A 106,032-nucleotide genomic window follows, 5' to 3' on the forward strand; every position below is an offset into this window, starting at 1 on the left:
GTCAAAACTTCATGAGGTTCTTGCTCTGAACCAATAAAGTAATCACTCCTCTTGAATGCGCATTTAGAAGAGAAAATCACAAGCCGAAAACCTTCGAAATCGTGTCATATTGGGATCCTCAGTTGCTGTAAACATCGTGACGTCAATAGTGCGGCTCGGTGTGGACAAGGGGACTCCATTACTATTGTAATATTCGTGACCATATCTATGCTTTTGGTGGTCAAATAACATCTGACGTATTTCTGGCGCTTTAACGCATTGATTCAAGTTCAAAAGCATTTCAGAACATAATCAGTGCTTTTATTGTGTTTTTATTTTATCGAAATACTTCCTCAAGTTCGCGGAAGTAGGATTTTTTACGGTCTACATTTTAATAATGATATCGGACAAGGTTTGAACGTGTGGTCTAGCTATTATTAATTGAATTTAATTCTTCGTCTTTAATGTTTCTGTCTGTCAATGTTTGGTTTTTCTTCACAGTTAGTTTTCACGGTAAACAATGCCGTTGGTGTCGGGGAAACTCAATTTTCTTGGCAAAATCGTCGAGGAGGATACTTGGCATTTGTGGGTTCCTCTCATTCTGTTTCCATCTATAACAGAAGTGGAGAAGTTGTTGAGACAATTAAAATAAGCGGGTAAACATATTTCACGGCTATTTTTCTTGATGTTCTCTTCGCTTGCCGCACGAATTCTGTGATTTCGCTTTCCCTTTATTAGTATTAGCTGCTTCCTCCTCTTCAAGCTATGTACTCATTTTAAAATATACGTGTATAATTTAGGTCGCACTTGTGCACTGGCTTAGCCTGGGATTCGGAAGGAGATATTTTAAGCGTCATGATCGACAAAAGCTCTCAGCTAATTTTGTGGGATTCCAATGCCGAAAAAGGTAAATAAATTTCTATGTGAAAGATATTATTTAATGTGTTTTTGCCGGCTCTAACGATCTCCAAAAAAAATTTTTGCGTGGTACAGGGAATTTTTATCGTTAATTTATTTGTTGTGTGTTTTAATATCAGAATTCTTCGGTCCTTAAATTTTTCTTGCAGTGAACCACATAGATTGTGGGTTGAGGGATCCATTGAGCTTCATCGCTTGGGCCAAAACTGGACCACTGCTTGCCATTGGGACATCGAAAGGAAACCTTATAATTTATAACCACAGAACTGCCAAGTTAGTTAAAATTTTTAAAACTGATCTTACTTTATATTCATTAGAAGCCACCTAATAAGCACAAAAAGTATGAAGTGTAACCTTATATTCTCCAATGCTATTTGGGAAAAGTAACTGGTATAATCATTAAAGAAATGCTGGCTGGAGAGTTATCCTGGTGCTGGAGATAACCTGGTTCTATTCATAGGATTTGTGCGAGTTTTTTCTTTGCTTGTTAATGAGGCTTAAAGTTATGAATTTTTGTATATGTGCTTATACTCGGGATATGAAAGATTTGGCTAACTACTTACATAATGAGCGTTAATTATTAATGTTTGCTTGGGTTATGTTTCTGACAGTGGTAATTTTGTGTTATTTGCCTTCATTCTGTTTTATTTTCACATACATTTCTTTGATCCAACTTATTTTAATCATTTGCGGTTTATGAATGTGAAAATGCACCATTTAATTAGAAGCCGTAAATTACGTACCTTAAATTTTTTTTGCATAATATGCCTCTATGATTTGTAAAAGGGATGAAATTTATTTATATAGCTAATTAATTCATTTCAAATAGGTACTTCTGATGGCATGAAATTAGTGTTACAACAATGTACTGAAGATTTCCAGGCCCTTGCGGGATGTATGGGAAACACCCCAGGACAAAGGGGGATTTGTAGAATCTGAGTTTTTCCCGGCGTATGCTCTGCAGGAATATTTCTCGGGTTTCCCACCGGGTGTCGTATCGGGTTGTAGTTCCCAACGTTTCCATGACTAAGTCCGTCATCGTCATCAGGGGTTAATGTTGAGCCAAGTTTTTTCTCCGGTATTTATACACATGAGGGCCGTTCAAGTGGGCCCTGATTGGTCCTTTCTGAATTGGGGTGATTTATAGTGATTGATCACTGACTTCCACGTATTACTTAACTGGAAGCCTTTGTCTCTGTTTAGGTTCTTTTGGTGTATGTTGATTTGTATGGCTTCTTTGACAATTCGATCCCAGTAGTTGTCTGTGCGGCATAGCACTTTGGTACTTTTAAAATCCACTCGGTGACCGAGGTCCAGGCAATGCTCTGCCACCGCTGCCACAGGCAATGCGCTGCCACAACCTGGCCACGTTTACATTGGGGAAACAGGCCGCACCATAGAAAAAAGGCTGACGGAGCACGAACGATGCATACGCTTGTTCCACCCACTGAAATCAGCGGTGGCAGAGCATTGCCTGGACCTCGGTCACCGAGTGGATTTTAAAAGTACCAAAGTGCTATGCCGCACAGACAACTACTGGGATCGAATTGTCAAAGAAGCCATACAAATCAACATACACCAAAAGAACCTAAACAGAGACAAAGGCTTCCAGTTAAGTAATACGTGGAAGTCAGTGATCAATCACTATAAATCACCCCAATTCAGAAAGGACCAATCAGGGCCCACTTGAACGGCCCTCATGTGTATAAATACCGGAGAAAAAACTTGGCTCAACATTAACCCCTGATGACGATGACGGACTTAGTCATGGAAACGTTGGGAACTACAACCCGATACGACACCCGGTGGGAAACCCGAGAAATATTCCTGCAAAGGGGGATTTGTTGGCACCTCTTTTAAAGGCTCAAAGGAGGGTTGTAACCCAGAAAAATCCCTACCCATCCCTGGTGGCTATGCCACTGCTTCTTTATGCTTCGCCTTGTCAGTTTAGCAATATCAACTGCGACTTCTTTATCCTAGTTATTTTCCACCTTCCATTAGCCAGGTGGATAATTCGAATGCCTCTTTGTATTTTTCGAAGCTCCAACACTCAGGAAATGAATTAAATATTTCCAAACCACTAGAATTTTGTAAAACTAGTAAATATGATTTTTCAGTCCTTTAATTGGGGAACATCACTGAATTTTACTGCTACATTTACATATTTATTTGACAGATCTGGACTGCTGAAACTCTGATTGACAAATTTCAATAAGTGAACTGCATGGAAAACTTGGAATATGCTAGTGTGAATGTGTATTTATTAAATGCAGACATTTATTGATAATTATTGATGAGATCAATTATATACTTTAAGGCAAACTAATTCCTTCAAGGCCAAATATATAAATCACAGCTGTTAACTTTCTGTTTTTAGGACATTAAGCCCATTTTGCACGTAGGTGAAAATAAATTTACCCTTCCTCTGGGTATAAGCTATTTCCGTTTAGTGAAGAGGGAAAGCAACTGTAACAACTTTTGATTTTTGTTCACAAGTAATTGGCTTGAAGAAGAATAATTTACAGTTTGAAGAGTCATTTTTGTTCTCATTTTTATATGCATATTCATCCAAAGATGTGAAAAGGCACCATTTCATTTTTCATCAAAATCAATTTTTTTAGTTCCTCAATCTTTCTGGCTTTCCTCCTTTAACTTATATTATTATGATGAAATATGAAATAAAAAGTTCGAATATTTTGTTAATTTTAACCTTGGTTGTAAATGGGTTTATGTGATAATTTCACAATAGTATTTTCTTACACTTTCTCTTTCCTCTAATCATATTAGGAGGTTGTCTGTTTTGGGTAAGCACAGTAAAAAAATAAGCTGTGGTGCATGGAGTAGAGAAAATCTCATAGCTCTGGCTTCTGAAGACCGTACTTTGAGCATAAGTGGCCCAGATGGGGAGACCCAGAGGGTTTTGGCTCTTAGAAATGATCCATCTCAAATCTGTTTCTCTGAAATGAAAGGTGATGAGCGCCTATCTGGAGAAAATACTGTAAGTATATAAGTGATTATCTTTTGTACGATTAAATATGATATGTTTTGAGTGTGGTATGCATAGAATATTGGTGATTCGGTGCTTAAAGATTTAATTTGTGAATTTAATAAAATGCACAGGAAAGCTGCACGATTTTTCAAACTGCCTCATGGCAACTGAAAGCATTTCACAGCTTTTACAGGGATTAGGTTGAAAGCCGTGAGAGACTAGGGAGGCTGCATGCTAGGCTTAGATTGCTTGAGAAATTAAGAATAGATACCTTTCATATCAACATGTATAACATCATTTTAGAACCTCAATTGGTCTGACAGAAACAATGAATTAAGAGAGATATTCTGCTGAATGGATAGGTATAGGACTTTTTTTACATCCAAGCAATAAAGGACTTTGATAAATGCTAAGTGGGAATTGGATCCATCGAAATCCATGGATTGTCATCTTTGTTTTATTTTTTGTATATTCAGATAGCCATTGTATGCCAATTACAGATGAAGGCTGTTTTTTATTATACTTTATATAATTGCACAATGACCTTGTGTGAGTGTTTGAGAAAAATTCATTATTAATTTGACCAGCTGCATAAGAGATATTTTCATTGAAAACGAATGAGTTGAGGCTGTCTTCTTGAGCCAAAGAAATTGGAGCTAGGATTTGACTTAGTGGGCAATATGGAAACAACTGAAATAGAGTACGGTAAGTCTGTCACTACCACAATGTATGTACTCTCCTGGTTATCAGGGGTTAATGATGTAGAGAGGCGGACGAATAATAGGGTGGTTTCCTATTATTTTTTTATTGCCTAAATCGAAAGATTATTACTCCTGGAGTACGTATTTTGCGCTTTTAGATTTTTATATGACGATATCTATTTTTCGCGATTAAATGAAAAGTGAAAAATTTCAAGCGCGCAAAAACGCGACGCGTAAGTAGGAAAGTCCGTGCGACGTATTTCTGGTTCCCCCTCTCTCCTTGTGAAGTGACCTTGATCGAGGCTCTGAGCGCTGATAGGACGCAGGATGCTAGCGGATAGCTGAGTACCTTGCTGAATGGCAGCGCTTGGCTTAAAAAAGGTTTATTAATACCTTATCAAACGAAGAAAACTTTCCGACCTTAGCCAGTTTTAATAGGTGATTATTAAGACATGTTTCCCTGAGCTCTGTGCCTCATGCATGCATTGGTAATCTCAGAAGATGTATAACTCCTATCCTCTCCTGTAGAAACTAGGTCCCTGTGACGTCACGCAGAGTGGAATCGCATGGGCGCCAATCTGGCCTTTTTCAAATGAGGATAAAATTTGACCCTTGCCATTCGTCTAAACCGGTATTTCAAAAACCAAATAATATGTGTATTATGAATACACTAATGGTGGGTAACGAATCGCAATCAATGCCTATCGTTTTCTTTGATGAAGGAAACTACCCTATTGGAAAGCACGGATAATCCAAACATTCACTTTAATTTCTTGAAATTTTTGTAATTTATACATATCAAAAAATCTATTATTACTCATGCACATTGTCTATTATTTTTCGATTGCATTCCAGAATTGTTAAGAGCTTTCTCTCCTCCCAATCCTGATCTTTTTCGCAGTGACAACATGATTGTACTCATATTCCTACTGCTACATGTAATACTTGGTTCCCGAAAACCACGCACCTGTGGCTGCGAGGTCACGGATTTTGATAAGTAGTCTGCATGAATGCTTCAAAACCACACTGCGACATCATAAACTACACTGACAGGCACCATGTCAATTAGTCGCATCTTGTACATGTTGCCCGGGATGCAGATCCGTAACCGTTGAGCCCGATTCCACTTCGCGATGCGTGGAAAAGAAGAAGAGCATGGAACTCCTGTGAAGGCCAAGGGCACGCAATCACGCAATACGCCATCACGCAATAGTGGTTATAGGATACCAGGACTTAAGGCTCCCAGATACCTGGACACTTTTGAGTTGTGGATCCTTCCCCCCACACCTCAAGAACTCGACCAAATGGCTAGCGAGCCTAGCCGACTAGCAAGTGACCTTCGACTCGAGGGAGGACACTTGGGGGCAGTGTTTAGGGAAGGTAGGGGAGGCGATGAGGAGGGAAAGGGGTTTAAATGACTGAAATTTTGGGAACCCTCTCGCCAACTTGGGTTTGTGACTGTTGAACAGCTGGTTGAGTGTCACCATGCATAGTCTCTCTGCTGCACGGAATTAGACACATCTTAATTCTCAAGGCAACATGGCGGTCTTCGAGCTTGGGCAATGGATATTATATACGGAGTTGCATAAGTGAGATTTCGCCTCCAAAAACCCGAAAGTATTCAAATATTTTTTTTTATTGATGTGGTTACTAATTAAAGCAATCTTATGTAGTAGCAATATAATCCAGCGAGTAAGAATTGAAAGGTACAATTTTATTATTCCTTGACATTTTTGAGAATATCGTTAGTTATTTATGGCGTTTCAACCTGTCAAATGTCTTGTATAATTCCTTGTCAATGAAAAACGTAACTCCCGATACATAAAAATATTAATTTCCTACTTTTTCCAATTTAAATATTTCTGGACGAAGTAAAATATTTTAACTTCTCCGCCATGAGGTTTTCCCAGAAAGCCTTGTCCCTCTCATTTTTTTTCTTTAATAAATCCATGTGGAATACAAAAGAAAAATATACTATCCCACTTTTGTGAAATATTCTGTTTCCCCTGGATTTCATAAAAACTTGTGATCTTCGCTTCAGATAAATATTTCCTTCCTGGATTTCACAGCAATCATGCAGTGAAGAATCTCGGGAGGCAATTTCTTCTTTCTGGAGGCTGCAACTGGACATTAGGGATGACGATGACGCGTTTTATGGTACTTGGCACTTTTACAACTTTCATAAAAATAATGCATTCAGAAATATGTGTCAAAATCAATATAGACTAACCTTCGTCACTGTTCTAAAATGCTAATTTGCCGTGATCACAAGGAGTATGTACAGAGCATGTATTCATCCATTTCTTCCTACCCAAGAAAATTCTGGTCCCTTGTAAATAGTCGCCAAAAGTCTCCACACATCCCCCTTAACGTGACCTATAGCAATCTCGAGGGTGGGGGCCCAAATAGACCAAACTTATTCAATAAATTCTTTACAGATTGCTTAGCTCCTTCATCTATTCTCTCTAATAAAATTGATCACTTCCCCATGTCAATTCGTGACCATCATCTATCTAACATTATCACAGATCCCAGAGAAGTATTTGAGTATCTCTGCAAAATCCCTCTCTATCGTGCCCCTGGTCCCGATGATTTGAGCCCCAAAATAATTAGACACTGCGCCTCCTCCCTCTCTCTTCCATTGAGCCTCTTACTGAACCGTTGCTTTTCCCTCGGCACCTTCCCCTCCTAATGGAAAATTGCCAACATCATTCCTATACATAAAAATGGCCCTAAAGATGAAGTCTTAAACTACCGCCCAATATCGTTACTTCCGATACTATCTTCAGTTTGTGAAAGAGTTATTCTCAACAGGCTCTACTACTTCACTTCTCCTTATTTATCAAATAATCAGCATGGCTTCCTTCCGGGACACTCCTGCCTGACCAAATTAGCTCTTTTTCAGCATCATGCAGTTGTTTCCATCTCCAATAAAACTCAACTTGATGCAATATTCTTAGATTTCTCGAAAGCCTTCGACTCTCTAGACCACTCTCTTCTCCTTCACAAACTCTCTCATCGCTTTAACCTGCATGGAAATTTTCTAAACCTAGTAGACTCTTTCCTCAACAATGGATTCCAGCGTGTAATACTTCCTGGCTGCTCATCCCATTGGTCACCCACAACATCTGGTGTACCACAGGGAAGTGTTCTCGGGCCATATTTATTTAACTTTTTTATTGACGATCTGGCCTCCCTTGTACATCCCTCTCAAGCCCATACCCTTTATTACGCTGATGGCTGCAAAATTTTTAAGCAAATTAACAACGTCGCTAACTGCCATAACCTACAGGATGCATTGAACAAGGTATCAGAGTGGTGCAACACCTGGAAACTCCGCCTAAACGCTAATAAATGCAACATAATTTCCATTTTGCTAAAAAAGTCCCCTTATGATTTCAGGTACAGTTTAAACTCCCTTTCCCTTAGATGAGTCTCCACCATCAAAGACTTACGTGTTTTAATGGATCAAAAATTAAATTACAGTGAGCATATTAAATACAAAGCTATGTCTCACCTTGGCCTCCTCTACTGCTTATCAGAAATTGCAGACCCGATAGCAGTACGCACATATTTTTCAATCATTGTCATTCCCATTATAATGTATTGCTCCCCATTTGGACCATGTCAGCCCCATCCAATATTTTGGCTCTTAAAAGTTTGACAATTTTTTTCACTAATATAGTAAAGTACACAGTCCCTCATCTTCGTAATATTTTCTACCACAGTATAATACTTTCTTCTCTACCATAACATATAGCCACCACAATATATATGTATGTGGGATGGGAGGTGGCATAAATTCTTCCAGCATTATGTATATGGGCAATTTCTACGTCAGATTTTATTTGTTTTGTTAGTCTGCGGAGTATCTTCTACATCTGTATTTTTAGCATCTCTGGAGTCACTATAAATATTATCAGTTTGTTCATTACCATGTATTACAATGATACTCACTGTGAGATGGATAAAAATATTGAGTTATCAATGCCAGCATATAAAAAAGATTTCGAACAATGGTGCAATACCACTTCACCGGCTTTCTTCATGAAAAAAAATATGCAAGTTCTCTTCTTTGATTTTTACTTGCATTTATCTTAAATTTTTCATCTGTTAATGCAATTGGCAAGGCAGCACTGTGTTAAGAAAGTTTTTAAATCTCTTTTCAAATGCGATTCCCGACAGCAGTCTTTCATGTAAAAACTAATGAAGCATAATCTGACGTAAATTGACTGTATATCTGTATATTTTTAAAAACCTTGTTATCACCCTATGTATTTGCTTTGTATGTTATTGATGCTGTACAAACTAGTGATGGGTCGATCATGAACGATTCGATCAAAAAGATTGAATCACTAGGTGAATCAAATGACTCATGATTCATTTCGTTAAAAAAGTCAATCATCAATCACTCCGACTTCCGGTTTCATATCAATCATCTCGGTTTCCGGTTTGTTTCAAAATTTGGAACGATAGATGCTTGATCTCTTTTCCTCAGGGCAGAAATAGTTGTGAGAAAATTAAATACTATGTTATGAAGAACTGAATACTTGTGTAATCTTTTTCTTAAATGTTTTCCAGCAGTTATCAGTATTAATAACACCAATACACGTAAAAGGAAAATATTAAGATGACTCCTGTAGGAGAACGTTAAGAAGTAGAAGTTAAAGCTGGTTACATTTTATTGTGCCATTCATAAAATTATCCTGCAGATCAGATTCATGCATAGTGTGTGGTGTATTTTGTGTTATATTTTCATCAACTATAGTTAGGAATTATTTTATTAGTGTTGAGAAACTGTGGCAGTTTTGCCTTCCCAAATATTTTCATGACACTACTTCCTTCATTTTTGAAATCTAATTTACTCATCTAGGAATTCACAATCAAAATAGTATATGAAATGATAATATGGATGGCAATCAGCGTTACCAATGCTCGTCGCAGATGAGGCAGTATTTATTCGATTATTCAAAGTGATTTATTACATCCATTGATTGAGTCTTTTCGATCTTGATTCCTTTTGAGTCTTTTCAATCATGACTCCTTTGAGTCTTTTCGATCTTGATTCCTTTGAGTCTTTTCGATCTTGATTCATTTGAGTCTTTTCGATCATAGTGATTGAATCAATTGATTGAATCACTTATGTGACTCGAGTCAAAATGATTGAATCACTAAAATGATCGACTTTGCCCATCACTAGTACAAACAACAAAGTTTTCATCATCATAAGTCATATTGTTATATCATTTTCGTATATATCATTTTCATCATTGTCAATTGTCAAGAATCTCAACAATTAGGAAATGACAAACCTTACACCTCACTTTTGTGAAAACATAAACATTCTAACTAGATTTTTTCCATAATCGAAACCATGACCATTTTAACCATGATCAAAAATTATCATTTTCATTTTTTTTTCAGGTGAGTGTACTTGTTGGAAAAAAGATGCTTCTATTGTACAGTTTACATAATCCAGATAATCCCATTGAGCTGGTTTTCCAGCAGAAGTATGGGACTGTTGTGAAATATGAATGGTAAGTTCTAGATTTCCATATTATCCCTTTTTATTTATTGAAGTATATAAAAAAGAGCTGAACTACCTTGCAAATGTGGTTTTTCCAAATTAGATAATGCCCTCTGTTAGAGTTTTGGCTTTAAAATTTTGCTAAACTAAAAGATTGTCATTTATTTTTCTGTCAATGAATCATTTTTTGAGGTGAAGAGTGATAAATTATTAGAGACATTTTAATAGAACCTGAAGATGTCAGAATCATTTTCATCTTTAAGATGATTATACTGCTGTCTTGATGACATATATTATGCAATCAGCTTCACTTATTTGCCTCTTTTTCTGTAGTTAATAACCTTTTGAAGCTGGCTTTCTCTCCTGTCAATGATATTTAAGTCATCTTTGAAAGTAGTCAAGAGGTACAGTGGATGTATGTACCTAGGGGCAGATCCAAGATTTTTTTCTGGGGGTGGGAGGCACAAGGGTCTGACAGGTCATCTCACATTTGAGATTAAAAACAAAATACAACAGTTACTGTAGGAAATATTCTCTTTATTTTCATATGAAAGTTATTAATATCAAATTAAGTGACTGAGGCTCCGTAATACACTAAGGGCCGGTTTTATAATGTCTGGTTAAACTGGAGTTTAAGCTAAGCGTCGGTTAAGTCCCAAAATTCTGTTTTATAATCGATGGTTAAGCCAAATCTGAGCGTTAAAGTGGTAGTCAAGCTAAACCATGGATTTCCCTCGGGTAAAAAGTTAACGTGAGGATTAACGAATTGCATGACGGTATTGTTTTCTGAAAATGGCGGACTTTTTGTTTGAAGTGGTAGACGCTATAGATGAAGAAGATGAGATTTTTGATGGAAGACACAGGATACCAAGAAATTTTCGACCTCGGCCGAATCATTTCGATTTATGGAACAATGAGGAATTCTTTCGGAGATTCCGATTGTCCAAAACATCTGTTAAAGCTCTGCTTGAAAAAATATACCACAGCATTGAGTTTCCTACGAAAAGGTATAAATCGTAATTATGTTTAAATTATCTTTTTTTCATACGTATCAAGTGAAAGTAATTAAATTAACGAAAAATATTCAATCACAGAAATAGTTCGTTATCAGCAGAAAACCAACTGCTTTTAACATTAAGGTTTTACGCCACGGGCTCCGTGCTGGTGACCATGGGCGATTTCTGTGGTGTACATAAGTCCACAGCACGTCGTATTATTAAAAAAGTAACAACTTCAATTGCTGGTCTACGCAGGCATATAATAAAAATGCCTACCACGCCGAGGGAAATTGATAAGGCTAAAGAAGCATTCTATGCCATAGCACGCTTCCCGAAAGTCGTGGGTTGCATTGATTGCACTCATATAAAAATTCAATCACCAGGTAGGTTTGGAGAAAAATTCTTTACAATTCCTTTCGTTAAGACATATTGTTTAAAATAACCGCCATATGTTGACAGATAACCTAACCTTAACTTTGCTAATGTGCTACTTCCACTGCACTTACCCTGAAAATTTGTAATTTAGGCAACCTTTGGGCTAGCATTAATGATACCGTCTTTGGGCTAGAGCTCTAGTGGGATGTAGTGGGAGATGACTGTAGTCAGCTGTAGTGGATGGCTGGAATGCTTGTCAGGTTTAGATTAATATTTACGCTAATAATAATACAAACACGGTTCATAGCCTGTGATTAATATCACATTAACATAGCCTCATTTGTTGGGGCAATGACAACGTGAAGGAAGGAATCATACAATGTGTTTTGGCATCTAATGTTGGGCAGTGTCACATGAAAATTGTGAGCTGTCGTATATCCTGTGATTATACGTAAATTTTATCTTAAATATTGCATTTGACTATTTTTGATTATAATAATGTCTTTGGGATTTTGATCATGAAAGTTCAGAAAGTGAAAAATCGCGGCTAATTTTCTCGTAGGCGATGTATGAGAAATTGTATATATATTTATATATTATTTCTTCTGTATTTACTTCGGACTTGATTACTTACAACCTTAGTTTTGAAATGTTGTTACTAAGGATGGAAGTTAGACGATTAATTTACGTATGAGAGGATGTAATGGCCTGTGTAAGTATTCACACCAATTGGTACTCATTAACTCAGCGTCCATACAGGATTCCATACAATTTGTTTTTATTTGATAATTACCCTTTCAATCTTATGTATGTAAATATATCAACTTTATTTTGTGGTGAGTCGTATATTGCATGTGAGGCAAAGATATAATATGTGCTTACAAATCACCGCACATTCCGCACCGCTGGGTAGGTAGTTGTGATATTTATTTCCAATATTTGTCATGTATTGTAATCGTCAAAGCTACAATTGCCTGCAGTATTTTCGGTTGACTGCCAGTAGTCGTTATCACCCGACATTTGTTTACTAATACATGAATTTTTGAACATAAACAATTATTTTGTTGGCATTGAATTATTTTATTATTACTTAAATTTATTACTACCAACTTATTTTGTTAACTTTTATACATTTACATTCATGTCAAACTTATATGAAAAGGATCTTAATTGCAATGGGTGAATGTTTTTGATTAGATAAAGAAAACAAAGTCTCAGCTTCCTCTGAGTCAGTGGCATAACTAGGAATATGCCTTGGAGGGGAATTGAAAGGCCTAGGGTGGTAATATTATTTATCATCATATTCTTCACTGAATTCAGTAATCTAAGCCTACATACTTTGTAATAGAAATACAGTGTATGCTTGCGTGGAGGGAAAGATTAATATTTATTCAGAAAGTTCTTGTGTGCTGTGGAAAACTTTAGAAGGTGAGGAAAATTGATCCTGTATTGTGGTCAATAATTGATAAGTATTTCCACGGGACTTTTCCCCAATGTAATTTAATTACGACATATACAAAATATGTGCAATGTTTGAGTGCTTTGCATTTCAAGATATCTCATTCTAATTAGAAATTACCATCACACAAAAGTTCTAAGAGTTAATAAAAGCTATGACAGTCAGATTCTACGTATTCCACATTTATTTAATCTGTACTTATCATCCATTGTCCTATGATCTTCTAGGTGGAAATGAGGCTGAACGCTTCAGAAATAGAAAAGGGTTTTTCTCTGTAAATGTTCAAGCTTGCTGTGATGCAGATATGAGCATTACTAACTTGGTTGCCAGATGGCCAGGGTCAACACATGACCAAAATATATTCAGCCATTCTAGGCTGAAAGGATTGTTAGAGAATGATGACTTAAGAGGTGGCATCATTCTAGGAGATTCGGGATATGCCTTGAAGAAGTATTTGTTGACTCCGATTAGAAACCCAAGAGGAAATGATCACAAGGAGTACAATAAATGCCATACGAAAACAAGAAATGTTATTGTAAGAATGTTTGGTATATGGAAACGGCGGTTTCCTGTGCTTAGTATAGGTTTGAGACTTTCATTGGACATGGCACTGAGGGTAATTGTAGCTTGTGGTGTTTTACACAATTTAGCTATTTTAAGTAATGAGGATATACCACCCATAGAAATAGTTCATGAAATTGATGAAATTGAGGCAATTGATGTTGAAGATGATGGCAATGGTAACATTCGTCAACCGTACATACATCATGTCAATAACTTAATATAAGTTTCTTTTTTTGTTAACAAGTATAAATGCTTTATTCCAAAGCTTCTATTAGCCTTACAAGAAAGTTTGATTCTAGTTCTATTTGGTTAAATTGTTTGAAATTTTGTTTTTGTTTATAAAGGTTTTATTGTTACATTTATTAACTTTTTCAATTTTCAACGTTTACGTTGAGAAAGCCATTAATGAAATCAAAGAAAAGGAATTGCGAGTGAATATCCATGGAGAAAAAATTAGCATGCTAAGATTTGCCGATGACATAGCCGTTATAGCAGAAACAGAGAAGGATTTGAAAAATATTCTGGCTAATATGGGTAGGGTAATGAGTAGATATCAACTGAAAATAAGAACGAAGAAAACCAAGATCTTAGTATGCAGCAGAAAAGGAGAAGTCAAGACCAACATTAAAATAGGGAGGCAAAAACTGAAAGAGGTGGATGAATTCTGTTATTTGGGAAGCAAGATAACTAGTGACGGGAGAAGCAAGAAAGAAATTATCAGCAGAATAGCCCAGGCGAAGAGAGCATTCCACCAAAAGAGAGACCTGCTTACAGCGGGAAACTTAAATATGGAAGTAAAGAAACAATTCATAAGAACCTACAACTGGAGTATGCTCCTATACGGAAGTGAGGCATGGACAATGACCGCAGCGGAGAAAGCAAGGATAGAGGCCTTTGAAATGTGGTGCTACAGAAGAATGATGAAAATCAAATGGATTTACCGAGTTAGTAATGAGGAAGTCCTAAGAAGGGTAGGAGAGAAGAGAAGCCTCATGAAAACCTTAATAAGAAGACGGAACAACCTTAAAGGCCACATCTTGAGACATGATGGCCTGATGAAGACAATCATCGAAGGGCAAGTGGATTGCAAGAATGGAAAAGGAAGACCTCGGACAAAATATATGGAACAAGTAAAGAGAGATGTGAAAGAGAAGAATTAGGTAGGTGTGAAAAGATTAGCTGATAGTAGAACTGAGTGGAGAGCTGCGTCAAATCAATCCTAGGATTGTTGACCAGTGATGATGATTGTGCAATATTATAGGCCAAAGTAAAGGAAACGTAGATGTATATATTTCATTGAGATTTTTCAGTAAAAAAATTATAAATAAAGTGATTCAGAGGCATCAAATGAGATCATTTTTAGTTATAAAATAAAAAGAATAGAAAAAGGGTATAAGATGCACAAATAAGATCACAATACTCATGTCAATGTGGTAGGAGACACTGGATAAAGATTGCTTTTAAGCTTTATAGTACATGGTCCTTAATTAATGATAGAGATTAAGGAACCATGTCACTTTATGATGTGAATAGAAGGATGATATGAATTCAGATCCATTTCTATTTAGAAAAATCGTAATTAAAACATTTGACTACTAATTTTTAAGACAATAGCTTTGTGTCTCATATGCAAGGATGTTTAAAATGTTCCTTATGGCATGATATTAATCAACTATGATCTGTGCCTAGCATTGTCTCCTATCTCAATGGAAACCTTTTCAGAGAGTATCTATTCCAGTTCAGTCATAACTACAAAGTCATTTGTCGAGGGGAGGTAATTCTGGGCCAAGAGTATTTAGGTTTTGTGAAAATTTGCCTGAGTAAAAGAAATCAAATTATTTTCCAGAGTAAATGGAGAAACATTAAAAGATGTTCTTAATTGTTGAAAAAACAAGATGGCATTTCAATTCATGACCCTGAGCAAATTGCCACCTACTTCAACAATCATTTCCTGGATACCATTACAAAACCAGCTACTGGACGCATTAACTCAGATAACTACTCACATATACATTCAGTTATGAATAATATATACTTTTATCCTACATGTGAAAAGGAAATTGAATCTGTAATTGAAAAAAATAATTTAAAACACTCAGCTGGATGGGATGAGATTCCATGCTCCCTTCTTAAAGGAAATTGCATGAACTTACTTCTCACTCCTATCACGCATCTAGTCAATGCCTCTCTTTCCTCTGGCATCTTTCCTGATAAACTAAAGATGGCTTCTGTGGTTCCCTTACTCAAAAAGGGTGATCCTCATGTTATGGATAACTATCGACCTGTCTCTAAACTATCAGTCTTTTCAAAAATACTTGAAAGTATCATTTCAAGGAGGATTATGTCTTTCTTAATCAAGAACAATGTTCTATCAAAAAGCCAATTTGGTTTCATAGGTGGCCTCTCTGCTGAATTTGCCATTTACAAATTTATTGATGCTGTCATTGATGGTCTCGATCATCATTTACATACCATTGGGATTTTTTATGATCTCACTAATGCTTTTGACTCTGTTGACTTTGAGATTCTTCTTAAGAAAATTCACTTCTATGGAATAAGGGGCATCCCTAACAACCTCATTAGATCTTTTCTTTCAAATAGGACTCAATCAGTAACTGTTACACATGACAAGATGTCCAAACATACTTCATCATATCGCAAGGTGGCAGGGGGTGTTCCTCGAGGCTCCATCCTTGGGTCCCTCCTTTTTTTACTATACATAAATGATCTTCCTTCATCATTGCATGGAAATATTTTCATGTATGCTGATGATACAAATCATTTAATCAAAAATGATGATAATCCTGTAGTCACTGCTCAAAATGCTGTCTTCGACATGGAAAAGTGGTGCCTCTCCAACAAAGTACAGGCATCCCCCGAGTTACGTATGTCTCGACTTACGTAAATCCGTACTTACGTAAGCGATAACCGTATTTCAAATGATTACGTTAATTTTCGAATGCGAGCGCGAAGAAGTAGATATTCGCTCGTACAACCTATGGTAGAAAAAATATCGAATAGTTATAGAGTTTTTTACGTGCTAAAAATAACAAAGTGACCCATTTTTGTCATTCCTCGAAGGAAATTTCATTAATTTCTGTAGAAAAATCGCTTATAAATCCCAAGTCAGCAATCAACGTGAAAATTTGCAGTTCTAGCGATGGATGTGGTGGCGTATGTGGTTGCGCTCATTTCTTTACGATACAACTTGTTATACAGCAATCTCTGAAGCGCCAACGCAAAGGTTCGACTTACGTAAATTTCGACTTACGCATAGTCTGCCGGAACGCATCTCTTACGTAACTCGGGGGATGCCTGTAAACTTAAATAAAGCCAAGTGTGCATATGTCTTTTTCCACCCTGCTCAAAAAATAATTGATTACAGCCTTTATTTAAAATTTGAAGACGTCAATCTTCAACGTGTCAATGACACCAAATTTCTTGGGCTCATCATTAATGAAAATCTGTCCTGAGACTCTCACATTAATCATATTTCATCCTCTATTGCATCTGGATGCTATCTCATTAGACGCATGATGCAATTAACCGACTCACGAACAGCTATCACTATTTATTTTGCTCATATCTATAGCAGGCTAAGATATGGTATTTTAGCCTGGGGTCTATCCCCTAAGGCGGTTCGTATTTTAAATTACAGAAATGGGCAGTCAGAATCATCTGCAAAGCTAGGAAACGAGACAGCTGTCACAATCTTTTTAAAAAGATACAAATCCTTCCTCTACCTTGTATTTATATTTATTGTTCTGTGATGCTTATAAGAAATCACCATTCTCACTTGACACTTCTAAAGAATATTGATATTCATAATCATAACACGAGAAGCAGAGACAATTATGCTGTGAGACAACATAACCTTTGTATTTTTAATACTGGTCCTGTCACCATGAGTTGCAGGATTTATAATAACCTACCTGCCTCATTAAAAGATGAAAAGGTGAAAGGAAATTTCTCCTCTTAATTAAAGATGTACCTTTAAAACAATACCTTTTATTCTATTGAGGAATTCCTCAATTCTTAATTGTTTTGTTGTAACTGTGTAACATTATTTTATGTATTGATCATTCAGAATCTCTTGTGTAAGTGTTTATCATTTTTGACGGATCCTATATATGTTTTTGCATATCTTTTGGCACCAATAAATTTATTATTATTATTATTGTTGACAAAATTTAATCGGGGGTTTATTTTCAGCTTATTATATTAATGACCATTGTAAGTCCAATTAATCCTTGTAAATGCAATTGCTTTAAAAAAAATGTATTTGACTTACAAAAATTGGATCAAAGATTCAAGTGCCTGAGAGAGTTTATGTTTAGTTTTTACCTTAACATTTACTCCTATGCAATGGATCCAAATATTTTTTGTGAAAAAGCTTTCATTATACCCAATGATGTATCACTTGTTATATTATTTTATAAATTGCCTGGTCTTGAGGAAATAACTTCTGATCATTGGAATTATTATCTGTTATTTCACTTACAAAATTAAAGAATCATTACAAAATATTTTTTCACTTGTTATGAATTTCATTTTCTCACCTGTATAGCAATGCATAAATTCCTCTACTCTGATTGTATCTTGCATTAAAAAGTATGGGAGGGAAAAGAGTATACCTGCTGCAAAAGTTAAAAACTGAATGGCAGTTGAATAACAGTAGTAAAAGGGCAAAATATTTAGTACAAATCAGTCATATGACCCTTAGGTAGGTATTGTGATATGGATTCAAAATTTTCAAGCTCTTGCAAAAAACTGCTCACCTCCAAAGACATTATACCTTAACAGATGTTTTGATAGGAATCATTTCTATTAGGAATCATGTTCAATCAATATTTAGTACAAATCAGTCATATGACCCTTAGGTAGGTATTGCGATATGGATTCAAAATTTTCAAGCTCTTGCAAAAAACTGCTCACCTCCAAAGACATTATACCTTAACAGATGTTTTGATAGGAATCATTTCTATTAGGAATCATGGGTTTAAGTATGAATAAATTAAATCTCTAATCAAAGTAAAAATTTATTATCAAAATGTTAAAAGTTTGACATATTTTGTTGTTTTTCCACAGCCCTTGCCCGCTTTGCCAGAGCAGTTTCCATTTGCATTTTGTGTAGCTCAATGGCTCTCTTTTCCGAGGCTATAAGGAGCTGCTTCTGGAGTGCAACCACTTCCATTTTTGCTTTTAGCAAATCCTCCATTGCAATTTTTGTCTTGTTATTTTCCCTTTTCTCCATTACATTTTTTCCTTTTGATGCTGGTGTGGACGGTTTGTGATTATTTAGGGAAGGTTTTACATAGATTATACTTCCAGATTAGATTATTTACTAGGTACTTACAACAAGGCACATCTGTCAAATCTTCTGTTTCATGGATGATTTCTGTAAAAACAATCACATTTCCTTGTATATTACTGCATTTTTTATGAAGAAAATTAAGTAATTCCAATCATATTGGTTATTCCCATTAACATAACTACAAATGAAATTTTTAGTTATCACTCAATATGGATTGTGGATCACCATTGTAACAAGGACTATGTGCTCTAATATCAGTCATTTCATGCAACTCCAATAATCACCTATCAATATGGTCTGTGTTTGCTGTTTTGTCAGTAAGTTAAATCGCAACTGAAAGTATTTTTCATGGTCAAAACATTGTCACATATCATTTGATTAATATCTCATGAAGAAATATAAATTTCAAATCAGTGTTCAACTGGAGAGCTGCATTAGAGTATTTTCAAATAAATTATCTAGGCTCCAACAACAGTAGGTTGTCCTGAAGGAACCTCCCATCCATCCCCCAATGGAATCAGTATAAATGTTTTTTCGTTGAGGTCTCAAGTATTATGAGTATGATCTCATATAAAATTCTGAATTTGAAGAATTCCTCTTTAGTCAATTAAAAACACTTAACTTACAGCATACCCACATCAGGGTCACAGCTAAGAATAAAGGCTAAGGGGGGGGGGGGGGGGGGGGGGGGGGGTTTGAAGCAACAAATACTTTCATATCCACCAGGGTAAGCAGAAGTTACTGTGTCCCTCCATAAAATTTTTAAGAATAATGGTTACAAATGGAGAGTTTACAGCTTCATGAGGGATATTTGATTAATCTTAAAAACTATTCTATAAGTAATACTGATCCAATTAAGTAAAATGGATTAAACTTAAAAATTTCTCTGAGCTCTGGGGGGAGGGGGGTTATCCCCCAAAACCCTCCCTTGCTGTGTCAATGACCCACATGATATCTCTATGGCATGCTATGAACAAAAAAAAACTCTTTAAATGCATTCCAAGATTCTTTTTGTGGCAACATTAAAAAGGAGAGGTGTTATTGAAAGACGTTCAATATTGATAAATATGTTACAAATAAATACTTTTACAGAAAAATTAAATCATAAATTTCAATTAATGTACCTACCCACACTCTGGAGTATTTCTTCTTCTTTCTCTTGAGACAACTGAAAGAAATATTGATAAATGAAATGAAATTGCTTAATGATGGTGACTACTTTCAAATGTAATTGACTTAATTGATGGATTAGTTAGTGGGTATAGGCATAGTACAATTAAGTAACATTTCATACCACTTTTTTGGGAAATTAATTAGATTTCACTTACAATGGTACCCATGTCATTGTCTGAAATACTGACTTCACCTGAAAGAGAGAAGTAAATCAGTGATTCTGTTGAGGCTGAAAACTGAATGATAATGAAAAGATCAACTACCATCCATTTGACCATCTGAATCAAAACTATTGTCCAGACCGGAGACTAGACTCCCTAAAAGGGGGATGGCTTTCTCCATCACCGGAGTTAAAATATCGGATGGCATGGGACCTCCGCCTGTTTTTAGCATGGTTTGCTTGTTGACGGCTATTGCTTTTTTGGTCGACTTTTTAATATTGTCATATTTCGCCCGTAATTGCTGCCAAGTTTTTTTATTTAAAAATTGTGAATTATATTTTGATTCAATTTTTTTCCATGCCTCTTCCTGTTTCAATAAACAAAAATGAATTAATTGCTGAAGTACCAGCACTTCGAAAAATATGTATTATATTTCATTTTGAAATACTTACCTTCTTCTTCCACAATACAGCATCGCTCTTCTTATTTTCGATAACTCCTCGTTCTTCAGTAACGAGTTCCAAAAGTATCATCTGCTCCTCCACCGAAAAATTTATACTTCGTTTAGAAGCCATGCCCTTAAAGTTCTGTTACAGTCTCCTTGTATTCTAATAAACACATTCAAATCTCGCCGTTTTTCAATTTCGACTTTCGTCTGTTTCACTTTTCGCGATCAATTGTTGGTATGAGAATTACAGTAGCTGCGCTTTCCTCTCGTTAAAGTTCCCATCAGCCAACCGGCGGTAGGATTTGCTTTATAAAACACAACCTCTCGTTAAACTCCACGTTACCGTAATCTCCACGTCAACTTAACGTGAGGTTTAACCAGACATTATAAAACCGGCCCTAAATAAAACAAACGTAATGATAACCATATCAAAAATATTGTCTATTTTTTAATCGTCTGGGGTGCCCCTCACCCCCTAAATCTGCCTATGTATGTACCAGTGGCAGATATACGGGGGGGGGGGGGGGGGGGGGGGGAGGCTAAGAGGGCTATAGCCCCCCCCTTGGGTATCCGATGTACACTACATAGATAGAATGGTAATTTTGTTTGGACCCCCACTACTGCTGGGAGGTTACCCCCTCCTTAGCCCCCCTTGTCCTTATCCTGGATCCGCCACTGGTATGTAACATTGTGCTGGCTGGCCTTTATTCATTGAATTTCATGTTCATTTATAATTATGGACCATCTATACTATAATTTAGTTATTTACCCATTTTTTTATCAATCCAGACAATTCAATATCTCACTTCTAAAGCATGAACTTAAAAATAATGCCTTCATCACAGTATTTACTATGGATTTTGAGAATAAAATGAAAGTAAGTATTGAAGGTTGCACTGTAGCTACTGTGTGAAGACTATAAAGTCATTACATATTATGTTGAGAAATGGGAATATCATTGTTGTGTATTGAGGAAATGTGTCTTTGCCTAATAATGTGGCTTTTGTGACCAAAAAAAAGATATTTATTTCTTCCTGTCCTCCAAAACATTGAGTTTGATTTCTGAGGACACCATTTAGGTTTTTTGAATTTTCTATCAATTTATTTTCCTGTCAATGGATCATTTTGTGAGGCAAAGAGACGTAAATTATTAGAAAAGTTTGAATAATTCATGAAGATGCCAGATTCCTTTTCATCTTTAACATGTTTGTATGGAAAATTCTCTTCAGAATTTGTCTCTGAAGAGGCAGAATGAGTTATCATATGTTTGAAACTCATAATCATGATATTTATAAAAATATATATATTTTAAAATTGATAATTATGTACTATATTTGATGCTAATTACTGGGGATAAGTTGATAATCAGTGTTTATCCATTTTTAACTTGTGAAATCTGTATTTTAGTATATAATCATTCCTAAAATTCGAAGGACTTATGAATTCTCTTTTACGTGCTTCGAATATTTTTTAGCTTCTTGAAAATGTCATGCCATCACATTCTTACAAAATTAGATATTTTTAAAATCTTTGTGAGAAACACGTCTTAACACCAAGCAGTGAAAGTGGCTGGTATGCATGTTGCAAAAAATATCAAGAAGTCTGATCTCATTTGCTTATTTATTCGTCAAGTGAAAAATAATTTATTTGTTTTTCTAGGTTTGGCGATGGATATATTTTACTTGGATTTTCAGCTGGTTATTTTGTTGTGATATCTACGCATTTGAAAGAAATAGGACATGAATTGTTCCAGATTAAGAATCATAGGGATATACTGTCTGATATAGCGCTCTCAGAACAGTTGGGTGTTGTTGGATCATGTGGTGATAACATGTGAGTTGTAAATAAGTACTCCATTCGTAACTAATATTTTCTCAGTGTTCGGTGCCTATTGGGGATATGAATTGGCATCAGTAGCTAAGTAGTTTAACTCTGAATAGTTGACTCTCTAATTGATTAAAGCCTCAATTAATACACCAGAATTGTTGTGCTTGATATCAAAATGAATTGATGATTTTTTATCTTTTCATTTTAAATTTTTGTAGCAATTTTGCCCATAGCAATACTTTTACTTAAGTTTTGTCTTTTGGTCTTCATGGATAAATCAGTGTTTATTTAAAATTATGCATATACATAGTATAGATAAAAAATATAGCAGATGACCCTTTGTGTATCAGTAATAATCGTAGTATATAGTGGAAGGAATAAAAACTTTGCTTTTTTCACATGGTGATATGTATAATTAATAGTAGAGGGCGTAAATTGGTGGAGATCCATTATTGTTGGAGTTGAAGATTTTATTCTTTGAGGCTTCAAATTGGAAAGGCTCTATCAATGTATGATATATTTCATTATTCAAGTTTATGTTAGAATTTGCTTGCTTATTTTTCTTTAATGCCAGACCCACTTATTTCATAATCGACTCTTTCTGGCAAATGTAACATCTGAAATTAATCAATCAAACTTATTCTTTAACTAAATCAGCGCTCATTAGCTAATTAATTTTATTAGTCTCCATGCAATTGATCACGTGAATGGTAACTTTTTCATTCCTTTTACTCCTTTCAATCCTTCAACTTGTATGCTTTAAAAGAAAGACCAAAAAGCTTACTTGCATAGATAGTACACACTGGTCTCGATCACTAGGAATTTTGATAAAATTCCAAAGGTGAAATTATATCCATATATGATTAAAAATAAGTCACATGCGGGTGTATGCCGCGTGTCGTGATGGAGATAGCCCCGACGTTTCGCGACCGACTGCTGGTCTTTTTTTCAAGGGAACATTATTCCCTTGAAAAAGTGACCAGCAGTCGGTCGCGAAATGTTGGGGCTATCTCCATCACGACACGCGGCATACACCCATATGTGACTTATTTTTAATCATCTTGAGCCGCGAAAGCTTCAATCAATATATCCATATATGTACTTCAAATTGTGTATGTATTTGTAATATCTTACTATATGTCCCTTGCATGAAGTTGATACTAGCGTTAAAAACAATTTTATTCATCTTATAAACTACAGACTGACCTTAGCTGTGTCTAAAGTTTTTGTAAGTGCAACAACAGAGTATTACTGATATGTTGAATGATGTAATTATTATTATTACTGTGCATACTTCTATTTCATTAAACATAGGTGTCTTGTGAAGCTTGGATAACAGTGGCTTGTTATGGACCCTCCATGACTTGGGCCTTGACGGGTTTTATTTGATAAATACATTAATAATAATAATAATAATTTATTTTGTCTAGAGACCTTACAGCAAAAGATATAAGACACGTCATAAAAGGAAAAAAATGCATATATATACATATAATAGATTATAAATAATTGTATGTTCACAGGATATTAATGCTTAATAGGAGGAATGAAATAGGTATTCGTTAACAGAATAATAATTCTTCTCATGAAGAAAAGATTTTAACTTCCTTTTGAATGACTCCATTGACTGAATTGATTTCAAATGCGCAGGAAGTTTATTATAAATTCTGAGGCCCAGCTCGCGTGGGCCCAGCTTTGATCTGTTAGTCCTAATGGAATGATAATGAAGGTTATTACAATTCCTGGTTTCATATTTGTGAACATCACAATTGAGCATAAACAAATCAAGATTATAACGTACAAAAATTAAAATTGATAATAAATATACACACGGGAGTGGAAGAATGTTAAGTGCTTTAAAAATAGGCTTGGAGGGAGCATCAAAAGGTTTTTTTGCAATGATTCTAATTGCACGTTTTTGTAATGTGAACACCTTGGAGGCATGAGGGGATGAGCCCCAAAAAATTATATTGTATGACATTCGAGAATAAAAGATACCATAATACAATGTAAGAAGAATATTTAAATCAACAGAGTTCCTAAGGTGTCTTAATAGATAGCAGATTGAACTTAGTTTGTTGGCTAAGAAGTCAATATTCATCTCATAGGACATATTACCACATAAGTATGCACCAAGGAATTTTGTGTGGGACACATTCTCAATAGACTTTTTATCCAATCTAATTAGGATGCTCTCGAGAACATTGCTATTACCACAAAATTGAACAGTGTGTGTCTTTTGTGTGTTTAAAATCAATTTGTTAGCTGTACACCAGCTTAAAATACTATCATTTGCATTTTTAGAGCTCATAATAATGTCATTTTGAGTTGGAGAAGAAAGTAAAATATTCGTATCATCAGCATATAATATGACTTTAGAACCTGGAATATTACTGAGGGAATGAGCTAAATCATTTATGTAGATTAAAAATAAGATTGGGCCTAAGATTGAACCCTGAGGAACTCCTATGGTGGTAGAAGTACTTTTGGAAGAGTATATACTGCCATTTACAGACAGTGAGACAGCCTGTGTCCGATTGCTGAGGTATGACTGAAGCCATTTATTGGCAATGCCTCTCACTCCAAAATAATTAAGTTTACGAAGTAGGCGAGAGTGATCCACAAAATCGAATGCCTTGGAGAAATCATAAAAGATTCCTACAGTTTTTTGATTGTTGTCAAGTGATGACAAAATAAAGTCAGTGGCATGGAATAGAGCAGATGTAGTAGAGAGATTTTTACGGAAGCCATGTTGATTTGAGGAGATTAAGGCATATTTATCCAGGAAAGACATTAATTGGTTGTAGAATACTTTTTCAAATACTTTAGATAAGACATTTTGTTTAGCAATTGGCCTATAGTTATCCAAATTATTGGGGCAGCCTTTATTTTTATATAAAGGGTTAATAATGGAATGCTTGAGAGAAGATGGGAAAATCCCTTGAGTAAGGGATTCATTAATCAGAAATAGAAGAGGTTCCTTTATGCATCTATAAGAGAGATATAATATTCTCCCTGGGATGTGATCAGGGCCCGAAAAGTTTTTGTTAGCTAGGGTTGAAATTATAGCTTGTAAATCCGATTCCGTACAAGGATGAATAAAAATTGAAAAAGCACTAGACTCTGGACTATGGAGCAAGTTTGCAGAAGAGGCAGGAGAGGTGGGTAACGGTGGTGTAATTGTAAAAATTGTAATTGTACATATTTTATCCCTGGCAAAAAATTGTATGCTCCGTAGATTTTTATTTACTGACGTAGATTTCAAAAAACTACAGTGTCATTATCATTATTAACCTTGATACGGTTAACCGGCTGCACGGTCCCACAAAATATCACTATCTACCCTGAAGTTGCTGCAAAGGCTTCCGCAGTGCACTGGTAATGTAGACTGCATCTTCCGGGTTTCCCTGCGTCGTGGTTTTGTTGGAGACAACAGTTTCTCCTGCATTGCAGCAGGCGTCTTCAGGTCGAAGTGCTTATGCTATGTTTTGGCCGCCATTATATAAGCAGCCCAGTGGTGTATGTTCTCCCTGTTTGGCCGCCATGCGGCCAATAGCATACGGGTATGGGGTGAAGAGTGTCTTCCACCTACTGTGGAGTTGGTAGCTATCCTCTCGATTGAAAGTATGAGGATGTTTAGATATTTCAATCGCCTCTCGGGTGATCCTTGGATCCTGGGCTGCCTATATAATTGCGGCCAAAACGCGGCATATGCACTTCGACCTGAAGATACCTGCTGGAATGCAGGAGAAACTGTTGTCTCCAACACAACCACGGCGTGGTGAAACCCAGAAAATGCAGCCTACATTTCTACCCTGAAGTTGGTTAATCGATAAAATTTTGCTCAATTTTCAGAGTCAAATGCCATGAAATGCGAAACCTGCATGAAGCTCCTGCTGTGGTTACTATTGGCTCAGGTGGTGAGGATATTGTAGAGGGAGAAGAAGGGGATGAACTTGCAAGCAAGCGCAAATTAGGACGTATGGGCCGTTCAAGGAAAGAGGAAGTAAAAGTTGGAAGAATGAGTTGGAGCACTGATGGGCAGCTACTTGCTGTTGTAACTGGGTCTCAAAACTCATCCTCCCTTCTTGTCTATCTGTCTAGTCTCCCTTTTGTTTATGGCACTTGCAATACAGATGATGGACAACTTGCTTTGCTCACCAATATACGTCAGGTCACCATTTTTGGATCAACAAAGGTAACACTATTTATGATAATGAAATATGTCTCATCTGTAAATAAGCAATTTAAGGCTCTATATTATACTTTATATGTTATATAATAGATTTGAATGCTTTACCATTGAGCTCAAAGCCACAGTGGCCTGCTAAATCATTAGGATGTTTCAGTATTCCACTGTTCCTGTAGAAATAATAGAGATAAAGTATTGAACCATGATTGATATTTAACTATATGGGATTAAATATATGTACATGCATGGCAAGTCAGATTCAAAATGTTCAATGTATTTTATATGATTCAGGTTTACGGGTGTTAGGTAACAATGTTAAATCATAAATTTATCAAATGCAACGTGTTGGAAATAAATTAACTTTATGCCTAGACAAAGTGGATATTTTCTATAAGTAAAATCTACACTTTTTATTCTGGAACATGAAAATTTAAAGTGATGTAGGTAAGTGTAAACTTATCCTTACAAGGCATGATTTAAATGTAATTTAACTGATATTGTAAAAACAGTAATTAATGATAGTGGTTGTCTCAAGAATTGAAATAATATTGAAATACATAGCTGAGAAGTGTATTCTTGGAATCTGTTTGCCTTCCTTGGAAAGGTGGAAATAGAGAGAATTTTTCATAATTTGAAGTGGTAGGCAGAATTGAGAACTTAGGAGAGGAGCTCAGGCAAAATCAATCTCTGAACAGTAAATCAATCAATAGGAAGAATCAAGTATCTGTAAAAATCAATCTTTAATATGAAATGATGAATTTAGTGCATAGGCAATTCACTAGGAATTGGCCGTCTATTACTGATAGATATGGTTTTAATGACTTCAAAAAAAGAAGAAAAAATATTTTACATGTGAAAGTGTTTGGATTGATATTAGTGTATTTAGCGTTAGATATTTAAAAATAATGTAGTGATATGTGATACTTGATTACTCATATTTCAATCATTTTCCCAGGATTCGTTTATTGTTGTTGTCTTCAATTTTAGGATACAGTCCCTGAAACTATTACAATTGACGTGGAGCCTAGCTTTTTAGCTATCAGTTCTCTTCACTTGGCTGCCGGAATGAATAATCGAGCTTGGTTTTATGTATTAGCTGAGGAGATAAAAGATTTCTCTGTTACACAAGGTCAGCAAGAGATAAATTCTACTGCAATTGGAACCCAGGAGTATATGGGAAATGTGCAAAGTCTGAAGCTTGGAGGAAAATATGCCAGTGCCCTTCTTCAGTCTGGGAAAATTCAACTTCATGTGGTGAGTGTTACACATTATAGAATGATTAGGAGAGTGTGGTCAATTGTACTTTTTATATTTCACTTAGATGGTAGTATGGCTGTAAAAAGATCAATTGGAAATGGTGTTAGGCAATTGGAAAAGAGCATATGTGTGATGAAAATTTTGTTGAAAGAAATGGAGTACCTAATTTCACTGAATGCAATTGTTGGTTATTCAAATTTCAAATTTTTAAGCAATTCCCCTCAGACTGTATGAATTTTTGACCTTTCAGCAAACCCTTCAATTAAAAATACAGTGGAAAAACAATAATCCAGAATGCTTAATGATGTTTCCTGTGAATTGTATTTGTATCTCGTTACCTGGTTGTAGGCAACACTTTGACACGGATTTTTATGAACATTCATTGATGTCAGCGGAAATGATGCATTGTTGAGCGAAAAGGTCAAGTAATGAGAAAAACTCAAAGTAATAAATTAAAAGAATTTATTATTAAAGACACGATTATAAAATATTCAAAACATTTGAAAAAGGTCTTTATCGGTCAATCGCGAAGGCAGGTAAGTTATGAAAGTAACCTTGATGAGGCCACATATAAATGGCAGTAAAATAGCACAGCATTTTTACAATCAAACAGGAACATCAAAATTTTACCTCTCCATATTTTTATATATGCACATGTCTTAAATTTCATGTTTGCTGTTTAGGTGCTTCCATCATTCAGATATCCTGTTTATCAATCTTCTACTGTATGTTGTTTGGGGTGGGACCATTATGATGAATGGGCTCCCATTAATTGGGTGAGGAGTGCAGCGTTGTGAAATCTTATTTGCTGACAGAGGTTTTTAGAGAGGTGCCCTCAGTCCAAGCATAAGTGGTTCACTTTTTTGTTCAGAATGGAACATAATTAATTGCAAGGCATTTACTACATTCCGGTCTGAATTATTTTATAGGAAGGATCATTTATTATGCTTTTAACAATGTATAAATATAACTTATAAACATATGGAAAGAACAGATATCAAATCTTGAAAATTATGCCTGAAATCTTAATGGGCTATCGGCCAGTAAGGGCTGAGAGAGATAACAGGCATAACATAGCACTGAAGGCCCATGTGAATGAAGTTGAAGATATTCTTTGATGTGATTTGAGAGTAAATTGTATATGCAAATAATTTTAGGTAATCATAAATTTGTAATATTATAATATTTTGCTTGCCCAGTAAATATTATGGCTCAAATAGATGTAACAATAGAAATTGCTTCCCTGTTCATTATCATGGGATTGCTCAAAATTGTCTTCTCTCTCTTATACGCTTTAGTTTTGTGAATGTGGTACATTATAATGTTCTTCTTCAAATTGAGGAATTCTCCAAATAACCTTTTTAAGAATTCTTTCTCAAAATGTGATTACCTAAGTTTCTTCATGATTTTTTTTTCCAATTTCATAAACTTTTATTCTTTCAGATCCCAGGGACTTCTGTCAAAGATGAAGCTAGAGAGATGAAGATATTTCCCAGTCATAGCTCATCACCCTATGTCATTAGGTGCCATTGCATTACCCCTCAATCTCTGATCTATGGAACAGATGTAAGTTGATTGTTAAAATTTATTCTTTGTTTGTTGCTTTGTTTAGATCCCTTTAGGAATGGGTTGCTTCGGTTCTTTGGTTCTCATTTCCTCCAGTTCTTGAGGTTAAAACGGGGATCGGGTTGCTGTGGTGGCTAGAGTGTTGGCTTCCCACCCCGTGGGCTCGGGTTCAAATCCCAGCAGCGGCAGAGAATTTTCAGAGACTGCCCGATCCCTGCTTGAATGCTATGTGGAGGACATTTCAAGTGCAACACTCCGTCCGTCGGATGGGACATAAAGCAGTGGTCCCCTTGGCGCCTTTCGTTAAGAGCAGGCTAATGCCGACGCCGGGTTTCTCTCCACCCTTCCTTACCTACCCTTCCCTCATGGTGCAAATGACCGAAGCTGTCGGTCGCCTCCTCCAAATACCTTGAGGTTAAAACTGTCAGAACCAAAGCCAAAAAGAATATGTCATCATCATCATCATCATCATAAGTTAATTAAGAATGGTTTATGTAGCTCTCGATTCTGCTCTCCCATCAGCTAGTCATTAAAAAGAATGATTTGTGCTATACTCTGTTTGAAAACGTCTCTGTACCATAATTTGCATTGCATACAGTTGATAGTTTTTGTTATGGAATTTCTATTATTGTATTATACATACAGTGAGTCCTCGTTTAACGTCACTTACCGTTCCTGAAAAATGTGACGATAAACGAAATGACGTTAATCGGAGCACAATATCCCATAAGAAACAATGTAAAAAGTGAATATCGGCTCCTAGACCTCACAATTCCTACGCGAAAAAATTTTAGCGTATCATATTAGGGCCATTTCTTACGATGGGAATGCCAAACTATGGCATAAACACGAGTCTCTGTCTTCATTGACGGCAATACCAGCAGCGACGTACATCCTTCTCCATTTTTGTATCTTCCCGCGTTTGTTTTTTCGGCTTCGCTATGGTGGTCATCATCGCTGAAACATCGTCGCAGTTACAGGAACCAAGATTATTGAGAACACGGCGAAAAAGTGACGAAAAATACTCCGAGTTCTACCCGGAAAAATTCCTAGAAATCACTTTTCAGGTTCCAGAAAACCGTTATGTCAAGTAAAATTTGCTAAAACTTTACTTGACATTTACGCACTTAACATTTGCGCACCTACCTAAGAATACATTTTGCAGAAAATTTCCTGTAAACGTAATCGAAATTGACCATAAACACACCGTTTTACACTTCGTTTAGACTGACTGTATTACCGCCCACAAAACGAACAACCTGCAACGCCCGCCGCTTCGCATTTTTTCTCGCGCGAAATTTGAAAGACCTGACCAGACCTGACGTTATCGCGAAGCAAAGGTGCGATAAACGAATGACGGTCTCAAAATTTTCGTGACGTTATCGCGAAATGACGTTAAACGGGGTGACGTAGAACGAGGACTCACTGTATTATCTTTATTTTAGGTAGGATTTTAAATATCACAAAAAGCATTATGTAGTAGCTTTGGAAGATTGAACTTCTATTCACAGTGGAATCTTGTTCTATCGTTTTTCAAGGGATTTCATTTGGAGGATCTACCTTCTTCGCAATTTGAATCAAGTCAATCATACACTACTCTTCGGTATCTGGCCATTAAAAATGTTTTCCATGCTCACCTATTTTCTAGTTTTTATTTACAATTTTCTAGTTTTTTTGCCAGCAACTTTTTCCACCCTCTTCATAATTCCAAGCATTTTTCAGTTTGGAAATGTTGTTAGAACCCTATCTTCCAGTTGAAGTCCCTTACAAGGTTTTGTATGCATATTCTCACCATATTTCAATGTCTCATGGTTTGAAAGAAAAGTTCATTTTCGAGGTAAAGAACCATCATTTCAGTTTTAGATCCCAGCCAGGTCAAACTATAATACTTGAGGCAGCCAATGTTGCTTCATCCAACTGTGTCTGTCTTCGCTTGGGGACGTGTGTGTGCACTGTCTTACTCAATACAGAATGACAGCTATAACCCAATACTTTTTTAATCCTCCCTCATTGGCCCCTTCATCTTCAACCCTCCCCATTCTCTTTCCTATTTATGTTTTGGTTGTCCTCCTGTCCCCTCAACTTTCAGCCACGTGTTGTAAGTGCATTTGGTTCTTCCTTCAGCACACTGAAGAGGGCTACTCTGTAGCCGAAATACGAGTGTTTCCTCGTCCCCTTGCTGTGCCTCGACAATGCTCTCTTGGAGCAATATTTTTTCTCCCAGAAAATTGAAGCCATCTGTAGGTGAGTGAATATGTGAATGACTGCTTATTGAGTGTGTGTGTTTCCACAAATCACTGGCTATCCCTAACAGGCCCATCCTGTGAAGATTCCTGGTTTTTTGTGGGGCAAGAATCCTTAGTGGAGGTCCCTACAGCCCCCACAAAGGATCTTGTTGTGTATGTTTGTTGTGAGTGAATGTGTGTGTGTATGTTTTGGGCTTTCCAGTTGAGAGGCTGGTGTTTAGTCCCTGCGGTGAATTTCTCCCCCTTCCTGCACACCAACGCAGTGACAATTTTGACTTACAAGGTGGACGAGCCGTGGGAGAATTATACGGCCATTTGAGTATTTCCTTTCCACGGTATGACAGCAAAAACCTATGTCACAGTCAAATATATGTACATTTTGTAGCTAATGTTGAGTTGGAGAGAACAACTTAACAAGATTAACTCCCCTATCATTTCCTAATATGTACAGACATTGATGGAAATTGTGAGTGGATATTAGGCAGTGATATTGATTCTAAAAAAATTCAGCAGTTCAAATTTTTGCATCTTTTAATTCTTTGAAATGAGACTTGCAGTTGTGAAGATGTATAAAATGGTAACGGTATACCCAGTGCAATCATATTACGTAGCTGTGCTTGAGGTGGGCCATAACGATCTGAAAACAGTTTTATACCGCTACTACTTGTTGTCTGACTCCACACCCCTTTCTGACATTGGACGGAATAATGGTTTATGTGATATTTTGTGTGATTTTGTTTTAAAATTCACTGTGGGATCATTTTGTTTTCAGAACGGTGCTGTTTACTACTTCTCTTTGGAAGATTGGGCTGAGGCTGATGATTACCAGCATGGAGTAGGTCTGAAAGAAATTTATTCTGACCCCATTGGAGTGTACCTGGCATTGGTCGATGATAAAAATGAAGGTCATATTTATAATCCGGTAGGTATTGATCCCTAAGATCCACATTTAATTTATGTTCTTATAATCTGGTAACTTTTTGTGGTGATTTCACTCGATCCATCTTTTATTTTGAAATCTTGGCTGGGGTTGACCATTCCATCTTAAAAACTGTGCCATCATTCATTTGGCCCATTGGACAAGCTGTGTGCCCATATTCCGTCAGATCAGGTAAAAAATCAAAAAAATAAATGAAATTGGGTCATTCCACCCAAATTCATTCAGCAGGGCTATTCCCATTCTCGTATCGTCGGGTCATAAGTAGAAATCGGTCATAACTATATATATCTCATATTCACCTCTTGAAACGGCGTTAAGGACTTATGACCGGGGCATTCGCTACCGCCCCATGAAATCGGAATCGTTTGAGGTGGTAATTTCGGGACAGGTCATACGAAACCTACCGCCGGTCATAGGTACTGCCTCGTTTTTCGGAATAGCCCTGCAGGAGTTTGCCACCTGGGTCACTGGTTTCAATAAAATTTGGTAAAACATCTTCAATTGTTAAAGATACAAAAACAAACACCAAAGTCTTTTTTTAATGCCTGGAACGTTTAAAAAAAATTTGCAATGTCATAAAATGAAATGAAATAAAAGCAGCTTCGCATTGAATATCATATGTCCGGGTAAAAGGAAAATAAAAAAGGAGGCTTTAGTTCATTTTAAATTTCTTGAATTAATTAAGATTATTAATGGTAGTTGTGAATGAAATTCAAAAATTTCATAAAGATAACAGCAAAGTAAAATTTTCAAATCTATTCTTGACAATCTATGGACCCCTACGATTTTTTTCTAATTTTTTTATACGTTGTAGATGCAACCCTCCTCTACAAGTCATTAATATGGTGAGGGTAATATTTTATTTAGAAAGAAAAATATTTTTCAGCGAAGGCTTAGCTCCCCTTCCGATATGACTCATTTTATCCTGCTATCTCATTGTCCTCCCATACCCATCATTATGCTCTGAAAAATATTGTTACATGCATTGCCACTTTCCTCACGTACATAATCAACCCCTGATGAAAAAGCAGATGTAAATGCATGGGCCGTCCATCCTCGACACTCAATTTTTTAGCATTTTTCTTTGTGTACATTATTTTCCCTCATTTATATCCACCTTACTCCCTGTTATCTGCTATATTTAACTGTTATCTCTTCATTATCGCAATTCATGTAGAATGTTTGCTCGCGTGAGTGCAAGCAAATTTTTGAGTGAGTGGGAAGGAATATTCTGTTACAAATGATTAGCATGAGAGTTGAATTTTTCAAGTCAACAGTTCATTGCATTAAAGTTAATCTCATAAAACAAAAATGAATCCTATTTGCTGAAAAATATTGTATTCAAATTACATTTGGCATCCCCATTACCTAAGATAATGACTTCTACTTAGAATATATTTCATTAGAATAGAAATAGAAAAATAATTTGATTCATTTGTAATACATATTTTATTATGGGTTTCCATCTCATCAGAAAATGTCCGAATAGAAGTCCACAGCAGCTGCCATGTTTGTGACTACATCATGTCTTTAATATAAATGAAATCATCCTGTGGTAAAGCAACCCGCAAGTCATATATGTATTGCGAACCTCCTTATGAGGAAGTGGTGGTTATCCTGGACATGTCACATTCATTTTATGGAGGTTTTTCAGTAATTGGATTTATACAAGGATTCGCATTCCCTACATTTCAATAATATATAAAAATTAACCAATAAATTAAATGGTTAGAGTTGTGAAATTGAGTTGCTGGCTGAGGTGGGCATCATTTAAATATTGATTGGCAGTAGCTTGTGGGGGAAAAATGAACCAGTGTTGGTGTTATTACAGGTGGTCTTTTTACTATTTTTTTGCTATTAAGGAGCAACCGAAGTGATGTCAGCTTTTAGTTTAGGTGGTGTTTTCGTCGAATTTTGCTGTGTGATGGCTTGTAATACAGGGGTTTATGGAACTACAGTGAAACCTCGATTTTACATTCCCCCATTATACATTTTCCCTGATTTTGCACAGTTTTTATCGGGTCCCAAACAATACTGCCTTTAAACAATGATACTCTATTTTACAATATCCTCAATTTTGCACTTTTTTTAAGTGGTCCATTCAAAAGTGTAAAATAGAGGTTTCACTGTATATCTATTCATCTCTTTATAGCTATGATCCAGGACTTGCTAGACCTATCTCATTTGAATAGCTTGTTGTTTTAAAACATTTCTGATGCTCATAAACTATTGCCATATACATCAAAGTGTTTTTCCAAATAATACATACTACATCTTGTTTTCATTCTATTGCCGTATTTGTAGGTGAGTTAATTCCTTTTATAAATTGCTTTCATATTCTATTTCACTATATTTATTCAGGTCATCAGTGAAACTACAAAAATACCCGATTTCCCACTGACTGCATCTGTAATTATGTGGGAGAATTATTTACCCAATAAAAATATATTTGCCGTTTTCGATGGTGAAAAGGTCTTAACATACATATATCTTTACAACACTGTAGAAGGTGAGTTGAGGGTTAAGTATGTTAGTTGTCTCAGTATTGCTTTTTTTATTACGTCTGTTTTGCTATTTTAAGAATGATGTTTGCAATTACTTATGTGAATTTTGAAAACAATGATTTTAAAATAATAATCGGGATGTATTGTAAAATATCTGTCATTAATTATAAGGTAACATTGTGGAGAAAGCTGGTGAAACCCAGATTGAAAATGGTCATCTACCTTTGCTCCTTTTCAATGGAGAAATAACATCACATACCAAGGGTGGTAATGTAGCAAGAAGTATTTTGAGTACCCATGATATCAAAGACATAAATGGTTTAGATCACCAAGATTTAATCATTGTGCTTCAAGAGAATTTGAAGAAACACCTTGCTCTGAATAAGTGAGTACTTTTGATCCACTCTTACATTTGAGTGTAAGTTGAAATAGCTTAATTGATATGTATACTATGTATTTTGAAATGACATTAATTATCTCTCATGATTGGAATGCATGCATAAATAGTTGCTGTTTTACTAGTAGATACTATTGATTTGCTTGTAATTCTGCATTAATTAAAATAGGTTTTTCGTATTTAAAATTTTTATGTTATTCATGATATTTTGTCTTAAACTTTAATTTTCTCAAGGCTGGAAGATGCATATGATGTGTGTTTATCTCTTAACTCTCAAGAAATGTGGAATGAGCTTGCTGTAGCTTCTTTGAAAGGTTTAAATATTGATATGGGTATGTATCAGACTCAGGTAGTATTTTTCCTTGTTTTGAATTTTGCTTCCTTAAACTTGAAATAATGAATAAATTAAATTAACTGAAGGAACTTAAGCAATAACCAAAATAAGAAAATTAAATTTATAATTTTCATTCTAATGTGGATTTTGAAAGTAATGTCATCTCTATCTCTGTGAAAGTCTTGCTATGATATCTTCAATTGCCCCTGGGTTTAATTTTTCATATGGGTATAAGAAATTGTTAATCACTAAATTGAATGAATTCTCCCCAATCCCTTCCAAAAAATTTCTTGGATCAAAATTGTTAGGGAGGTGCTAAAAACAAATAAAATTGAGGAAATGGGTATCAAAATTACAGTTCCCGGGTAGGGGTTAATATTCTAAATTTTAATGTCATAATTTCATGACATAAAGGTAAGCAAAGTTTTTTTTTTGTAATTTTGACAAGTGTGGAATAATAGGAAAGACACATATGCTTGATTGTTAAAATGTATTACCATAAATAAGATTTGTTTGATTGCTATTGAGATATGCTAAGATTGTTTTAATGCAGCCCTCCATTCTACTCACCTATGTGATTGATTTTTCATAGTAACGTATTTCATCTTTTTGCATCCTTTGTAACCTCTCCTATGTAACTCATTCAGGGCCGTCCCTTGCCCTTGCTCCCTTCCACCAATCCTTCTACGATTGACCCACTAAGTTGTCCTGTCTTCTCCTTAAGACTTCTCTTTTCTCCCACTATTCTTTGCACTTCCTTATTATTTACTATATTTATCCATTTTATTTTCATCATTCTTTGGTAGCACCATGTTTTGAATGCTTCCATTGTCTTCTCAGCTGCTGTCAACGTCCTTGTCTCGTTCCCATCCGAACCCAAAATATGATTATGCTTTATGGGTTGTGGGGTGAATTGGGTCCCTAAAAACAAATGTCAGCATTTTTAATGGACGGGTTAAAGATGGGGCTGGTACCTGGATAAAATTGCTCCAGGTATCTAAAAGTCTCTGGGTGACCCAGGACTACTGTTGCTGGCTCACTGCCAAAAACGGCATCGACCATGTCTAGGGGTTCAATTCTTCGTTTGCATTTATGCCTAAGATGCGATGGACTAATTCCTTGAACATCCGTTGTGGTCTTCCACATTTACCCCACCAATGTTATTGTGTAAATATTTGGTTACTGGAATATCTTTTGCGATTTTTTAAGTTTAAATTTGAATGAATATGGCATTAGCACTATAAATGTTACCAAATTTCTTCTTAAAAAGTTTAAAATTCAGATTAAATTATCTTTTATGATGACATTTTCCATGTTAGAATGTAGTTATGACATTATATTAGTCTGCCATACTTTGAGCAATGTTTTTTTGTTTTAATTTTGATGATAATCTTAAAGTTAATTAGAATATGTATGCATTAGTTTATAATTGGCTCTTACCATTTAATCTGTTGCATGCAATGTGACCTGAGTATTTATGCATGTGTAAATGTTTACACCTGGGTGACTTCAAGCCAAATTGGACTGGAGTTGACACTAGAACTCTCATACTTTGATGAAAATTGGTATGCATATATGCTTGCCTTCTTGAGTTAAGACAGTGCAGTTGAAATGTACGTCAAGCATTAAAATTCCAGCTGATTGACAGGTTTTTTCAAAATGGTGAATATTTGGTCAAGCAATTTACTGTAAAAAACAGTACAATTTTAAATACATACATGTATCGATGATTTTGGTTTTGATGTTATTTTTTTATTTTTTTTACCTATAAACATCAAAAAACAAAAAAAATTGTATTGGGATGGTGTTTTTCCATTTATGAGTCAAAACAATTTTTGAATCTCATACTGCAAACCTGTTCGGAGTCCTTTTGTTTTTTTTTTTTTTTTTTGAGACTCCTCATTTTTCTTATTTTTTGCATCTTTATTTTTGAATATCTACAGCAAAGAAACAGTTTGATGGTCTGGAACAATTCATGCATCCATAGACTACATAGTGATAAAAGATACTTAACGTAATTCTCATATTTTCATGGGTGAGCAGAAGGGGTACTTGAGGAAAAATTATAAATCATAAATATTTTTCGAAATCTCATTTGTTAGTTTCTATTAAATTATATCAAAAGTGAGACGTATGTGTCTAAATTATAAATAAAAAATCGGCACCCACCCAAATCTTTGTGCAGTGCTGTGTGGAGCAGTGCAGTGTCACATTCAAAACTTAATAATATTTAGAAAAAGAAAGGGAGTGAAATAACATTTTTCATTTGATTATCAAAAGAATCATTAATGAACAAATGCTGAAAAAGAAGCATGTGCTGAAATATAAAACTTTTGCATCAAATTTAGTAAATTTGGGGTCTTTCAAGACTCCACACTGTTACAATAGGGTTAAAAGTATAAGATATTATATGTAGTTAAAAAATAAATTAAAAATGGCAATCGTTCAAATATACACATTCTTGTTGCTTAAAAATTGATTGTTTAGATGGTTAATTTTTTAAAGGCTAATTTCAGTAATACTATTTTAGGATTTCAGAAGACTTTAGTTTAAAAATATATTTGTCTAAAATATTTATACTCATTTCTTCCTGAAAAATATGACATCGAAAATTTCATCCTTTAGAAAACTGCTACAACTGCCTTTGTGTATGTACTTTCATTCCGATGTTTTTTATTTCTGTAAAAAATTTCAATTGCCATTTTTTAATTTTAGAAGGCAATCATTTATGTTTACTTTAATAAAAATCGGAGGGGTCGAGGGTCAACTTAAGTCTGAGCTGGCTTGGAATGACCCAGTTGTGAAAACCCTGGGTAAAAATCATCCTTGCAAATAGAAATGAGTGAATAAGGATGGAGTAATTTTCTTCATATTTATGATAGTATATTTCAATTTTTGTTTTTGCTGAATTAACTTTATTAACTATATTCCAATAGCCTTAAAATTTTCCAATGATTTCAAGCAGCAATGAAATGTAGTTCCTTTGTCCCTAAACTTCTTTTTTATCATGGAAAGATGAGAATGATTTGGAAGTAATACCCTTTGATAACTATGTACTAGCCTTATATATTAGGTTTTGGTTTTTATTCCTCATAAAATGTCAATTTCAGGCTTTGACACGTTGCGTACCGGGGTATTTAAATTCCTAGGAACGCCCATTCTGGGTAACATGTCCCTATTAGGGCGTAATGCCATTGGTTTAAACACGGTTAAAAAGCTAATGTTTAGAATATAACTTTACCCAATCAAACGTTATGATGTATCAATTCATTATGAATAACAAACAATAACTGAAAACGTACTAACGAATACATATTGTACGCTTTAAAATTGTTTAGGTTGACGCGCCTAAATGACGAGAATCTTCGTCATCCGTCCGGAACGTTCGGGAAAAATAATGACGAGAATTCTCGCAATCCATACGCAACGTGTTAAGTTCCAAAAGTTTTCAGTTTTGGTGTACCCTGTATATAGGTTTTCTATACATAGGATGGGGACAAAGGACCTTTCATTCTTGCACATACAGCATTTTGCTCTTAAGGCGGCCCTGTTCATTAACTCAAGATAAGTTGAACCAGCTACTAGTTTCCTGTTTTTGCATCTTGATAAATGATTTGGAGCATGATGTTGCTTTTGTGTAAGAAAGCCAAAGAACAATATCTCAATGGAAAACTACTAAAAATTTTCCTTCAAGCCAAGGAAAATCCCCTTGAGATGGATATGGCAGTACAATTGAATATTTAGTTGCCCGAGAGAGCCTTCAGAGATGTTCATGGAAATTCTGAACTCAGAGCAAAAGACTATGAACTTCAGCTGGCCTAGAGTTGAATACTTTGAATTCAGGGTGTAAAGGAAGGAAATTATTTCAAATCTGACCCTTCAACAGTTAGAAGACAGTTCCTTAAAGCAAAAGCAATTCCTGACACATATGGGTTTTACCATTTGACTTAAAAACTGGGAACTTCCACGTATAGAATTCCACTTTGCTGGTGACTATCTCATGCGTTTATGGTGTCACTAACCATTATTAGCTCATACATTGTGTATTGCTTTGATGGTCAGTGTTTTTTGGATTATTAATTTCCAAGTATGAAAAGGAAGGTGATGAGAGAGTAAAACTCAGACTTTTACGCCCTATGTCAAGGAGATCCCTCTGACGTTCATAGAAGAAGGGAGACATCTGCAATACAAGTTGTGTCATTAGTTCTGTTAGCCCTCCCATCACCGAGCCTTCTGGGAAGAGTTAAGTGAAAGTGAGGTCTGAAAATCGCTCTTCCCCATCAGACAACTTATGTTCAAAACGTCAGTTTTTCATTGTGCAGACAAATAGTTATTTTTTACCCTAAGGATCTGCTGGAGTTAGGTAATAATTTTCCCATTTTGAATATATGTTTTGGAATACTAATACCTGTGATGCATATTATATAGTATTTGTTGATTATTTTTGTATACGTCTGCTCGTAACCTAACATTTCAAATCATGCATATAGTATTGTGAAGTGTATTGTGATATGTGCTAATTTGTGCCATTATTATTCTCACATGTGGAATGAGCTGTGCTTGTGCTTGAGATTGTGTATGTACATGTGCTTAGTCAATTTTTCTTCATGCGTAAATAATTTCAGCTGTAACAGTTTATCGTCAAATGGGGAATGTTGGCATGGTCTGGGCTCTTGAGAGCTTTCAAGGTACTGAAGATAAATGTCTGCTTGCTGGTCATGTGTGTGTCTGTTTGAAGAGCTTCTCCAAAGCCCAGGTACTGCTAAATGTTTATCCGTAATTTTTAATTATTCTGGTAATTTTTTGTGAATATTCTAAGTTTTATGTGTACGTTGTACAAATTGAGATATTCCATTGTTGCTTGTTATTCCATTTACTGCTTAACTTTGCCTGCTTTAGAATGTTGTTAGAATTCTCCATTTAAACTTGTATGGTATAGTCTGTACGTAGTGTGTACTAATACTCTTTTTATATTTATATGTATGTGTTGTGTTTATGTCATTTTTATGGTAGTTGATGAATTCAAAACTTAAGGTGTTTAAAAAAATAAAATTACAATTACTTATTTAGAATTTTAAGGTTACTTTTTGTGGTCAATATCCTGTCCATCTTAACGCTGTTCTTCAGCAAAAGATATGGGGCTAAAACCAAAATTTAATTTTTGCAAATGTATATACATGGGAGAAGAACTTAAACATAATATCTTCCATGAAAACACTCTCTTTCAGTTTGTGTTTTGTCAATTATATAAATTTTTGTTCATTATGATTTTAAAATTTGCATTTAGCGGATCAAAAATAATTTTTATACTTAAAGCTTTCTAGTTAAAAGGATTAGCTATTGCAATGTCATATCGGAATTTAATTCTGATCACCATAATTGGAAATCAGAGAGTAAGGGAAGGGTGTAGCCTAAACATTTTGGAAAGTTTGATTACATGTGACTTGTCTGTTATACAGTGGAGCCCACTCATAACAAACCTGCTTTTTACAAAGTTAAAGGCATTCCCCATCAAGAATACCTACATGCCATGTAAAAAATCCTGCTTTTAACACAGGCATACTGAAAGAAATCTAGTTAATTACAGTGGAACCTCGATAAAACGACACCCCACGGTGCACCAATAAACACTCGCTATAGTGAATTGTCGCTTTACCGAAGGTGGTGCAAATAATAGCCAATATACCTCATATTACTCCTTTATTTTTATTTTCTCGCTTAGACGCGTTTGGTGTTTTTTTGGCCATGGTGTGTTCCATCAAATGCTTTCTATTCATACAACTCATGGACGTGCGGGTATGCTGTCGACTGCTTTCTGCCGCCCGAGGAACAAAAGAAGATCAGGCATTCGCGAATGCTAATGCCACAATATTTTCACCAAAATTAACTACTTATTTATCGAACGACAGTTTACCACATAAATTTGAGACTGAGCACTCCATTAACTTCATTTCTAACAGATCGCTAGCAATTACAGAGATTAAGGAGTCTTGGTTTAAGTTTTCCGGCGGTGAAACCCTCGCTATGGCGAGAGCCAACACCAAAAGGGCCTCGTAAAAACGAAATTTTTAACATGCTTATTATAGGATCAATTGACGGTGCATCGGCTATCTCTCGTTATAGCGGGGGGTCTCGCTATAGCCCGTACTCGCTTTAACGAGGTTCCATTGTACGCAGTTAGTCTCGCAGTAAGATTTCAACCTCTTCTAAGCTTTTTCAAAGAATTATGGCAATGTTTTATTCATTATAAGATGCTGAAGAGGTATGACAATATTGTCTGTAAAATTTTAGACATGACTACTATCAGTGTGTGGAATTTATTGAATTGCTCAATTATGATGTGTCACCAATTTTTGCTCAGCATTTTCAGAGCTCTCTGGAATACAGTGGCTAATTAGTAACTCATCGCATAGAGTTCAGTCAGGCTCTTATGTGCTTTTATATCTTTTCTTCCCATGAAAGTGTCCAGTCTTATAGGAATATCAATGTTATATAATGTATCATATGTTTTTAGACTGCAGAAATTTTTGTAAGGAGCTACAGTGTACTCCCGATTATCCGGGCTAATGATGGGAGGAGGCAGCACGAATAATCCAAAAACACGAAAAATCCAAAATTTCACTAGAATATCATTTAATTCTCATAATTCATATGAATCAAACGATTAAATATTATTTATGTCTGTTATTTTAGATCGCATTCTGGAATCAATATTAGCTTTCTTTTCCCGACCGCTATCTTTTTAGCAGTGACAACGTGATTGTACTCGCATTCCTACTCCTCTGTGTGATACCTGGTTTCCGAAAACCACGCATCCGTGGCTGCAAGATCACGGATTCAGAAAAGTGGTTTGCATGAATGCAACAAAACCACTGTGCATCGTCGGAAACTACACTGTCAGGCACCACACCTCGTTATCGCGTCTCACACAAATTGTCTGGGATGTAACTGCTGCGGGATGCAGATCCGTGATCACTGAGCGCGATCGCGCACCGCGATGCTGGGAAAACATAAACACGGAACTGCCATGAAGGCAACGGGCGTGCATAACGCCATCGCGCAGCAGCGGTTATAGGAAACCAGGACTTATGGAAAATTGCCTATGCAGGCGAGTGCCCAACTATGACTCGTGCTATCTCTACTTAAACTTCCCTCACTGCCTTCACTTCTTCTATTCCCTTTCTCTCCAGTTTGACCTTGACTCGTCGCGGCTTAAAAATGCCCGAGTGCAATGAAATCTCCGGTTCCCTTGGGCCATATTCAACCACATGCGAGGCCACGGCAATAATTGTGAATTCGCTGTATGAAATATGCAATTAAAGATCGTTAATAACATTTTCCCTGTATGATCTTAGGTTTTCCCGGCATATGAGGTGCTGAAAAGTTTCTCGGGTTTTCCACCAGTTGATGTTTTCCATGTCTTCCCATGTCTGCTTGAAATGTCAGGATACATGGAAAACATCAACTGGTGGAAAACCCAGGAAACTTGTCTGCAAATTTTTCGTACTTTACGATTGGTTGAACATCTTTGAAAATAAATGAAGAGTTTTTCCCGCCTCTGATTGTCGTCAGCACTGCTAGAGCAGACGTCCAAGTGGACTTGAAACATTCCTTGTCAGCAAGTAAATAAAATAATTCCATTTTACAAAGGGAATTGTAATAGAAATAATAAGTCTGGTGTAGCTTAGCATTAAAATGCAAGTATCCTGGTCTTTTGCATCATTTTTTAAGATCACGGAAAACATCGAAAAAGTGTAAATCTCATGCACGGATTAGCCGCAACACAGATAAACTGCAACCAGATAATCGGGAGTCTGCTGTAATAAAGTTGAAAACAAGTCAAGTTATTCTATTCTTTATTTACTGAATTAGTGCAAACGTTTAATATAGGAATTTTGTTAAGAAAACTAAATATTTTTTCTTGTCTGGAAATGTAGATTTACTTTTGTTACTTATTATTTCCTCTAATAAAATGTTGCATTTATTATTTATGAGAAAAAAATCATTTCACTGTGATTACTCTCATTATTATAAAAAAGACTGATTTTATGCACACACAGAAGAAAAGTCATTTGAGGAAAAAGATAAAAATGTCCGTATTGCCGGTGTCACACCCTTCCATATGTAGCAAAATAAAGCAATTTTGGCCCTGAAGTTTTAACCTAATAATTCATAAATAAAGCTGCAAAATCAATTTGTTAAAGGTGAAAAAATTTAGAATAACAGTGAGGGGTGAAAATGACCTCTGTAACTCTTAGGTCTTCGTAAAAAGGGCGATTTTAGTAATGAATTATATTATAATGTAATTTGGAAAGTGACTTGTAGAGGTTCACTTCCACGGTGCATGCATATGTTAATCAGGAAGTAGTAAGTTAGGTAATTATCCCAATAAGTTCTGCTTCTAACTGTAAGTACCATTGGATCTAAGAACTATACTGGCCTATCCCCAAAAAAAATGTATTGAAGGAGTGTAAGAGTTAGTTGATCTGTTTGTGATGTCATTAGGATTGCTAAGAAGAATAATGAATTTTCTGAAACTGTATGACATCTTCTGCCCACCTGTGCTTTTCCTACTATTCTTAACATTAGGATAATTTGATGTGTTGAAAAATGTTATTTTCAAAATTGAATACTAATAAGATTATTAGAACTTGATAGAGATGTGTTAATAAAATCTATTTAAAAATCATTCGGGTTATTCATGGAAAGTCTCAAGGTTTCAGGGAATTACATACAATACATATCTGTTGTTCAAATGTAATCGTATTGGCATTAGTTTACAAGAGTGATCCCTGATATACATATTGAATCACTTTGATAAGTCCTTAGTAATACCTCATCACACTGGCTGTAAATTGAAATTTTTGAAGTTAAGCAGTTGAGAGTGTTCCGAACACAGTCTCATTTTCTGTGTAGGAGATAAGAGTTTTATCGAGAAGGGCTATTAGAGAAATGGTAGAATAAGCATTTCTCCTTTGACTTTCTTCAACTCACCTGTGTGTACCTTTTGATTCTTATGCTATTTTGCATTTTTTAATCGATTGTTAGGAATGGTTTCTGCAGTCCAGTGATCCTTTAGCAGCCCTTGAAATGAGAAGAGACTTGCTGCAGTGGGAGCAAGCTCTGCAGTTAGCCAAGAAGTTAGCTCCTGAACAAGTGCCATACATTTCAAGAGAGTATGCCCAGCAGCTTGAAATTATGTGAGTTTTGAAATGTTCATTCATTCTTGGCTTCTATAATTTAACAGATTCAATTGGTACTGATTTCGAATGGTACTGTTGTCTTCCGTAAAATGTTAGTAATGCATATACGTGGATCATACTCGTTAAATTTTAGCAGTATTTTCAATATCTTTTGATATTTATTTTTGTTTTGAGATCTGGTTTGTTCTGAGCTCGCCTTTGTCGCCTGTCTGGTTGTTCCACGACGGAGCTGCTGGTATGCGCATAGAAACATCTAGATAAATAATAAGTGATATTGACGTTATTATTGTCATTTAATACACAATTTACATGTATTCTATTTCGTATGTACTTGCATTACTAACATTCTACGGAAGGCAACAGTACCAACCAATTTTCAATTGGCCCACTGGTTTCGAAGTTAGCAGAGGTTTGCGTTGTTTACAACAACTCCATTAATTTTAGTGGTATAAACAATTTGTTTTCAAAAAACTGCCAATAATAGATGTGGCTTCTTTATATCAAAACTTCAAGTTAAAGGAATGAAAACTACGGGAATGCCAAGCGCTCAAAGTTGGGCAACTTGATTTTACGCGCAAAAAACTGGTACTTTTTTGAGAAAAAATGAAGTACAGGAAAAAGTATTGAGACGAAGATTTTTTAAAGTACATGATACAACCTAGAAATAAATTCTCTTTCGTATGATTTTTGTTGCATTGAAATTGATTGCTTTGTTTAGATGCTAGAGCTCCTGAAAAAATCGGGTATCTTGCTTTTTTTTACAGACAGTAGAAATATGAAGGCAATGGACTTATGAAAATTTAATATTTACACACAAATTTAATAGTTGGAATGAAAATTTACTGCCATGCTTACTAGGTCCTACCGAGGATTTGTTCTTTCCCTGAGGTCTCGAATGAGAGAATTTTTTTTTAATAAAATAACCTAATATTGTGACACATGCAGCAATACAAAAATAAAACTTATGGGGCTCAAAAAATGTAGGGCTATTCCTCTTTAGTTCTTTAAATTCTGCTAAAGAAATAAATAATAATTAAACTAAGCCCAAAAATCAGTTAGTATCAACTGCAAATTTATGATTTAAAAAATGTGAATTTAACTAAATTAGGTGTGAAAAAAATGAAAAAGAGATAATGGTATACATAAAGTAATAATAATACGAATATCTAATTCATAAATATTGATAAAAAATAATGACATATACTTTCGTGGACTGCAAACTATGTATGAAAAATAGGGGGAGGTTTCCACACCATAGCTTCTGTTCCACAATTACTATCCACGAACGGTGCATATGGATCGAAAAAAGGAAGCCTGCTGAAGGCCGTACCCACAGTCCGAAGATTTGGGAGCAGGTATTAGATACGTACGAAGGTGGAGAAGTGGGCTCCCTGCCTGATTGGTAGAGTACGTCAATTGATGTGCTCTGCGCTGAATATGTTATTGATAAACCACTCACTGAGCAGAAAGTTTATTTAATTTATTAAAGTATTGCAATGGTCATGGTATGTACATGTAGCATTTTGCAAATTAGCCTGCCGAGATTGGACCTCCGTCCTGAATTGTCATTAGGGATTACTCCTTCTTATTCTATCAATAAATCCTATCGGTTTTCCTCACCCCCCTTAGCTTGCTTATAGTCTGCCTGGCGAGAGTTGTGCGATGAGAGGGCGAAAGGAGGGGCAGAGAAGATGTGCCAGCACGGTTTGCAGCCAATCGCGATACATTGTCACATGCATATGACGCATCGTAACAAGCCTGAACCACCAATGCAAGACCTTTCTTCAAATAACTAAAATAAGAATTCTTCCGTTGATCCTTCACGCTCATCATCCCTTCTGGCTCATTTCTTCACGGAAGCCTTTGGTTTACAAGTGACGTTGGTACATATTTCCCTTTTTGACCTCGCAACCTCTCCTCCTACCCTGAACTAGACCCTTCTGCTGGTCATCGGACAACTCTCAGCAGCCGGACTGTAAATGTCTTCCTTCATGCAAATGCCTCTATCTTTTCTCATCCTCCTTTGTTGTTGTGATGTTTCTTTTCAATTCTGTATTTTTATGTGAATGTTACTTTGACAGCCTAATTGTTGTTTTGAATGAGTGACTTGTTCCGTACATGTTCACCGCATGTCTTATAAAATATTATTATGTGTCATATTACTATGACTCCAGGGGCTGTTACTCAGAAGCTCTCTCCTTATATGAGCAATCTGCACAAGATGGTAAAATGAACCCAGAACTGAAAGCAACTTCTGAAGAAGATGAAAACCATTATCAGCAGTGCATTGGTGGGATTGCTAGATGCTCTATACGCTGTGGTGACATCAGGAAAGGTGTTTCCTTGGCTTCTGAAACAAATTCTCCTCCTCAATTGCGACGTGATTGTGCTGAGATTTTGGAAGGGCTAAAGGTGTGTTGAAATGTCTTCAATTTTCTCATATTATGTGCTTTTAATAGATATCCAAAATTAATTCCTTTTCATATTATACAGCTCTTAAGGCATTCCTGTTGAATGATTCATCTTGTGAATAATTAACAATGGATTTTCATGTTATTTAGTCTTTTTTTATTTTAGTGTGGTCATCAGGAATGTATATTAGGGCGCGGCTAAATAAACAGTAAGTGTCGGAATTGAATCTTATTAGCACGGAAAAGTTGCCTTTTTGTCGCCATGATTACAAAGAAAAAATTTTTGAAATAGGACCATATTTTCTGCTAGTTCATCTTATTGAAATTTCAAAAAATCATAAAAATATCACTTTTTCGAGACTTTAAAAAATGATGTGCATTGATTATATTGTTCAAAATTGATATTATGTTCCTTCTGGTTATGGTTCTTGGTCGAAATAAATATCTAGTAACCATTTTTTTATCTTTATAAAATGTCAATCAAAATCAATTAGTTTACTAGGTGAAAAGTAGCTATTATTCCTTGCAATTCGATTTTACTTTTTCGTGCGAAAAATCTACAGAGAAAAAATCATTCGCCTTGACCGGGATTCGAACCCGGATCCCTCGATTTCCGGCCGAGTGCTTTAGCCAGTTAAGCTACCGAGGCGTCATTCTTCCCTGTGGAAATTTGTGGACTATACCGGACATGGTGGTATGTGCATTGCGGGTGACTCCCGTAAAGTTATCACCGTGGCTAGTCCCGGTATACTTAAATTCGTCAAGAGAGAACACCCCTTGTGTTCAAAGTTCGGACTTTACTCTCCGGCTGTGGCGCCATGCGCACGATTTGGACTGCTTGTTGCATAATATGCTCGGCAGTCCATACCACCATGTCCGGTATAGTCCACAAATTTCCACAGGGAAGAATGACGCCTCGGTAGCTTAACTGGCTAAAGCACTCGGCCGGAAATCGAGGGATCCGGGTTCGAATCCCGGTCAAGGCGAATGATTTTTTCTCTGTGGATTTTTCGCACAATTTGTGCATTGCGGGTGACTCCCGTAAAGTTATCACCATGGCTAGTCCCGGTATACTTAAATTACTTTTTCGTGTTTTTCGGCCTACCCTAATGTGCATACTTCTTTTTTAATAATAATAATAATAATAATAATAACAGTTTTATTAGCCAAAAGAACCAATACAAGTAAGTAAATGGTATAGGCTTCGTCAAGTATAATACATAATTGGTATTTTAGATAATGTTCACTCAAAAAAACAAAGACATCTTCCTAAAATAAAAAAGTTACATTACAAATTTCAAGCACACAATAGTGAAAGCTGAACAACAGCCATGTATACTTGAACACTTACTTCACAGCACAAAACCTTAAGCACAGGTATACAATTCTCATTTAATAGGTTAACACATCAAACTACATACTTTCTTTACAATAGTTAATAAATTCATCAACACTATACAATGCCTTTCCAGTCAGGTATCTTTTCAGATTTACTTTAAAATTATTTACAGAAGACAAACTTCTCAATTCTTCTGGTAAAAGGTTATATAGTTTTGTACCCTTATGTAGAGGACCATTACTACTCCTTTTTGTTTTCCTGGGTAGCACATGTAAACAGTCTTTGGTTCTGGTCATATGTGAATGGAAGTCAGCATTTTTTGGGAGAGAATTTATACGTTTTTTTATGAATAGCATTAAGTTCAGAATATAAATGGATGTTAGAGTTAAAATTTTGTGTGCCTCAAAGTGAGGTCGACAGGATTCTCTATATTTTAGGTTTAGCATAATTCTTACAGCTTTCTTTTGCATAGTGAATACCTCAGTGCTATTGCAACTGTCACCCCAGAAAATAATGCCATAAGAGATTAAGGATTGAAAATTAGCATAGTACACATATTTTAAAACACTCAAAGAAACACTTGATCGTAAATAGCGCAGTTGATACATAATATGTGACAGTTTGGTGGTTAAGATTTCGACATGTCTAGACCACTTCAAGGATTTGTCTAGTGTGATTCCAAGGAAAGAAATATTATTTACATAAGTTATTTCAGAGTTGAATAGTTCCACTGTTGGTGGCGATTTACAATTTAAGTTCATACATACAGTTTTTTCTAGGTTAACTTTCCAACATACTATTTTTTAGCCACATTTGAATACTTTGAACTGTAGAGTTTACCTTAATCTGTAATTCTTGCGAATTTGGGGCTTGCAACAATATACTAGTGTCATCAGCGAATAAGATTGTTTTTGCTTCCTGGAGATATTCAGGAAGGTCGTTAATATACAAAGTGAACAATAACGGCCCTAGGATTGACCCTTGGGGTACACCATATTTGACTTCTTTCATAGTAGAGGAGCAATTATTTATATATTTTGTGTTTGAGTCCAAGTAAGAAATTTGGACAATTTGGTGTCTGTTTGTTAGGTAAGAATTTAACCAAGAATAAGCTACTCCTGTAATACCATAATTTGAGAGGCATTTCAACAATATGTCGTGGTTTACAGTATCAAATGCTTTTCTGAGATCAATGAACAACCCCACAGTTTGGTTATTTTTGTCGAGAGCATCAGTTGCATCATTTAGAAATTCAAACAAAGCATCAGTTGTTGACTTATTTTGTCGGAAGCCAAATTGGTATTTGGATAAACTTGCATTTTTATCTAAAAAACTTAAAAGTCGATTGTACATGACTTTTTCGAAAATCTTTGAAAAACCTGAAAGTAAACTTATGGGTCTGTAGTTATTACAATCCTTTTTGTCTCCTTTTTTAAAGAGGGGGTAGACTTTGCAAATCTTTAGCTGCTGAGGGAAAATACCTTCTGATATTGATAAATTACACAAATAGGTGAGTGGGTTTACAATGAACGGGATAGAGTATTTAATAATCTTATCCGGGATGCCATCAAAGCCCGATGACATTTTGTTATGGAGGGAGAGGCCAATTTGTAAAATTTCCCTTGGAGTGGCTGGGTAAATAAAAGGTGCATTCTTATTTTTAGATGCTGGTTGCTTGTAATAGGGATCTTTGGTAGCACGATTGCTGCTTAATGTTTTGAGTATTTTCTCAGGGGTTTCAATAAAGTGATCATTAAAAACATTTGCCACGGTTAATGGGTTTGTTATCAAAGTGCCAGAGTGTAGAACACTCAAGTCCTCAGGTAAAGAGGCAGTATTTTTGTTACTCTCTTTCTTAATAATCGACCAGGCAGCCTTTGTAGCATTCCCTGAGTTTTTTATCAATTTATCATTGTAAGTAGATTTTGCTCTATGGATTATTTTCTTGTATTGTTTGACAAAACATTTATAAGCAGTCCTGTTTAATGCTCAATTCAGAAACATATTTCTCTACTGTAGGTTTTTCCATGGCATATTAAAAGGCCATGAGTCCGTAGGACGTTATTATGTATATGTCTTATGATTTCATGGAGTACTTTTTATTGTGTTGTTACTTAGTGAAGTGTACAGTTAAGCTTCCTCTAATGCAGGGGTTACTTTCCTCAATCATCCCTGTGTAATGTATGCACATGTAAGGGAATACTTATTAGCTCTATAGAAATTAGATTGTTCCATTCCTAGGTTTTAAGGAAACGCTCTTCTATTATATTTTCTCAATAGTATATTTTATTTACCTATTTAAGAAACTTAATTCATGTACATTTCTGCTCACAGTGGTACCGGTAGGCACTAAAAAAGTGTTTACTAAATATTGATTATCCAATTATTTGTGTTTCTATTGTGAACAGAGTTTTGGTTGATGATGGTGTATCCAATGATCCTTCTGCTTTTGCTAGTGTTTATATACAACTCTCTCAAACTTTGTGTTGCTCCTCTTTTTAACCTATGCTGTTCTAATCTCTTTGCTGATTGGCTACTTCTCTTAGTACTCTTCTTCGTGCTTGATATAGAGGGTACCCCACCTCTTACTTCATGTTAGTGTGTGTTTTTGCAATTTTGATACCCTCCTGTATTAATTAGGGATAGTAGCGTTTCTCTTTCTGTAGTAGATAATTTCACCTCATTGAAGAGAATGTTGCAGCCAGGCCAAACAGGCTCCACTCGGGCAAAAAGGCTGGACTTTTTCTTTCTTTATTCTCTTGTGCTCTTGCAGACATTTTTTCAGTGATTTCCTAGTCTTTTCATAGTAAATGCTGCCTCACGAACAAAGTTCACAGAATATACTTTCCCTTAGGTCATTATTTTTTTTTTAATTCATTTAAAAAAAATGTTATCATGTGCTATTTTGTCCCTTAATCCTTGTCTGCAATTTTGATGACACAGGTAGTGGCAAAATGCTACTTTTCGTGAGTTCCAGTTATTATGTTAGGATCCTATCCTATCTAGTAATGACACCGTCTGGGGCGGATCCAGGATTTCTTTCTGGTGGGCACAAGGATATCCCGTTATACAAAACAAACGTAATTATAACGGGACTATATATACGTGCCTTCGTGCCCCCCTAGATCCGCCTATGGATACCGTGATGTACAGCTCAGCCTTTTAGCCATCATGACTCATGGGGCTACAAGTCATCTTTCTTCTCTGCCATGTAAGGGTGTGTCAACAAAGCCACTGCAAGTTAGGGTTTCCATTATGTGCTCCTCCGAAGTTAAGGAATCCATGCCCAAGATATCAAAGAAGATTACAAAATAACCTGATTGGATTATTGCTGTATTGAATTTTATTAGTCTAAATTTAACATATGTATTTCATTGTCTTTGATTGTCAGACGTTAGTTGTTGTTTCCTGTATGTGAGTTTCCTAATTTCTTTACCATCATGATTCGATTTGATAATCAAATTGGATTTTTAATTTTTAACAGCAATATCCTGATGCTGCAGTTCTCTATGAAACAGGAGAATATTATGAGAAAGCTGCTTCACTTTACATAAAATTAAAAAATTGGAAAAAGGTTGGAGCTTTGTTGCCAAATATTTCCCGGTCAAAAATTCACATCCAATATGCAAAGGTATGTTTATGAATATTGCATTTGTTTTGCTAGTAATGATCTTGAAAGTACATCAGTCCTGAATATAAAATGTATTTTGAGTGGATGGCCAGTTATTAATGATTTTTGGTGGTATGGCATAAAAATAATGTGACTAATATTAGATGCAATTGATTTTTAGCATAAAGTATGAGTATAAAAATGTGATGCAAGTTTTTCTGATCATCATAGTGTCATTTTATTTACTTTTGAAAAGTGTAATACCCATGTTTTAATCAAGGATTTGGACCAGTGCACAGTTGTAATTGTTCACTTTTATATACTTAGTCAATACATACATAGTTGGCAAATATATGTAGGAGAAATAAATAAAGATAGTATAGTCAAGAAATGGTAATGTTATACATAAACCTATTTCGGGATTGGAAGGTATTAAACATGCAAATTGGATTGAAACCGAGATTAAAACTACGGAAGTACTTGGAAAATGGTCGCATTCTATCTGTATATCAACTATGTCTTGCATCCTCAATTACCATGGAAAGTTAGCGCTAGTCTATTGTTCCCTAAAGGCCTGTTTACACGATACATTAACACTTACGAGTTAATGTACGTTTGCGTGAATGATTTTTGTGGACCGGAACGGAACATGTACGAATGCATGAACCAAATTAGAACAGGTTCTATTTTCTGTGCATGCATTCGCACAAGTTGGGTGGTTACACGGTGCATTTTGGGCGTTCATACATTTAGACATTAACCCGTACGTGTTAATGTACCGTGTAAACAGGGCTTTAGAACAGGTTCTATTTTCTGTGCATACATTCGCACAAGTTGGGTGGTTACACGGTGCATTTTGGGCGTTCATACATTTAGACATTAACCCGTACGTGTTAATGTACCGTGTAAACAGGGCTTTAGGTAACTTTATTTTGGTTGTGTTTTTTCAAGAGGAGGAGAGAGATGAACCCTAACTTTAACAGTGCATTGACTTGTTCCAAGTGTTCATCATTTAATGGTGATTAGATGCATGATAGAAATTTTTAAAAATTTTCAATTTCACGAATTTTAAAATTAATTTTGTTGTGATTGATTAATGCTAAGTAAGAGCCATACGGGGCTTCAGTGATTTACAGGAATGTGGAAATAATGTATGAAAACTTTTGAATGTTTTTTAGGAAAGGCAAATTAGCAGATTGATTTTCTATAGAAGTATGGTATTGTTAATTTCGATTATTGTTACCCATGTCTGGTCATCCAGAGTATTTGTAGGATCAAAAAATTGACAAATAAACTTAATAGCAAGGTGAAAAGAGAGGTGGCGAAGAAAAAAATATTTGATACAGAGACAGAATGGAATTGACACTCATGGTTGAGCAATAGGGTGGTTCCTATTATTTTTTTATTGCCTAAAAATAAAGGTTATTACTCCTGGAGTACATATTTCACGCTTTTAGAATTTTAAATGATGATATCTATTTTTCACGATTAAATGAAAAGTGAAAAATTTCAAGCACACGAAAATGCGATGGCTAAGTATGAATGCTGGGAAAAGCCTGTGTGACATTTGGCTGCTGCTGAGTGAGGCCACCTGGGTGCGAGGCTATGAGCACCACTACGATGCAGGCTGCTAGCAGGTAGCACTTGGCTTAAATAAGGATTATTAATACCCTATCAAACGAAGGAAACTTTCTGACCATAGTCAATTTTAATAGGCGCCCTGAGCTCTGTGCCTCATTCATGCATTGGTAATCTCAGACGATCTTAAACTCCTAACATTTCGTACAGAATCCAGGTCCTCGTGACTTCACGTGGAGTGGCATCGCATGGGCACCAATCTGGCCTTTTTCAAATGAGGCTAAAATTGACCATTAACATTAGTATAAACTGGGATTTCTAAAACCAAATAATCAATATATTATGAATACACTAATGGTGGGTAACGAATCGCAATCAATGCCTTTCGTTTTCTTTGATGAAGGAAACTACCCTATTAGCGTTGGCTCAATTGATACCTGACAAAATGATGAAACTCAGTTTAAATTTAGGTTATATTATGGAATACAGGAATGTATAATTGCTGAGCCAATAAATTTCATTAAATATTATTAACTATTACATGTCATGTATATTAGCTCTGTGGTAAGGAATCCTGCTATTTGCTATCAGTCTCATTAGTCATTACTTATCGGTCATACCTCTACTTTTATCTGAAGTATATAATTCTTGTATTATTGAGAAATTATAGATTTAGGTTTAATTTAAATTTGATGTATTTTATGTTTGAGATATTTGATCAATGGATAAGAGGCAAGAAGTAATTAACTCATGTCAAGCATTGATTCTTGCTAGTTACACACTTCCTTATGCTCAAATTTCAGGCAAAAGAAGCTGAAAAACAGTACAAGGATGCATGTTTAGCCTATGAGACTGCTAAGGATTATGAAAATGTTATTCGAATCAGCCTAGATTATCTCAGTGATCCAGATACTGCTATACAAAAAGTTAAGATGACCAACAGTACGGAAGGAGCTAAAATGGTGGCAAGGTATTTATTTACAAATGCAGTCACACTCACCATTAAATTGATAATAATGGCAGGGTCTTATGTGTATCTTAATCCATGTTTTATGCTGATCACTATGTTCATTTGTTAATTTTTCCCCACTTTCAAAATTTACACTCATTGAATTTTCTTAGCTATTATTATTTAGGGTGTGTACCATATCAAAGCCATAGCTAGAAGATAGGTCAAGGATGTCAAACTCTCTGAAATTTTTTGGATGCATTCTCTTTAGCATATGCCCCCAAAATTAACCCATGTAAACTCCCAACATTTTTTCTAACTTTGGCCTTGTGCCATACTTTTTAATAATCTATCCTCTGGGTGTGTAGCCATAATCATCTTTATTAAATTGTTATTTGCCTATGAAGGTCACTTGTGTCATCTGATGTTGACACAATCAAACAGCTCTTATTGCAAGCCTTTTTAATTAATGGCAGCATTACTAAAAAAGAAATTCTGCAGGTAAGAGGGGAATTTATGACTCATTCATCTGTGTTCCCTGAGGGCCATGATGCCATTATATTTAAATTGATGGCCCTGGACATCAAAATCACCATGATAATGCAGATGCAATGGGACTATACGGGATACGTTATTGCTTATGGAATATCCCCCTTTTTACTACATTTTATTTTGTCATTTCCTTGTCTGTCTGTTTGTCCTTCAAGGCAAAATTTTGAAACTCAACTTTACCCCACTTCAGGATTAGCTATTGACTTCTAATTTTCCTTGAGGATCAGAACCAGATTATAATGCATTTTTACACTATTTCTAGTCCTTTTGAGGTAGTGTGTGCCACCAACTAGCATTACAAATTGACTATTAACATTTGTTTTAATTGCTCAGCACCAGCATAAATTTTAACAATTTGTGATAATTCCAATTCTTTCTATTTGGTGCTGAGCGAATGTAAGCTATCAAGTTTAGTAGGAATTCAGTAAAACCTCTAATTTACGAAAACTACGAAAAACAATCACTTCACTGTTGGTGGTTTCATTGTATGGAGGTGATGTGTGGGTTGCGTCTTTGAAGGGGCATCCAAGTATTTCGACTGGTATATGATGCAAGTTAAGTAATTTCTCGATCTTTTCTTATTCAGCATATAAACTTTTCATGAAGGTATTATATAAAATTGCCATTATTTACTATCACGTGCCATAACTGTCATCTCTCCAGTTTGAATTTGTGTACATATTTCCATTGAGATGATTACTTTCCTCATTGATTCAGCTCTATGCCTCATTGCTTACTTTAGTTACTGTCTAAAATTTAAGGACCACCAAAATTAATGTATGAGGATTATGTATTGTAAAGGGCTCTGTAATTTTGCTGAATTGCTGATTTTATTTTTGGAGTGTAGTAATTTAAGTCTTTAATCATTGATTACATCATGCCGGTGGCTCTCTGCAGAAATTTTGCGCCAAAAAGCTCAGTTATTGATGAAATGAAATGATTTTTTGTAATCCCATAGAAATAGTTGTACATCTCAATGTTTAAGCCTGCTAATCAGAAGATATTCATAGCATGGCGATGGAAGTTTGGTGGGGCCAGTTGGTTACTCCAAGTATAATTGTGGTTGTAGAGAATTCACTCAGGTCACAATGGCAATCGTATATGATGATGCCTTTATAGAAGATAAACACAATAGGCATCCTGTTGGTACACTGGTTCTCAGGTACCATTATAAAGTACCATCATCGAGCTTACCCAGTAATATTTTTAATCTACAACTCAAAGTCATTCATCCAGTATTTACCTCTGCACACTTGAAGCTAATTTTCCTAGAGGTTTACCCTTCCTCAGTCAAACTGTGCTGATTTAAAAATGTACTCCATTTGCAGGTTAAACTATTAAACTGGAATAATTAGATGCTAAAGGACAATCACAGGAGTTAAAAATGTCTTACGATATCAGTACAGAGAAATATAAGAAAAAAAACTGATTCCCCTCCTTTTTGTGTCTTGCACGACTCTGCAGAAGCCCCTTTTTGCACCCAGCAAACAAGCAACGATCACAATTCTGAACATTAAAGCTGAATGGGTAATGTTGCATGCTGGTAAATTGGAATGAGGACGTTTTGGCTTTGACCCTGCCAGAAATATTATGTGTACACGCTCAAATGAGTAAACAGAAGGAGTGAGTTGCCAACTCACCCTTCTCCAACATTCCGTACCAAAATGACATTGAGGCTGAAAAAAAACTTTTAAATAAAAGCTTTATATTGCTAATTGTTTTTGTGCAGTATTTACTGAGAACTTCTTCATCAGCTTTCATGATGATATCATTCTAATATCATAAATTTTTCAAGAGGAGTGCAAATGAAAAACACACCATAATGTTTCAAACTACATATATCTATTTTAGGTTTTTCCAGAAATTAAATGACTATGGTTCTGCCATTCAATTCCTTGTGATGTCTGGGAAATTGGATGAAGCTTTCAAAATGGCCAAAGCCCATGACCGAATGGAATTATATGCCCAACTTCTTGATGGAGCCAAATCTATTGTTGGGGACCAGTCTCCAGGCGTGGAGGATTATCATAATGTGGCGTTGCACTTCGAAAATCAGAAAAGTAGTCTTTTAGCTGGGAAATATTATTTCAAAGCAAAGGATTATGCCAAAGTGAGTATGTACTAAATTGCTAGTTATATCTGTGAGCAGATTTTAATATTTTTTTAATTTTATAGTTTAAAATATTTAAAAAAGGCAGTGATTTATAATTTGGTATAAGTCAGGAATAAGTTCTTTTCACTCTTCCATTGATGAACTATGTACTTCTGTCTTTTCAACCCAAATAAACTATGGTAGATCAAAATGTAAATATGATAAAATCAGTGTTAAAGTTAAGCAGACAAATACTTCCCCCTGGACCTGTCTTTTATTTTACTCTGAGTTTAAGTACAGTAAAACCTCTTTACATCGTAATGGAGGGGACCAAAATTTGGGCATTTTGATGTATGGAGGTTCACTATAGAGAGGTTTTAGTGATAGGCGCCATTTTATTGATAAACCATAATATTAATATATTTAAACATTCATGCATGCATTAGTGAACATATATTTACAATTTAATGATTACACAAAGGTAAAAGTAACTTGTTCAAGAGGGCTTTTTAGGAAAGAAATTAGTTATTGGGTTTGCTTAAACCTTTTTAAAACTCTTTCGATATAATGTTTTTAATTCTGTTGAATACAATCATATTATGATCGCATTCCTCCATGCTTAATAAAAACCATTTAGTTATGTTCAATAAATCCTCAACCTCTGTTTTGGTGGGAACTGTAACTGATTCCTCATTACCAACATCTTCCTCTAAATCCATCTCTTCCTGTATCCTGCAAGATTTATAAATCTCCTTCACCACTATCTTCCAACTCATGTGGGGAACATATGAATAAATCATTATCAACATTTACAAAGTCTTCAAATGTTGAATTTGTGTAAACTATTTTGTTGATTTTATCGTACTCTGTAGGTTCATTCTCAAATACATATCTCACTTTCCTCCTGTTTGCTACCACCCGTAATCCCAGCCTTGATGAAGCATTTCTCAAAAATTGAGGAAAGGCACAGCCTTTCCTGGTCTGAAGGATGTTCCATGAGCACTTTTAATGTCGTTTTCACTATTCACTCTCCACAAAAAATAAATCACTAGCTGTTTTCGATAATGCCTTTTGACCAAAGAAATAATTCCCAGGTCTAAGGGTCGTAATTTACTAGTAGTGTTTGGAGGGAAGTACACAACTTTTATATTTCTGAACATAATTCCTTCATCCTCTTATTTCACTGCCTGCGTTTTTTATTTGTGCAGCCTAGATATACAGTTTCTACTGTTTTTCCTCGGTTGTTTAAAATAGATGGTATTCCAAAGGTCACTGCTACATCTTTCTTCTGCCTGCCCTTGTCGATGGCTTGGAAAATTCCTCGGAATGTGGTTATGTCAAGCAGCCGCCTTATTTTATTTGTCGAATCCATCATCAACTTATAATTAATTAAGTAATTTTCGTATGTTTTCATATTTTATGGCAAATAATTGAAAATACTCCTTATAATATATTTTAGAAAATTGATTTATCATTCTTATAGCGTATGACTTGTTAAAGATTATAAAAAATAAATAAACACGTGACTATTGCAAATAATTAACAAGAAATTGGGCGTAATTTTGAAAATTTCGTTGAATTCTCTTTCTCTAAAATACAATGCTCGTAGATCTCCGTAGAAAAACTGTTGAGGGCACAAAGAAACGCTAGGTCTGCAAAACTACGTTATTTCCTAGTGAGAATGCTGGGCGAACTACTTCAGAATGCGGCGGCGACGACGGTAAAAAATTTCATTACTCTACCGCGTATCAACTAATTAGCTGTCCCCTTCGCCTAACATTGTCGCGCATGGAGTGATGTCGTCAGTATTGCTGAAAATTGACATCCCGGACTCCCGATGGAAGAGTCAGATTTCGCGGCATAAATACGCACGCAAGACATATGACTGTCGCTAAGCGCAATAAATTGTAAACTACGATCGTTCACGAAAGCATCGAAAAAATTACCAAGGCGGCAGTGAGAAAGTGCTACACCGGGAAATATGGGAATACAATAATTGCGAAACTGTATTTGATTTATTTCGAGTCGCAGTAAATTCATGAAATATTTTCATTTTAGAAACGGAAGTAGCAATGCGGTTGAGTAATTCTGTCTCCATAAATGGGAGTGAAGTTAGTTGAAATATTTTCGCAGGCAAGGGATCATAGGCTGCGCTGGTCGCCTCTTTTATTAACTGAACATAGTATGTAAGCACTTACAGGAAAATAAAGCCATAAGTAATAGAAAGCGAGTGCTATCGCGCAATTTTTACCACGATTCGAGAGCAAACGTTGCGTTCTGTCGTCATTTACTGTCACTTAAAATGATTAGGATAGTTCGTTGCCTTTTTCTTATTTACTGTTAGGTATGCTCTCGTATGGAACAAAATAGCCCTAGGTAATGGTTAACATGAAAATTGCAGTAAAGTAAAGGTGTAAAAGAGAAGAATAAGCGTGAAACATTTATCGCTGAAAATGTCATTACATGTTCGTTATCGCGGCTGCATTAATGGTCTCTAGTGGTCTCGGTACGAAATGCGAAGGTAGTTAGGCCGTCTCGGGGGTCTCTCGTTGCTATGATATATAGAGGTTTTACGATATAAAGAGGTTCACTATAGAGAGGTTTGCCTATAAATTTACATGTAAATCTAACGGGACCAGAGTGTTGGTACGATGTATAGAGGTTTACGATGTAAAGAGGTTCACTACATAGAGGTTTTACTGTAATATGTTAAAACATGTGCTTTAATCTTGAATTTTTAGGGTATGTATAGCAGACCCAGTTCAGTATTTGCTTATATCTCAAAAAGGAAAAAACTACATTTGAGTAAATAATTAAATGGTAAAAGGGGAAATTTTCAAATTTGGGATACAGACAAATGTTGACAACTGTCTACATAGGTATATTCTATGAAAACTTCTTCTTTCTTAAAAAAATCTTATGAAAATTTCAAGATTATAGCTTAAGTTTTAAGCAAGTAATATATTACAAAAAACTAATCAAATGGGTCGTATTCATCCTCTTAATACTCTGTGGTTAATAGATTCATAGTTCATGAACAAATTTTAACACTTTGGGCATGATGTTTGAACAGTGGTGTTTGGGCATTGTGTGGAATTCCAGTAATCTCAGCCAACTTCCCGAAGCCCGATCCCTGCCCAGGCATTGGGATCATAGCTACTGCAGCCCTTTGTTGCCTTTTACAGTACATAGTCATATTTAGTAAATGTGGTATTCATATTTGGCTCTATGGGTGCTATATTTACTGAAGGCAATTTAATAATACATATTATCTTACAATTTAAAGTTTTAATGAAAGTAATGGGAGTGGCATTTAAAAGAACATGAATATGTAATTCATGTACACATGGCAAATCATTGAACTATGTATATGCTAACACATTATGTATAAGGTTTTCAACTTTAACTTATATTTGTCATGAAAAGTGTTGGGGGATGTAACCATACCAAAAAGTTGCTAAGAACTGTTATTGTTACAGATTAATCATGCATGGATAGAATACACCTGTGACTATAAGCCAAATGAAAATTTTGTCATTCAAATTCATTTTCTTTTTAGGCCTTCAAGCATCTTTTGAGGGTAGCTCGCTCAAATTCGGAATCTGAGGGAGAGGCTCTTGCACTGGCTACAGAACTGGTTGCAGAATCAAAAGATGAGCAATTAGCCTCTCAACTCATTGATTTTCTATTGGGAGAACCAGATGGTATCCCTAAGGTATTACTCATTTGCTTATGGCTGCCATAATATTATGATAATTATTTAGAAAATATGAGACTTTTGCCTATGCTATTATAGAAACAGAAAAAAGAAACACACAGGAAAATAACTTGTCTGTCACACGACTCCTTCTTCAATCAATGCTACAAAGTATCCATTATTGCCTCCCTCCCTCCCACTGACTCCGCCCTCAACCTCCACACCCTCGAATTGGCGTGCATTTGGCACTTTCAAGCCAATAACTTTCCGGGTTTGAATGTCGCATCCTGACGTCTATTCCTAACCCCCTCTCTTTTTTCTGTTTCTATATTTATTGATATTGACTTAAAACTATTTATATGTATTTATATTGCGTGCTACGTGCATCTGGTTTTTTATATATGTATATATGTGTGTGTATCAACAATGGCGTAACTATAGTGGGGAAGAGGGGATAGATCCCAAAGCATCAAAGAAATAAAATTAGCTTTGAGATATAATTACTGCATCTGCTTACAGTTAAAGATCATTTATTAATATCATAGCATTAAATCATTTGAGACATTGAGATGAGTCATTTTTCAAAATTTTTCTGGACCCACAGTTGGCTGGGGTTAGGGGGGTCGCCCCTAGGCCCCTTCATCCCTCCCCAAAGCATATTCCTTGTTACGCCACTGTATATCAATGCCATAATCATTGTTTAAATATCATTAAAATTATATATTTTATGCCATGTTATTTTTTTTCAAGGATCCAAAATATGTTTTTCAACTTTATATGGCCAGAAAGCAGTACAGTGAGGCTGCCAAAACTGCTGTTATAATTGCTAATGAAGAGCAAAATGCTGGTGAGTGCATTTTTCCATGGCTAATTTTTGTAAAAATAATGAATTAATTAATCCAGTTCTTGTCTGTAAATGCAGCCTTGGATATAAAGTACACATGACGTGATCACATCCTTCCATGTAAAATGTCCCAATGGTAAAATAGTCCTCCAATCAGATGTATGGGTGGGGAATTATGGGAAGGCTGGATCAGTCTCAAGATAAGGACATGAAATATGAGATCTTTTGGGGTTTGTTGGGAGTTGAAGAAATTGATGATAGAGATAGATAAGATGGAGGCTGGCATTACTGAAGTGAGCAAAATCGAGTAGACTAGAGGAGGCGGCACCTGGAGTGATGGACACAGTCATTTAATGTAGTGATGAACTGAAGATTGCAGGAGTTGGCTTTATACTGAAGAAGAAGTGGGGAAAAAGAGTTAAGGCATAGTGGCAGTGTTATGGGAGAATAATCCATATCAAGATATGGAGCACTTTATGGAGAGAGTCATTCCATTTGAAATCATCACAGCTACCTGCGTGACTCTCTTTGATTTCATGAAATTTGATGTGTTCATTGCACATGATAAGAGAATGAAAAAATACCGAGTGACAAGATTTTATCACCAGGAACATAAGAGTAATGGCCCCTCAAAGTTTGAAAAATGTGAGGAAAATTTGACCAGTACTCATGACATAAACGGCTGTGGCTTCAGATCTAATAAAGATAAAAAAATGAACTAGGTAAATTTGGAAAAGTTTTGAAACGAGCTTTTCAATAATATGCAATTTAATAGTATAAGGAGATACATATCATGTCTAATTTCATGAATATTGAAGGGGGTTAGGTTGGAAAGTGTACTTTTCTGTGTTGATTTGAAATGGAATGACCCAGATAGTGATAGTGCGGGTGTAAATATCTTCTGTTCATTAGAGAATATCAAAGTAATATATAACAAATAGAGAAATTCCTGTGTACCAGTCAAAGGGGAGGAAAACCTGATAATAATTAGGTATTGGAATGCTGTAGCCTGAAAGGGAAAGAATGGAATTGTGTATAATCCTGTACTGAAGGCAGAAGTATTGCCCTCTGGGGAGTTTGGCAAATGCTGAAAGATTGGTATAAAAATTACAAATATTTTCTTTATCTTTGATATTTTTGTTTAAAAGTGATTCCCTAATTGTCCTTTTGTGTTTCAGGAAATTATCGGCATGCCCATGATGTTCTCTTCTCCATGTTCAGAGAATTGCGTAACAACGGTTTGAGGGTTCCTTCTGAAATGCAGGATGGCCTCACTCTATTGCATTCATATGCATTGGTGCGTCTGCACGTGAAGAGAGGAGACCACTTGAAAGGAGCTAGGATGCTTTTGAGGGTGGCACGCTCCATTTCCAAGTTTCCTGCACGTAAGTCAAAAATTCACTGGCGTCTCTTATTTTTTGGAGAATTTGTGAATTAATTATGATTTTAAAATAAAGTTTTAATAAAGGTATCATCATTAATGATAGATACTGCTTGTCAACCCTACTGAAGTAACGTAGGTGAACACGCTATGTACCCTGAGCAGCATAACTGCAATATCACTTATAGTAAGAGAAGAGGATGCAACGACTATATGGTACAAACTATCATTGGCAAAGATGAGTTGTTGTAACAGCATGACATGGCAAGGCCTTTAGAAACTCGCCTATCATCTTCAGGGATTGCTGAAGACCATGGCCGAATTGCTTATCGTAACATTGAAAGGAGACATGGAGGACCTGACCCGGTGCAAAATCCGAGAAATATTTACTCCAGTTGTAAATCATTTCCTTTTTTCCAAAGTATTTCAAATATACCATCGTAAATTACATTCATTGAATTAATTTCAGTCTCAGGTGTAAGGGAAACAGGATGAGAGGGGATGGAAAGTAGATGAGGACGAGTGAAAGGGGCAAAGGGAGCATAAGGGGGGGTAAAGGATAAATGCATGCAGGAGACAAAGTTAATGGATTGTAAATTATTGGAGATGCAATTTCTTGTGTTGAAAAGTGTTGGAGTTATACTTTCAAAAATTATTTAAAAAAATATTGATCTAGTGCAATTACCACTGGATGCTATATGAGTAAAGAGGAGTATGGAGGAGAGGTGTATAGAGGGTTGCTGCACGAAGAGTGAGTCGCAATTGAAGGGGAAGTCATGACTCCATAAATGTGATTTGAGTGCCACTCTGCTCCTCAAGTGGAGTCCCACTTTAATGCTGACTAGCTTTTTTGTGACCCACTACTAAGTTGGGCTTTTTGGTAGAAAATTGGAAATGGTTTCCCTATATGTTCTTCTTTTCATGTGTAGCTGACCTAATCGTTGCTGGGCCTATAGTCATAATCAGATAAATTATTAAAAAGATAAAGAATTTTGACTGATGTTATATTTGTATTCTTGATCATAGATGTGGTTCCCATCCTCACATCAACAGTGATTGAATGCCACAGAGCTGGTCTTCGATCCTCGGCATTCAAGTATGCTGCCGTACTTGTGAAGCCAGAATATCGATCTCAAATTGATCCCAAGTACCAGAAGAAAATTGAGGGTCTTGTGAGGAAGCCATCTTTCTTGAGACAGAATAGAGGTGATGGGGATGGTACGGAAATTTCTGGAGATGTTCCTGAGCCTCTATCTCCCTGTCCATTTTGCTCCTTCCAGTTGCCAGAGACAGAACTGAATTGTCTGCAGTGCAAAGCATTGATTCCTTTCTGCATTGCAACTGTAAGTATATATAGGACATGCACTGCAGTCATAATCGTCTGCCTTGCTAAGTTTCAATTATTAGGTTGAGAATTTTGTTTAATGTGAATGCAGCCCCAGTGCTTGTCTATGCATGAATACTGTGGAAGCTTGTTTTAGTGAGTATAGTGTACAGCAAGAATCATGTTATATTGAGCAACAAATGATATAAGTTCAGCAGCATTGACTGATGGCATTGAGCAAGGGTAACCTTGCCTATGAAATTATTGTAAGCTTAATGTACTTTTGATGCGCTATGGTATGATGGTGCATTACTTGCCTTCGTGAGAGCTCTGTGTTTAATGTTTCCAATTGCACTGCACATTCATGAAACCATCCATATATGACTGCTTCTCGTAGAGTGATGCGACTGTTTGACGCAATGTCTGAAATATGGTTCTGCTCTTGCTCAGTGATTCGACTTATCTTACCAATCCTGGACAATCTGAGATCTGTGATCACATTGCTACACATTGTGCATCACAAAGCCATGCGTGGATAATTGCTTATACAGTAGACTCTCGTTATTACGAAGTTCACGGGACCGAAAAACCGGATGTTCGTAATAACGAAGTTCTTATGAACGTTTCTTTTAGGAATCTTAAGTTCAAAAAGCTATGCAAGGTATCGAGAAGTGTGGTTATCCTGCAGAATGCAACACTGCATTACAATTGTACATGAACTCAATATTGTGACAAACTGATCTAGCTGGGTGTGCGATGCTGCCAGAGCCAAAAAAGTCGCTGTCCATGGTAAGGAAGAGCAGGTGAAACACTGAACAGTTCCTAAATTCACATCACATTAAGTGATACTTTGTTCAGATTATGCCCAAAGTGGGAGTTCCTTTACACCACACCGCATCGCATCTGCCTAATCGAAAGGTGCCAAATTTTGAAATTTTGGGTATGCTTGAATTTTTCGTGCATTCATATATCTGAAAGTTTGTTAATCCAATGTGTGTAGGAAGAGGACTAACTGTACGTCCTTTTTATGAGCGGTAATGTGTGGGTCACCATGAATCCTCAGAAATGAAACTTATTATATGATGTTGCGTGCATACTGAAGTATCTCCTACTGAAGAAAGAGCCATAATTGATGCTTCTGCACACATTGGACGAGGAGAACTTAAAAGTTGCACAATGGTTGTATCGTAGCATATTGTATATCCACCTAAATGCCGTTGCTTATTCATGAAACTTCGTAATAAAGTTCTTTTAGTAATAGTAGCTATAAAGTAGCCGGCTGGACCAGGACTGAGGTTCATAATTTCGTAATAACATTTCTTTTACCATAGATTGGATAGGCCGTTTCATGGAGACCAAAGATTTGTTTCTTAATAACGAGAACTTTGCAATAAGGTTGTTCGTAATAACGAGAGTTTACTGTATTGTTTTGAGATATTTCATTTTAAATTTTATTTACATATATGCAAGTTAAGGCAAACATATATCTTACTCCTCTGTGAATTAGCACTGATATTAAATAAAAGCGGTAATTAATTGTCAATATAGGAATTGAGGGGCTTCATATTTCACCTTTGAATACAATGAGTGCCTGATGTAGCCATGGATTATTAGCACTCTTTAAACAGACCTTCCATTGTATATATGATAATGGTTGCTGATTTATTTGGTAATGTATTTTTAAAAAATCTTATTTGGGTAGAGTTGATGGGAATCAGTGGCGGATATATAGAAGAGTGCAGGGGGTACCCCGCCCCCTTGCGGTGCCACCTGCATTGCTGAACTTTGCATAATCACAATTGTAACTTTTTATATCGTACGATGGAATTGTCGTGCATATGTGTATAATTAGTTTAAATTAAATTTTCTTCAACTTCGCATGTGACTTAATCATTATTTTATTATGATAAAAGTAAACGTTGCTCAAGATATCTTTTGTGCCCCCCCTTGAGTTTTTTCTGTATCCGCTATGATGGGAATGGAAGGAGCTAGAGGTGTTGGGCTCACTTCTCAACGCCTCTTATCTGACAAGGAACATTAACGGAGTATAACGCCCACTTTTGCTTCAAACTTTGCACATTTGTAGATTAATGCAAAAAAATGAAATGTGTGAAATTTCCCGTGCCCTCGTGACCTGTGAGTCGAGATATCAGCAATCAAAGATGCCCGATTCGTCAATTCGCCGCCCGTCAGGGGGAAGGCATGCCGGCAATTGGCCCACTCCTCGCCGGGCTCGACCCAGCCGCCCGGTGAGCGGCCAGCGATGCGATGCGAGCTATATTTCGTCTACGGCGGAGTCTCACGCCCCGGCGAATCGCTCTTTTGTTTTCTGTTAGTCTTTCTGTATTTCCGATTTTACCTGATCCTTATGGAGCATCGGATTGATGGGAAAATTGCTCTGCATTTAGTTATAATATATAGCAACACTTTGAAACGCGGAAACTTCGGAATGATACTATAACCCGGAGTAATTCGCGATAAGAATTTATGCTTCATCTTTCTGCCCGTAAATGCACAAAGGAAACGAGATAGGGGGCATGTTTCTTTCAAACTTTTAAGAGGAAACCCAAAATAAGCAACACATGAAATACGTCAACAGCCTAGGCCTCTCGGAGACGAGACGGGAAAAACCCCATCCGTATGAATGGACGGGGTTCCTTGCCCTATGGTGGGAGGTCGGCAAATCTATTGTATGGGGAATGGACAACCAAAACTCACCTAATTGACTGATACGTTCAGACTAATGACTCTGCATTCCGGTGCACCGAGCTCCCCATGGAATATCCTCGGGACGGTCAAGGCCCAAGAGAGTTCCAATGGCCGTAACGTGAGAGGATTATAGATTTACGAATTTTTTTGATTGTTCAGTTCAGTTCAAACATGTTTATTTCCATACTGTTAATTTTCACAAAGATATATACATAGTAATAATTCATTCATAAATACATATAATTACATATTCATACATAAATTCATTACGTATTGCTGGGGAAAGAACCTGCCCGAAATACTCTTCCATCAAAATGTTTTTGGTTAACAATCCTGAAGTTGATGCAACGCAATGAACATTGGCGGCTTGAAAAATGTCCGCGCGTGCGGGGAATTTGCCATCCTTCTCTTGCAAGCAGATAAGTAGAGGGAAGAGGAGCTCACCATCCATTGAAATAGTCGGTTGAATAGTGTAAGAATGAGTGGTTGCATGTAAACTCTGGGCCACTGATTCCACCACTTTCACCCCTCGAAATTCCAGAGTGCGCCCGGAATGCATTTCCTTTTTAAAACCACTCTGGTCAGTATTTAAAACTTGCACACTACCATTTGCAATATTACTAATTAAATCCTTAACCTCCGTCACGAACTCTCTGGCCTTTTCAGAAACACTCTGTTGTTCCAAGGAATGCTTCTTGGAAACAACTCGCGTAACCTTGCGAGAAACAATGTTGTTATGCTTCTTCCACTTCCAAAGCCACGGAGGAGTGCATTTAAAGTTTGTGATTGGGGTATCCAGTTGACTATTTTCCTCAATTGCCCACCTCCGCAAATCTCGGTCATTTATAACTATATTATTCTCTTTGGCGGTCTTGAAGCGGGTGAGAAGAGCTTCCCGGATAGATTTATACTTTTCATTTAAGGCTCCGCTTTCTATTATCTACCTCTCATATCGATGAAGTTGAGTTCGGCTAGTTACGAAGCGGAAGTTGTGCCGAACTGTCTCTAGTCGCAAGTTGCCCTTTTTCCCTGACTTCCAAAAGTCAACTGCCATTTTTTTTTAGCATTGATGGTTCTGATCTCGGTTTCTTCATAGGGGAAACATCGTATTATGTTGAAGAAGAAGGAGATGTTGGAGAAATATCCTCATCCCTCTCCGAATCACTGCTACTTTCTTCAAACCCCTCCACAGTTTCCTCATTCCTCTCATTGTCATCGTCAAATACAAGATCATCTTCGACCTCCCAATCGTATTCACCATCTTCTGCACAGGATTTTAATATCGCTGCAACACATATATTTATATAACATATTTTTACTACACAATATAATTATAAATAAATTAGAGAAGCAAGTAACTGACTGTTAGCATAATAATTTCATCGTTTAATTATCATAAAACACTTACCTGTGAGCTTTTCCACCAGATCAATTTCTTCCACAGTGGTCTCCGAAAAAGAGAGAGTATCCAAAAATTTACTTCTCATCAACCTCAAAACGTTCAATGGGTTTATCACCTCAGCCATTATAATTACCCGAACGATGTTGAAAGCTATATTATACTATTAAAAACAGCAATCAGATCGTTTTTGCTCAATCCACAATACAAGAGCAGAGAGAGTGCTGGAGATAACCGTATGCTTCTGAACAAACCAAAAGATGAAGTAGAACTGACAAAATTCCAATTCCTCGCTGTTTTCCATCTCTACTAGTGTTTATATTTTGTTCGAGGAGACGGGAAATGTTTGGGTTATTTTATGACAGTACCTGAAATGGTCGAGGATGCAGCCATTTCCAGAAGCGAAAAATCTACGAATCTACGTACGCCCTTTAGAAATACAATAGATTTGCCGACCTCCCACCAAAGGGCAAGGGACCCCGTCCATTCATACGGATGGGGTTTTTCCCGTCTCGTCTCCGAGAGGCCTAGGCTGTTGACGTATTCCATTTGTTGCTTATTTTGGGTTTCCCCTTAAAAGTTTGAAAGAAACATGCCCCCTATCTCGTTTCCTTTGCGCATTTACGGGCAGAAAGATGAAGCATAAATTCTTATCGCGAATTACTCCGGGTTATAGTATCATTCCGAAGTTTCCGCGTTTCAAAGTGTTGCTATATACATATTATAACTAAATGCAGAGCAATTTTCCCATCAATCCGATGCTCCATAAGGATCAGGTAAAATCGGAAATACAGAAAGACTAACAGAAAACAAAAGAGCGATTCGCCGGGGCGTGAGACTCCGCCGTAGACGAAATATAGCTCGCATCGCATCGCTGGCCGCTCACCGGGCGGCTGGGTCGAGCCCGGCGAGGAGTGGGCCAATTGCCGGCATGCCTTCCCCCTGACGGGCGGCGAATTGACGAATCGGGCATCTTTGATCGCTGATATCTCGACTCACAGGTCACGAGGGCACGGGAAATTTCACACATTTCATTTTTTTGCATTAATCTACAAATGTGCAAAGTTTGAAGCAAAAGTGGGCGTTACACTCCGTTAATGTTCCTTGTGAGTTCCAAAATATTGAAGGAATGCATATTAGTAACTTTAAAAAGTATAAACAATAACAAAAAGTTGGGAACATACTTTAATCATTATAATATGAATGCATAGTTGGGGCCTAAACCCAATTTATCTCCATGAATTGCACCCCATCCATAGCCGTTCTGTGAAATCTGACTCGTCCCAATCTCTAGAACTTAGACTTTTAATAATAATAATGTAAAACATAAATTCTATTTTTAGGGTCGTCATATTGTGAAAGATGATTTCACTGTCTGCCCTCACTGTGAATTTCCCGGACTTTATTCAGAACTAATTGAGTAAGTAAATCTTTTTTATATTTCTTTTGTAGTTATAAACTATTTTCACCATAGGTAGATATCGAGGCCATTTCGAGAAAGTTTTAATGCCTAAGGCTTGGTTGGTTCATTTTTATGGTGTGTACTTACTGCTGAGGAGAACCCAAAAATTTGTATGTACAAGAAAAATGGGAGTTTGTACCTCTTCGATCCCACTGACATTGGCTTTATTCATATTTTACTATCCATAGGTAGTGGCCATGGGTAGTATATTGAGTTGCTCAACATGATCCAAAAAATTCTGACTCTTCCATATTTTAATGTTTTCAACACGGTGTCATTTTTGTCCATCAAAATGAAGCCCTCAGGTATGTGAATTCCAATCAGAGGCAGCTCACAAGGTGAAGGGCCACTTTACCCATAATTTGAGGTAGAATATAGAAGTTTCTGTAATCATGCAATTTGTATCATGTATACATGAATTTCAATTTAGTTTTTCATGAACTATGTCCTTACGAGGGTAGCCTTTTAAGTGTCGGGAATAGAACGTTCCTTATCACCTAGCAACTATAAATGGTGTTTATAAACAACTTTTTAAGTTGATTAATGCCCTTCCAAAGTTTCATTAAGATTGGCCTTATAGTTTTAAAACGGTTGCATGTCAAAGTTCCCAAGTCACTGTACGAGATGGAATTAAGTCATGAACACTGCCGCGCCATAATTTTCTATAACTTTCCACGAAGCCTCACCCAGCAAGAATGGGTTACTGAACTTTTTGTTGTTTTTGGCGAAGAAGCACCATCAAAGACAACCATTTATCGCTGGTATGCAGAGTTTTAGCGAGGATGCTCTAGCCTCAGAGATAAACCACGTGAAGGTCGACCAAAAACTACCCTCGCTCATATTTGCATCAGGATTTGCATATTCCAGAAGCTTGCGGCTCAGGATAATTTCTTTTACACAGAATTTTTTAATGCATCATGGTCATCTTTGATTTTGACTTTTGAATTGCAAATTTGGTAATTGAATTGCAAATATATCACCATAAATATTGGTATGGGCAGTTTCTAGTATCAGTCCAAATACTGGAAATTGTTTTCACTTTTTACCCTCAAGTTTTTTGTGTAAAGATTAATGTATATGTACTAAATTAGACAACTTCAGTGCAAATGCTATGAGGATTTTTATACCTTTTGTAAGTATTTCATTAATATTTATCCTCCTCTGTCAATAACCCTGTCACATATTTGGAGCATTATTTGCATTGTTTCTGAAGAAATATATCCCTCAGAAAGCCGTATAAATTTGAGATGAAAGCTCCTAAGCAGAGCTGGAGGGAGGTAATATGTACTATCAACTCCAGTGGCACATCGAGGGAGGCTTTTGTGGAATAAACCAGAGTTCAGAGAAACCGCCAGAGTTCAGAGAAATTTTTAAGTTTAATCCATTTTACTTAATTGGATTAATATTATTAATAGAATAGTGTAAGGATGAATAAAATATCCCTCAGAAAGCCGTATAACTCACCATTTTGAACCATTTATCTTTAAAATTCCACAATTTATTAATCTCGCACCCACCGCTTATCCTGGTGGGTATACCATACCCCCACACACCCCGGTGTTAGTTGCCCCTAAACCCCCCCAGTCTTAATTGATAGCTGTGCCCCTAATCAACTCCACATCATCATCATTCAGGAAAGGCTTTTGTTGAAAGGCACAAACTCTTCAGAAAAGACACTTCTTGGAGCATAAATGGATCCTTACTGGCTCTGACCTTTTCAATATGTACTCATCCAATTTTATATCTACTCAGTTCATTCATGAAATTACCTTGAATTTCAGGGAAATACTTGATTATAATAATTTTACAGTTATCCTCCACTATTTAATCCTCAAATGAAATGCTTTTTTTGGATTACATGTTACAGAATAATGGGTGTGAGTTATTTAGTGATGCCTGTGTTTATTTCTAGGATATTAAAAGAGGAAGGAGCTTGTCCAATGTGTGGAGAAACTTTAAATACCTCCGATGTTGAAGTGATAAAGGATTTTGCAGGTTATTATTCCAAACTAAAAGAACAGTAAACATGTTGTTATAAACTGTTGTGAGTATATTTTTACTTTATTATATCATGAAAATTATTCCTTTTTGAATGATGTCATTAATTGAATGTGTGCATCTTTTAGCTGGGAACTATTGTGCAAAACCTGTCATTTTTTGTGAATATAACTAAATAATGTATTTTTCAACATGTAAGTTGTTTCTCAGGTATTGTAGAAATTGAAGATCTTTTTCTTGTGAGTAAGATTTAATCTTTGATTGAGGAGTAAAAAGCTGTTCAGGATTTTCATGTGTCATTGTTGGCACTTAACACATTCATAATGGAATGCATATGGTTTGAAGTTCTGCTTTTTTAACAGACTTGATAATTATGTTGCATTGCCATTGAAAATTGTATCTTAGGTCAAAATAATTTATTTCTAACTTATAAATGTGATCAAAACTATGCTCGTATGTATTTTATTTCTGTGTGTTGAATTATTTTATGATATGCTTCCAAAATATGAATTTTGGTGGCAAAGCTTCATTTTATTCAGGTTGTGTGCTTAATGTCTGTGATATCAATGGCGTTTTGATGCAATAATTGTAACTCGTTGTATTAAACTAACTAGCTGATTTTAATAGTTCTAAAATTTTTACGTTTAGATTTTAGAAACTTGGAATGAAGACACTTGGATCAAACTATTCTAAATGAATTGAATACAACAGATGTATATTAAAACAAGCATTTTCATTATGATCTACCATTTTAGATATGCTTTGATGAATCCATTATAGACTGTGTAGGAGAATGACTTTACTGCTTCATCAAAGACTGTTCATATATGTATCTCCTGTACAAAACAATTTACTCCTCTTATTTCTTCTCCCCTGCTCTTTCCTGCTTCGCTACTTACTCCCACGTATCCATTCCTAATGATCTCTTTTTACTGTGTACCCCCTTCCCCTCCCCCCCCCCTCCCCCGGGCCATCCCGGTTTTCTGTGGTTCTTCCCACCTGTGATTATTCTACAGTTATGCCTAGAGTCGTCCTTCCATCTTGTGTTTCCCATATCTCTTCAGTTGTATCTTTTCTCACTGTCTCCACTCTATTTTCCTGTTTCCCACCCTTTCTTCAAACATGCGAAATCCTCACCTACCCCTTTCTCAAAGGTATAAAGGTGATGTTTATGTGTAAAACAGTGTCTTGTACCAGATGATGGCTCTTTGAGCCGATATGCGTTGCGCACATTAAAATGTTGTGGAAAAGTGCTATTATCTTTTATTTAAATATGTCAAACTTCCACCATATAACGCCTGAATCTGTTGAATGTTGAACAATTTACCTCTGAATTTAATTATTATTTTTGGTATTTTCCATGCCTCTTTTCATCTTACCAAGCCTCTCCTCAACCTCATACGCATAATACAAATTTATGTCTATACACTCTCCTCATACATTCTTCTACCTCCCTCTTTGTCAACCTTGTTGATTACCTGATTTATATACATTGTTCCCTATTACAAATCCATTCTTCATGTCTCCACTCTGCAAGTGAATTTCCTTTTCTTTTCTTTTTTGATAAGGGTGAGTGTCCGAACACCCCTTGCCATGCACCTAGTGGGGTGGCTTGCGGGGTAGTATGTAGATAAAGATGATTGTTTCCAGTTCTGATAGTCCCACAACCTCACTAATATAATGCTTTATTCTATGAGCCATTTTTATTTACTTTTTTTGTCCATAGTTGACTACCTCTTGTTGCTTTCACCTCCAGTATTACCCAACTTGCTACTCCAGTATTACCCTCCAGAATTACCCAAAATAATCAGAGGAAGCCTAATGAAATCAGTATTTGAAACATTGATCAGAGCCTTATTAAAAGTTTTCAAATTATACTTCGTTCCACAGAGTTTTGAAAATGTTTGATATCATTACGCTTAGGAGGTTGATCTGGCTGTAATTCCGTCACAAGTTAATTTTGGACATATTTAGAAGGCATTTTGATAATTAATTTTGCTTCTGTATATGAACATCAGCTTCATAAATGTTTTTTGATCATGCTCAGAAGTTTTGCAATTTTTTGTTTTTTTACAATTTTATTAAAAATTGCATGGTTTTCTCTGAAGGTAGTTCCGTCACAAATGGAATTTCCCAATAAAACCCCTTTATGGCAAACATACGGTGTGTAATTTCAACTAATGTATCTAAAAAAAATGGCTTACAAATGTATTTTATTTTAGTCATTGGGTGGTTAGGGAGCGAGGGGGGATTAGGGAAGGGGCGGTGGCAAATTTATCTTTACCGCCCTAACAATACTTCTAGTGCTTCTAGTTCTGACCCTCAATCGCAGATGATAGCAGGAATACTTTTAAAAAATATGAACTCACGATCTACTAGAGTTTGACCAAAAAAGTGATCTATTCCAAAAATACAAAGGCCAAATTAGTACACAATACATAATTAAATGCTGCTGCTGCGAATCCTATGTTGGTCAAACAGGTTGTTGTTGATAATGGCTTCCGGGTGCTGCTGCGTGTTGCGCTTTGTCGTGCAAGCTTTCGCGACCGTTGCAGGACGCATCATCAGGCGATGAATGAAATTACGGAATTCGGTGGTCAATTAATATACTCGTCCACCTCCCCCATCCACCGGAGTAGTGGGGGAGGGGGGCGGAGTTGACGTCAGCAGAACTCTCACCCCTGTCCTTGAGCGACGAGCGGACTCTTCTTGTCTAGCGAATAACCTTGTTGGTAACAAATTCGTCGTCTTCTCTTTCGGAAAATCGTTTTCCACGTCTGGCTGAGTTTAACGCCGTCCACTCTGTTGAAATTTTGGGGGCATTTTTCAATTTCAATAGCCTCCCGAATTAGTCGTCGATGATAAAATTTTTCTTCCGACGTACGAAAAATTGAAGAAGGACCCGACTGCTAAAATTGAACGAGAAGTAAGGGAGCTAATTAAGCGCTCTTCCATTTCTAACGAAGAACAATTTCAAATTTTGCCTTCGTCCGCCAGACCTCCTCGTCTCTACGGGCTGCCGAAGATTCATAAAGAAGGAGTTCCGCTTCGTCCTATCGTCAGCTGCATTGGGTCACCAACCTACGCATTGGCACGCTATCTCGCCAACCACCTCCAACCCTTCATCGGACAAACGGGATCCTGCGTGAAGAATTCGAAAGAATTCATCGAAGTTCTGAAACAACTGAGAATCGCTGACAATGACATCCTCGTCAGTTTCGACGTTGTTTCACTTTTCACAAAGGTTCCCATAAAAGAGTCTGTTGACATCATAAAAAGGCTCACCAAATTCGGGCTTCCGACGGATTTTCCGAAACTCGCGGATTTCTGCCTGAGGAGCAACTACTTTCTTTGGGACGGAGAATTTTACAAACAAAAGGATGGAGCAGCTATGGGGAGCCCCCTCTCGCCTGTTGGTGCCAACTTATACATGGAGCATTTTGAAGAAGACGCCTTGGCCTCGAGCAAGCTTCGACCATCTTGCTGGATTAGATATGTCGACGACACATTTGTCATATGGCCACATGGAAAAGACACGCTAAAAGAATTCGCCGATCATCTGAACAGCATCCACCCATCCATCCAATTCACCATGGAGATAGAGATGAATGGAGAACTACCCTTTTTAGACGTACTGGTGCAGAGAGGCATGAACGGATCGCTGAGACACGCGGTGTACAGGAAAGCAACACACACGGACCGTTACCTCCACGCGCACTCCCACCATCATCCTCAACAGAAAGCATCGGTCATGAAAACACTCCTTCATAGGGCTAGAGTGGTTTCTGACGATGGCGCTCTGAAGAAAGAAGAGGATCGCGTGAAAGAAACCTTCAGACAGAATGGATATTCGGAAGCCTTCATCCATCGCCAGGCAAGAATTCCGAATAAACGCCTACCTGAAGATTGCGCGGAGAGAAGAGAGAAAAACAAGCCAGTGGCCTATGCCACCATCCCATACGTCGCTGGAACGTCTGAGAGAATTTCGCGTGTGCTGAGAAAAGCAGGCATCATGACGCGCCACAGAGCATTAAAGAAGATGAGCGACTTGTTTCCATCTGCAAAGGACCGACTACATCCCCTCAACGTGGAAGGCGTTTATAGAATCCCGTGCTCATGCGGGAAATCTTACGTCGGGCAGACAGGGCGCTCCGTGACTTCTCGTCTCAAAGAACACAGCCGTGCGATATTACATCGTGACACGGAGAAATCGGCGATAGCGGAGCATGCCTACTCAGAAGATGGACATCGAATTTTAATCGACGAGACGCAGGTTTTAGCCCAGGAAAATTTTATCATCGACGACTAATTCGGGAGGCTATTGAAATTGAAAAATGCCCCCAAAATTTCAACAGAGTGGACGGCGTTAAACTCAGCCAGACGTGGAAAACGATTTTCCGAAAGAGAAGACGACGAATTTGTTACCAACAAGGTTATTCGCTAGACAAGAAGAGTCCGCTCGTCGCTCAAGGACAGGGGTGAGAGTTCTGCTGACGTCAACTCCGCCCCCCTCCCCCACTACTCCGGTGGATGGGGGAGGTGGACGAGTATATTAATTGACCACCGAATTCCGTAATTTCATTCATCGCCTGATGATGCGTCCTATAACGGTCGCGAAAGCTTGCACGATAAAGCGCAACACGCAGCTGCACCCGGAAGCCATTATCAACGATGCCCCTCGCTGCGAAAACCTACGTTCAAACAGGTTGTTGTTTCAAACAAAGATTGGAAGAACACTGGAGGCATTGGCATAGCCAGGAATTTCATTCAGGGGGGTGGGGTCCAAAACCAGGAGGAAAACTTTTGAAAAACTGGGTGCTAAGCAGATTGTTTTGAACTAATTTTAACACTTTTCAGAATCGAAAAAACTTAATTTGTTAAAGATATATTTTGTAAATTCATTATTTTTCAATATTTTTTCTTTTATGATTGAGTTTTTATATTTCGGGGGGGAGGGTATGGAACCCCGGATTCCCCCCCCCCCCCCTGGCTACGCCACTGACCGGAGGATCATGAAGATGAAGGACTTCCTTCAACAATTACCGAGCTTGCATGGGCCTCATCCAGACATGACATCGATTTTGAAAACGCGAGAGTGTTCGCCAAGGAGGAGTTACTTCCCAAGGTTGATCTAAAAGGCTGTAAAATTCGCCAAAACGCCTATAAACTTCTAGAATGAAACGCCAATAAACTTCTTCGGCTGTTTAAGACAAACAATAGCTCTGTGTCTGCATCAAACTCCAATTCTGACATGAAAACACTGGAGGGATTGCCGGCAAAACTATTGTCATCAGACTTGGAACAACGCAGTGGAAACACGGAAACCATGAGAGCAGCAATATATAAACGAAGTTCCTGACTTGTGGCGTAAATGGAGGCGTCTAAAAAAATCCAATATGTCTTTCGGGTTGCATACAGCCGGAGGATGTCGGCATGGCCCGTCGAAGTTCAGTTTCGAAGTTTTTTTTTCCCTGGATTCCAGAGGTTTAGGAAAATAAGAAGCTCGCCTATATCAATCTTCCCCCTATCCGGATAAATATAGAAGGATTGGATCCCCCTAGTTATTTGGGCGTCGGAGACTGTCAACTATAGCCTTGCACGGAGGAACCGGAATTCCCCAATTTGGAAATTTAGGGGTAAGGGGGAAGTTGCGGAAAATCGAGGTTTTCGCAAATTTCTTCCCAACCATTTTCAGTCTCCCACATCCTTGAAAATTTCAGCTCCCCTGGAAGTAGTCGGGAATTTTATACACCAGTCAGTTAGTTACACGAAGGTTTTTTTATCTTACATATACGGTAGAAGCTAGAGAATTGTTGATGAGGAATATCTGCGAAGATATGAAAAGTATCCTCTTTCGAGGAAAGTAACAAGCTGCCTACGGGATAGTCAGGAACCATTTCAGGGACCAGGGCGCAAGATGCAATGCCATGAACAGAGAGGACAGAGATCACGTGATTGGAAATGAAAACAAATTGAAGAGATGGGAGAAGTGCCCAGAAGAGTTATACAAAGGAAATGATCTTGCGTCGCTAATGATTGAAGAGGAAAGTGAAATCGAAAAGAATGACATTGGAGCTTCTTGAGTTACGAACGAAACGCCGCAATGAAGGGTCTATGGACGAATAAAGCGTCTGGAATTGACAATATACCGCCAGAGTTCATTAAAAGTGTAGAGTGTGGGAGAGAAGAAACTATTTTTTTAATTTAATTCAGTCCAAAAACTGCACGAGGCCAATTACAGAGAACAGAGAATAACAGAGTATAAATTAATAATATTAAGCAAAACGTTACCAACAACGAACAAAATAATGTGCAACAGTAGTTACAAATAAATAACAAAGAATGGTAGACTTCATCGGGTGGTGCAAGGAGTAGGGGGAGAATTACGATAGAGATGGTGCAAAATGAATGAGGAATGAAAAAAGAGGATCTAAATCTGGAACTCATTTGGAATAGGAGTTCATGGCAGAAGGAAGTCTGAATAGTAAAGAGTGTTTAGAGACAGAAAGGCGGGGGGTGAAACAATGAAATAAGTCACTCGACCTCGTCGTGCGCGAAGGAACACGGAGCGGGTAAAGAGAAAGAAGGTCAAACTAACACATCTCTACAAAACCGTCGGCGACATGCGCGCTACAGGAAACATACAAAGGTATTTTGAGAAGGACATCGTCATTCCCATCCCCAAAAAGAAGAGAACGGAGAAATGGAAAGATTTTAGGATCATTATCCCCACGACTCATGAGTCGAAGATATTAACAAGAATTATCTAGAAGAGAATTGGACAGAGAGCAGAGGAGCACCGGGATGAATACCAATTCGGATTTAGAGAAAATAAAGGAACAAGGAAGCCAATTTTTGCCATTGGGCGGCTAGTAGAGAAGATAATGGAGAAGTACAAACCTGCATTGTCGCGTTTGTGACCTTAGATTTGGATTTTGACTTCGTGGATTTTAATGAAATACTCGCACTTCTGTGAGAAATTGGAGTGTTTTATCGTTGTATTTTGTGCCTGAGAATTATTTACAATTTATATAAAAATCAAGTAGAAGTGATCAGCGGCGGACCCAGGATAGGGGGGGTAAGTAGGGTAACATCCCAGCAGAAGTTGGGGTCCGAAAAAAATCACCATGGCTCCCTTAGCCCCCCTCATAGATCCGCCACTGGCTGTGATTAAATACTGATCCAGCTGCGAGAAGGCAAGAATAAAGAAACTAGTAATACAAGGGTATTATCATACAGTAAGTATATTTACTCTATGGTATTATCTATGTCCGACTCGAAGGAATTGTCGAAAAAGTCAAAAATACACGGATTTATTTGTAAAATTAAAACTTTTTACTTCTGTTAATGCATGCGGCCCCAAATATTCCCCTTGCAACGCATCTGCTCAGGGCCTGTTCTAGACATTTTTGTTGTATGAGCGAACAACATTCCGGCGCCCCCCTAAAAATAACCTGAAATTTAGTGGGGATTTTCTCTGGATATATTTTAAAATAAATACAAATAATGTAGGAATATGGGTCGAGATTTAAATATCACCGTGAATTTATAACGTGTCCGTATATATAAGATTCCCGGGCGCTGGGCCACCCACGAAGCATGAGACTTCGCCAATGTAGTTAAATCTCACAAAACCGGAAAAAAAGAAAAGAAAAACATCATGTATGAGTGGATTCGAATCAAAGCTTTTTGGTTGTTTTTTTTTGTTTACATGTAATCGTCAACGTTGATGTTAATAAATGGTTTACGCTGCTGATCTAAAAACACTGTATCAGTTTGTTATATGAATATATACATTGTTAATAAATTTGCTGGAAAGTGTGTTGCTTACATTTCCTGTTATTACGTTACAAATTGCGACGCCTCGAAACAGTGGGCCTCCCATGGAAATTGGCCCCGGGCAACCCACATCCGAAATCTAGCCCTGGGTACCAGACGTATATAACTTTATACCTACTCAAAAGATGGGGGGCGCAAAAGATATTTTGTGCTAACAATACGTATATCGTAACAAAAAGTAATCAAGTCACAAACAAAGTTTAAGAAAGTTTTATTTATACTGATTAAGAACATTTATATATGACAATGCCATCTTATGACATGAAAAAGTTACGATTGTGGTTCTGCAACGTTCGGCAATGCGGGCGCCTCCGCAAGGGGGGGCCTCTGCTTAACCCAGGAGAGGGCGCGCGGCGAAATGTAACATTAGATGGCGCGTGGGGTGTCATCGACACCCTAAAGAAAATATTTTTTTTCTCTTTCCTTGGATTGATATAGTTAATATTTAAATAGGTCCACCGAATTAAATTGATTTTAATAATAATTGTTATTATTATTAAATAAAGAAGAACCATGGGGTAATATACACCCCGCGCGCCCTTTCCCGGGTTAAGATCCGAGAGACGACCTATTGTCGTTGGCATGGCAACAATTTGCGGAGTTGGGATGCTCCCGGTCAGGAAAGTTGGGTTAGGGGTAAAGTGCGGGAAATGGAAAGTTTGGGCCAAGGTAGCTTTGGGCTCTGTGCGGAGAACGGACCAGCCGGTTTTATGCGATCGAAGATCCATGCCCACTGACTGTGAGTGAGTTTTCCAAATGACTGTAATAGAGCTCTATAGAAGTCAGCTCGTTTTAGTGCGGGTGCGTGACGCTTGGGGGTGTCGCCTGGGATGCTCTACATTCCTCGCGAGTCGGACGCTGTTTCACATTCACCGAGCCGACAAGTGCTGTAGAGAAGGGCAGGAGACGTAGCTGAGCTTAGCATCGCGTACGGGTACGAGTGTATCAAGTTCGTATTGTTTTCTTGGCATCGTTTTTTTTGCGTTTGCGAAAAACGTCGGAAGGCAACAAACTATCGTAAATATTGTTTATAATGAGGTATTTGTCACTAAATTCATGCAATCGTTCGGATGAAGACTAATGTTTAGCTGCGGAAAATTTGAAAATAGATTCCTAGCGAAGATCATAGAAGATGCGTCATCTTACCTAGATGGGGTCGATTTGTCATGAAGATTCCACGAGTATGTGACTTGCGTGATTATCGTCGGCCTCGATGGCGGCGGGGATAAGTCCTTGCCTATCATACCGAAGGTCGCGTGTACGAGTCCCGTCAGGATAGGTTTCCCTTCCAGGACATGGGTGTGTGTGATCGACTGGTGTTGATTGTTTAACCCTTTCGCTGCTGTTCAATCTCCGAAAACCTCCTCATGCGGCGAAAAGGTTAAAATGCGTTTCGTGGGCCCATGGAGATGGTACTTCAATATTGGGCGTGGTACACCCTATCCTCGTCGAGCTCACCCACGCAGGACCGTCTCATCGACCCTACCAGCCTCCCTCCCGAAAAGTGACCGCTATGACTGCAATTTGAAAATCATCCAACCAATCCGATCATCAAAAAATGATTGTTTGCATCGCACTCCTGCCAATCAAGCAATCAAGTACGTCTTTGAACCGTGTTTCTGCGATGAAAAATAACGATTTTGTTAACTTTGCTGAAAACGTGGCTGCGGACCACCGGAAAATGGCCATTTATCCCCGATGTACTCCCGATTTACTCCAGATTTACTCCAGATTTACTCCCCGATTTACTCTCGATGTAAAGGCCCCATTGTGCTTCTTTCGGGGGTAATTGAAATTAATAAAAAAATCTTATGGTTTCCCGGTGCTAAATACTGTACTTTATTAACATTCATCCTCTGGTATTTTACGGATGGAAATTCGCTGTGGACACTGCAGAATGAAAATCAGCGTAAAGTCGATCGAATTGTGTACTAGCTTAATATCGAGGCTTTGTGAAGGTTCAGTTTGGTGAGGTAGGCGGTGAATCTCTGCTACTTCCCGGCCTTACGTGGCTCATTTGAAAGTTAAAATTTCATCCGAAGCATCGGTAAGTCACTCTTCCATCATTATTATTCCAAAGAACGCTATCCGGTCTTCCGTTTGAAATCACCATGCAGGCACTTGAGAAGCACGCTTCGTGCCAATGGTTGGGCTTTTGTGTTCATCCGTCATGTTTTGTGACCCTAAAACTTGTAATGAATGATGAAAATCAACAGTAAAGCAATTTTTGTAGTTAAGTTTATAGTAGCGGTACCTTATCGATGCAAGAGCCGTGACATCATCTTTAGACGACTGTCATATAATTCTACACATTTTTTTCCTTTGAATTAAATATCTTTTTTCTTTTGGCGGCCAAGAAACCAGCGGACTGAGAAAAGTAAATGAAACGGTAATGCGTGAAGGTTAAATGTTTTGAAAAACTCATTTGGAAAATTCACTCACTTAGTGACTCCAATGAAGGTTAGTTTGAATGGATGAGGGTAGAGCTCACCCTAAACCAAGCTACAGACTGGGCCACCTCTTCCCACTGCGCTAACAAGCTCCCCAAGCATTGAATGTGAAGTGCCAAAATTGATGTAACTATCATTAAAAATGGCATCGTTCATATCCGCGGGAATATTTTTTCCTCGAAAGCTAGAACAACCGGCCGTTTGATTTTTTTATGACGACAGCGGTCGACACAAAGTAAATAATTATGCTATAGTTTACTTGCTAATTACATGCTTTCTACTCCGTGTAATGTACTTCATCATGATGAATGAGAGATTTTCCTCTGGTCAGGCCTACGGAAAAAAAATCGAAAAGACGGAGGAGGATGTCTATAACTCCCCTCACTAACAGATATAATGGCATTAAAAATACGCGCTTTCCCTATAAAAATATGTAAAAGCGTAAATTAGTATCAATTTCTCAGTGTACAGTCATACAATGCACAATACGCTATTAAATGAATAGACATGACTAAACAATATAATGTTAACAAAATATTAAAGTTAGAATCTTTCATCAGAATAGGAATCGAGTGGACGCAAATCATCGTTTGAATCAAGTACATTCTTTTTTCATCTCTTACAATAGATTAGAACGAATTTTATCAAGCTAGTATTTAGAGTATCGCATATCAATATCCATTCCTTATTTGAGGACACTAGAAGTCGTGGGGGATAAGTGCAGTTTTTTTATTTTTGGAGATAAGTTAAGATAATAGTTGGTGGAGTAAACAATACTGTTGTGGAAAAGGGAAACAAGTGAATCACTGATAAGTATATACATACAGATTCAGTGATTTACATGTATCTTTTTGTTACATCAGTATTGTGTACCCCAACTGCCATTATCTACGATTATCTCAAAAAAATTGCACTTATCCCCCTTGGCTTCTAAGGTCCTCATTTCTGATTTTTAACTCTCTCCTTGAATTTCATATTTGAATCTTTTTCTCTCTGAAAACTTTCACAATTGAGCTCCATACCTACGTTTTGTTTATCACTTCGCTACAACGGTGCCCCTGGTTTATATAGTTGCCGTAATCCTCACTGTTCCCATATTCCCGAGGCTATTCTTATGGGAGGTATTTTCTCATTCTGACGTCCGACATCGGTTGTCAAGGTGGTCCATGAATTCTGATTATAATACATGAGATTCAGCTGGCTAAGGAAATGTGGTGTGACCTTGACCAAACCGAAAGAGTTGAGTGCATGGGTGAGACTATCATCGCTGACATTCGACCCTTTTTGGGACTCTTTGTGCAGCTCCGGCCTTATCTCTCGTGCCGTCCCTCTCTGCATATATGTCATTTCCAATCCCGACACTGTTGCTCATACTCAGTGTCGTAGAGGATATGATTTCATTCTCTCCATCTTCGGTCCCGGTCTGGCTCTCTGTGTTGAGCTGTTAGTGCAATAAGAGTTCTAATAGGGCCTGTTATACACATTTTTCTAGTGTAAGCGAGCAACATTCTGCCCTCCAAACTCAAAAATAACCTCAGAGCAGGGGCGGATCCAGGATTTTTTCTGGGGGGGGGGGGGGACACAAGGGTTAGACAGGTCTTCTGATATTTGAGATTAAAAATAAAATATCACAATTACTGCAGAAAATACTCTCTTTATTTTGATATGAGAGTTATTAACATTAAATTAAATTATTGAGGTTCCATTACACACAAAATAAAACAAACATAATGATAGCCGTATTAAAAATCTTGTCTATTTTTTAAGCTTCTGGGGAGGGGGCACGTGCCCCCCCTTAATCCGCCTATGCCTCAGAAGTAGTAGGGATTCTCTCTGGACGCATATTAAAGTAAATAAAAATAATTTCGGAATAAGGCTCGATACTTGAATGTCAGCGTGAAGTTAATACGTGCTTACTCTTATATATTGAACGTGATATTTTTAGAACTTAAAAACCAGCGCTTAGCTCTGTTGCTTGGCGACCCACGCGGGCGCTTACTTTGCTTACCGCTTTAAAAAATTGTAAAATGCTGGTAAAACAGAACAGAGGATCATTAGATTTTCGCTCACGGTACCGCTTCAATCCGAATGTCCTCAGCGCTTCGAATATATTGCCGTATATCACGTCGTAAAGAGACTGAACACCTTATAGGCCAAATCTTGAGGCATGATGGCCTGATGAAGACAATCGTCGAGGGACAAGTAGATGGCAAGAACGGAAGAGGACAGAGAATACGTAGATGTGAAAAGACTAGCTGATAGAAGAATTGAGTGGAGAGCTGCGTCCAACCAATCTTAGGATTGTTGACCGGTGATGATGATATCAAGTCAGGAAATTTTTTGAACCCGTGTTGATTGGCATTTACGTTGACTGAAGTTTTATTATTGAATACTTTTTTATGACCTTGTAGGGCGGATTATGGAAACATATTTAATGATGGTGATTGGTCACTACCTGCCAAACACCGTAGAGGTGGCCAGCACTTCACCTCTTTCAGACAGGGATGGCTAGTGAAACGAAACGAAAGTCAAAACCACTAAAATTTCAATAGTTTCGTTCCCAGAAGCGAAATGTAGAAATTAACGAAATTAATTAAAACCCGGGGAGCTAAACTCAGGGTCGAAACGAAATCGGAGTTAAAATTACTTAGGGTCGAAACTTAACCAAAACTCTGAGCCGAAACGAAACACAGATAATGTTTCGCACCGGAGGGACCACGTGCTTCACCTTCAAACAGTTTAGTTTCGACCCACACACTGAGTACGAAGTATGGTTGAATGTAGTAGAGGTTCGGCCCACCGCCATTAGATGCGTGGGACACTCATATTTTTAACACTAACGGGAGAACGGTGAACGCAAACTGGCCATTCGATTTTTAAGCTAAATGGTCTGACCTCTCTACACTCATGTCAAACGTAATGATTCGAAACCGTTCCCTCTTATCCCCCTCCACTCAACTTCTGGGATCGAAACTATGAGCAGCGGAGTTTCGATTAATTTAGTTTCGTTCCCGGGAGTTAAGTTTCGTCCCGGATCGAAACTAAACTCCTTGGTGGTTTTAATTTCGTGCGGGAACGAAATTTAACCCATGCCTTGTATTTTCGTTTCGCTACACTTGCCATCCCTGCTTTCAGAGGCAGGGGTGCAGCTAGGATCTAAGGCTAGGGGGGGTTTTAGACGCAACTAGACCTGGGGTGTGTGGTATACCCGCCAGGATAAGCGGGAGGTGCGGGGGCCCTCCCCCAGAAATTTTTTAAGATAAATGGATCAAAATGGTGATTTTAATGGCTTTTTGAGGGATAATTTTTTAATCCTAACACTCCTCTACAAGTATAATAATCAAATTAAGTAAAATGGATTAAACTTAAAAGTTTCTCTGAGCTCTAAGGGGGGGGGGGGGGTTTATCCCCCAAAACCCCCCCTCGCTGCGCCACTGTTCAGAGGTACGGAACCGCCCCGGCTGCCGGGGCCGTGCGTTCTGATTTGCTGAAAAATGGTACGAGCGATGGTTTCAGCGAAGGAAAAAAGGGGCGTGCAGAATGTTGGAAAATGGGATGGGATTTCCATCCCTGGAGCCATCATCAGAATAATAGGTGCGCGAAACGATCATTTTTCCGACATCATTTGAGCTATCGCTGGGAACGGACGGAAAAAGTGATCGCGTAATTCATCCATTTTTACTCCTCCCACTTCAACTTCACCTACTGCGCAGTGAGACGGGGCCTCAGGAGAGGAATCCTCAGAGGCACAGCTCTTTTTCTTGACTGCCTTCGTATGCATGCGACTTATCCGAGAATTCTCACTGTGAAAGATTATATAAGTTGCACAATATCGAGAAGAGAGTATCATAATAGTCAATCTTTTGGGGGAAGTTGGCCCATTTAAAAATTGTTGTGAAGCTCATAAGTCTTAAAAATGGAATCGCGGATGTCAACTCTTGACCTCCTCGCGGTGACCTTTTATGGTTTACTGGGTTGAAAATGAATAAATTTCTAATTTTATATTTAAATGAATAAAATATCGTAGCACTTTTCCACAAGCATTTTTAACGCATTAAAAATTCTTGTGGATTCTTGGAAGTGCTACGACCATTTATTTATTTAAATATGTCTCACTTCCACCAATGTAAGCGTGAATCTGTTGAACTTATTCTAATTTTATATTCATTCCTCTAGATTTTGACGAGTTAAAGGCTTCATTGGGCGAGCGTTTTGTCAATTTTGTCGTATCTGCTACCTTTCAGCCCCGTATTGTCTATTTACAGTGCTTTTGAGGGGGGCCCTAGGCATCCTAGACCAGGGGCATATTCATCATTAAATTCGGGGGAAGGAGTCATGACCTGGTTACGAGGAGTATGGAATAGAGGATGGGCTTTTTTTGCATTAGGGATTGCTACGGTCTGCAATAAATACAACTCAAACTTCTCTCACGTTTGGGACTTGTTGCAATGTATCCGCATGTATGTACACTTCCTTTACTCTAGGTTCGAAGATTTTCGCGGCGTTGATCAGATGATCTCTGCATTCTCTTCCTTTAATCCTTTGCGAGGACACAAAAACTATTTAGCTAAGAATTTTAAAAATAAATTTGGAGTGTTCATGATGCCTTTGATCGCCCCCTTAAATCCCCCCGTGTCCTAGACACAGCACGGCGCGCGGTACCGGGGAGTTAAGTCACTAAAAAATAAACGCTAAGGAACTACAGAATATCTCGATTATTTCCCTTATACTCACTGGACCTGTTGGCTATAAAGTGTATTTAGAGAAAAAGGAAAAAAAACAGGGGTAGCAATTGTATAGAATGTGATGAGGAGGGCAGTGGCGCAGCGAGGAGGGGTCCGAGGGGGGAGGTCTTGGGGGATAAACCTCCCCCCCCCACCCCAGAGCTCAGAGAATTTTTTAAGTTTAATCTATTTTACTTATTTGCATCAATATTACTTGTAGAATAGAGTAAGGATTAATAAAATATCCCTCAGAAGGCCGTAAAACTCACCATTTTGAATCTAAAAATTTTTGGAGGAGGGCTCCTGCACCTCCCGCTTACACTGGCGGAAATGCAATACCCCCAGGCTCTCCAGAATTAGTTGAGCCTGAAACCCGCCCTAGCCTTAATTCCTAGCTGCGCCCCTGGAGGAGGGCACATATAAACACATAATGGAGTGGTGAGTCCACTTAGCGGGGCTGATAATGGACCAGAAATACCAAGAACCCCGTCGGTCAACTGAGATTGAAGAAATGACGAGTCAGTGTGAAGTGAAACGTTGGCAACAGTGGCGTAACTCGGAATATGCTTTGGGGGATGAGGAGGCTTCGGGGGGAATGAGGGGATTTAGTGGGGGCTACCCCCAGATAACGTAAAGGAATTCAGGAAAAAATTCGAAAAATAACATAGGTACCTGAAAATGCATTTTACATCATTTTGGCACTTAAAATTTAACTTTAAGCAGATGCAGTATATATCAAATCCAGACAAGATTTTAAAATATTTTTTTGATTTCTCAGAGGCTTTTGGCGGGGGGATATATCCCATAGTTTGGCCACTGGTTGGTAATTTACATCGAATTAAACAGGGATCTACTGTATTAATGATTAGCCATGAGAATAAATTCCCCTGGGCCGTGAATCGAACCACGGACCTTTGAATTTCCGGGCCACTGCGCAGACCAAAACGCTATCCAGGTTCCTGAATGCCCATGGTAATTGTACCGAGGCTCATGGTTTTAAATGTTGAGGATCTGCTGTTATTTATTAGTGACTTCAAGAAAAAATGTACAGCCTCAGCTCACAAAAAAGCCGAGACGGCCTCATTTAATATTAATAGAATTAAGGACTTAAAAACACTCTCCTAGACGGCGCTCCCATGTATTTTCACACAAAAACCAGTCCAAAATATTTTCCATTTTTTCAGCAAGCACTGTATTTCATTGAAAACCCTTTTTGAAATGAAACAGGTGAATGTTTACGAACCAAATGTGCGAACTCGATCAAAAAATATTTGAGTGGATTTAGTGTGTCAAACCATTTTTCATTATCCTCCTCGTTAACATCTTCGCCTTCCTCCTTTGATGCGACGCCATCATTTTCATTAAAAGTCAATGAGGTCCTAAAATACACACCATTGTAGTTCCTGAGTTTTTCTACTCTTACTGATTACGGTCCCTTAATTCTATCAGTGCTTTATGAGGCGGTCTAAGTTTTTATGTGAGCTCCCCAGAGCAGTTATGCATACATTAGCATTTTGATAGGAAACTTAAGCGATATTTCATTGATTTTCCAGGACACTTGGTGTTGGTAACTCGAGGCTGTTAATTTTTTCTTGCAATCACTTTTGAAAAACAGTAGACCCCTATTAAATCCGTTGTACCTATAATATCGTCAACGTCTCTCTTCATACTGACTCGTTGTTTCTGAGAAGATTTCACGAAATTAATTGGCCGGGAAAGAATTACTAAATATTTTAGTAGACCCTTGCTTTACGATGGATTTGGCATATTATTTCATTGAGAGCTGATTTTGCGCCCGCTTTTCAAAAAATCAAATTACATATTATGGAATTCACTTTACGATCGGTACTCTGAGGGTCCACTGTACCTCAAATTACGACCAAAAAACAATTTTTTGATTAACAGTTTGTCATTTTGCCGATTAGTACATGCCATAATTAATTAAAAACATAGCCATTGTCATTAAGAGCAGCAGTGTAATTGCTTTGAAATTATATTGTGGTTCTGTCATTAGTTTTCGAAGGTGCGTTTTCATCGTTTTTACATGCACTTTAAACGCAGTATTGTCTTGTTGACTCTTGTTTCGTAAGGAAATATAACTTCAGGGTAAAATCCAGGAATCACATGCAATATAAATGGGTTGAAATTTTTCTAATAAATCCTTTTATATTTTCTGCAAATTTATTAAAACAGTATTAATTTTATTATGATTATAAATTTGTGGGTAAGTAATTTTTAACTTTAATGCAAATAAGCGAAGGAAGTTAAATTGAATGTCATTTGATTATAACTAACCGTGCTTGAATGCAATGTCATGGTGATAAAATATCGTATTTTACCTTTAGTTTTTAGTGTAATTTTCGAGTGTAATTTAGTAATTAAAAGTAAGAAAGAATATTGTTACTATGCTATTTTAATTGAAATTTTATTGAAAATGAATGCAATTGTGAAAGTAATTGTGAAGTAAAGTCATTCTGATGTATTTCTTATTGATATCAAGACATCACGAAATACAAACCGTTTTCATCTAAAAAGTGTGAAGAAAATAAAGAAGGACGAAAGGTAATAGAAAGAATTACTTTGTAAGTGTGCTAGGCAGATCCCGTTCCTGTTAGCGCAGAGCGCGGGTAGCGAGAGACGAAGACTTTAGTATAAGAATCAAATCTGATGAGTGGCGTCTCCCTAGGTCCCAGATCCCATTCCCTCAAGGAATGATTTCGGGGTTCAAACGTCATTTTCGGATATAACTTGCTCTGAGTGTTTGGTCGTTTCCCAGCGAAGCTTTTTTTTGGGTTTTACGCAATGAAGCTTTTTTTTGCAATAGTTGCTATCTTCTTTTTCGTGTTCATCACTATCCAATCTCATCATAGTTCGTTGAAGTAAAAACAAAGTCAGTAAGTTAATAAGTTCATGTTTTATAAGCTCATTTGTTGCAGATTAACTTGGGAAACTATAAAGAAGAGGAAGAAGATTTTCAGCCTCGAAAGAATTTAAATAAATATATTTTGTTGTTGCAACTACAGGACAAGTAATTGTCGTGCACAGGTTTAAAAATTTTCCTTCGTCAAAAAGTCAGTACATGGCTCGATATTTCTTGTGTCTTGTTGAATTACGTCAGCCACTGAAGAAAAGTTGGTTTTCGCGTTTTATTTTATTTTAAATGGATGGGGTAATGGCGGAATGAGGAAGATGTGTTTGTTCGTCTTTACTTATCTAGCCCTTCTATCGACCAAATTTTCGGAGTGAATTGCGATTTATTATAAGGGTGAACGACCTCATTTATGTGATGGCCTTGTTTTTTTTCATTCAAGCGATACGTTGATATCAATGTCAGCGATTTCATCACGAATCATATGTTTACTCCCTTCAAAGCCGTTTTTATTTGGCCTGACAATGACTCATCGGAATGTAATCTTATGGTGTAGAAGGTCATGCATCCTCATACGTGATCAATCGACTATAAATCGATACTGTATAAATTCTCCAGAGGTGGCACACCAAGCTGTAACTTAATTTCCCTCCTCTCTCTGGTGAAAGTGAAAGCGTACGTATGTGCATTGCTACGCGGCAGCCGATGAGCATCGCAATTGGAAACGAATCGGTTCTACTTAAATGCCATTGCTTCTTAATGCAATATCCGTCTTCGATCGTTTGGCGGTAGTGGTTTAATTTTTGGAGTACTGTATTTATAATTTCCCACGAAGATTTCTTCAGTTTAGACGTATTTTGTTGCATTTTGAGTGAATAACTTATAATTTGTTTTTTGTAAAGAATGTTTTATTAAATCACGACCATGGTTTCGACGGTTAACGTTGTCTTCTGGTGAGGGATACGTAGTCGTGATTTCATAAAAAATTCTGTGTAAAAACAAAGTTTAAGTTATTCATTCCTAATGTTTAGAAAATCCACAAGTATCGCCGGAAATGACCTACCGTATTTGGTAGCTTTGCTGGGAGAATAATGACCAAGCGGTGCTTTTCCTTATTGTGATTTCCTCAATTGAGATTGTCGTAATATTTTTTGTAATACGTTATCGTTCCATAAAAAAGGTTGTGAAGTAGTGAACGATAAATAGAATTCCCATAACTAGTCGTTATGACATAGGGAGCTGGAAATAAGACTTGAACTGTTCCGTAATCGCTCTGTGGCGTAATGTAGCGGCCTTCTTATCGACAGCTTTTATGGTTATGCGTTCTACCTTGCCTTTTTTTACTTCACCCTGATTCCGCATAAACGCGCACGCTTTTGATCTTCTCCTATAGCAGTGATTATATTCTTTTATAAACTTCTTGGTGTCGGTCCTTCTTAAGGTTTCGCTTCTGTCGCGTTCGTCCTTTTGCCCTGTATTCCGGAATCAGGAGAATCACAATGGCGATTTTTTAAAAATCACTGTCTGTAAAGTTGGAACACCCATAAAAATGTTTTGTTGTTCGGCTCTCAATTACTTACGTTAATAAATCGCCTAACAAGAGTTTTATTTTGAGTTTCAGTGTTTTAAAAGCACTAGATATTGTAATGCATAATTTGTGCTGATCATCAGGGAATATGCAAAAATAAATAAATCTCACCTCCCCTTTGCGTCTTCCGCAGGCTTTTTTTTACTGAGCGCGCAACTTGTCTCTCCATTGATGTCATCATCAGGTACACACCAATTAACGCTTGAAACCTTTCTAAACCTGATTATCATGAATATATGCGACACACATTAAAAAGTCACTCGCTATTCTCTGATTTAAGAACATAAAATATAGTTAAGTGTGTGCCCATAATTAATTCCTGTGATCGTTATCTTTATATCATAACTTATTATTGATGTGTCTTTGAGCAATGGAACTAACTCAGTACGCTAGAGGAAAAGTGAAGGTAGTTGATCAGATGTGGAGCCAATGGTTACCTGAACGATACTGCATTTTTTTCAAGTGAATCTCAACTTTGCGTATCTTTTCTACACCAGCCCGGTATTTACTTTTAAAATAATTCAATGCTACGTACTATTTTATTTAATTATGTGTAAATGAAATTATTCATCCTTCATAGGTCGAATATAAAAAAATGGTATCGACTAATTTTGGTCGCAGCTAGTTCATGACTCGGATCCTAGATTTTTTAACATGAGGTCATAATTGCGACACAGATTGTAGCATGACGCACTGTCGGGAAGGGAACCTCGACGTGGTGATCCTCGTTGAAATTTCAGAGCCAAAATATCATTTGCTAAAAGTAGGGAAAGTATTAAATTTTTACGGTGAATGCCTGAATTTGGAGTAGAGGATTAATGAATATGTGATTTATGGCCTTCGTTACGAATTACCCTAGTAGTGTTGGAGTGCGAAGTAAGAAGATCGTAGGCTATGTAATACTGTCAGGCTATTTTTGACATGACGTTGACCACGGCTTTAGTATTTTTCTGAAGAATATATATTTTTTTAAGCTTTCTTCTCGGAATATTTGGGACTTGACGGTGAATAGATCGAGATGAGTCAGGGAGGAATGGGAAAGCCGTATGATTTCTAAATACAAACAGAAATGTTTATATTATGATCCTTTGAATTGGAACTTATTATTATCGTGAGCCGATAAATTTTTATTTTCTTTGAATGTCCCAGGAAGTGTCCAGGAAAAATTACTGTATTTTACATTTACCTGACGTTTTTGGCGCCTCGTTTATGCTCTATTGTGCCCTAGCAGTTTTTGTACGTTTCTACAATAGGTACGATTTCTACAATAGATTAAATTCATTCGGAATTCAACGAAATTCGAAAAAACGACGATATTCAAATAAATACGGCACATCATCGCTGCATGCCATACTCCGAGGGCACAGTAATGCATAAATAAGGCGCTAAAAACGTCGGGGATGATAACAGTAATTTTTCCTTGAGACTTCCGGAGAAATTCAAAGGAAAGAAAATTTTATCACTTCAAGATAATAGAGCGGTGAATAACTCTTGAAACTGCCCTTCATTAGAGCTGATATAAGATGGTTTGGTAGCAAACTTCTCCGAAATCTGCTAAACGTTATCAATTTTTCTTATTAGAGAATCCGCCACGATATTTTACTGGGACCAAGTCAAGGACAGTTTAACAATTATGCTACTTGGAATGTGAATCCCCTAGAATGAGTATCCTCGAGCATTTTTATAGAAAGTTTTACGTTGGTCATATGAATTTTCTACACTTTTTATTTAGTGACGGCGATTATCGCCTGATTTCCTCGCTATATTACAAAACACTCGTGCCTGTGATATTGTGAAAGCACGGGTATCGTCTGTGTTTTTGAAAAAATAATGAGATCATTGCAAAGAAATTTATAGATGATGCACGCTTTTAATTTGCCTGAAACGTAACACATTGGAAAAATTATAGTAGATATGAAGTGAAACACTTTGCACTTTCCATATAAAAATATATTAAACCACAGTCGACATGTTTCGCTTCACTGCAGTATTATCAAGACTAAACCAAGAAATTAACCATACCGACATAAATACAAAAATGCACACTCGCAAACATTTGATAAATTGGGGGTGGAAGGTGGGTAGAAAAGGGGGGTTGGGAAAATTAAAATGACCGTTGGTCTGGGGTGAGGTAGGGGAGGGGGATGGTGACTATTTTCAGGTGCTCGGATGGTTTTTTTCCCCACTAGCTGAGGGAGGTCAAGGATCGGAGAATGAAAGGGAAAAACATGGTCATTAGTAAGTTTATGCAAAAGAAATAATGTAAAAGTAAAGCTAAAAATTAGAAAAAAGTTATTTTTCTTCTTCTTTTCTTTATCATTACGGGGAAATACTTAAAGTAGAGAGAACAGGTTTTTAATCTTTATACTCTTATGTTCAATTTAATATAGTTTGGAATTGAAAGTTTTGCTTCGTATGAAAAATATGTGCTATTCTCCTCGATTGACTGATTAACAGGGGGTGGGGGACAGTATTTTCAGGAAAACTTTAAAAGATGTCGTGTTCCAATGAGTACACATTGTTATTTGAGCTGAAATGTTGCGCTGATTAGAAAAGGAATCTGTTAGGTGACTCTCCAATCAAAGCTTTGTTTCACAAGCTAAGCAACCTATGTTTAAATATGATTGATTAATATCTTAAAGCCACTTGTGTACGCTTATCAGGCCGCAAGACGCGTTAACGTTTTTATGAGTTACATGCCACCAAGGCGCGGGGAAAGTTATGAACGCCCTCCAAGAATCATAAACCACTCCTACTCTTCTCTAAGTGTATTACATGCGTTGATTAATTTCGGGCTGAAATTAGCGGTATGTATTTAGGTGGGCGGATTTGATAATTGGTGGCACCGATCAACCATTTTATTCTGGCAGTCGTTTTAGCTAAATTTTCGGTCCTTAAATTACGGTTATCGATGTAGATTTTAGCAGAGGCTATGAACGGGTCCAGTGTGAACCAGCAAAATAAATTTAAAAATGCAGTTTGTGCGAAAATTCTTATAAAACAATGTATTCTGATCCTTTGACGTTTTCATGAGTTACATGCCACCAAGGCGCGGGGAAAGTTATGAACGCCCTCCAAGAATCATAAACCACTCCTACTCTTCTCTAAGTGTATTACATGAATCGACACGAGTTCAAAAATATGAATGCATTATGGCGACCGAAAATTAAAGAAATTGCAAAAGAATTTTTTAAAATGTATTCTATGTCGACAATAATTTTACTGTAGTCACATAATGTCACCACAGCATTACTATATACTACAACTACAGCATTTAATGGAACAAGAGTGAGTAGTGTCATAGGGTGGGAGCCATTTTACATTTTATACATTGAATATCCTTCATTTCGTCGGAGTCATAGGTTGTGATTTTTGCTTGCTTCCAAGAAGCTTATTTCGTGACACGTGCCTGTGCTAATGCTCTGGATTACAATGCATAATATGTATAATAATGTATAATATGTAATCTAGAGCTTTACCTATTGCTGTGGAAAGAATCATCTTGCAGCAGTCACCTACTGCTTCTCTCCTTCTTCTGAGTTTTTAGATTCGATGTTTGTTTTTAGGTGCTTCCGATAAGATAACGCGATGGTAACTACTATCTTGCACGGAAGATGTTCATTTAAGAATGATCATTTCATCATCTACGGCGTCACCAATTTATGTGCATGTCCCATGGTAGCATTGATTAATCAGTAAAGTTGATTGGAAGTTGTAGAAGAAGTTGCAGAACATGCACGCTGGATTAAACTTTGAAGTGACCTTTAATGAGGAAAATATTAACTCCGTATGATTCATTAATTTAAGACGTGGAGTACCTGCCTTATCTCTCGTTCCTGCCTGATATCGAGCTGTTTGCATGAAGATCCACTCACCCTATCCTAGCTTGTGCGGAGGAAGAGCTAGTCGAGGGAATGATCTGAAAGAAGGAAGAAACAAGATCAACTAGCCGATTAGATGGTTGCGTCAAATAAACCGCGGACACGCTGAGCTAGCACGGCTTTCATACATATGTCATATCCTATGATGTGATGTAACGAAGCAAAAGTAATCGAACCGCTGCTAACGATGACATCTTTGGTCATTTTTACATAGTGCGAATAATAGTTACATTTTAGTAATCATTATAAGCTAGTTATCAAAAGTGACTACTAGTAGCAATCAAGGGCGTACCCAGGATCATAACAAAGGGGGAGGCAAGCCATGGTCTAGGGGGGTGGCAAGCCATGGGATTTATGAGATTATTTCCTTGAAAAATAGTTTTATTTTATTTACATATTTTGTACTAATATATATCATTTTTCATGGGTTTAAAGAATTTTTTTTTTAATACTTTCGTTTCAATTCAGTACTGACTTTGCTTAAAGACTTTTTCGATTTTTGCTTCTAGGGGGGCTGCTCCCCCCCCCTGCCCCTCGCTGGGTATGCTCATGGTAGCATTACCAACCTGCCTGTTCCACAGCCTAGTTGACTTTATTGCGATACCGGTCGTTGCCTTGTCGCCTATCGGCGTGGCACTGTTGCCTGTCAAAGTGTTGTACCTGTTGCTGGTTGCTAAAGTTTCGCAAACGAGATCCACGCAGTGGGGAGACAGGAATTAATTATGGCTTGCCACAGTTTGTCTCCCGTTTTGTGGGCAGGCTATTTTTGGTCCGTTTTTGAACTTTTTTGCCCGCAACTTTGCGAAATGTCGAGGTACAGCGCGTCCAAAATGTGCGCGCAGAGATTTTGCGTCGAACGCATCAAACCCCATCCCTGTAGCAATCGGTACGACTGGGAAAGACCGTAAAGTGTGGCTGCGGAAAATGCAGACGGACTGGCGCACTACGAACTTAATATTTATAGAACATATGAATTCCACGCGCGCTGAAGAAAAGGCAGTTCAAGCTAAATTATCCTTTTCTAACCCAGGGATGCTTCTGGGAGAAATAAAGTTCCAAGACTTCTCATTTTTAAAATGTGAAAAATTTCTACTCAATCATAAATATTGAGGCAACTACTTATTACGCAATTAAACATAACAGCACAAATGAACATGTAATTTTAATCTTTCCTGAATAGAGCTGAAAATGTATTCGTTTTTTATGTAACTTAGAAGCAACATTGGGTTATCATGGGTTAACCTCATCCTCAGGTGTAAAGGTTTGGTCGAACATATAAATTCATTCATGCCTGCAGTGCCTGAATAATGCATTTTTTATTATTAATTTATGCAATGTTTTCAAAAATTAATTGTATGAGGCTTGTTTGCATGTTTATGTACTCCATGTTAGAGGAAATATTGACAGCGATTGCATCATGTATAGGAGCAAAATCAAAAGTAATTTTAATTGTAATACTTCTGATTACTTTTCAAAGAGTAATTTGTAATTGCTATATATTCCAAATTTTACAGTGTAACTGCAACTGAGCCAGGTTAATTTTTTTTCAATACTTTCCCCTTCAGTAGTCATATCCTAAATAGGCTAGTCCACAAACTTCATTTTATTGTCGTCTGTGGTAGAGTTTGAAAATAAAGAGATCAGTTTTTTCCGTTTATCGATACGGCGCCTACTTATCGAGCTATACGCAGTGAAAAATTGAAGGCTTTGCCCCTTTCACTGATAAGTTGATGACGTCACTACCACATGCCGAGCGTGTCGCCACTTATCCTCAATATTATACTCCACGGCCTTGCGCATGGGTATCGCGTGGTTCGCTGGTGTTTACACTCCAGTAAGCGATTCCATCCCTAAATGAAAGGTTCTCCCTGAAAGAGTAAATGAGACATATCTCTAATGACATAAATTACTTAATAGGACGCAGTACAACACTATTTTGCAAGCTTCTACGCGTTCCGTTGTTATCCAAGGGATTTTGCTCATACGGGCATAATGCTTTCGATGAATTCAAGAATAGTATGCATATACACGGGCACCTTTATATATATAATGAAATTTTATCTATACAACGAAGCAACTTTTTTTATTTTATTATGTTAAGTCAATTCCATGAAGTCACGCCCGAGATAACGAACCTTTTTATTTTTCTAAATTGTTTATCTTATGAAAAGATTATAGTAAATAATGGCTATTATGGGTAAGCGTTGCGGAATATCAATGCATTTTTAATTCAAATTGATTATTTATTTCTATTGGTAAAATATTACCCTCTGTAAGATCGGATAGCTTATGACAATATTCAATTATTCTTACCGTTTATCTCTTTTAGTTTCCATGGTCTTAGTAAAATCACATTCTAAATAACAATTATTTTCAACTTTTGGAACGTGAGTAAACCTGTAGTTGGGATCATAGGTAATTACCTTTATCATTGCCTGTTCTTATTCGTTACGATTGAAGTTATCAACTCACACCTTAATTTCCGCCGTAAACGAAAATTTCGCAAAAATATCCTTGTCTTTTCTCAGGTGAACATTTTGTCGATTAAAAAAATGAGATCTAAAGGTAAATAACGCTACATTTACAGCGAAGATAATTATTCATTTTAAATGTACAAAGTGGGAGTTGGAATTCCGCTAATACAAAAAATACCCTCCAATTACAATTAAAATGAATTTTTATTGCAGAAGGATGACAAGCACCGCTGATTAACCGGAATTAACAGAGCGCAAAAATTACGCGTGAAGGAAAAATAGGAGTTCGAGTCTCGTTAGCGCAAAAAATACACTCGAAACAGAACTAAAATAAAGAGTTTTTGCAGAAGATTGCAGGAAACCACCAATTGACCGGAATGACGCAACGATTCCGAATGACGACACATCACTCGACCTTCAACTAATGCAATGGCAGAGAGATGGTGGCACCAATGTGCCAAGGAGTGCATTCTAGCGCTCTATGAGACGGGTGTTAATTAGCGCCGCCTCATTGCTAAGTCTTTCAAGTTATTCCGAATCCGTAGCCTGTCAATGAACGCAACTAGTAGTCTCGAGAGAAAGATCTCGGGAGACTGGCTCGAATAAATTTTTCTCTCGTCGACTTCACGTTTCCGACCGATCAATGCCACTAGCCTAATTGCTTTCGGTCATCATTTAAAATAGGAATGCAATATAAGTTCAAATTTCGATACCTATTTTTGATAAGGTATTGGTGAAGCTACATGTGGTCTTGAAAAAATATTCATGTAGAACAAAAAAACCACAGTACAGCTCCACGAAGTGTATGGTGCTGTCGAACAGTGGCGTAGCCAGGATTTTGAAAGGGGGTACTCTTAGCGGTATACCGAAGATTGCGGGTCCCTTACGGGGTATATAGAAAATACCCCAAGCCAAAGGGGTCCTCCCCCGAAAATTTTATGATTTTTGATGTTGAAAACGTGATTTTTAGGACTCAAACACAGTAATTTTCTACGAGTATTTATTAAAATAAAGTAGGTATATAAATTGGATGAAGAAAAGCTTCAAAGGCTCAATGGGGGGAGGATTGTAACCCTGAAACCCCCATGAGCCTTTAAGCTCCCACTTCATCCAATCCAATCTTCTATATTATTTCTACTGTATAGATTCCTTTTTCTTAACTTATACGCAACAAAATTCTACAAATGAGGAACCAAAATGCACAGAATTTATCAGAGAACATGCGAAGGCATACCTTACTTCCAAAATATTGCTATTGTTTCCTAAAATTGGTTTTTAAATAATAAAAAAAAAAACCGGTAAATATTCCTGACGTTAACGGCGCACATACTGATACATTTGTTCATTTGCAACAATATCTCGCATTTTTTAAATAACCTTTATCAAAATGCGGCTGATTCCACATTCAAGTCTCCTGTTGATACGTAAGTATGAGTCATCATGTGCGTTGAACAGAGGATAGTGTAATTACTTCCAATGTTGTGTTTAAAGAGGTCCTCTGACCTCAATTTGTACATGAGAATTCCAATTAAATTTGTACATAAGACCCTGCCTTTTTTCTACATTTTATACACTTCACTCCCACTTCATCCAATTTATATACCTATTTATGAACATCTCCTCGTTCCACCAAGTGACTCCAAAATTCAGTTGGTTTCATTTGAAAAATAATTTCTATATTCAGTAGATTCCGGTTAATTGGGACATATCGGGACTTGTGCACTTTGCCCCAATTAAGCGGCTGCCCCAAATAGGCGAACTCTCTTGTATATGGGCATAAAAAACTTTTGAATTGTAGAAAGAAGACTAAATAATGTTTATAATGCAACATAAGTTTATTAAAATATTAATTTGATTAATAAATCAGCGAGTTTAGTTAATTTATTATCATTTATAAGAATTATAATATTTTTGTTGGAAATATTTTTCACAGCCTCGGGCGACGCTGAATGAATGTCTTTTACTAAGTCCTATTAAAGAAAAGTCCTATCCTATTGCGGATAGTATAACAACAAGATCTTTCAAAATAGGGCAAGAATAGGACCATTTGTGAAAAATAAGAGTAAATCGAAGGAGGAAAATATTAAAAAATAGTATTCTGAAAATAAAAAAGTTTAATTTTGTCGCGAATATAGAGTCTATATCGCCGACTTATGGCCCAATAAAGCGGCATGCTGTACCAAATAAGCGGAGAATACTCTGGGATATTCCTCTAAAGGTTTCTGTTCTTCAAGATCTGCCCCAATTGAGCGGCTGCCCCAAGTAACCGGTGGACCCATTAAACGGAATCTACTGTAATAAATTAAAGTTAAATTAATCTTGATTGATTTTTGTCACGGATATTATCTGTTGCAATTGGAACTCCCTTTAATTATTTATTTTAGTATTTAGAGTTAATTATTATTTGAGTATTCTACCGGTGGAGGCAGGTTGACATGGAGCATTTCTGAAATATTTCGGCGATCTGCACAAGAATATTAAAAGTTGCACTCGCAGTATTAAAATTGTGTTTACAATTAGATGTTCCTTAGCTGCCTTGTATAGAGTTCATTTTGCTAGTTACTAAGTACTCTATCTATTAAGGCAGGTTTGCATGGAGTATTTATAAAATATTCTGGCAGTATTCAATCAATTCACAGCAAATCCTAATCTATTTCATTCCTTCTGTAAAGCATACGAGTTAATCATTAATCCTCCAGCTCCTGTCCAGTGGCGCCGACTCCATGGGGCTTGAGGGGGCCCGAGCCCCCTCAATAATTCGTAATGGGTGTGAGGAAAAAAGAGTCAGGCTTGTCGATTTCCCCCGGAGTGTCCTTATATCGAGATTAGAGTTCTCAGTGTTCTATTGTTGATCATATGACTCTTCTAAATTGCTTAAAAAACTTAAAACTCACTACTTATAAAATTTCCCGGGGAAAGATCCTCGGTTTGGGCCCCCCCAATATTTTTTGTAAGTCGGCGTCCCTGCTCCTGTCTCCTACTCACCCCATGCCTCCCGCACCATTTCATTTGCAATCACGTTAAACAGCAAAGGGAATAGTGAGCAGCCTTGTCTCATACTTCGGCCAACGCTTGCTCACCCTGACTCTCCGTCGATCATCCTCACTTATGCAGTCCGAGCCATATGGAGATTGCGAAAAAAATCATCTTTGCATCCTACGTACGCCTATGTTCTTCAGAATGCTCATTTACTATATCCAGTCCACAATATTAAACGTTCGGAGTTCGGGTTGGTGTGGTGGCTGGAGTGTTGGCTTCCCACCTCGTGGGCTTGGGTTCAATTCTCGGCGGTGGCAGAGGATTTTCATAGACTACCCGATCCCTGCTTGAATGTAGTGTGGAGGACATTTTAAGCTCAACGCTCCGTCCGTCAAATGGGACGTTAAGCCGTGGTCCCTTTGTCGCCTTTCGTTTAGAGCAGGCTAATGCCGACGCCGGGTTTCTCTCCACCCTTCCTTTCTTACCTTTCCCTCATGGCGCAAATGACCTCAGCTGACGGTCGCCTCCTCCAAATACCATACCATAACATCAAACGTTTTCTAAAAATCTTCGAAAATACTTACCCCAGTTATCTTCCAGATTCCTCTACTCTTAAATCATTAGGCGGAACTATTCATGTTCATGAAGGGAGGAAAAAAAATCCGATTATATTTCTTACCAAGTTGTAGCTGTTACAGCTGGTTCTCCCCATCGTAATTTAACATCACAATCATGGGCGTAGCGAAAGAATTTGGCTGTGGGGGGTCTAAAGACCTCATTTCAAGGAGTGCTTTAATAGTTTTATGCACTCACTCATTTGCTCCCTCGGGAGTTTTCTTTTTAACCTTTTCAGAACTTAAAATAAGTCTTAATTTCTGATTACATTTTTGCATATTAACGAGGTATTTGATTTTTCGCGTGTTCGATTTTTTTCTGGTGGAGCCACGAGCCTTCTGGGGGGAGGGGGATCCCACGAGCTACCAACATGATCGGAAGTTAACTTTCCTGAAACCATACCGATTAGCCAAAGGAATTGTTTGCCCTCGCCTCCATCCATCTATTTTTAATCTTCAGGAGGGGAGACCAGGTTAAAATTCCGATTTTAACGATGAACCATTTTTAATTACAAAGAAGTAGGAGCAATTTCCACAATTTTATATTTATTATACGACCGGTTTCGTTTATAACATCATCAGGAAATTTAAGGGATTTAAGGATTTAAAGAAAATTTGTTCAAAACTTTCATGTTGAACTTAATTTACTTCCTAGAGGGGGAGGGGGGGGGAGCGCTGCCCCCTGCTGGGTTTGCCCATGCTCCTGTATGTATATCTCCTATTAATCTTTGAGACGTAGTTTTACCAAAGCCATTAACACAGTGCAGCCTTGATCAAAAGGAACTAAGGTATTCCCATGGAATAACTCATCAATGAGGCTGTTGACTTACTCTTCACCTAAACTCTCAGAACCATGTAGTCACAAAATGTTTCCGTGTTCTAGCTGCGCGGCAGAAAGCTGCTTATGGGGTTGTGCTTGAGGCGGGAAGAGCTCAGCTCAAGTCGCCGTAGCTGCCGCAGTCTCTGAAAAAGATGCCATTGGCGATATTTTTTACTCGCGACCTTGGAATGCCTTTACGCATTGCTGCGTGCGCGTCACTGTTCCTCTCTGCGACTGGAGTTTTATTTACTCTGCCATCCATTGGGCGTTATCTGTCAGATGGGATGCTTTCATTCTTACATAATGAAAACAATCTCTTAGCATCTAAAATACGCGCTTGGAAACGGTGCAACAGGTTTACAAAATGGGAAATTAACTCTAATGAATGAAAACAATCGCGAACGTTCAGTGAGAAGGTTTCTGGGTCTTTTAGGCGGTTCATATATTCCAACGGTTCGCAGGATGTTTCGCTCTCTTTCTTCAAGATGACGTTTGGTGAAATAAGAGTCCATTACCCAGTCGAATGCCCATCGTCAGCAAAAAAAAATCGGAATCCCCATAAAAGAAGCCAGCATAATGATATTCGGAAGGTGTCTGGCCTACTGGATTGGGGCTGTAATATACCAGTACCTTTTGCTTTTGAGTGTTTTTGAGTCCTTTACAAAACTTGCGTGTAAATGCTTCTCATTGCGACATTATACCGTACCGAGAATTCTTTTTTCAGTGCTCTTTTCAGTGCTCGCTACGCCTTCTAAGGAATATTCGCAGGACTTTAGTCTCATATGAAATTATTATAATATAATGCACAGACAATTTGCTGTAATTCCTTAAAATGTATCCACTTCTTCATTATTTATTTTCCAGCCATATATTTGCGTAAAACTAAAATTTAGACTTCTGTTCACTTTTCGGCTCCTTTGCGCCTCAACTCCCATGGCTTGAAGAAAGATCTGAGGTTTTCCCAGCGTATGATGTTGTTGAAGTTTATTCGGGATTGCCACCGGATAAGGTTCTCCATCTCTGCCGACGCGACGTTTCGATGGCCGAGTCGTCCATCGTCATCAGGGCTTGATTCCCATGGCTTGTTTGATTTATATTTTGGCTACTTACACTGATATTAACCTAGGTTAATTAACCTTTATTAACCTGAGACATTATATATAGCTATATTTAATATCTCAGGTTAACACGTTAAGAAGTGAGTGTTGCCCTTGTAGCATACGTAATCTACCGAGATTACCGCGCGTTTAATGTGCCTGAGTGAACATGTTTATCATTAATAGGAGAATAAATAGAAGATTTGGAAAGAACTGAAGTTGAAGATGAAGGGAAATTTTGAAGAAAGCATAGCAACAAATTCCTTTCCGTTTGCTGAAAAATTAGTTTTCAAAATTCACCGCCAAATATCTACGATAGGTACTTTATATTTCCCCCACACATAGGGGAATTTTCCTTAAGCATCTTTGGATATTGCAGAAAATGCACGCAAACTTGTGTCATCGAGTAAATGTGGGTTACCATGAGTTAAATGAATTACGTAACAGGGCATGAACGGTGAAACTTGATTTTAATGCTAGATTCCGTTGCGAGTGACTGCAAGCAGGACCGATTGTTGCCTTTTTTCTGTCTGCAAAGTTCCCTTAAAAATGCATTTTTTTATTAAAAAAGAAACAAGATAAAAATCATATCTTATGTCACTTTGCGTGCTGAGTTTCAGCATTTGGTACTCAACATACTTCTGAAGCCGCTAAAAATTTTGCTTTATGGAAAATGCCTGCCGGAAGTTCACACGTACTAAGTTAAAGAACGAGACACTTCCGGCGAAATGCGGACGTGCGGCCAAGTCACTTCTCGGCATCCTGCCGTCGCTAAATCGCTCAGAACGATCGCCCGACCAACGACTGACCTACGACACCAATAGCGCAGAAAATAATGGTTGGAGGCTTGACCTACCCCGCCCCTGTTGGGTGTATGTTTCGGGGCAATACATGCGACCGACGATCACCACTAGTGTTTTCTCTATGAGTTAGATTTCGTGGGTGATACAATTATTGAAGTACCTTCATCGTAGATTTAAGTTCATTTTTTACTGTGTTGCATCTTGTTAGGGCGTATACAAGATTTTTTCAGGGGGGGGAAACACAAGTGTCTAACAAGAAAACGGTATTCTCATAGGCGATTAAAAACTACATACAAAAATACTTTACGAAATATACTTTATTTTAATATAAAATTTATCAATATGAGCATATTAATAATTTTACATATATAGTAACGAAAATTTTCTTTTATGTTTCCTTCTAACTATGACGGCATTGTATTAAAAATCTTGTCTATACTTTAAGCGTCTGGCGGGAGGGGCTTGCCCGCCTTTAAATCTGTCTATGGTGTCTTGAAAGATGCTTGTCACTGTATTCTCTTCTATATATTTCAATACCCTACATAAAATGGATAAATTAGTCTGATGGGTTAATTTACTCATTTGGTTTGCCTCATTAATTTTTATTTGATTGAGTTGTGTTCAGGCTTTTTTAGTCGATGCGTAACGCGATACACCCTCATTTGGTAACCGGCGCCGCCAGTGCATAGCCAGGAATTTCGTTCCGGGGGGGTCCAAAACCAAGGGGAAAATTTTTGAAAATAGGGTACTAAGTAATGGGTTTTAGACTAATTTCAACACTTTCACAAGAGAAAAAACTTCATTTGTTATAGAATTTTTTTTAAATTCATGATTTTTCAATATTTTGTTTGTATTTTATGAAGGAAAATAATTGTTTTTTTACAATTCGGGGGGAGGAGGGTTCCGGAAACCCTGGACCCCCCCTGGCTACGCCACTTGGCAGCGCCTTGGTTATCTAATAAATTTATGGGTATAATTTAAAATGCTGGAAATTCTAACGTCCGACAATCGGATGAAGGTTATTCCTTTACATGATTATGAGGATATGTGAGCATGTAAAAACGATATACGATGCATTGTACAGATAATAATTTTAACATAGTATAACATTAGTAATAATGCCACGGCAACAAAATGTAAGAGACAGCATAATTCGTATGGAATGCTGCTCGTATAGTAATATAGCTCCATCGCGAATGCAGCGATGAATTTTCCGAGACGAATGTATTCATGCATCATCAAGCACCAAGATGAATGCTTCCGAGAGTACCGCATTGATGGGCGTAACATTCGTTACATAATTTGGATAACAAGGAATACATATGAAAGATGAATGCTTCTGTTTAGAGCGTCAAATTGAAATAAATTTCCGATACCTGCTCATGTAAATGGAAACTGGGAAGCCATCCATAGATCTCAACTTATATTTAAAATGAAGTTTTGATCAATTTTGTCAGAGGTGCATACTGTGACCTAG

General features: G+C 37.1%; 1 protein-coding gene across 1 annotated transcript; it reads left to right on the plus strand.

Annotated features, from left to right (window-relative positions):
* Positions 1–231: 231 nt before the first annotated feature.
* On the plus strand, positions 232–72,865 carry LOC124162207 (WD repeat-containing protein 19). Its single transcript, XM_046538655.1, has 26 exons — positions 232–391; positions 481–635; positions 780–886; positions 1,047–1,170; positions 3,685–3,895; positions 10,012–10,124; positions 22,266–22,439; positions 26,289–26,631; positions 27,613–27,879; positions 29,326–29,448; positions 32,467–32,616; positions 34,996–35,143; positions 35,310–35,523; positions 35,770–35,867; positions 40,495–40,625; positions 44,918–45,069; positions 47,247–47,484; positions 52,307–52,453; positions 54,814–54,980; positions 57,363–57,621; positions 61,163–61,318; positions 62,051–62,147; positions 63,323–63,529; positions 64,552–64,868; positions 70,301–70,377; positions 72,332–72,865. Exons 1-26 carry the CDS (start codon positions 377–379, stop codon positions 72,441–72,443), a joined length of 4,302 nt encoding a protein of 1,433 aa, XP_046394611.1. The 5' UTR covers positions 232–376; the 3' UTR covers positions 72,444–72,865.
* Positions 72,866–106,032: the final 33,167 nt, after the last annotated feature.

Source organism: Ischnura elegans, chromosome 7, assembly GCF_921293095.1.
Source record: "Ischnura elegans chromosome 7, ioIscEleg1.1, whole genome shotgun sequence".
NCBI lineage: Eukaryota > Metazoa > Arthropoda > Insecta > Odonata > Coenagrionidae > Ischnura > Ischnura elegans.

What these genes read in the sequence shown, in the direction of transcription:
- LOC124162207 (XM_046538655.1), top strand. An exon ending in GGATTCCAATGCCGAAAAAG is followed by an intron (nt 887 to 1,046) that starts GTAAATAAATTT and finishes TTTTTCTTGCAG; the next exon opens with TGAACCACATAGATTGTGGG. An exon ending in AACCAGATGGTATCCCTAAG is followed by an intron (nt 61,319 to 62,050) that starts GTATTACTCATT and finishes TTTTTTTTCAAG; the next exon opens with GATCCAAAATATGTTTTTCA.